The sequence below is a fragment of the Lissotriton helveticus genome, chromosome 4_1 (assembly GCF_964261635.1).
Source record: "Lissotriton helveticus chromosome 4_1, aLisHel1.1, whole genome shotgun sequence".
Taxonomy (NCBI): Eukaryota; Metazoa; Chordata; class Amphibia; order Caudata; family Salamandridae; genus Lissotriton; species Lissotriton helveticus.
Window position 1 is genome coordinate 1,307,467,972 of NC_136063.1, and position 144,179 is coordinate 1,307,612,150.

A 144,179-nucleotide genomic window follows, 5' to 3' on the forward strand; every position below is an offset into this window, starting at 1 on the left:
GGTTTTTTTTGGGTGTCTTTCGTATTCCCTTTGATACCATTTTTCCCCTGTCCTTTTTTTGTCCTAAGAATTGTGAATTCCACCCCCTTTGTCATTCTTGGTGTTTCCCGAGGGGGCGTGGTTGGTCTGGGGTTACGCAAGAAAGAACCAATACGATTGCAGTGGAAGAATTCCTAATTCGTATCAAGCCACTCCCGTTTGTTCTCTGGGGTAAGCAGGGAGGTCGGTGGTTCGTGTGTGTACTTGGCACTGGTAATAGTAGTAGGGGTGTGTTTAATCTTGTCTCCTTCTTTCATTTTAGCGTTCTCGTCTGTGTCAAGGTGTCAGCTGCCAAGAAGCCAGAGGAGACGAGTTGTGTTCCCCAAGACCTTGGGTTCCCTTGTTTTGTTACCCACCTTCTCCCGGTGTCGTGTTCTCCACCATCCGTTTTGATTGCGGGTGTTGGGGGTCACGGTGAGGGTAGAGGATTGGGACGTTCTTCACTCCTGCGGTGTTGGGCCGGTCGGCATCGGAACAGAAAACCAAGCCCACGAATTAACACACCGCCCGAGTGAATAATGGTTGAGGAGGCAGCAGGGGGGGCATCTTCGATGCAGGAAATCATGCAGGCTTTAGCGCACATACAGGGTGAAGTCCAATCCCTGCGTCAGGAGAATCAGGAGTTACGGGGAACACTGAGTGAGGTGAAGGAAAGCACTAAAAGAAGAGGGAGGGATCCCTCCGTTAAGGCTAAGCCCCCATTGATTCAACCAGCCACATTTCAATATGAGAGGAGTGGGGGGCAGAGTGGGTCTCCTTCTCCTTTGTCCGTTACAGTGAACACTCCCATGCCGGTGCCTCTAGCAGCTCCAGAGAGGTTTTCCGGGGATAGTAGCAGATATGCTATATTTATGAACCAGTCCCATTTGCACTTCATGTGTCGACCAACCGCTTTTCCTGACGACACTACTAAAGTAGCGTTTGTGATCTCATATCTTTCGGGTACTGCAGCTAGTTGGGCGGTCCCCTTAGTGGAAAACAATGACGCTGTGTTGAATAGTTTCCCTGCCTTCAAGAACCAGATGCATAGTCTGTTTGCTAAGCATGCTTTTATGCAGGCAAGCGATGTTGAATTGTTAAAGCTCCGGCAGGGTAAGCAGGATCTTTTGGGTTATGTGGCTACTTTCAATCGCCTAGTAGCAGAGACACAATGGCCCATGGCAAAAAGAACCTCTTTGTTTTATCAGGGCTTGTGCGAGGACTTAAAGGATATAGTCTCTCAGATTGTAGACCCCCCTGAAGATTGTGTTGAGTTCATCGATTTGGTTGTCAAACTCAACCATCGTATGAGTGAAAGAAAAGGGGAAAAGATCAGGTTTCAACCCCCAAGGACAACTGTAACCAAGAGAGAAACATCTGAGAATGGGGCATGAAGACAGATCCTGAACCTATGCCTTTGGGTGGGGTGCGGGGTCCCTTATCCAAGAAGGAAAAGGAGCGAAGGCGCTTGTTGCAGTTGTGTTTGTATTGTGGGAGGGGTGGACACTTTGCTCGAGAGTGTCCAGTGAAACCGTCCCGGATCCCGGAGAATAAGGCTGTGGCTTTCGTGGGAAGGGATTGCGAGAGTCCTTTAGTCCATGAAAGAGGTTTTTGTAACCCATATGACGTACAAGGGGCGGTTCAAAGAGTCCCGCATCATTTCACGGTATCGGCTTGCTTCGCTTACTCATCTTGTGGTAGAGCTTCCTTGTCGGTATTATTGGATTGTGGGGACACAGGGAACTTTATGGACATTGGGTTGGCCGAGTCGTTGATGGTTCCCTGTGTGATGAAGAAACAACCTGAACCCGTGAGGGCTATTGACGGCACGGAGCTAACCTCTGGGTCGATTGTACGACAAACCGAACCTTTGTTGATGACATTTGATAATGGGCATTCTGAGACGGTCTGTTTCGATCTGATTGCCGCACCAGCATTTGGGGTGGTACTCGGGGTACCCTGGTTACAGGCCCATAATCCCAGAATCGATTGGGCGCGGAGGCTGGTTACGCTTGATTCGGAGTATTGTCTTCTTCACTGTTATTGTGAGGCCACTGATAGGGTGTCTCCGTTGTCTTGTGCAGCGAGTGGTTGCGATCAGAACGGTTTGCCTCCTTCGTTTGTGGCATATAAGGAGGTGTTTGATTAGGATCAGGCGTGTGTATTGCCAACACACAGGGCTTTTGATTGCCGTATTGATTTGGTTCCGGGGGCCATTTTGCCCTGTAGTAGGGTTTATGCGTTGTCGGAGCCGGAGGAGAAACATCTATGGCAGTATTTGGATGAGATGTTAAAGAATGGGTTTATTCAGCCTTCTTCTTCGCCTGTGTCTTCCTCCATATTTGTTATACCGAAGAAGGAGGGTGATCTTCGCGCTTGCGTGGACTACAGAGCGTTGAATAAGGTCACAATAAAGAACAAGTACCCATTACCTCTTATACCGGTGTTGTTAGACCAGCTGCGACATGCCAAGGTGTTCACGAAGCTTGATTTAAGAGGCGCTTACCATCTCGTTCACGTCCGCGAGGGCGACGAAGGGAAAACGGCGTTCCGTACTAAGTTTGGTTTGTTTGAATATTGTGTTATACCTTTTGGTTTGTGTAATGCCCCTGCCGCTTTTCAGTTTTTTATAAATGAGGTTTTGCGTGAGTTTTTGGATGTCAGTGTGATTGTTTTCATTGATGATATTTTGGTTTTTTCCCCGTCCTTTGAGGAACATGATGCTCATGTTTCGCAGGTTTTGTCTAAGTTGTTGGAACACCGTTTATTTGTCAAGCTGGATAAATGCACTTTCGGTGCGACACATGTTGAGTTTTTGGGATTCCTGATATCTGCGGATGCTATAAAGATGGATCCCCGGAAGATCGAAGCTATAGTTAACTGGCCCATACCCGCATGTGTTAAGGATATACAGGTGCTACTTGGTTTCGCCAACTTCTACAGGCGTTTTATCAGTCATTTCTCTGACATTGTTTCGCCTATGACTTCATTGTTGAAGAAGGGAGTGGTGTTTGAGTGGACGCCTGTTGCAGTTGTGTTTGTATTGTGGGAGGGGTGGACACTTTGCTCGAGAGGGGCACAGTTTGCTTCACATTTTTGGACTGCCCTGTGTCGATCATTAAAGATGGATGTACGTTTGTCAACAGCTTACCATCCACATGCCACCTCCTCCTCCCGTATTAATAGATGATAACGTGGAGTATGAGTTTAAAACTGTTATGAATTCCAAGCGGATGAAGGGACGGCTGTATTACCTAATTGACTGGAAGGGTTATCCCCCAGAGGACCGTTCTTGGTTTCTGGCAAGTTGGGTTCATGCTGCCCGGTTAGTTCGTCTGTTTCATCGCCTGCACCCTGGGAAGCCAAGGCCTGTAGGGAGGCTTTCGGGAGGGGGTACTGTTGGGGTTCAAGGGGGCCTGGTTCCTTCTGTCTAGTTCCCCGTTAGCGGTTTTCCTAAAAGTGCCAAGTGCATATGCGAATTTATGGACGCTCCCTAGATCTCGCTTTAAAAAGGGGGCTGCCAACAGGAAACAGGTGCTTGGTTTCTTTATTGGTCCCTTGCCGTGTGTTTCCTGTTCCTGTGGTTCTTTCTTGTTTCCCTTCCTTCGAGCTCCGTTCCAGCGGTCTTTTCTAGTGCTGGGTTTTGATCCCCTTTTTCCCCTGCTCCCTTGTTTTCCTATTCCCATGGGCATTTCAGAACCCTTTATTGGGGACCTGTTTTTGATCTTCGGTGACGTTCTGGGATTCGCGGCTGCGTTTCTATTGAGTTTTAACGTCCCGTTATTATCCCTTTTTTGTATCCACGCAAGCGCGAAGATCACCCTCCTTCTTCGGTATAAAAAATATGGAGGAAGACACAGGCGAAGAAGAAGGCCGAATAAACCCATTCTTTAACATCTCATCCAAATACTGCCATAGATGTTTCTCCTCCAGCTCCGACAATGCATAAACCCTACTACAGGGCAAAATGGCCCCCGGAACCAAATCAATACGGCAATCAAAAGCCCTGTGTGGTGGCAATACACACACCTGATCAAACACCTCCTTATATGCCACAAACGAAGGAGGCAAACCGTTCTTATCGCAACCACTCGCTGCACAAGACAAAGGCGGTCCCCTTAGTGGAAAACAATGACGCTGTGTTGAATAGTTTCCCGGCCTTCAAGAACCAGATGCATAGTCTGTTTGCTAAGCATGCTTTTATGCAGGCAAGCGATGTTGAATTGTTAAAGCTCCGGCAGGGTAAGCAGGATCTTTTGGGTTATGTGGCTACTTTCAATCGCCTAGTAGCAGAGACACAATGGCCCATGGCAAAAAGAACCTCTTTATTTTATCAGGGCTTGTGCGAGGACTTAAAGGATATAGTCTCTCAGGTTGTAGACCCCCCTGAAGATTGTGTTGAGTTCATCCATTTGGTTGTCAAACTCAGCCATCGTATATGTGAAAGAAAAGGGGAAAAGATCAGGTTTCAACCCCCAAGGACAACTGTAACCAAGAGAGAAACATCTGAGAATGGGGGCGTGACAACAGATCCTGAACCTATGCCTTTGGGTGGGGTGCGGGGTCCCTTATCCAAGGAGGAAAAGGAGCGAAGGCGCTTGTTGCAGTTGTGTTTGTATTGTGGGAGAGGTGGACACTTTGCTCGTGAGTGTCCAGTGAAACCGTCCCGGATCCCGGAGAATAAGGCTGTGGCTTTCGTGGGAAGGGATTGCGAGAGTCCTTTAGTCCATGAAAGAGGTTTTTGTAACCCATATGACGTACAAGGGGCGGTTCAAAGAGTCCCGCATAATTTCACGGTATCGGCTTGCTTCGCTTACTCATCTTGGGGTAGAGCTTCCTTGTCGGTATTATTGGATTGTGGGGCCACAGGGAGCTTTATGGACATTGGGTTGTCCGAGTCGTTGATGGTTCCCCGGGTGATGAAGAAACAACCTGAACCCGTGAGGGCTATTGACGGCACGGAGCTAACCTCTGGGTCGATTGTACGACAAACCGAACCTTTGTTGATGACATTTGATAATGGGCATTCTGAGACAGTCTGTTTCGATCTGATTGCCGCACCAGCATTTGGGGTGGTACTCGGGGTACCCTGGTTACAGGCCCATAATCCCAGAATCGATTGGACGCGGAGGCTGGTTACGCTTGATTCGGAGTATTGTCTTCTTCACTGTTATTGTGAGGCGACTGATAGGGTGTCTCCGTTGTCTTGTGCAGCGAGTGGTTGCGATCAGAACGGTTTGCCTCCTTCGTTTGTGGCATATAAGGAGGTGTTTGATAAGGATCAGTCATGTGTATTGCGACCACACAGGGCTTTTGATTGCCGTATTGATTTGGTTCCGGGGGCCATTTTGCCCTGTAGTAGGGTTTATGCGTTGACGGAGCCGGAGGAGAAACATCTACGGCAGTATTTGGATGAGATGTTAAAGAATGGGTTTATTCGGCCTTCTTCTTCGCCGGTGTCTTCCTCCATATTTTTCATACCGAAGAAGGAGGGTGATCTTCGCGCTTGCGTGAACTACAGAGCGTTGAATAAGGTCACAATAAAGAACAAGTACCCATTACCTCTTATACCGGTGTTGTTAGACCAGCTGCGACATGCCAAGGTGTTCACGAAGCTTGATTTAAGAGGCGCTTACCATCTCGTTCGCGTCCGCGAGGGCGACGAATGGAAAACGGCGTTCCGTACTAAGGGGCCGATTATGATGGCGGACGGACCTGAGTCCGTCCGCCACCATAGAGAAGGAGGGACCGTCCGCAGGGGCAGCGGCGGTCCCTCCGTGCTAATTAGGATGTGACCGCCACCCTGGCGGTCACATCCTGTATTTTTATCATTGCGGCGGGTGCTGCTTGAAGCAGCACCCGCCGCAATGATAACAACCCTGGCGTTGCCAATAGGTTTTGCATTTGGAAAGTTGGAGCTATTGGTTTTGTAAATGACATTTTATATTTATATATTGTTAATGATAATGCCAATAACGATATATAAATATAAAATGTCATTTACAAAAACCAATAGCTCCAACTTTCCAAATGCGAAACCTATTGGCAACGCCAGTGCTTGTTTCTCAGTGAGGTTATTTAATGCGAGGCCGTGGGCTCTATGAACACACAAACAAAGCATGCGATTGTAAGGTATGCAAGATGCTGACAATGAGACAAGTCCGGTTTTCTGCTGGAAGTTTAGTTCCCTCTAGTGGGCAATCTCTGTAAGAGGCGCGTGAATTCTCTTTTTTTCGGAGGCTTGACGAAACAGAACCATCAAGTCCCGTTTTCAGGAACCCTTTTACCTAACATTGAAGAGACTCGCAATAGCGAACAAGTTGAGCTAGGAATTGTTTAACTTTGCAAACCATAACGAAGGGAAAAGGACTTGCATATAAAATGACGAGACGTTCATATGTTGAGACAATTTACTTTTTCTCGAATTCGCATGTATTTACTTTCCAATTTTTTGCTTTCAACTATACTAGAAGATGTCACTGTATACTCTATGAATCCCTTTACGCCTTACTTTTCTTTATGGGTTTGCTGGTACATATGCATGCATAGACTAAAATGATGGATTTCCTGATTATAATAATAGTTGTTTAAAATATTTAACTTAATATACCAGTAAAATTAATAATTTCAAGACTGTTCAATAAAGACCAAAAAAATAAAAATAAGCTGCCTAACCAAGTGGGAATTGAATAAATGTGTTTCGAGCTACTTTCCATGACAACCTACATAGCTATTCATTTTGCTGATCCGAAGAGTAAATATCGTAAGTGCAGCAGACAGAAATTCATAAATAGCCATGAAATGCTTTAATTGTTTTATGGGTGTTTTGAAGCGGTTGGCTAACAGAAGGGGGTATCTCCGCCTTGCTCCTTAGTGCTGCCTCAGAGGTTGTGCTGCTTCGTTCTGCTGATGATTTACAGCCGTGGAAGTCACATTCTTTCCAGATCCCTTTAACTGGGTGAAATTCGATATTAGCAGATAGGGAAAGGACTCTGCAACTGTGTCAGTCGTCAGGCCGGGTCTGCAAGGCATCAGGGGCCTCCAGAGAGCTGGGATTAGTGGGCAAGTGTAAATAACTCTGCTGTCTCCTGGGAACCGGTGGGGGAGGGTTCAAGAAGGAGGGGGCTGAGAGAGGATGGAGCAGAGATGGTAGGCAGCGGCCTTCATTTCAAGGAGGGCTTTCTCTGAAAACCTGCAGATGCAAAATAAGTGCGTGTTGTGCCGTGTTTATGCCTCCCTGTTCCCGCTGCAGTGGAGATGAGTCTCAGAATCGTTCTTGGAGCTTCGACAGTGCACTCCGGAGTATCTAAATAAAGATTTACAACAATCTGTTGTGGAGTAAGGAACAGAGCTGCCGACTTTGGAACTGGGGACCGGGGTTCGAGTTTCGGCCTAACAAACCTGTGATTCTGGGGAAATCAATTGAACTCCCATGCCTCTAAAAAAAAATGAATGCGTTCTTGTGAAATGTACTGGTGCTCATGTAAATGCTCCAATCAATACCTTCGGGTCGAGTTCGCGATATCTAAGAATGCAAAAAACCGAACAAAACGCCACCAGTCTATTGTGAACCGTATCTCGTGACAACACTCATAAAACACACATTTGCCCTGCTTGCATCTCATTGCCTCTCAGACCCCCACCTTCAGTTGAAGAACCCCGTTAGGTGCTGCTCAGCTACGACTAGCCTGCATGCTCGTGAATAACAGAATGCACCCTACTTCCGTTGCACGATTCTAGTGGTGGCAAGATATGGTACAAGCTACAAGGGACGGTTGAAGTCAGAAAGTGGAAGGTTTACATCTCTCTGCAATCCCCGCTGAGTCCTTAATAGGGATGATAGGGGTGAATAATTTGGGAGATAAAGCTGAAAAACAGACGGTGGTAACAGTTCCTTCCTGGGCTTGTGTGTTTATTCACACGCGTGCACAGCGACTTTGGCACAGAAGCGATAATAACTCGCATCAGCTGTAGGGTCTTTCACAGCAGGGGGTCAGAGGGTTCAGTGCTCAGCAATGAATCTGTAAAACAGACTATTGCTGCGCACGGACTCGAAAGGGCATCCCGTGGCCATGTTGAACGAAACGCCCTGAGCAGTAACAGACCCAAACTGCGCCTTTTCTCGCTGTGGCGTGAGAAACAGGGATTTAAGCGAACTGGATTATTACTCGACAGATTAAGTGTAAAATAAAACGGAGTAGGGCTTCTTCACGCATGTGTGCGTGTAAGAGAGGGCGAATGAATAAAACAGAGAGAGGGAATGGGGTTGAGGAGGAGAGAGGTATGGAGAATGAGAGAAATGAAGGTGAGAGAAGAAATAGGTAGAGAAGGGGGACGGGAGACATAGAAGGACGAGAGACAACAAACTACGACAGCACGCCTAAACCAAAAGTTCATCATCAGAGAAGGCAGGGGCTGGAGAGTGAGGGGGTGGGTTGGCCATATGGAGTGGGAGGGGGGTGGGCTGCCTGCTGGGAGATGCGAGGATGCGAGTCAGGGAGTCACGGGGCCTGCGGCCATAAGGGGAGGAGAACTGGCTGCGGGAATGCGTGCGAGGGGAGAAGTGTGGCAGGCAGATGCGAGGGAAGCCGGATGGGGGCGGGAGAGCCTGGTGGGGTCAGGCGGATTAGAGAGATGCTCGTGCTTGTGTGGTCACGTGACCCGCTTTTGTGTTCACGTGACCTCACATGCACTGTGAAGAAACGCCAGTGAAACCGCAGTGGTTTCACTAGTCGGATCAAGCCCTTGAATTTTCGCCTATTCCATTCGCAAGCGAATGGTAATAGGCGAAACCTAAAAATGTCAGTTGTACATTTGCATGCACAAAGCGGCAGGCACCTCGCGGTGCCTGCCGCTTTGTGCAGGCAAATGGTACCCCCCATGTGCACCCCCCACCCCCCCTTCACCCCTGGGGGCCCGCAACGGGCCCCCAAACACAAATCCGTATGCCTTTACACGGCGGAAATACCACCGTGTAAAGGCATCTTGCTGCAGACATCCTAATATGGCTGGCGGTGTCTGATAGACACCGCCAGCCATGTTAATGCTTTTCCGCCGCGGGCGGAATCCGCCCACGGCGGAAAAGCGGAGGACAGATAGTAAGACCCACCAGCCATTCTAATATGGCGGTGGGTCTTTCAAGGCTCCGCGGCGGATTTCCCGCATCCTCCGGGCCGGCGGTGGCTTCCGCCGGCCCGGTGGATGCGGGAAATCCGCAATCGTAATAGGCCCCTAAGTTTGGTTTGTTTGAATACTGTGTTATGCCTTTCGGTTTGTGTAACGCCCCTGCCGCTTTTCAGTTTTTTATAAATGAGGTTTTGCGTGAGTTTTTGGATGTCAGTGTGATTGTTTACATTGATGATATTTTGGTTTTTTCCCCGTCCTTTGAGGAACATGATGCTCATGTTTCGCAGGTTTTGTCTAAGTTGTTGGAACACCGTTTATTTGTCAAGCTGGATAAATGCACTTTCGGTGCGACACATGTTGAGTTTTTGGGATTCCTGATATCTGCGGATGGTATAAAGATGGATCCCGGAAGATCGAAGCTATAGTTAACTGGCCCATACCCGCATGTGTTAAGGATATACAGGTGCTACTTGGTTTCGCCAAGTTCTACAGGCGTTTTATCAGTCATTTCTCTGACATTGTTTCGCCTATGACTTCATTGTTGAAGAAGGGAGTGGTGTTTGAGTAGACGCCTGCGGCACAGTTGGCTTTGGAAAGATTGATTGGGCTTTTTACATCTGCTCCTGTGTTGATGCATCTGGATCCTGCTCTTCCATTTTATGTAGAGGCGGATGCGTCCCAGCTAGCCGTTGGGGGCGTGTTGTCTCAACGTGACAATGAATCTGGGTTGATGCATCCAATTGCGTACTTTTCAAAGAAACTACTACCTGCTGAGCAGAATTATACGATTGCCAAAAGGGAACTATTGGCCATAAAGCTGTCTTTTGAGGAATGGTGCCATTACCTTTGGGGGGCTCGTTACCCCATTACCATCTATACGGATCACAAGAACTTGGAGTTTTTCCGGTCTGCTAGGGCTTTAACTCCCAGACAGATGAGATGGGTCCTATTCTTCAATGAATATGATTTTACCATCACGTATAGGCCAGCTGCTCAACAGGGGAAATCTGACGCATTATCTTGGATTTATGCGGATCCGTCACAAGGAAACAAGACGGAGGAGTCCTGTTTTATGATTCCTGGTGATAAGATAGTTGGTTGTGCTTCCATGGACGATTTCATGGTTAAAGTGCAGGATGAAATGAAGCAGTTAGATCTGGCTCCGTGGCTGTCGGAACCTGGAATAACGTTAAAGGATGGGTTATTGTATCAGGCAAAGAAGTTGTTTGTGCCCCCCGAATTGCGTACACTGGTTCTTACATATTGTCATTCATCGTCCTTGGTTGGGCATCCGGGGGTCAATAAGACCAAAGAGCTGTGTATGCGTTGGTTTTGGTGGTAGTCTCTGGCCCATGATGTACAGGTATTTGTGGCCTCATGCCCGGTGTGTGCTGTTAGCAAGTCCTCGCACATGTCTGCGTCTGGGTTGTTGCACCCATTGCCAGTGCCTCCTTCCCCCTGGCATACGGTCAGTATGGACTTTGTGACCGATTTGCTGCTTGATTCAGGGTTTACGGCCATTTTAGTTGTTGTGGATTTATTCACAAAAATGGCTCACTTCGTTCCCTTGCCAGGGTTACCTACATCTAGAAAATTGGCTGATGTGTTTATGGCCCAAGTGATCCGACTGCATGGGGTTCCTACTGCCATCGTTTCAGATAGAGGGGCACAGTTTGTTTCACATTTTTGGACTGCCCTGTGTCGATCATTAAAGATGGGAGTAGGTTTGTCAACAGCTTACCATCCACAAAGCGATGGGCAAACAGAACGTACCAATCAAACCATGGAGCAGTATTTGCGCTGTTTGCTAACGTCACTGACGGGCAGTTGGGTACAAGCCCTTTCTGTGGCTGAGTTTGCATATAATAACAGCATGCACTCAGCTTAGGCAGAATCTGAAGTTGCCAGGACCAAGAAAATTACAGCCTCGGTTTGTAGGTCCCTTTCCTGTCCAGAAGGTGGTGAATCCAGTTGCGATCAGGTTGGCTTTACCGGCTGAGTATGGTATTCATCCTGTATTTCACACCTCTTTGTTGAAGCCATACGTCACCACTTCTCAAGAGTTGCCACCTCCTCCTCCCGTTTTAATAGATGATAACGTGGAATATGAGGTTAAAACTGTTATGAATTCCAAGCGGATGAAGGGACGGCTGTATTACCTAAATGACTGGAAGGGTTATCCCCCAGAGGACCGTTCTTGGGTTCCGGCAAGTAGGGTTCATGCTGCCCGGTTAGTTCGTCTGTTTCATCGCCTGCACCCTGGGAAGCCAAGGCCTGTAGGGAGGCTTTCGGGAGGGGGTACTGTTGGGGTTCAAGGGGGCCTGGTTCCTTCTGTCTAGTTCCCCGTTAGCGGTTTTTCTTAAAAGTGCCAAGTGCATATGCAAATTTATGGACGCTCCCTAGAGCTCGCTTTAAAAGGGGGCTGCCAACAGGAAACAGGTGCTTGGTTTCTTTATTGGTCCCTTGCCGTGTGTTTCCTGTTCCTGTGGTTCTACCTTGTTTCCCTTCCTTCGAGCTCCGTTCCAGCGGTCTTTTCTAGTGCTGGGTTTTGATCCCCTTTTTCCCCTGCGCCCTTGTTTTCCTATTCCTTGGGCATTTCAGAACCCTTTATTGGGAACCTGTTTTTGATCTTCGGTGACGTTCTGGGATTCGCGGCTGCGTTTTCTTTGAGTTTTAACGTCCCGTTATTATCCCTTTTTTGTATTCAAACCATCTTGTTATACGCTGTGTTTGGGTGGTTTCACGAAGGAGCTGAATAACGGCCGTTTTTGTGCTACCTTCGTGTTCTTTTTTAGATTCCAGGGTTTTTTTGGGTGTCTTTCGTATTCCCTTTGATTCCATTTTTCCCCTGTCCTTTTTTGTTCTAAGAATTGTGAATTCCACCCCCTTTGTCATACTCGGAGTTTCCCGAGGGGGCGTGGTTGGTCTGGGGTTACGCAAGAAACAACCAATACGATTGCAGTGGAAGAATTCCTGTTTCGTATCAAGCCACTCCCGTTTGTTATCTGAGGTAAGCAGGGAGGTCGGTGGTTCGTGTTTGTACTTGGCACTGGTAATAGTAGTAGGGGTGTGTTTAATCTTGTCTCCTTCTTTCATTTTAGCGTTCTCGTCTGTGTCAAGCTGTCAGCTGCCAAGAAGCCAGAGGAGACGAGTTGTGTTCCCCAAGACCTTGGGTTCCCTTGTTTTGTTACCCACCTTCTCCCGGTGTCGTGTTCTCCACCATCCGTTTTGATTGTGGGTGTTGGGGGTCACGGTGAGGGTAGAGGATTGGGACGTTCTTCACTCCTGCGGTGTTGGGCCGGTCGGCATCGGAACACGTGTAACCCAATATACTTATCAGCCTCGCTTGCTATGTGACGCTTGGTTTAGAAAGAAGAAATCAATTTCCTAAACCCCATATGTAACCCAGCCAAAGACTATTTGACACTTGGTTTAAGGGAAGAAGTCAATTACTTAAAACACTATTTTGGGAGTGCCACATATATAACCAAGGTGAAAAACATATGTCTACGTGCCATGATGTTAAAATAAGCAAGAAGTGTAAAGTGTAATCCACAGCTTTTACTACACTCTATTCCATCGGTATACTATCAGAATTAAGGAGTCATATACAAGTACTTGAAACTCTATGAATTGGCTGTGCATATGGTCACACCTTCCTTGTGTATTCAAGATGGTATTTACTATGAACTATGTTTAAAGAGAGGCCCAAGGTATTTCATCATATAGGCCTGTTCTGTCCGTTTTAAGTCTGTAGACCCACTGTTGTTCTTTGCGAAATAAGTATTTGGACGGATCAGTCAAGTGTGGTGGAATCCATGGCTGTTCTAGTACTACCCACCGTAGGTCAGTGTCCCGGTGGCCTTTGTCCAAGAAGTGATTAGTTCTTTTAGTGGAACGTTTGCCACATCTGATTGTGCTTTTATGTTCTTGTATCCGGGTTTTTATTTTTCTCGTCGTCATCCCCACGAAGCGGAGCTGACAAGGACACCATATTAGGTAAATTAGTCGCTCGCTATTACAGTTGGTATGTTTATTGATCTTCTAAGGGCGTGAGGTGCCAATACTGATTTCTAGAGTTTTTTCTGTCTGTGGACAGGCAGTACATGTTCCGCAAGGAAAATGGCCCACAACAGGTGGAAGATTCCATAAAGTTGTCTGGGACTCAATGTGCCTAGTCACACTTCCACTTGCGCATGCGCGTAGACTAGTGTCTCTCACTGACACATGCCCACTAGGACAAACAGGCTGCGATCAGGCTGACTACAATTTTAAGGACCCCGATTACGTGCAGCGGTTAGCATTCATGCCGCGGTGTATAAAAGCGAATCTCCTGCTCGGTTCGGTACCTCCCGGGGCGAGTTCTTCGTTGAACCGAGGTACCGACGGACAAGTAATGGATTCTGAAGGTTTTGCTTGAATGTTTGACCTGTGTCTCTACCTTTTTTGACTGAAACTGTAACCTTCAGTGAATCCCAGGCGAATCAGTATTGACTGTTCCTTTCCCCCTTGGTACTCCCTACGCTACATCTTGTTCAGGGTATTCATTGCTGGGGGATGTTAACACTTCTGCTAGTCTAGCAAGGATCAGTTGTTCCTCAAAGTACTTTCTGACATAGAGTGCTCGATATTTGAGTGGCTGGAACACCCACGTCACTTTTTAAGTAAACCACAGACACTTGTGGTTGGTATTTTTTGGATTGTTAGAACTACTGGACCTAGAGGTGCCTTTGGACTCAAGGTTGTAAGGAAATAATGAAAAAAGTGCGGTTGGTGCACAGTTCTCTGACACCTTCTACACTCTCTTTTCCCTCTCACAGAGCGGGGCCTCCTTCCTGAGCAGCCTGTCAAGTAGTGGTGAGGCAGGGCTATCCTACTATTGAGGGTAAGTCCATACTGTTTGTGACTATTTAGCACCTATTACTACTTCTGATATTGTGACCATGCACAATGCATAAGTTATCATGTGATTTACTTTTTTTTACCCTACTCTCTCGAACCCCCTCCCTGTTTTCTACCTGGTTCTTGTCTCCCACAGGTACCTTGTGGTATAAACCTGATCAAAGAAAGAAAAACAGGAATACCGGTGTTGTACATACTTTATTACTATTATTTGTCACTGTTTGCAGCAGCATAGCACAATTACATCTGGTCCTGAAGAAAGCCGCTGATACAGTAGTCTGATCAATAGGCTGAAACATGTTGACCATCAAGTGGCAGTGGTTTTAAATCAATACCACTGTGCTGTTTCTTTTTAATCCTGCCAGAGAGAACACATCAATAAAACTTATGTCAGTGATTCTCATCTAGACAGTTTTAACTCACGCCTCTTTTTCACAACTTTAATCCTCTCTGTCCAATTCATTTAATGTCTACATTTGGTAAACCTAGGTCCTTGTGAATTCTTTTCTGTTGTGCGTACCTTTGACTCCAGAAAATATAGCTGTGTCCCACAATCCACACTGTAAGCATTTTGAAGAGAGGTCTGGATGCACTCTGATGGCGTCTGTAAATGAAATGGTAGTTTGAAAAGTAAGATTTTTCTAAAATGGTGGACAACATGCAGTTTTCAAAAAAAGAAAAGAAATGATTGGTTGTTTGACAACACTTTACAGAAAACTAGGTTTCATGTTTCTTTTTTTTAAAAGCCTTATTTTTATTGGTTATAAAAAAGTGATAGAAAATAACATTACATAAGATAAGCTGGTATATTCTCCAGTCAAGCATACTTGCTATTTCAATTTGCAACAATGTATGATGAACTTTTCACCTGTGTGCTGAGTTAGGTGTTCCCTGAAGTGTTTCCATGGTAACTGGCAGATTGTGGAATGGGGGAAGGGTTGAAAGTTCTATTAGTTGGAAAGGTTTGGAATGTTAAACCAATAGAAATGTGTGTTTTCTTTTGAATTAATCTGTACAGGATTTTAATTGGTTATTTATATGTATGTATGCGTAAAATGAGAGGGAAAATGTTCAATTTGACGGTTGTGCTGCAAACACTGAACTCCAGAGATTTTGTAGAAGAATATCCACTGTGTGAGTGGTATTCCTGTTAATCTAGAATTCAATTTGAAAGGTGAGTTGAAAAGTTGTATGGGAGTGCGTGTGTGCAGTGTATCTTTGTACATTAACGAATTATGGGGTATATTATCAAGACTCAGCGATACAATTATCGCCACTTCATCGGCAGGAAACTGCCGATAAAATGCTGATAATGTTATCGCCTGTCTTGATAATATGCTCCTTTATTCGTCCGTTGTTAAACGTTTTATAGTAGTAAATGTGCTTTGATATAATGCATGCTGTTATGTTTTTCTCTTTAATATCATCTTGTGCCTCTCTGTACATTAAGGGATTATGGGCCATATTATCAATAAAGGATGATACATTTTCGCCGCTTTTATCGACAGGAAACTGCCGGTAAAGCGGTCATAATGCTCTCGATAATACATCCTTGTGAATTCTCATAGAAGCTCAGGTTATGGTGTTAACCTGGGCTTCTATGGGAATTCACAAGGATATATTATCAAGCCCATTATCGCCGCTTCAATGGCTGTTTCCTGCCGGTAAAAGCGGCGATAATGTATCGCCCTTTACTGATAATATGGCACTGAGAGTCATATTATTAAGGACCAGTATTAAAATTATCGAAGTTTTATGTGCAGGAAACTGCCCTTAAAACGACGAAAATGGGCTTGATAATAGGTTTTTGTAAATAGCTATAGAAGCCCAAGTTCTGGTGTTAACCTGGGCTGGTATGGGAATTCTCAAGTGCATATTATCAAGCTCATTATCGTCGCTTTATCGGCATTTTCCTGTCGATAAAAACGACGATAATCTATCGCCTTTTGTAGATAATATGTCCCGAAATTCATTTTATTAATTTAATTGTTTACCTACCTGCAATGATCCAGGAGGCATATTACCAAGGGGGCGATAGGCAATTATCGCTGATTTAGCGTCTGTTTTCGGCCGCTAAGCGGCGATAATTCTATCGCCCTATTAGCAACCTGTCGCTAACTGATGTTGGCGACAGCTTTTAGGCGATAGCGAGCAGTTTGGGGCCCGCTTTGCATGGCAGCGATGTTTATCGCTAATGACCTGCAAAGTGGGCGTACCCAACTAGCTACCGACTGAAAGCAGTCGCTAACGTCGCTATCGCCTATTAGCAAGGCAGGCATAGTGGTGGAAATATTCGCACTAACTTTGAATATCTCCAAATACTAACACCTGCCCAGACCAGTTCTTAGCCATGTTATCCAATGGGTGGTGGATAACATGGCTAAGACCATTTTGTCTCTAATGCGTGAATATCGCTGTATTCTCAGCGATATTCACGCATTTCGCCGCTATCGTTGGATATTTTAGCACAATGGACAAAAAACGTTGCTAATAGCATGTTTTCTCCGCTAACATATCCAGCGATAAAAAAATCGTCGCTAACCCTATTTAGCGATAACTATCGCTACTTGTTGGTAATATGCCCCCAGATTCCGTTGTTTATCACTCCTCACCCTGCCCCTCCTCCGCCCCACCTGCCTGCCCCATTGCAACTCCCTCCACGGACCGCGGCTGTTTCTTTATTCCGTTATATTGTACTGTCTATTTATACTCTCATTTTTTATAAAATTTTCCTTGTTTCATACTCCTTGTTCTTTTGTTGTAAGTCCTTTCATTTTTATAGTCCGAGGTTTGTCCTCATACTCCTCCCTCTGTTCTTGTAAGTAATATAATAGAATATTTGCCACCAGGAGGACCCTTGTTTTTTCTTCCCGGTGTTTCCCGTGCTGTGAGTGCGCCATCGCCCGCCTGTCCCCCCTGCCGCCGCGACCTACCAACCCAGCAGCCGCAGTGTGAAGGGACTGCACGGACCAGAGCACCGAGCGGGACTGCCCCGCCCACCAGCTGCACTTCCGCGCCCGGAGGCACTTAAAGATCCTGCGCTTGCCCGGGGGAGCGGGAGAACTTTGTTAAATTAAATCTTTGACGCTCACCTGGACGTCTCTTGCCACCAGGAGGACCCTTGTTTTTTCTTCCCGGTGTTTCCCGCTGTGAGTGCGCCATCGCCCGCCTGTCCCCCCCGCCGCCGCGACCTACCAACCCAGCGCCCGCAGTGTGGGGGGTCTACACGGACCAGAGCACCGAGCGGGTCTGCCCTGCCCACCAGCTGCACTTCCGTGCATGGAGGCGCTTGAAGATCCTGCGCTTGCCCCGCGTCACAGGATGCGCGCGGGCGGTCGCCGGGCTGAGCCCGGGCAGAGGGCGGGCCGTCTGTGGCCGTCCGGGGCTGGACGTGGCTGGGCCACCCCCCTTGGCAGGATATATATTTTATGGACATATCCTATAGCCACCAGTATATCAGGTTAGTGACAATAACCGGTGCTCGTACTTTATATCTTAGCGATAATTTGCGATCTGTAGCCTGTTGGGAGCCATTTGCTGCAGATTGTCCTTAACTCACACTATGGGGAAAAGAACACCGGCAGTGCCCGGAGCAAGGACCAGGCAGAAAATGGCCATAACCACCACTACTACTCCATTGCCAAGCCTAACGGCTATAGACAAAATGTTACAGAAGACCATTGGCGTCGTGGCAACGGCCACAGAAAACACAGAAAGACGCTTTTCACTCCCACCAAGTATGCCCCCATTTATACTCCAAGATAATTCATTTGACTCTCTGCATGCCACATCATACGCAGGGCTACCTAGAGCTGACCCTAAGGAGAACTGTATAATTCAGGACACGGCACCATCTGAACACCCTTTTATGGGAAGTAGGCTGTCATCAACTCCTACTATGCAGACGTCAAACATGAATATGAGCAAAGAATCCTTACCGCTCTCAGTAAATGACTCAGTACAACTAGAGGACATAGAAGTGTGCTCGAACATTGATATGTCAATCACGGATAAGGATAAGAGCGATAGTATACCAGTACGGACCAGGGGGCAAAAGGCTAAGAGCAAATTAAAACATATAGTCATTGAGCCATTAACAAATAAGCAAAGAGGCAAGGGTGGCCATAAGCAACGACGGCGGGCACTTGGCTCTGCAGGGCAGAGAGGGGATAAGGGGGAGGGTCAGCCCAATGGCATAGATACCCAAACTTCAGAGGCCAGTATAGCGTTGGGGAATGAAGGATTTTGGGGGAGGATGGAGACACTGTTTTCTACTTTATTAGGACTCATCAGCCTACAAATCTCTATTATTGAAAAAAGGCTGAGAGTGATAGATGAACATGTGGCAAAACTGGGCATAGGGCTTAATCCATCAAATAAAACCAACTTAGGGACGATTAGTGGAACTAAGGTCAAAAATAATGCAGTTAACACAAAAATAGACGTCCGTAATAAAGCTCCTCCCCCGATACCAAGCACAAGCAAAAATTCGGTAACTGTTCAACCTCCAGCCAAATTGGTCCCCGATCCTAACGCGGCAAAGGTAATTAGCCTAGAAGGCACGATCCCACCCACTGATAAAAGTAAAAGGCCACCTGCTGGTCAAGTTAACAAGGATGTCCAAAACCCCCAAGCAGATAAGTTGGCCCAAACTATGGTAACTAAAGCGAGACAGGTCCCGGCCCGCATTAGTTTACCCCCAGAATGTGGGGCCTATGTTGCGGTCCTAGTTAATGTCCCTAAACTTAGGAAGGACCAGGAGGAAAACCCCGCAAGCCTTAAAAATAGAATCCTCCATTGGTTATCTGGAAATTGTAACTTTCCCATGGACGAATCGAATGAGATAATTTTAACACAAAGAGTGGGATGGGTGGGCCCGTTGAGAAAAAAGTTTGAGGGAGACTGCATAATTAGAAATTTTAGATCTCCCCAATGGGCCCAGAAGGCGCTTGCTAATGCCCCATTGCCCTCACCCTGGGAATTTAACACAACTCTCCTCCCCCTAGGTTATTTTTATAGGCACTTAATGGATCCAAATTTTAATTTCAGGAATAATCCCACATTGTGTCATCAGGACCCAAATTTTAATTTTTGGAATAACTCTTCTCCATGCTATCAGGCTGTATTCCCAATGTACCCATTGCCCCATCCATGCTTTCCCATTCCCCCTCAGTATAATCCAAGAGAGAGGCCCAATTTAAGGTTCAACCAAAATATACCCCGGAATGAGTCGAGGTATATATACAACATTCCAACATATAACCGGTTTGAACAAGCCTTCTCAAACCTGGAAGATCAAGATTGACTGGGGAATGAGAAAAGTAATATCAAACCCCAAGAAGCAAATTATAAAGGGGAACATTTAGTATTCACTAAAGTCAAAAAAGCTAAGGAACTAGCAGTGCATGACAATATCCCCTTACCTATAGCCACACAAGAGGACGTAAACCCAACAACAACTAAAGCCAAGCCGAGCATAGACAAAGGTGTTACGAGTAAGCTAGCCAGCCCCATTAGTAATTCTGATTTGACAATTCTTAGCTGGAATATTGCTGGGTTAGAACCTAGATTGTCAGACCCGCAATGGGTAAAGTTATTGGATGGTAAAGATATTATTATGCTTCAGGAGACATTGGCCACAAAAAATTTACATATAGAGGGCTATCACTGCTTTAGTGTGGCAGCACCCAAACCTGACTTTGGTTGCGCAGTGGGTGGATTACTTATTGGGATTAAAATATTGGCCGGTGGCACTATTAGAGACCTATCAACTGAGAATCCGAACGTACAGGTTCTAGAATTCAAGAGACACATTCGGATTTATTTAACCGCTTCAGCGCGGCGCAGATTCCTGCGCTGTGCTGAACGTTCCATTGAGCCAATGGAACGATGACGGAACGGTTCTGTCATGAGCACAGCTCAACCGTCGCTCATGATGGAACCGTTCTGTCATAAGCATGGAAGGGGTTAATACATTTTTATAATAATGATTTTAACTCTGTCCCCAATAAAAATTTCATAGCGCTCTCTAAGATTTTACGTAACCTGGAACTAAATTCAGACATAGATGAGAAGACAGGGATCCTCATCGGGGGGGGATTTCAATGCGAAGATTATAAAGAACTATCGGTCAGGGGAAAAAACTCAATTAGATCAAGGGGACGAAGGGGTATTGAATTAGAAAACCTGTTAACCGAGCACATTCTTAGTAATGCTTTAGAAGCAGGTCACATGTCTAGGGCTCATTACCCCCCCACATTTAGGGGGAGAGATTGTCTTTCAACCATTGATTTTATTTTTATGTCCCCCCACTTAATAGATTGTATAACAAAGTCCACAGTATTGGAAACATCATTTGGGGACCACAATCCGCTTACAGTTACCCTACACTGAGGGCCAAGCCTTGTGTATGCTAATTTAAATGGCGCAAGAGATATTATACCTTCGGGAGATGGCTTGCGACTGAAATGGAGGGGAGTTGACAGCGGGGCTATATTAGAAACTGTGAAGAAGGAACATTCCCACCTGATTAACTCCTGTTTATCCTGTGATGGGAATTGCCTCAGGATAATTGCAGATTTTGGCAAATTATGTCTTGTTATAAAAACTTGCTTATCAGTCCCGCTGCCAAAGAAAGAGAAAGACCCAAGGTGGTTTGACCCCGCCTACTCATCAGCAAATAGGGCACTGCGTAGGGCATTAACTACTAAACCCAGATGTACAGCAGAGGTACAGGTGGCTAGGAAACATTATAAATTTATGATTGCCGAACGGAAAACTGCATTACTGACGGAGCAGTGGGAGTCACTGGTCGGAAGTGCAAACCAGAATAGCAGTGGCCCCTTCTGGACAGCCGTCAGGAAAATGCGAAATATGGGCAAACATTTAACTCTGACTAGCTGTAACATAACCAGCAGTGTATGGGAGGCCCATTTCTCTAAAATATACGCTACACCAACCGAGGAGACAATAAGTTTTGCTCTTGGTCGTCTGCGTTGTTTACAGATTGGTCTCCATGAGGTAGAAGTAGCCAGCAACAAGGCCCCTGGTCCCGATGGACTCCCTATAGATGTTATTAAGTTTAGTCCCGATTTATGGGCGCCGATTCTTCTTAATGTTTTTAACAGTTTGCCCTCAGTGCCTATGCCCAATACCTGGTCCACTAGCACGATAGTCCCAATCTTCAAAAAGGGCGATAGGTCAGACTCGGTCAACTATCAACCGATTTTACTCTTGGATAACACCTTAAATATTTTGAGACGAGTCCTCTACAACAGAGAGTTAGAGTGGGCAGAAGATAGTGAATTATTGGACCCCTGTCAGATGGGATTCAGGAGCAAGGTGGGTACGGTGGAGCAATGTTTGAATTTGAAGTTGGTAATTGACAAGTATAACATTGCCCCATCGTCCCCTATCTATCTTGCATTTATGGATCTTTCATCCGCCTTCGATCTGGTCAGCAGATCCAAACTTTGGTCCATTCTTCTGGACTATGGATTAGATGAGGCCCTTGTTAACTTTCTGGCCTACCTCCATAAATTTAATATTTTAATTTTTCTGTAAATTTTATTTAAAGTATATTAACTGGTTTTTAACGCCATATTTTAGAAAATGAAGACCCCTCTCTTTAGCGGAATCTTATTTAATGTTGCTTTCTTTGGACAAAGATGAATTAACTTTTCGAACTAGCACTTTCTTGAGACTGATAACTCGTGTACGCAAAATGATGGAAAACCCCTGAAACAATTAGATTTATGAGAGCTGTAAAAATTTGTAGAATTATGATTACTCTAAATAGATTTGTATAGAGAATGGGACTTTTATTTATTGTATATACTTTTATGAATTTCATGAAATTCAAATAAAGGTCTTTTGAATTGAATTGAATTGATATATATATTTTTGTAATGTTATATATATTTTTTTATTATAGGATGTGTTTATCGATATTAAAAATACTGCATCATGCCAACGAAGTACCAAAAGAGGAAGCAACGAAAGAAAAGTGTGTATTTGAAGAGAACTCACCAAGAAGATTTACATGAAGAGAGATGTCTTAACAAACAGAAAGAAAGTCCTGGTAAGAGCAGGAGCACTTTTTTGAGAAAAATATTAAACACTTTGGGCTAGATGTATCAACATACCTTTTTGCGATTTCCAAATAGCGATTTTTAAGGAATCGCTATTTGGGAATTGCAAAATGGCATGTATGTAGAAAATAGATATTTTATAGCGATTTCTTAAAATTCCTTATTTGCGATTAGCAAATTGCTAATCGCAAATGAGGAATAATTTCCCATTCATTTCTATGGGCCAGGAGGCCCATAGGAATGAATGTGAAATTATTCTCAATTTGCAATTCGCAATTTGCGAATCGCAAATTGAGAATAATTTCAAGTGTGCCTGGGTTTCTCAAGGACACCCTGCTGCACCACTGAAAACGACATGTGTGCGCATATGGCGCACATACATGCCCTAAGGGCATGTATGAGCGTCACATGGCACCTTTACAAATTGCATAAAGTGCATTTGTAAAAGAATTCGAAAATTACCACCAACTACAAGTTGGTGGTAATTTGCGATTTCTTAGCCAAAATTCGCTAAAATGAAAAGTTTCATACATAGCATTTAAGAAATCGCAATGTGCGATTTCTTAAATGCTTGCGCAATGTTAAGAAATCGCAAAATTTGCGATTCCTTAATATTGCTAACTTTTTGCATGATACATCTCATTTCCCGTTTTTCTTGTCGCAAACGCTGCTATTTTGCGAATCGCAGCGTTTGCGACAAGAATAAAGCTTGATACATCTACTCCTAAGAGTAGTGTTCAGAAACAGAAAAATGTCTTTAGTGTATCAGCAATGAAAAAAAAACTACTAATAAAGAAAAGAATAATGGAAATTCAAGTGAAGACAAAACTGTGTATAGTACAAGGAGGAAAATCAGTTCATAGAAATTAGGAAAAAAATGTTTTATAATAGATTAGTATCAAATTTAATTAAAGAAGTTAAAGTTTATAAGAAAAAAACAGTATTTTATAAGAAGAAGAAAGCTATGGAAAATGTAGTTGAGAAAGTTTTGGAATTGAAAAGAAAACTGTTTATTTTAGTAATCAATAGAATTAGATCACTAGATAAACCAATCCATTTAATGAAGGGCAAAAGTAGGTGGAGAAGACTAATTAACAGAAATCATTTTTGTGAGTTTTTTTGGGTGAATGGAAACATAGTTCAAGTTCTGAGCCTTTTTTTAATGAAGAACGTTATCTTCAGAGTAATTATTTGTTGCATGCAGTTGACACTACTGGTCGTACTTATGAGGTTAGAAATGGTTGTCCTATTGAGAAAGAGAAAATTGTTCCTAGAAATGCAGAAGAGGTGTTAGCTGGTGAAGTTTTAGGGGGACGTTCTAAAGCTCCAGTGTACACTTGGAATTGTAGTAGTATTTGCAGTGTGCGGCAAGAATCTATTGATTTTTTACGTAATTATACCAAGAAAAGTGTTAAACAAAAGATTAAGATGTTACAAGGACTAGACCCTTACAGAGTGAGAGAAAATACTATTTTGCAAGGTCATTCTCTGCCTTGTCTTTCTAAAAAAGTATGTCAAAATGTTTTCCACCATTCCAGGATGTTAGCAGTTCATCATACTCAGATGAGGAAATTAGTCAGAACATTGTATCACGCAAAAAGTCCAGCACTAATGTTAAAAAAGTTGAACAGTGCTCTTTTGCGTGGATCTGTATCAGATGTAACAAATGTTTGTGATGAAATTGGGATTAGTTACTTTGGTCCTCAGGAAGACAGTGAAGAAAGTGAGAGATTAATAGAAGAAAATGTGGAAGAGAATGTAGGACAGTGAAGTGTAGAAAATTTTGAGCAAGAAATTATACAGTTTAAGGTGATTTCAGGTGACAGGCCAAATTATTCTTGTATCTGTTGTCGACAAATTCATTATAAAAATCAGACCAGGACTGTTGATCTGTATTTAAAAAGTGAAAAGGAAAATAATAATGAGTGGAAGGATTTTGCAACTAATTTGTTGGTAGAGAATTGTTTTGATTTGGGTTCTGATCAGCGTATTTGTAAATATTGTTATAACAAATTAGATGAGAACAAGATGCCTGCTAGAGCTATGTATAATAATCTTGAGTTGGTAAATATTCCTTTGGAACTGATAGATTTAAATACCTATGAGTCTATTCTTATTCAATGTGTGCATCCATTTCAGGCTATTGTTCGTATGGAGCCTAAGACAGGAAAATTGCCTCCTTTTGATTTACAGAGAGGATTAAAGGGAAGAGTTGCATATTTGCCTCTAGATTTAAAGAAAAATATTGAAACTATTGATGTGGAAAATGTAGAGGATGAACCTTTAGTTATTCTTGTTAATGGCGTTCCTACTAAGAGTAAGAAAATCTGGCAAGAATTAGTGGATGTTAAGAAAGGGAAAAAAGCAACGTTGTATCTGGTAAAAAATAATCAATATTACAAAAATGTGTATGTGAGAGAAGAAGAAATAACTGGACAAGAAGATACTGACTTGCCATCTGGACAAATTGAAAAAGTGGATGTGTCCAGAACTGAAGAAATCTACGAACATTACAGTGTTCATCCATTGCATTCCAAAGAAATGATGGGGAATGCTATCGAGTTATTTCAAATGAAAGAAGCAAAAGGAAGTCCCATTAGTGTATGGGAAAAAAGCTTGGAAGCTCGTTGTTTCCCTCAGTTGTTTCCTACAGGAAAAGGAGGACGATATGATGAACGACCTGTGCAGGTTCCTGCATCTGAATACCGGACATCAAGATTATATGCAGAAGATGCAAGATTTCGACAATGTATTCCATATTTGTTTCATCTTTTGTTTGAGAGTGATTTGTCTGGACTTTCTTATGCAGTAAACCATATATTGAAAACAGGTGTACATCTACAAAATGTTTCGGCAAAGGAATTTATGGATAAAGTACAACGGAAAGATAATGTTTTGGAAACTCAGCTGATTAATCTGATGGCATGTCAGCGTGGTACTAATGAGTACTGGTACCGTCGTCATAGAGAACTTAAATGTATGCTAAGGAACTTAGAAACTCCTACATGGTTCCTTACTCTAAGCTGTGCTGAATATGCTTTGGATGATTTACTTCAATTTCAACGAGAGGCAAATCCAAATATACCAAATATCGAATACAAGACACCTGGAGAATTGTGCTCTTTGGAGCCTGTTAATGTATGCAGGTATTTCAATCATATATTCCAAGCTATGATGTATTTTATCACCAATGAAAAAATCCTCCTCTTGGAGAGGTTATGGATTTCTTTTGGAGAAAGGAGTATCAAGCAAGAGGTGCTCCTCACATACATATGCTATTATGGATCAAAGATGCTCCCAAATTTGGAACAGTCTCAGATGATACTGTGTTGTCTTTTATTGAAGAATACGCTACATGTAATAAACCCAAAAGTACACAAGATAACAACTTAAGACAACAAGTCTTACGATTCCAAAGCCATCGTTGTGGGAAATACTGTCGTCCAAAGTACAAATCTAAGGACAAATTCTACAGCAAATGCTGTTTTGCATTTCCTCGACCTGTAATATCGAAAGGAAGAGTGAACAGTTTTATGTCATCTTTGCGACATAATATCACAAGAAAGTCTCCAAACAATACCTACAACTTAAGAAGAAATGAAGAGTTAAAATACATAAATGACTATAACTCAGTCGTTTTGTCTATGTAGAATGCTAATATGGATATTCAATATGTTGCAGACAATTCCATTGCTGTTGCTCGATATGTGACATCGTACATAACAAAGTCAGAAAAGACGGAATTGAAGGAATTGTGGGAAGAGATTTCCCATGAGAAGAGTCTAAGTAAGAAATTATACAGTTACAGTTTGAAGATGTTATCTCATCGAGAAATTGGAGCGTATGAATGCTCGGATCGCTTATCATCTGCAAGTCTGTACTCTAAATCTAGAAGAATCATTTGGGTGAGTCTAGGTCTTGCTGCAACACGAAACCGAGTTCTTAAATCTGTACAAGAAATTGAATATTTAGCCGAAAAAGAGCCAGAAAGTACTGATATTGTGAAAACAAATATGTTGGATACATATTATCCAAATAGAAGTCATCATCTTGAGAACATTTATCTCTATGAAGTGCTGCAAAACTATATTTTTAAACGTAATATTACCGAAAACATTCACAATGGTATATATGCCGTTATTGGTACTGAAGAATGTCTGGTGAAACAAACAAAAGGACATATGATTAATCACAGGAAACTGAGTTGCGGAACACCTGACAAAAGGGAATTTTACTATTTAGCTCTTTTGCAATTTTTCAAACCATGGCGTTCATAATTGCATTTACTTGGAGATTTTGAGAGCTATGAAGATTCCTTCAATGCAACTAAAGATACTATAGAATGTCCTGTTTTTGCTAATTATGTCAAAATGTTGAATGACGAAATTGAGCAAGAAGCTACAAATGCAGCTGAGATTTCTAGAGACAGTTCTCAAGACAGTGAAAATTCTGCTCCATTGAGTCAGGACCCATTAGGAGAACCAATTGTTCTAAATGAAGCAGCAACTGCTATGGAAGAGGTGGAAACAGTAATGTATCAAGGTCAAGAAGATCTAACAAACTTAGGAAACTTAGAAGAACAACTAAATCTTGAGCAGAAAGAAATATATGAGCAAGTGAGAGAACAGATTGACCATGGATTTCTTCATGAGAAGAAAGAGTGCTCTTGCTCATCATTTGAACCTATCCGAATGTATGTGAGTGGACAAGCTGGAACAGGAAAAAGTTTTTTAATTAAAGTAATCACAAGTTTTCTACAGAAAAGAACTGAGTCGCATTTGTCTTGTGTTGTCACTGCTCCAACTGGATTAGCAGCTCACAATATTAAAGGAATTACTTTACATCGTTTATTAATGCTACCAGTAGAGCATGACAACAAATTACAATACCACAAGCTATCTGGAGAAGCTTCTTGTGAAGTTTCAAGAGTGTTGAGGAAAATGAAGCTTCTCATTATTGATGGTCTCAAACTTAATGCTTAACTTTGTGCATTTAAGAATGCAGCAAATTCTTAAAACAGAGTATGACATATTATTCGGAGGAAAATACGTCATAGTTTTTGGAGATCTTCTACAACTTACTCATGTAAAAGGACAGCCAGTGTTTAAAACACTGGTACATGAAGATACTAGAAAGTCTTTGGGGAGTATTGGCAATGTAAACATTTGGTCATATTTTCAGTATAAGGAACTTACTACAAATATGCGACAAGCAAATTATGTTGATTATGGAACAATTCTTCAAGATATAAGAATTGGAAAATTGGAGGAGCTTGGCGGGCATCCGAGATGGCCGCTTGAGCACAGCGCTCTCCGGACCCTCGCCGCTCCCGACATTTTATCCTGGCTGAATCCTGATTTCTTGCAAGAATTCGTGTAGGGGACGCTTGGCTGATTACCCCGGCACTTTTCAGGAATCGATTTGGATCTCGTATTCCTGAGTTATGGTGCTCTGAACTTTTGGGCTCCGCCCTTGAGGTGCGCCCGGGACGGGGTGCGGTACTGTAGCCGTCCTGCAATTGAACAACAACGGCAGGAGATCTGGCCTTGTGGGTCCCCCCTTCCTAGGTTTCGGTTTCGATTCTGTTCCGACTTGGGCCACGGCTGTGGATGTCGTGTTGCGACTGAGACTTGGAGGCGGATCGGCTGTTGGGCTTTCATGTGACCTATTTGCTGGTTTGGCGACCTCCACCCGAGTTGTGCCCCCTTTTTATGTACTTTTGATCCTGTACTTTGGGTGTCGGGCCCGTCGAACCTGGTGGCTCGTCCTGTGACGCATCTTCAAAATGGCGGGCAGAGGGGACAGAGAGACGCGCAAGACGAAAACACCTCTGCGCGGAGCTCCAGTTCAATCGAATGTCATGGACCGTTATACCCATTCTAAGGGGTCCCCCGGAGCTGCCCTGCCTGGTTCTAGTATTGCGTCCGAACGAATTTTGGAAGAATCGGCGGAGCCCTCCTTACAGGATATCATGGGCGCCATCTCGGGTGTGAGAGAATCCATCGGCCTACAGTACGAGGCCTTGGCCCACAAACTTGACACCGTGGCTATTGAGGTGAATCTGATTCGTGCTGATCTCGGCAAGACGAATGAGAGGGTACAATCACTGGATATTAAATCCTCTAGCCTTACGAATGACGTCTCGGAGCTCCAAACTGAGATTGGAAATCTCCGTCGGGGGAATGACTTCATGACCCGTCGCCTGGAGGACTTTGAAAATAGGGCGCGTCGCTGCAATGTTCGCCTGGTTGGTGTACCGGAAAACCCTGAACCCCACTCGGTGGATCTCCTGGTTGAGGATCTGGTCTTGAACCATTTGGCCCCTTCTGGTCTCACAAAATTTTTCACGGTGGAACGTGCACATCGTGTTCCAGGGGGCAAAGTCAAGCCGGGAGCCCCGCCGAGACCCATTGTAGCGAAGCTTTTTCATTATAGAGACCGGGACGCTATCCTGCAGGCCTCGCGGGTGAAGGGCCCGGTGGCCTTTGAGAACGCTACGGTGAACTTTTACCCGGACTTTTCCCAACAGGTTCAGAGACAACGTCTGGAGTTTCGTGGTGCCAAGAAACGTCTCCGGGATCGGGGCCTACGTTACGCCATGCTCTTTCCCACTAGACTCCGGGTTGAATACAATGAACGTACCCTTTTCTTTGATCGGCCAGATGCTGTTAATGACTGGCTGGACTCATTGCCTGACCGTCCTCCTGAGACAGACTCCGCCGCTCACCCTGGCGGTGCCGAAGGTGGTGTGGAGATCTAACTGTTCGGCTCTTATGTCTTATTTTGAATACATTCTCAGGGGTGTTGGCCGGCGTCCCTCTACATTGCGATCATTCTGTCTTTTCGTTTGTTATTTTTGTTCTTGCTGAGGTCGGGGGGTGGATGGAACGGAGACCTTTCCTCCTCCGGGGTCTTTGTGTAGAATAGGGGTTCTTGGGCGACAGGCACACTGCAGGTTGGGGTGGCTCTTTAGCTTTTTGCAGGGGTGCAGGGTGGGGGGTGTTTCTCTTCAGTTTGGGGGAGGGGGGTTGGGAAGTTTTTTCTTTTCTGTGTGTTGTTTTCAAGGCGATTTGCTCCTGTGTTTGCTGCTGTTTCTGATGTCTAGCTCATGGACGAGGGGTCTTGGCTCGGGTGGTTGGGATGGGGGGTAGAGGGTTGAAATTTCTTTCCTGGAACGTTAATGGCCTGGGTGATCGTATTAAGCGCAGTGTGGTCTTAAAATGTATTCGACGTTTGTCACCGGACATTGTTTTCATGCAAGAAACCCATTTGATTGGTAATGTTTGTTATGCGATGAATAGATGGGGCTACCGCCTTGTGGCGCACTCAGGGTTTACCTCCGGATCTAGGGGTGTGGGTATTCTTGTTCGAACCTCCCTCCCCTTGGCTATTGATGAGGTGATTCATGATGACCGTGGGAGATATACTGTCCTGGTGGGTAGATATGAAGGCCGCACCCTATCTCTCTTCAATGTTTATGTTCCCCCGGGTTTGCAGGCCTCTACTTTTACTGACTTGGGCCGTGTTCTGTTGGATCTCCCTGATAGCACTCTCTTTCTTGCCGGTGATTTTAATTCGGTGCTTTCCGGCCTTCACGATCGCCATCCCCCTAGAGATACCCCGCAGGCTCAGCAATGGTTGGGTGGGTTTTTAGATACCTTTGGCCTTGTGGACTGCTGGCGACTGTTGCATCCTACTCAACTCCAATACACCTTCCATTCTGGGGCCCATGGCAGTCTGTCCCGGCTGGATTATTTCCTGATGCCCGCAGCCCAATCATCGGCGGTTCGTGAGATTTTACACTTGCCGAGGGGTATTTCTGATCACTCGCCGCTCTGGCTTCGTTTTGAGGTTGGGGTAGAGGCGGCGGGCCGAGTGGCTCCCATCAACCCTTGGTATCTTTCCTCCCCTGAGACTCGTACCCTCTTGCTCAAGTCCATGGATTCATATTTCCTGGAAAATGAGGGGTCGGTCTCTTCGGCTGTGTCCCTGTGGGAGGCTTTTAAAACCGTGATTCGTGGACAGGCCCTTTCCTTGATTGTTGAAGCTAAGAGGGCAGGGAGGAAGGAGGTGGTGGAACTTGAGGGGGAGATCTCTGCTTTGGAGGACGAGTTGGAATCTGGTGTCACGCCTGACAAACTCCATGCCCTGGGTCTCAAACAGTTTGCGTATAAATCTCTGGTCACTGACGCTGCAAAGGTGATGTTTCGTGAGCAGCAGGGCAGATTGTATGATGTGGGTGACAAAGCGGGAAAACTCCTAGCGTGGTTGGACAAGAAAGAAAGGGTTAATCGTGTGGTGCCCGTGATTCAGTCTGCGAGTGGTGAGAAAGTGATAGGTCCGACCGCCATTGTTGATCGTTTTGCGGAATATTTCCGTGTGGTATATGCTCCCGTGTCTGTGAGGGATGTTGACGACTCCCGCCTTCTTCTGCGTGATATCGCTTTGCCCTGTGTCACTGACTTGGACCGTATTGCTTTGGACTCCCCTTTTACGAATGATGAGATAGCCAATGCAGTTCGATCGCTCCGTTCGGGCAAAGCACTGGGCCCGAACGGTTTGCCTATTGAGTTGTACAAATTATGCCCCGATAAGGTGGCGCCGTATCTCCGCGCCATGTTTCTAGAATCTCGTGAGCGGAACATGCTTCCCTATGATCAGCGTCTGGCGACAATCGTCGTCATTCCCAAAGAGGGTAAACCACGTGACCTCTGTTCCTCGTATAGGCCCATATCCCTATTGAACGTTGAACCTAAGGTGTTGGCTAAACTTTTGGCGACCCGTCTCCTTTCGGTTCTTGGAGAGTTGGTCCATCCGGATCAGTCTGGCTTTATCCCGCATCGCAACACTGCTCTGAATTTACGTCGCCTTCACGGCGCGCTGGCGAGGGCGGGGCTTTTGACTGAACCGGCCATTTTGGCGTCCCTAGATGCCTCCATGGCCTTTGATACTGTGGAGTGGCCCTATTTATGGGCGACACTTGAGAAATTCGGATTTGGGTGCGAGTTTATTAGCTGGATTAGGCTGTTGTACGCGGAACCTCTGGCGCAAGTTGTAGTGAACGGTAGAGTGTCGGCCCCCTTTTCCTTGGGCAGGGGTACCCGTCAGGGCTGCCCCTTGTCCCCTCTGTTGTTCGCGCTCGCTCTTGAACCGTTGGCGGCCTGGCTCCGTTGGGAACCGTCCCTTAAAGGTATTCGTTGGGCCCCGGACTTCGAAGACCGCGTCTCGCTTTATGCGGACGACATCCTCTTGTATCTTACTTCCCCTCGCAAGTCTCTATCTGTTTTATTTGACGTCCTTGCGTCCTTTGGCGCTAACTCAGGCCTCGTCATCAACTGGTCTAAATCCTGTGTATACGTTTTGTCTGGTATCTTGCCTCCGTTGCCGAGTAGACTTCCTCTTCAGGTGGTCCGGGATGGTTTCAAATACTTGGGGGTGTTCGTTACCTTGGATCCGGCCCTTCGTTTTGATCGTAATCTCCTTCCCCCGTTGCTTAGGCTCCGTTTGGACGTTGCCCGCTGGCGCAAACTTCCCCTGTCTCCGCTGGGTCGGGCGGCCCTGTTTAAGATGATGTCACTACCGCGGTTTCTCTACGCTCTCCAGAATTATTATGATCCTATCCCCACGACCTATTTTCGGGAGATTGAGAGCCTTCAGAGGCAACTTATTTGGGATGGGCGACCGCGCATTGCTCTCGCTAAACTTTCCATCCCGTGGTACGATGGGGGCATGGCGCTCCCCGACATTAAGAGATACTACTGGGCTTCCCATCTGTCCGCTATTAATCACGCTATGTTCTCTCCGGGTCGTAATCCGGCGTTTGAGATGGATAAACTTCAGCTTCCGGGAGGTGACTTTAATAGAGTGCTCTATTCTCGCTCCGCTGGGCGCCATCTTGTGGGACCTACTTTGACTGCTTTGACTGTGTGGCGTGCTGCGAATGTGAGCCTGGGCTGGGAGGATCGCTTGACGTTGGCGACGCCGCTTTATGCTTCAGAACGTCTGGGCGGTCTTTGGTCTTCCAAGGGTTTCGACCGTTGGGACTTGATTGGGATCTCTAAAGTGGGGGATGTATATTCAAAGGGTTCGGTGCGCCCGTTTCAGGCCCTCCAGGCTGACTACGGCCTGAGTAGTCGGGAATTCTTTCGTTATTTACAGATCAGGCACGCTTTGGTTTCGGTGTTTGCTCCTGGTGAGATTCCGCCTGACTCTTCCCCACTTGAAGACCGTATCCTTGACGAACATCTTCCTGATAGCACGATCTCCCTGATTTATAAAAAGTTGATTAACAATCGGACTGACTTATTGGCCCGGCTTCGGGAACAGTGGATGGGAGATGGGTTGGAACTTGATGATGAGGATTGGCAATCGGCCCTCTCCTCTCCGAAGGAGGTGGCTATACCGGCTCGACTCCGTTTGGTCCAATTGAAGATCCTTCATCGGGTGTACGTGACGGGACCGCGACTGATGGTGATGGGCTTTTCCTCCGATGGACTGTGTAAGCGTGGATGTGGTTTGCGTGCTACTTTCCTGCATATTCTTTGGGAGTGCCCGATGGTGGCTGCTTATTGGGTGGCCGTGCTTGATCTGATGACTGTGGTGACGGGGATATCCTTGCGACCGGAACCTCGTCGCTGTCTTTTGAATGTTTGGGAGCCCACGGACTATTCGGTGGCACAGACTAGATGGGCCACCCTGGGCTATATGATCGCGAAGCGAGATATTGCGCAACTCTGGGGGGCCTCCAGGCCCCCTGCCCTCTCGCAATGGGAGGATAATATGGATTGGTCCATGTTCCGTGAGAAAACTGTTTATGTGGCCAGGGGTAGACCCAGGGCATGGGTGAAGGTGTGGGGTCAATGGAACGAATACCGTGGCGACATTTGTACTCCTCCCCTTGTGGACACTGTCGAGATTACTCTATCTCCCTAGGCTGGCGTTCCCGGAATCTTCGTATAGGGACTGAGCTGGTGTCACCGGCTCTTCCCCCCTTCTTCTTCCTGGTCTCTGCCCCCCTCCCCCCTCCCCCCCCCGCTCCATACTCCTTAGTGCTTAGGATATTATTATTGCACCTCCGTTGCTGTCCCCCCCTTGCGTCCCTCGGGCTGACCTTCAGTGATACACTTTCGCCTTTTTGTATGTTTGTTCTTTCATTTATATAAAACCTGTTTTGGTCCTGTATATAATGTGGAGTATTGCATTGTTGATTGACGGTTACCTCTGCGGGCTTATGTGTTATGTCTCTCCTCCTTTTTAGCGGCTGGCCCGTGTGGTTGTAGGCCCATCCTTGTACATTTCTGCTTGCTCAAATAAAGGTTTTTTTAAAAAAAAAAAAAAAAAAAAAAAAAAAAAGAATTGGAAAATTAACCGAACATGGCAAACAAGCTTTACAGACACGAATACTTTCCAATTTGTTTCCAAATGCAAATATTGTCCCAGAGAAAACCTACATGAGAATTGCAGAAAACAAATCTGTAATCTGCATAATGCCAACACTGCGTGAATGTTCTATATTCAATGAAGAAATGTTAAAGTTAGAAAATGAAGAAATTATAAAATTGGAAGCAATTGATAAAATAGAACATGAAGGAATCAGTATTATTTTGAGTGAAAACTTGAAGAGGAAATTGGATTGTTTAGAGAAATCGATAAGTAAAACTGCTGGTTTAGAAAAGAATGTATATGCATGTGTAAATTGTAGAGTAATTCTGCGACGTAATTTGAATGTGCAAAAAGGTTTAGTAAATGGAGCAATGGGTAAAATTGTTGATTTTGTTAATTATGTAAATAGAGGTGAGATTGAATTTTTGAAAATCAAATTTGATGAAATTGCTGAAGTACAACAAGTTAGTCATTGTGCAGCTCGTTTTTTGCTTGTAAAAGATTTGCATGTCTGCAGAAAACAGTTTCCTGTTTGTTTGGCATATGCTGTGATCATTCATAAATCTCAAGGTTTAAGTGTAGATTGTGCTTTAGTAAATATTGGAAGTACCGTGTTTAAAGAAGGTATGGCATGTGTTGCTTTTTCTCGAGTCAGAACTTTATCTGGATTGTACTTGATTGATTTTGATGAGACAAAGGTTTCTGCAGATGCAAACTGTGTGATATAGTATAATAGGTTAAGAAGAGAATATGCACCCCATTTAGGTCAATATCCAGTGATTGAAAAGCGTGTGGTAGGTAGAAAAAGAAGATTTGAGAATATCTGTGGTGAAACTGTACAGAAAGAAAAAAACAAAATGAAGTTGCGCTTGCAAGCAAAATGAAAAAGGACAGTGTTGAAGAGAATGTTGGTTATCGGTTTGAAAATAGTTCTAGTGTCAACTGCTATGCTAATGTAGTGGTTGATGTTGTTTTTTTTTCTTGAAAGTTTCCAACAGCAAATTGTAGAAAATCGGGACAAAAGATTCTGTTCATTGTTGAATTCTGTTAATGACAAATGTAGTAGTGATAAAAGTAAAATACAAAGTGTTTCTGATATTCGAAATGTTTTGGACATAAGTTCTGGTTCAAGTCAATTTACGCAGAATATTCAGCAAGATTGTCAGGAATTTTTAATGTTTATGCTTGGTGTTCTGGAAGATGAAGGTATAGATATTGAAAACCTGTTTGGCCTTTCTTATAAATGACAACATGACTGTCAAAATTGTTTGTTTACACCTAGCACTGACATAGACACTGAGAGATTCATATATATTTGACTTTACCTGACTGTCAATCAGTGTCTTTTAACAATCTAATTAGAGGAGCAAGTCAAAACATGCAGCGTAGCCAATGTAAATCAGAAATGTCATCAACATTTCTTATACAAAGATATGGACAGTATGTTATTTTAATGCTGCAACGTTGTAGAACTGATGGAAAAAAATTGAAAACTTTAATTAGAAATTTTGTAGCTGGTCAATGTTCAATATCAGGAAGAACTTTTATAGCTGTTGCTATTATTTTTCATGATGGACCTTCTACCACATCTGGACATTACATTGTTTATTTAAAATGTCTGAAAGGTTGGATACAGTGTAATGATACTCAATTAGTTTTTAAGCAACGTTTGCACAAAGAGTTACCAAATTCTTACCTAATATTTTTAAAGACAACATTTTAAGATCAAAATTTGCCCTTTAGGATTAGTGCTGCTAAGGTAGATTAGTCTGGTGTAGAGTATTTTGTAAGTGAGACTGAGGAGCTTGAAGGTGATCCTTTCGTTGATATTGAGGCAGTGTAGGTGTATCAGGTGGTGGGTGATGTGGGTGCAGCCAGGGACATTGATGATCACCCAGGTGGAGGTCTTTTGGATTTGTTATAGTTGTTGTAGGTGTTTGGCTAGAATTCATGTGTAGAGTGTTTTACCACAGTGTAGTCTCCTGCTGATGAGGGCCTGTGTCACTCTTCTTCTTCTTTTGGTTAGGATCCACTTGTAAATGTTGCGGAGCATGTGGAGGGTGTTACAGCAGCACAAGAAGACGGTGTAGACTTGGTTACACATGGAGAGGGAGGATTTGAGGTTGAATCCTATGTTGTGGACATGGTTGGTAGGTGTTGCTACTGTTCACAGTGTAGTCAGGTAGCAGGAGTTGTCTGAGGCTGATGGGGTGAGTCTGAGGATGAGTACCTTCATCTTGTGCCAGTTTGTGTTTACAGTGCTGCTCTTTATGTAGTTGGTGACGTCCTTCATTCTGTCGTGGAGGTTGCTTTTGGTGGTATGTGGCTTCTTGCTGAGGAAGAGGATGAGCTGGGTGTTCTTTGTGTAGGAGATGTTGTTGAAGTTGTGATGCTGGGCTACTTGTGTGAGGGTGGCCATGTAGATGTTGAACAGCGTCGGACTGATGGATGAGTCCTGGGGGACCCGTAGATGGTGTCGGTGGTTTTGGATCAGAAGGCTGGGAGGCGGACGTTCAGGATTACTATTGTGTGGAAAAGTAAATTTTGCCATGTTCTGTGTCCCTACGTGTCATCCATCATATGTTATATGTGCATGATTAAATATGCATATGTATTCCCTATGTTTGATTAAAGACGCAATTATAGTTGTGTCCACCTCTAGTATGCCAGTTTCCAGTTCTCGTGAATACTACGAATATCAGGCCTATGTAAAGTTACGTTGCCACGTTTCTCGGTGTGCACATTATTTCATTGTAAAGTTCCCGTTTCTAGGCCTCAAAAGGGCCCGGACATCAGATTCAGCTCCTGTCTCCTGAAGCCTCGCTGAGGAGCGATACAGCCCCCACCTGTATCCTCGACCCTTCACTTACTTCCTGCCTCGCAGTGCCCGGCTCACCCTGGCTCTGCCTCTGAGTCTGCCAAGAGTATGTTATGATTCCAGTTATCAGTTCAGTCCTCCTTCTCTGCATTCCTAAAGCTACTGAATCACATCAATAGTTTCCGTCATTGTCTAGCCTTCACGTCTCCACGTTAGAGAAATACTGCATTTAATGGTCATTTAGTATTCTTCACCACGCACTACATGTAGAATAATGCATGGTCCAGTCTTAGTGACTGTTAGCCTTTCCCCTCCTGACTTCTAGTTTATATCAACATGTTCTCTAAACATCAGATACTAGATACTGCTTAGGTACATGTCGCCCTGACTCTCCAGACTTCAGTCTCTGCTCCTAGCACAGAGTTCGAAGCCCCCAGCTTCTCCTAGTAACACGTCATTGCTAGTTTGCGCGCACCATCAGGTTAGAGGTCCCGGCTCCTCAGGTAGCCCCCTCCATGGTTTCCGCCCCATTCATGACATATTCTGTTACGTTTGCATCACACGTCTATGTATACGCCCTGTTACACCTCTTTTCACCCTTATCTTTCGCGACTACTACGCGTCACACCCTTTGCTCCACCCACTGCTACGCCTATTGCAATGTAATGCTATGTGTTTGCGTTATGTATATATGCTCATGCACTGTTATTAAAAAGTTATCCATCCATCCTTCCTTAGCGCGCTCATCCCAGACCCAGCCCCAGCAGCTGCTGGGCTCTGCTATCCTATTCCTATGCAGGTTGTCCTGTTCCTGTCCTTATGCTGTATTAAACCTGCAAAACTCCTACTACCTCGAATCTTGACTCTTATTTATTGAGCTATCTGTTATTCATTCATTCATTCAAAAATAGGGTATTATTTATTTATTTACCACATAATGGCGCCCGAATAGGGACTTGCCCTTTCCCCACGCGTCGGTGAAGCCACGCCGACCCCCTGACCCTCTGCAGTCGTGACGGAACTCTTCTGCGCACCGGCAGATATTTCTGCTTCAAGTATCCCTCAGGCCCACGGAGGAGACGGAGGAGGCGGTCCAGCATCCAGACGAGACGGTGGAGGAACGCGGCGAGTCCCGACCAGAGCCCAAGCCGAGAGTCCAAGGTCCGAGGTATCCGGAGGCCCACCCGTAACAGAAGTCCGAAGTTCGTCCGTCCGACGTCGAGGCAGTCCAGTCCAGTCTGAGGCCTTCCGTTCTTGCTGCCCGGTGAGTACCGTTACTGGGGTAGTATCTAGACAGGGTCAATTTAATTGACTCTGGTCCGTGGGTTGGTGGTACACAGACCCACAAACGAAGTGTCCACTTCGGTGGATGCGGGTCCTGACGTGTCTCTTTATGAGACCGGTAAGTTTCGTACTGTTTCAGCAGTGCATCTAGTTTCTGTTCCAGTCAGTTCTGTTCTCGAGAAAATTCATGTATTCTGTTTTCCGTATTCCAGGTAGTATTCTGTTCGAACTGTTATTTTTAAATGTTCTTCATGTATTTTAATGTCGTGGTATGAATGGGAAATAAGTATCGTGTTCATTGTGTATTGTATTGTGTCTAGATTACAGTCCAGTCATGCCCTTGTTTTCTAAGTTACGTCAGTTAAAAACTAGAAAGGGTCTGTTGGAAGCAGCAGTTCCTGTCCCGCCTAGGGACAGTCCAGGTCATTTTATGTATCAAAAGCACGGCATAAGTGCCATACTATATCTAGATTTATGGGTAGATTATACCAAACAGTTAGAAGAAAAGTATAGATGGCCCGTATCGGGTACATGGGATGCCGAGTGCATCATGCGAGTAGAAGAAGCATTATGGAAAAAGAAAGCCAGACAGTCACAGAAAGATGCCATCGAGTTATGGCGCAAGGAAGCTCATAAAAGAACCGAAAAAGAAATCAGAAAGTCAGAATTAAGTAGAGAATCCTTAGAACGAGCACATGAAAAAGAATTAATCGAGATAGGTGAACAAGTCAAAGCCGAACAGTCAGACAGACAGAGGCATGCCCTTATTAAGGGTATGTATCCTCTCCTTGCCGAGGGCTTGCCAAAAGCGACCCCAGAGGCATCCAGTAATTTCCCGCCACCATTAGTTCCGACCAAGCTACGTCACAAACCAACCGCAGCTGATATTTTTATTTCGTCCTATTTGGACGACACAGTCCCAGAATATGCAAATCCTGTTCGCGCTCCGCCAGTCCCTGTAAATCAGGCACTTCCCGGTCCTCCAGACACCGGGGTACCCCTTGCAGTACCTGCTACGGTCCCCCAGGTCCAGCCCGCCATACCAGTTCAGCCCGCATTTCAATTTCCTGCCACACTAGTACGAAGAGGATCAGTCGACGACTCTAGTTTAGGGGCCGCAGGGGGAGGTACTCCTCAAACCCCGCCGCCACACAAGCGTTTAACGACAGCCGAATTACATATGCAAGCGTCACAGCGTACGCCCAGACATCAGACTGTAGCAGAAATAAGAAAAGCCCTTAATGAATGCGGCTATGATGCAGTCCCAGGCGAGGATAATATGGTTTTATATTCATTCCGCGTAAGAAAGGTGACCGAGTATCTAGTCACCTTACCGAATATGAAAGAAGATCTAGACAGAATATATCGTTTCATCCGTACAGGGGATGATCCAGAAAGCATTGGCGAGGCCATGTCTCAAAGGAAAGCTGAGACCCAGCTCATGATATTAAAGTTTCTGATCAATTGTCTAATAAGAGAACAAGATTACCCGTCTAAAGATCCGGCTGAAATGAAAACCCTGACAAGGTGGAGTGATAATATAGCCGAGGGTAAGCACAAGACCGTCGGTGCTATGGAGAGTATGTACAAGAAAATCCGTAAAGAAATAATAAAGTTACACGAACAGCGTAAAGCAGCACAAGTAAGCGAGAAAGAAAGTAACTCTGATCCTGAAGAGTTAGACGACGAGAATCCCGACAGAATAGCGTATGTAGGAAAATCTAGATTTCCAGATCACCATTTACGCCTAGAACACAAGTCAACTTTCCATCATCCAGCAACAGAACAAGGTTCTCTAGAACAAGTGTTTCAAGCCACCGATCACATTCTGAAATCATGAATCGGTTACAGTGAGTTAAGTACCATGCATGAACAAGAACTAGCCCGATCGGCAGTCCGATGGATTACTGATTCTACCACTTTTCCAGACGAAATAGTGGCACAAATGTTTCTGAAAATGCCCCCAGCCGAACAACGACTGGCGGGTATGTATATGATTCAGCACCTCATTACATTGTATGAGGGTCAGCACTCTGATCCAGGTCCGTTACACGATATCCTGAACGAGTTACTCCAGTATAGATGGAAAGGTTTAGGTACCGATTTAATTAGTGTCATTCTAGAACAGCGTCACAAATATAGAACGTTTCTGAATCCGCATTTTGTTCATGTCTCACCCCCAGAAAGTAAACCATTTTACATGGAGAGACAGAATCCGTTACGAGAAGTCCACCCAGTTAGAGGAACGGGTGGCGAACTAGAACGAGTGTTTGTTTACACTCCGATTACAAAGATGGAACTCTTAGAGATGAAGAAATTAATCCCCTGTCATGATAAAGATCCAGCAGGGTTCCATAGAGAATTAAAAGACATGCTCCGTATGGGAGAATACACGTATCCAGATATAATTAAAATGTTAAAGGTTCTGCTGCCCGCAGGGGTGTATGAAAAGCTCAAGGAAAAAGAATGGGAGGTGGGAGAGAAAAAGATCGATTGGGCAGTTCTAGAAGCTGAAGACAAGGCACGAGTACCAGGTACCGGTCTTGGAGCGAAATGTAAAGAATTACCGGAATTATTAATACAAGTTTTGCCTAGGTTATTGACAACTAGAAAAGAAGACTGGGATGCAATCTCAGCCTGTAAACAGAAACAAGACGAAGACATTAGTGATTTTTATTCCAGATTTGAGAAATGTTTTAGCATCAACAGTGGCCTCAAGACGAGTAGCGAGTCATACCCTCACCTTTTTGTTACTAAATTAGTCGAGAATTCAAGTCCACAAATTAAGAATCGAGTTTTGAAAGTCGAAAGTACCTGGCAAGCTAATACCCCGTCCCAGATGTTGCAGATGCTCCAATACCACCAGAATAGGATCAGGGAAGAACAAGAACACGAAAGAAAACGTATGAAAGACACGAAAATGAAAGTACTAGTTGCACAATCTGTTCCTCAAGACAGTCAGAAGAGGGGTCCGAATCAAGCCAGTCATCCTGCAGCTCCCGTTAAAGGGAACTGCAATTATTGTAAACAGCCAGGTCATTTTATAAACGAGTGTGCAGTTCTGAAACATAACATAGCTACCGGTAAGACTAAAGAAAGACCACGTCCGCCTAGACACGAACAAGTTTCACAGACTCCTCAGCCACAGAATGGACAACAGACAGTTACTGTACCGCAGCCTATTGCTGCAACACAGCATGTTACACAGCAGATGTATCAGTATGCACAGTCTGAGTATCCAGAGTACCAGCAGTATTCATGAAACAGCCTAGAGAGGGAGGTAGGCTTGCCTCTCATCGAGATACCTGTAGATCAAGAAGGTCCCTATGTTCACAGTCAAGTATTAGGGAAAGACAGAAAGTTTTTGATTGATACAGGGGCAAGTAGGACCACAATCAGTCACGCCGAAGTTCCAGGGGCTCCGCTCTCAGGCTCAAGAAATGTTTCCCTTGGATTTTCAGGAAAACCCATTGTAAATGAAATATCAAAGCCAGTTACTCTAGAAGTAGGTCCATTGTCCCGTACTACTGATCTGTTACTTACTAAGTCATGTCCAGAAAACCTATTAGGCATTAAAACACTGAAAGAGTTAGGTGCAGTTATATGCTGTTCCCCAGAGGGAATACGATTGTTCCTGCGTGACTTTAAGGGTCACTATGTATTACGAGATTTTGATCCCAGATTGTCCAATGTTCCGCAGCATCTATGGGCGCAAGGTCCAACTGATGTTGGTTATATGCAAATCACACCCCATCGTGTGACTCTCAAGTCAGGTGTGGTGTTACCACGAATCAGACAGTACAGATTGCCACCTGAGGCTGTAGCAGCCTTATCCAAAATTATTGACGAGCTCATGGCTCAAGGAGTGGTTGTAGAAACTGACTCCAATGTATGCAATTCTCCGATCATTCCAGTCATGAAACGTACTGATCCAAATGCACCCCCAGTATATCGATTAGTGATTGACCTACGAGAACTTAATAAATGTATTATTCCTCAGTACCCAGTGGTCCCAGATATCTCTTCCCTATTGACAGCCATTGATTCCGAAGCCACGTTCTTTACTGTAATCGATCTCAAGAACGCATTTTTCAGTGTCCCTATTCATCCAGACAGCCAGTTCCTTTTTGGATTTTGTTTAAATGGAAGGAGCTATATGTTCACACGAGCTCCTCAAGGTTTCACAGAAAGCCCTAGCATTTACAGTCAAGCACTTAAGAGACAACTAGACAACATTCACATGCCAACTGACACTGCCCTGCTCCAGTATGTCGATGATCTCCTGATCACAGCCCGTTCTGAACGTGCTTGCGAGCGAGCATCCCTCACAGTTCTGTATTTCCTAGCCGAGATGGGGCACAAGGTGTCCCCTTCTAAGCTTCAATTCTGTGTCCAGCAAGTGGTCTACTTAGGACACTTACTGTCCAAGAGGGGTAGGCAGTTGACACCAGACCGTATCCAGTTAATAGCGAGTCTTCCCCAGCCCAAGACCCAGAAGGAGGTACGTGCCTTTATCGGCCTCACTTCTTATTGCAGACAATGGATTCCTCAGTATGCATTTCTAGCTAAGCCACTGATACAGTTAACGACACAGGAGGCAGCCATATCGACTGTCCTCCCTTGGACATCTGAACATACACTTAGTTTCAATGAGTTAAAGAAAGCCCTATGCCAAGCTCCAGTTCTAGCGACACCGAACTACAGTAAGCCTTTTACACTTTTCGTCACTGAACGCGAAGGTACAGCATTATCTGTTCTCACACAAGATCAAGCAGGACAATACAAGCCCTGTGCTTATTTTTCAAGCACATTAGATCCTGTAGCCCAGGCTCTGCCTGCGTGCCTTAAGTCAGTAGCAGCCACAGCCCTAGCTATCAGACAAAGTGATTCCATAGTCTTAGGACATTCCCTGACAGTACAAGTTCCACATTCCGTGGAAGTTCTTTTAAACCGAACACAAACTCAGCACTTGACAATTGCACGTTTAACAGGTTATGAATTGACACTGTTCCAGCCACACATAGAAATCAGACGCTGCAACGTTCTCAATCCTGCTACATTGTTACCATCAGTTACTTCGAATTCTGCCACACATGACTGCGTGGAAGTAGTTAACATTACGACAAAGCCAAGACAAGATCTGACAGATATTCCGTTACCAGACCCCGACCTGACACTTTATGTGGATGGTTCATGCATGAGAACAAGTACAGGAGAACTAGTCGCCGCGTATGCAGTGACTACCGACACCGAAGTCATTAAGACACACCGTATTGACACCCTGTCCGCTCAAGCAGCAGAGCTAGTTGCTCTGACACAAGCCTGCATACACGCTAAGAACCGGAAAGTTAATGTTTACACAGATTCACGCTACGCATTTGGAGTCGTACACGACTTTGGAGTGCTCTGGCAGGAGAGAGGTTTCATGACTTCTCATGGAACCAAGATTCAGCATGGTCTCCTTATTCAAGCCCTGTTAGATGCCATACATTTACCGACATCCATTGCTATCATGAAATGCAAAGCACATACGAAAGTTACTGACATTATTTCTCAAGGTAACGATCTAGCAGATCGCACAGCCAAGCTTACAGCACAGACTCCAGACATTCCAGTTAATCCGACACAGACACACACTCCAGATCCCACTACATGCATGACAGTTAAAGACCCTACACAAGATGTCATAGATATCCAGTTACATGCTACTCCCGATGAAATTAAGAAATGGTCCGAACAAGGAGGGGTCCAGACAGATCAAGGATGGTTAACGAAGGGTAGAGCCACATGGTTTCTCCCCGACTCTATGGTTCAAGTCATTATTAATACCGCACATAGTCCAGCACATTTAGGAGAAAAAGCTATGTTAGACAGTATCCAGAACATTTGGTTCAACAAGCATTTACGAGCTGCAGCCAAGCAGAAAGTCCGTACCTGTATGATATGTTGTCAGTTTAATCCAGGTAAAAGTGTCCCGGTGGAACAAGGTGGATTCCAGCCCCCTGACCACCCTTTTGAAGTCCTCCAGATGGATTATATTCAGATGGAGCGATGTCGAGGTTTCAAGTATGTCCTTGTAGTTGTATGCGCTTTGTCCAGGTGGACAGAAGCATATCCAGTCCCAGATTACACCGCCGCGACCACTGCCAAGCAGCTGGTTCGTGAGTTTTTCCCCCGTTATGGACTCCCTAGAGTCGTATATTCTGACAACGGCCAGCCATTCTCATCTGAGTTGATGAAGCATGTTTCCCTGTTGTTAGGGTACCAGTGGAAGTTCCATTGTGTACGCCACCCTGAAGCAGCCGGTCTCGTAGAGAGACATAACCAGACTCTGAAAATCCGCATCGCCAAAGTATGTAAAGAGAAAGGTGTGGACTGGCTAGTAGCTCTGCCAGTCGCTTTGTTCTATATGCGCATGGTCGCACATTCCAGATCAGGTCTGTCCCCGTATGAGGTCGTATTCGGCCGCCCCCCTAACATGTGGGGTACACCCAGACCCCGAAGTATTACCGATGTTTCAAGTAATATGCTGACAGATTACCTAGCTTCCTTGATGTCTGCCCTCAACTCTTGTCGTTCACAGGTTGCCGCCGCATTTCCAGACAATACCGAGGTGGCACCGCATGAAATCGTTCCAGGATCCATGGTTCTTGTCCGCAATTTTGACCGCTCAAGTCCGCTGGAGCCACGCTGGAAGGAGCCCCGACAGGTCCTCCTCGCCACCCGTACAGCTGTGAAGTTGGAGGGTCGCAAAGGCTGGGTGCACCTTTCACATGTAAAGAAGTTTTATGGACTGAAACCCGTCTCAAAGAACATTTCCCAGGATTTGAAGGATTGCCAAAATATTGTTCTCAAGGACTGTCCCGCAAAAGACATTGCTACAAACCCTCCCCTGTTAGAGAAAACTCCGCAACAGGAGTATAAGTTGAAACTCCGGTCTAGTAAAATAAGTCAGCCAGTTTGATTGTCTAAGTCCTCCCCTAGGTGAAACGGTTAGACTGTTTCTGACATGTATAAAATAGACCCCCATAGTGAGAGAGTTAGTCAAAACTCAATTCGATGTATCGTTTTTCTATGTTTCATTTTATTTCTCAGTATTATGATTTCCTGCACCAGTTATGCATTTTACCTGTATTTCCCAGTTCTTCATGTAAATAAGTCTGCTAATACTACAGTAGAGCATACGTTTAGTGATCTGCCTCCTCATGAACTCTCTTACCGCCTCGCTATGCGAAATAATTCTTTCATCCGCATGTTACATTATTCACACCAGACCAGCAATGCCACTAATTGTTGGGTGTGTGGTCGACTCCCCCCTTTCCAGACGCCGAAGGGAGTTCTGCCACTTTTTCCTTATCCGTTTTCACATAATGGTTCGTGTGGAGCATGGTCCACGTTAACGTCATCCCCAACAGATATGTCTTTTCTTAACAGTACATGTTTTCCAGACAAGCAAGGTCTCCCCCACAGAACCGGGTTAGATCTAGAAAATGAAGTGTATAATTTAGGCAATTATTCTTCGAGTTTCATGGTCCTGAACGTTCAGTCTGATACTACTCCAGACTTGCCTGCTATTTCAGTACTGCCAGTCAAAGGCGAATTATGTGTCCGAAATAATGGTTCCGTACATGTAGGACATAGTGATTGTACTACTATTGTCAAGTATAGTGACAGTGGGAAATCTATTTTCAAAGCTTCACGTCATTCTTATTTTATTTGTGGTCAAACTGCATATGTTCGTCTGCCCCTCGATTGGGAGGGAACCTGTTACATTGCCTTCCTACTGCCACCAGTTTTTCTAGCCCCACCTGATTATCATAGAAACACACATCTAGTACACATTAGACATAGAAGGGAGATCGAGTCCCCCATTGTCGATTATACTGAAACTGCCCTAGAACAGTATACAGATTTCAACAGAGGTTTCTTTTTCTTTATAGGACCTATCCAGAATAGTAAGCTAATCCGTAGGTTAACCAGAACCCTCGAAGCTGTAGTAAATGAGACTGCCTCTGCTTTAGGTAACTTAACCGAAGAGCAATCTGCTATGAGATTTGTCGTTTTACAGAATCGTCTCGTCCTTGACGTCATACTGGCCGATAGGGGCGGGGCCTGTAGAGTCATCGGATCTAGTTGCTGCATTTTCATTCCAAATAACGCGCCGTCTGTTTATTCAGCTATAACCAGACTCCATAAAATTGCCCATCTGTTACACCAAGATCCAGGCACCTGGACATGGTCCGGTTGGTTCTGGAATATAATTTCCGCCTGGGGATGGAAAGTATTGTCCTTTCTAGGTATTGCAGTAGCGATCATATTCAGCTGCTGCCTCTGTATACAATGTGGCCCTGCGATTTGCGGCATTTGTGCTACCTCTTGTATTCCTAGTCCCAAGCCCCGTTCTAAAACACGTTCCCAGAAAATTCGAGACGAGCAAATGATACTGTATGAAATGATAGATGGTATCATGAATATTGATGTTTCCTAATGGAAACGTAGTGACAAGGAGGGAATGTGGAAAAGTACATTTTGCCATGTTCTGTGTCCCTACGTGTCATCCATCATATGTTATATGTGCATGATTAAATATGCATATGTATTCCCTATGTTTGATTAAAGACGCAATTATAGTTGTGTCCACCTCTAGTATGCCAGTTTCCAGTTCTCGTGAATACTACGAATATCAGGCCTATGTAAAGTTACGTTGCCACGTTTCTCAGTGTGCACGTTATTTCATTGTAAAGTTCCCGTTTCTAGGCCTCAAAAGGGCCCGGACATCAGATTCAGCTCCTGTCTCCTGAAGCCTCGCTGAGGAGCGATACAGCCCCCACCTGTATCCTCGACCCTTCACTTACTTCCTGCCTCGCAGTGCCCGGCTCACCCTGGCTCTGCCTCTGAGTCTGCCAAGAGTATGTTATGATTCCAGTTATCAGTTCAGTCCTCCTTCTCTGCATTCCTAAAGCTACTGAATCACATCAATAGTTTCCGTCATTGTCTAGCCTTCACGTCTCCACGTTAGAGAAATACTGCATTTAATGGTCATTTAGTATTCTTCACCACGCACTACATGTAGAATAATGCATGGTCCAGTCTTAGTGACTGTTAGCCTTTCCCCTCCTGACTTCTAGTTTATATCAACATGTTCTCTAAACATCAGATACTAGATACTGCTTAGGTACATGTCGCCCTGACTCTCCAGACTTCAGTCTCTGCTCCTAGCACAGAGTTCGAAGCCCCCAGCTTCTCCTAGTAACACGTCATTGCTAGTTTGCGCGCACCATCAGGTTAGAGGTCCCGGCTCCTCAGGTAGCCCCCTCCATGGTTTCCGCCCCATTCATGACATATTCTGTTACGTTTGCATCACATGTCTATGTATACGCCCTGTTACACCTCTTTTCACCCTTATCTTTCGCGACTACTACGCGTCACACCCTTTGCTCCACCCACTGCTACGCCTATTGCAATGTAATGCTATGTGTTTGCGTTATGTATATATGCTCATGCACTGTTATTAAAAAGTTATCCATCCATCCTTCCTTAGCGCTCTCATCCCAGACCCAGCCCCAGCAGCTGCTGGGCTCTGCTATCCTATTCCTATGCAGGTTGTCCTGTTCCTGTCCTTATGCTGTATTAAACCTGCAAAACTCCTACTACCTCGAATCTTGACTCTTATTTATTGAGCTATCTGTTATTCATTCATTCATTCAAAAATAGGGTATTATTTATTTATTTACCACAATTGAACAACTTCCAAACAAAGCACTTGATGCATACTATTTGGCCGTAAAGGAAAAGTGTGCGAAACCATTAAGGACTTTTTGCTGTGTATTTTGACACCATGTATTTGTAAGTAACATTATTTACAGTGTAAGAGAATTAATCATAATGTATTGTTATTTTATGATTGTTTGAGATATGTTATATTTACGTAAGAAATTGCTCTTAGAAAAAAACATTTAAGATATGTTTTATTTCTATTTTTTATATTGTTATTGAGAATGTTGACTGGGTTTTTTTAAGATATCCTTATGGATTGTCTTTTTTTGCCCGCTGTTATGTGATGAGTACTATTGAACTCACTGTTTGTAGTGAAATTCAATATATGCTAAGAACAGCAAAAAAGGCAAATGAAATGTTTTACACATTTTTTTGTGTTGTAAAATATATATTGTAACTGTGTTTTTTTGTATCTTCCTCAGGTGATAATTTCATAATATATAGTTTTTTTATTATTTATTATGCTTAAGGTAAGTACAAGTAACTGACTCAGCCGCGGCCCGTGGAGGGAGTTATGGTGAGGTAGGCAGGTGGGGTGGTGGAGGGGCAGGGTGGGGGGTGATGAACAACGGAATCTGGATGATTGCAGGTAAGTAAACAATTAAATTAATAAAATGAATTTCATACCACACCCTGCATCGCAAAATGCGATGCAGGGCACGGAACGAAGTGGCATATTATCAACAAAAGGCAATACATTATCGCCGCTTTTATCGGCAGGAAAAATTCCGATAAAGCGACGATAATGGGCTTGATAATATGGACTTGGAAATTCCCATAGCAGCCCGGGTTCTGGTGTTAACTTGGGCTGTTATGGGAATTAACAAGGGCCTATTATCAAGCCCTTTATCGCCGCTTTATCAGCAGTTTTCTTGCCGATAAAAGCGGCGATAATCTTACTAATGTCTTTGGGTTGACGAACACGTGTTGTAATGGCTGAGACTTACGTCCTTCTAATTAGTTTTTAGGTATACGTGTGACCAAGTCTGATAACATCAGAGTTTAAGGACAAACACCATGGTGTCTGTGCCTCGAAATCTCGTCGATCACAAAGAATATAGGAGGACGATAAAATGAAAGTAACAGATATAATAAAAACAACGGTGAAAAACTACTAAAATGGTGGTGGACGGAGTACCTCATCAAAGTTTGGAGCCTCGGCACTACGTTCCAAATAAATGTAGATAAAATACGATTATTAATATATTACAAAAGTACACCAACTGGTGACACACACGACCCGGGAAAACAAAGTGGCAAATTTATTACCTGAAATAAAGAAAGGTTTGTTTCTTGAACTTGAAAAAAACGAAAAAAACGTGGGCTTCGAAACGAGGCTGCGCATGCGTAGAGAGTACAACTGCTACACAAAAAAATGGAAAGTTTTACATACTATCATAAAAATGAAGGAGCATATTATCAACCAAAGGCGATACATTATCGTCGCTTTTATCGACAGGAAACTGCCGCTAAAGCGGCGATAATAAGCTTGATAATACGGCCTTGTTATTTCCCATAGAATCCCATGTTGACACCAAAACATAGCCTTCTATGGGAATTTACAAGGACGTATTAAAAAACCCACCCTCCCAACATTAATAAAAAACTCAAGACAATAAATGTACCCGGAGCTGGAAGGTCATTTTACATATCACTGCCCCAGAAAGGTGGCATTCCCCGCGACGTGTACGGGGAGAGAGAGAGAGAGCTCAAAACATACTTTTTTTTAAAAAAGACCAGAGAGGTGCCGCTTCCCAAGACTGCGGGGAGTAGGACCGTAACACCGCCCCCCCCCGCATACTTCAAAATAAAACCAGAGGAATGCCGTTCCCCAGTGCTCGGGACACCTTACAAGCCCCCATTATGCAAAAAAATTGCCCCCGTAATTTTCTCCCCCGGGACCTAATGAATAAAACGGACTTCTAGTTTTTTTTCACCTTCTCCACCGCGTACAAGTACTGCACGACTACCCCGCGATTTTTTATTTAAAGAAAAAAAATTGAGCCTAAAGATCCATGTACCACCCCCTGACCAAGACTTTAGGGTCAAAATGTTTCTACCCTGCCCCCTTTTCTTATTTCTCAACTTTGTTTTACTGTTTTCTTGTGACTCTCCTCTCCCGACAAACAAGATGGCTGCCAACACTTCCTGGTTTGGAGTATTGACAGCCAATCACCATGCAGCTCCTGCTCGTAATTGTACGTATTTCCATACGCGTACGCCGCAATTTATTTTTAAAATCTTTTTAAAAAAAATAGAGCCTAGACATCCATGTACGACCCCCTGAGCAAACCTAGAGGGTCAGAATGTTTCTAGCCTACCCCCTTCCCTTATTTCTTAACTTTGTTTTACTGTTTTCTTGTGACTCGGTTCTAGCGAGAAACAAGATGGCTGCCAACACTTCCTGATTTCGAGTGTTGACAGACAGTTCACAGCCAATCAGCATGCAGCTCACGCTCGTAATTGAACAGATATCCGTACGCGTGCTGAACTCCGTCTCAAGATATAGCTATGATTTTATTGCAATTTTCTCAGACACTACTGAACGTATTTACACCATTTAACAGAAAGCACAATCTGCAAACCAAACTCTACCTCTCTGCCAAATTTCATGTAATTCCGTTCAGCCGTTCGGGCTGTAGCCCTGGCTAAAGGTCCCTATGGAAAATTGCATGGGGAAAACACGTTTTGAGACCCCCCTTTTTTCTTGGCCCCCACTTGACGAATCACCCCCAAACTTTCAGGGAAGGAGCGGAACCAAGCAGGCCATTTATTGGGAGAAATTCACGAAGATTCGTCCACCGATGCCAAAGTTATTCCAAATAGAATGTTGTGGATTTCCTATGGAAACTAGGTCCTAACTATAACTACCTACTGGCGACTGCCAGTAGGTAATATATATATATATATATATATATATATATACATATATATATATATATTCAAAGGAAATCCTCAAACCTCCACACAGCACGGCGTGGCGAAAAAAGGAGACAGACCCCACGGCTTCAGGCAAGATGTTTCGTTTTATTTGTAACCTTTCTGTCGACGAGTTTCGAGTAACGCGTACTCTTGATATATATATCATACACATTGCAGGAACCTTTTTCGAAAAAAGCCACTTGGAAGCTGATAAAAGCACACATTTATTGGCAGCATGCTGGCAGTAGGCACAACAGGAGTCCCCATCTAAAGTTCATTACACCAAACGCGTTTAGGGAATCACCCAATCACTTCGTCAGTGGCGTGCAGGAAAAACGAAGTGGCAGCGCTATCTATATCTCAATTTAAATGCTTAAACCCCCCCCCTATTGGGCGCGGCCGTGAACACGGATTTCTGGGTATTGTAGTGCTGATGAGTAAACCCCCAGTGGGTGCGCTGTTCACTCCAATGATAAAACAGTTTTAAATCCCAAGTGGGTAGATGCAGGAATCTGTGGTCAACTGTCTTGCTTTACTGCTGCCATCGTGTTGTAGTGGGCACCACCCTGCATGGCGCACACCCACCTTCCATCCAATCCGCAATGACACCACTTTGGTGCCTGCAAGCCCGCAGTTCAGGGGTGGGCCTTTTTCACGACTGGAAAGCTGCCAAAACATCGTACACATTGCAGGAACCTTTTTCGAAAAAAGCCACTTGGAAGCTGATAAAAGCACACATTTATTGGCAGCATGCTGGCAGTAGGCACAACAGGAGTCCCCATCTAAAGTTCATCACACCAAACGCGTTTCGTGAATCACCCAATCCCTTCGTCAGTGGCGTGCAGGAAAAACGAAGTGGCAGCGCTATCTATCTATCAATTTAAATTCTTAAACCCCCGCCCCATTGGGCGCGGCCGTGAACACGGCTTTCTGGGTATTGTAGTAAACCCCCAGTAGGTGCGCTGTTCACACCAATGATAAAACAGTTTTAAATCCCAAGTGGGTAGATGCAGGACTCTGTGGTCAACTGTCTTGCTTTACTGCTGCCATCGTGTTGTAGTGGGCACCACCCTGCATGGCGCACACCCACCTTCCATCCAATCCGCAATGACACCACCTTGGTGCCTGCAAGCCCGCAGTTCAGCGGTGGGCCTTTTTCACAACCGGAATGCCGCCAAAACATCGTACACATTGCAGGAACCTTTTTCGAAAAAAGCCACTTGGAAGCTGATAAAAGCACACATTTATTGGCAGCATGCTGGCAGTAGGCACAACAGGAGTCCCCATCTAAAGTTCATCACACCAAACGCGTTTGGGTAATCACCCAATCCCTTCGTCAGTGGCGTGCAGGAAAAACAAAGTGGCAGCGCTATCTATCTCTCAATTTAAATGCTTAAACCTCAGCCCCATTGTGCGCGGCGGTGAACACGGCTTTCTGGGTATTGTAGTGCTGGTGAGTAAACCCCCAGTGGGTGCGCTGTTCACTCCAATGATAAAACAGTTTTAAATCCCAAGTGGGTAGATGCAGGACTCTGTGGTCAACTGTCTTGCTTTACTGCTGCCATGGTGTTGTAGTGGGCACCACCCTGCATGGCGCACACCCACCTTCCATCCAATCCGCAATGACACCACTTTGGTGCCTGCAAGCCCGCAGTTCAGCGGCGGGCCTTTTTCACAACCGGAATGCCGCCAAAACATCGTACACATTGCAGGAACCTTTTTTCGAAAAAAGCCACTTGGAAGCTCATAAAAGCACACATTTATTGGCAGCATGCTGGCAGTAGGCACAACAGGAGTCCCCATCTAAAGTTCATCACACCAAACGCGTTTGGGTAATCACCCAATCCCTTCGTCAGTGGCGTGCAGGAAAAACGAAGTGGCAGCGCTATCTATCTCTCAATTTAAATGCTTAAGCCCCAGCCCCATTGTGCGCGGCGGTGAACACGGCTTTCTGGGTATTGTAGTGCCGGTGAGTAAACCCCCAATGGGTGCGCTGTTCACTCCAATGATAAAACAGTTTTAAATCCCAAGTGGGTAGATGCAGGAATCTGTGGTCAACTGTCTTGCTTTACTGCTGCCATCGTGTTGTAGTGGGCACCACCCTGCATGGCGCACACCCACCTTCCATCCAATCCGCAATGACACCACTTTGATGCCTGCAAGCCCGCAGTTCAGCGGTGGGCCTTTTTCACGACCGGAAAGCCGCCAAAACATCGTACACATTGCAGGAACCTTTTTTGAAAAAAGGCACTTGGAAGCTAATAAAAGCACACATTTATTGGCAGCATGCTGGCAGTAGGCACAACAGGAGTCCCCATCTAAAGTTCATCACACCAAACGCGTTTCGGGAATCACCCAATCCCTTCGTCAGTGGCGTGCAGGAAAAACAAAGTGGCAGCGCTATCTATCTCTCAATTGAAATGCTTAAACCCCCGCCCCATTGGGCGCGGCCGTGAAACCGGCTTTCTGGGTATTGTAGTGCCGCTGAGTAAACCCCCAGTGGGTGCGCTGTTCACTCCAATGATAAAACAGTTTTAAATCCCAAGTGGGTAGATGCAGGAATCTGTGGTCAACTGTCTTGCTTTACTGCTGCCATCGTGTTGTAGTAGGCACCACCCTGCATGGCGCACACCCACCTTCCATCCAATCCGCAATGACACCACTTTGATGCCTGCAAGCCCGCAGTTCAGCGGTGGGCCTTTTTCACGACCGGAAAGCCGGCAAAACATCGTACACATTGCAGGAACCTTTTTCGAAAAAAGCCACTTGGAAGCTAATAAAAGCACACATTTATTGGCAGCATGCTGGCAGTAGGCACAACAGGAGTCCCCTTCTAAAGTTCATCACACCAAACGCGTTTCGGGAATCACCCAATCCCTTCGTCAGTGGCGTGCAGGAAAAACAAAGTGGCAGCGCTATCTATCTCCCAATTGAAATGCTTAAACCCCCGCCCCATTGGGCGCGGCCGTGAACACGGCTTTCTGGGTATTGTAGTGCCGGTGAGTAAACCCCCAGTGGGTGCGCTGTTCACTCCAATGATAAAACAGTTTTAAATCCCAGGTGGGTGATGCAGGAATCTGTGGTCAACTGTCTTGCTTTACTGCTGCCATCGTGTTGTAGTGGGCACCACCCTGCATGGCGCACACCCACCATCCATCCAATCCGCAATGACACCACTTTGGTGCCTGCAAGCCCGCAGTTCAGGGGTGGGCCTTTTTCACGACCGGAAAGCCGCCAAAACATTTTACACATTGCAGGAACCTTTTTCGAAAAAAGCCACTTGGAAGCTAATAAAAGCACACATTTATTGGCAGCATGCTGGCAGTAGGCACAACAGGAGTCCCCATCTAAAGTTCATCACACCAAACGCGTTTCGGGAATCACCCAATCCCTTCGTCAGTGGCGTGCAGGAAAATCAAAGTGGCAGCGCTATCTATCTCTCAATTGAAATGCTTAAACCCCCGCCCCATTGGGCGCGGCCGTGAACACGGCTTTCTGGGTATTGTAGTGCCGGTGAGTAAACCCCCAGTGGGTGCGCTGTTCACTCCAATGATAAAACAGTTTTAAATCCCAAGTGGGTAGATGCAGGACTCTGTGGTCAACTGTCTTGCTTTACTGCTGCCATCGTGTTGTAGTGGGCACCACCCTGCATGGCGCACACCCACCTTCCATCCAATCCGCAATGACACCACTTTGGTGCCTGCAAGCCCGCAGTTCAGCGGCGGGCCTTTTTCACAACCGGAATGCCGCCAAAACATCGTACACATTGCAGGAACCTTTTTTCGAAAAAAGCCACTTGGAAGCTCATAAAAGCACACATTTATTGGCAGCATGCTGGCAGTAGGCACAACAGGAGTCCCCATCTAAAGTTCATCACACCAAACGCGTTTGGGTAATCACCCAATCCCTTCGTCAGTGGCGTGCAGGAAAAACGAAGTGGCAGCGCTATCTATCTCTCAATTTAAATGCTTAAGCCCCAGCCCCATTGTGCGCGGCGGTGAACACGGCTTTCTGGGTATTGTAGTGCTGGTGAGTAAACCCCCAGTGGGTGCGCTGTTCACTCCAATGATAAAACAGTTTTAAATCCCATGTGGGTAGATGCAGGACTCTGTGGTCAACTGTCTTGCTTTACTGCTGCCATCGTGTTGTAGTGGGCACTACCCTGCATGGCGCACACCCACCTTCCATCCAATCCGCAATGACACCACTTTGGTGCCTGCAAGCCCGCAGTTCAGCGGCGGGCCTTTTTCACAACCGGAATGCCGCCAAAACATCGTACACATTGCAGGAACCTTTTTTCGAAAAAAGCCACTTGGAAGCTCATAAAAGCACACATTTATTGGCAGCATGCTGGCAGTAGGCACAACAGGAGTCCCCATCTAAAGTTCATCACACCAAACGCGTTTGGGTAATCACCCAATCCCTTCGTCAGTGGCGTGCAGAAAAAACGAAGTGGCAGCGCTATCTATCTCTCAATTTAAATGCTTAAGCCCCAGCCCCATTGTGCGCGGCGGTGAACACGGCTTTCTGGGTATTGTAGTGCCGGTGAGTAAACCCCCAATGGGTGCGCTGTTCACTCCAATGATAAAACAGTTTTAAATCCCAAGTGGGTAGATGCAGGAATCTGTGGTCAACTGTCTTGCTTTACTGCTGCCATCGTGTTGTAGTGGGCACCACCCTGCATGGCGCACACCCACCTTCCATCCAATCCGCAATGACACCACTTTGGTGCCTGCAAGCCCGCAGTTCAGCGGTGGGCCTTTTTCACGACCGGAAAGCCGCCAAAACATCGTACACATTGCAGGAACCTTTTTCGAAAAAAGGCACTTGGAAGCTAATAAAAGCACACATTTATTGGCAGCATGCTGGCAGTAGGCACAACAGGAGTCCCCATCTAAAGTTCATCACACCAAACGCGTTTCGGGAATCACCCAATCCCTTCGTCAGTGGCGTGCAGGAAAAACAAAGTGGCAGCGCTATCTATCTCTCAATTGAAATGCTTAAACCCCCGCCCCATTGGGCGCGGCCGTGAAACCGGCTTTCTGGGTATTGTAGTGCCGGTGAGTAAACCCCCAGTGGGTGCGCTGTTCACTCCAATGATAAAACAGTTTTAAATCCCAAGTGGGTAGATGCAGGAATCTGTGGTCAACTGTCTTGCTTTACTGCTGCCATCGTGTTGTAGTAGGCACCACCCTGCATGGCGCACACCCACCTTCCATCCAATCCGCAATGACACCACTTTGATGCCTGCAAGCCCGCAGTTCAGCGGTGGGCCTTTTTCACGACCGGAAAGCCGCCAAAACATCGTACACATTGCAGGAACCTTTTTCGAAAAAAGCCACTTGGAAGCTAATAAAAGCACACATTTATTGGCAGCATGCTGGCAGTAGGCACAACAGGAGTCCCCATCTAAAGTTCATCACACCAAACGCGTTTCGGGAATCACCCAATCCCTTCGTCAGTGGCGTGCAGGAAAAACAAAGTGGCAGCGCTATCTATCTCCCAATTGAAATGCTTAAACCCCCGCCCCATTGGGCGCGGCCGTGAACACGGCTTTCTGGGTATTGTAGTGCCGGTGAGTAAACCCCCAGTGGGTGCGCTGTTCACTCCAATGATAAAACAGTTTTAAATCCCAGGTGGGTGATGCAGGAATCTGTGGTCAACTGTCTTGCTTTACTGCTGCCATCGTGTTGTAGTGGGCACCACCCTGCATGGCGCACACCCACCATCCATCCAATCCGCAATGACACCACTTTGGTGCCTGCAAGCCCGCAGTTCAGGGGTGGGCCTTTTTCACGACCGGAAAGCCGCCAAAACATTTTACACATTGCAGGAACCTTTTTCGAAAAAAGCCACTTGGAAGCTAATAAAAGCACACATTTATTGGCAGCATGCTGGCAGTAGGCACAACAGGAGTCCCCATCTAAAGTTCATCACACCAAACGCGTTTCGGGAATCACCCAATCCCTTCGTCAGTGGCGTGCAGGAAAATCAAAGTGGCAGCGCTATCTATCTCTCAATTGAAATGCTTAAACCCCCGCCCCATTGGGCGCGGCCGTGAACACGGCTTTCTGGGTATTGTAGTGCCGGTGAGTAAACCCCCAGTGGGTGCGCTGTTCACTCCAATGATAAAACAGTTTTAAATCCCAAGTGGGTAGATGCAGGACTCTGTGGTCAACTGTCTTGCTTTACTGCTGCCATCGTGTTGTAGTGGGCACCACCCTGCATGGCGCACACCCACCTTCCATCCAATCCGCAATGACACCACTTTGGTGCCTGCAAGCCCGCAGTTCAGCGGCGGGCCTTTTTCACAACCAGAATGCCGCCAAAACATCGTACACATTGCAGGAACCTTTTTTCGAAAAAAGCCACTTGGAAGCTCATAAAAGCACACATTTATTGGCAGCATGCTGGCAGTAGGCACAACAGGAGTCCCCATCTAAAGTTCATCACACCAAACGCGTTTGGGTAATCACCCAATCCCTTCGTCAGTGGCGTGCAGGAAAAACGAAGTGGCAGCGCTATCTATCTCTCAATTTAAATGCTTAAGCCCCAGCCCCATTGTGCGCGGCGGTGAACACGGCTTTCTGGGTATTGTAGTGCCGGTGAGTAAACCCCCAATGGGTGCGCTGTTCACTCCAATGATAAAACAGTTTTAAATCCCAAGTGGGTAGATGCAGGAATCTGTGGTCAACTGTCTTGCTTTACTGCTGCCATCGTGTTGTAGTGGGCACCACCCTGCTTGGTGCACACCCACCTTCCATCCAATCCGCAATGACACCACTTTGCTGCCTGCAAGCCCGCAGTTCAGCGGTGGGCCTTTTTCACGACCGAAAAGCCGCCAAAACATTGTACACATTGCAGGAACCTTTTTCGAAAAAAGCCACTTGGAAGCTGATAAAAGCACACATTTATTGGCAGCATGCTGGCAGTAGGCACAACAGGAGTCCCCATCTAAAGTTCATCACACCAACCGCGTTTCGGGAATCACCCAATCCCTTCGTCAGTGGCGTGCAGGAAAAACGAAGTGGCAGCGCTATCTATCTCTCAATTTAAATGCTTAAACCCCTGCCCCATTTGGCGCGGCCGTGAACATGGCTTTCTGGGTATTGTAGTGCCGGTGAGTAAACCCCCAGTGGGGGCGCTGTTCACTCCAATGATAAAACAGTTTTAAATCCCAAGTGGGTAGATGCAGGAATCTGTGGTTAACTGTCTTGCTTTACTCCTGCCATCGTGTTGTAGTGGGCACCACCCTGCATGGCGCACACCCACCTTCCATCCAATCCGCAATGACACCACTTTGGTGCCTGCAAGCCCGCAGTTCAGCAGTGGGCCTTTTTCACGACCGGAAAGCCGCCAAAACATCGTACACATTGCAGGCACCTTTTTCGAAAAAAGCCACTTGGAAGCTGATAAAAGCACACATTTATTGGCAGCATGCTGTCAGTAGGCACAACAGGAGTCCCCATCTAAAGTTCATCACACCAAACGCGTTTCGGGAATCACCCAATCCCTTCGTCAGAGGCGTGCAGGAAAAACGAAGTGGCAGCACTATCTATCTCTCAATTTAAATGTTTAAACCCCCGCCCCATTGGGCGCGGCGTGAACACGGCTTTCTGGGTATTGTAGTGCTGGTGAGTAAACCCCCAGTGGGTGCGCTGTTCACTCCAATGATAAAACTGTTTTAAATCCCAAGTGGGCAGATGGAGGAATCTGTGGTCAACTGTCTTGCTTTACTGCTGCCATCGTGTTGTAGTGGGCACCACCCTGCATGGCGCACACCCACCTTCCATCCAATCCGCAATGACACCACTTTGGTGCCTGCAAGCCCGCAGTTCAGTGGTGGGCCTTTTTCACGACCGGAAAGCCGCCAAAACATCGTACACATTGCAGGAACCTTTTTCAAAAAAAGCCACTTGGAAGCTGATAAAAGCACACATTTATTAGCAGCATGCTGCCAGTAGGCACAACAGGAGTCCCCATCTAAAGTTCATCACACCAAACGCGTTTCGGGAATCACCCAATCCCTTCGTCAGTGGAGTGCAGGAAAAACGAAGTGGCAGCGCTATCTATCAATTTAAATGCTTAAACCCTGCCCCATTGGGCGCGGCCGTGAACACGGCTTTCTGGGTATTGTAGTGCCGGTGAGTAAACCCCCATTGGGTGCGCTGTTCACTCCAATGATAAAACAGTTTTAAATCCCAAGTGGGTAGATGCAAGAATCTGTGGTCAACTGTCTTGCTTTACTGTTGCCATCGTGTTGTAGTAGGCACCACGCTGCATGGCGCATACACACCTTCCATCCAATCCGCAATGACCCCACTTTGGTGCCTGCAAACCCGTAGTTCAGAGGTGGGCCTTTTTCACGACCGGAAAGCCGCCAAAACATCGTACACATTGCAGGAACCTTTTCCGAAAAAAGCCACTTGGAAGCTGATAAAAGCACACATTTATTGGCAGCATGCTGGCAGTAGGCACAACAGGAGTCCCCATCTAAAGTTCATCACACCAAACGCGTTTCGGGAATCACCCAATCCCTTCGTCAGTGGCGTGCAGGAAAAACGAAGTGGCAGCGCTATCTATCTCTCAATTTAAATGCTTAAACCCCCGCCCCATTGGGCGCTGCCGTGAACACGGCTTTCTGGGTACTGTAGTGCCGGTGAGTAAACCCCCAGTGGGTGCGCTGTTCACTCCAATGATAAAACAGTTTTAAATCCCAAGTGGGTAGATGCAGGAACCTGTGGTCAACTGTCTTGCTTTACTGCTGCCATCGTGTTGTAGTGGGCACCACCCTGCATGGCTCACACCCACCTTCCATCCAACCCGCAATGACACCACTTTGGTGCCTGCAAGCCCGCAGTTCAGCAGTGGCCCTTTTTCACGACCGGAAAGCCGCCAAAACATCGTACACATTGCAAGAACCTTCTTCGAAAAAAGCCACTTGGAAGATGATAAAAGCACACATTTATTGGCAGCATGCTGGCAGTAGGCACAACAGGAGTCCCCATCTAAAGTTCATCACACCAAACGCGATTCGGGAGTCACCCAATCCCTTCGTCAGTGGCGTGCAGGAAAAACGAAGTGGCAGCGCTATCTATCTCTCAATTTAAATGCTTAAACCCCCACCCCATTGGGCACGGCCGTGAACACGGCTTTCTGGGTATTGTAGTGGGTGCGCTGTTCACTCCAATGATAAAACAGTTTTAAATCCCAAGTGGGTAGATGCAGGAATCTGTGGTCAACTGTCTTGCTTTACTGCTGCCATCGTGTTGCAGTGGGCACCACCCTGCATGGCGCACACCCACCTTCCATTCAATCCGCAATGACACCACTTTGGTGCCTGCAAGACCGCAGTTCAGCGGTGGGCCTTTTTCATGACCGGATAGCCGCCAAAACATCGTACACATTGTGGTAAATATTTTAGTAATTTACCTTGATCGGAATTTCTAGGCAATATCAATAAGTCAAAGTATGAAGAGCAAAGTCCATGGTGGTTCGAATTCAGGGTCTTTATTCAGTAACTCGAGTTAAGGGAGAGCTCCGTCACCTGAGGAGGATCGGAAGAATCTCTAACTTTATTCTCAGAACATACAGTATATCTAACAGAAAAAGAGGAAGGAGCTTCCCTTCAATGCATTTCCCGAATCGTACGTTGAAATAGAACAGAAGTCATGTAGGCCCGGATCATATGTGGCAATAAAACAGAAGTCATGACCATAAAAGAAGACAACGTCGTGAAAAAGGGGCACATGGTAGAGGAAATAAGGCTGAGTCAGGATTCAGAATGAGGAAGCACAAGAGAGGCAAAGGTGTGAAGAAATAACGCTAGGCTGGTTCCTTAGATAAGAGAGAGAGAGTCGTGACAGGATGTCTGTTTGTCGTGTTTCAGCATTCGGGGGGTCTTCTTCTCGGAATTGGTTGTCGTGGTTTAACAGAACGGGGGCTATTTCTCGGAATAGGTCTGATTATAGGGAAATGGTTACAGATGGGGGGGGGGGGTCATGTTCTCGGCGTTGGCTTGACCACAGAAATGTACGGTTTAACTGAGGAAACTGGTTCTCGGAATCGCCCTGAGCATAAGGGTGTAATCTTTGACCCTTTTTGGGGAAGGAGAGTGCGTGTGCAACTTCGTGAGGTGCATGATCAGCACGTGATCAGTTCGTGCTCGTGTGCTCATGTTCTCGTGTGTTCGTGTTTTAGCAAGATGGGCTCGGGGACGTGACTGAAGAGGGTGTATGATGGGACATAACTGTACGATAAATAGTCATTTTCCACAACATTGCAGGAACCTTTTTCGAAAAAAGCCACTTGGAAGCTGATAAAAGCACACATTTATTGGCAGCATGCTGGCAGTAGGCACAACAGGAGTCCCCATCTAAAGTTCATCACACCAAACGCGTTTCGGGAATCACCCAATCCCTTCGTCAGTGGCGTGCAGGAAAAACGAAGTGGCAGCGCTATCTATCTCTCAATTTAAATGCCTAAACCCCCGCCCCATTGGGCGCGGCGGTGAACACGGCTTTCTGGGTATTGTAGTGCCGGTGAGTAAACCCCCAGTGGGTGCGCTGTTCACTCCAATGATAAAACAGTTTTAAATCCCAAGTGGGTAGATGCAGGAATCTGTGGTCAACTGTCTTGCTTTACTGCTGCCATTGTGTTGTAGTGGGCACCACTCTGCATGGCGCACACCCACCTTCCATCCAATCCGCAATGACACCACTTTGGTGCCTACATGCCCGCAGTTCAGCGGTGGTCCTTTTTCACGACCAAAGTGGTGTCATTGCGGATTGGATGGTAGGTGGGTAGGCGCCATGCAGGGTGGTGCCCACTACAACACGATGGCAGCAGTAAAGCACGACAGTTGACCACAGATTCCTGCATCTACCCACTTGGGATTTAAAACTGTTTTATCATTGGAGTGAACAGCGCACCCACTGGGGGTTTACTCACCGGCACTACAATACCCAGAAAGCCGTGTTCACGATCCCGACCAATGGGGCGGGGGTTTAAGCATTTAAATTGAGAGATAGATAGCGCTGCCACTTCGTTTTTCCTGCACGCCACTGACGAAGGGATTGGTTGATTCCCGAAATGCGTTTGGTGTGATGAACTTTAGATGGGGACTCCTGTTGTGCCTACTGCCAGCATGCTGCCAATAAATGTGTGCTTTTATCAGCTTCCAAGTGGCTTTTTTCGAAAAAGGTTCCTGCAATGTGTACAATGTTTTGGCGGCTTTCCGGTCATGAAAAAGGCCCACCGCTGAACTGCGGGCTTGCAGGCACCAAAGTGGTGTCATTGCAGATTGGATGGAAGGTGGGTGTGAGCCATGCAGGGTGGTGCCCACTACAACATGATGGCAGCAGTAAAGCAAGACAGTTGACCACAGATTCCTGCATCTACCCACTTGGGATTTAAAACTGTTTTATCATTGGAGTGAACAGCGCACCCACTGGGGGTTTACTCACCGGCACTACAATACCCAGAAAGCTGTGTTCACGGCCGCGCCCAATGGGGCGGGGGTTTAAGCATTTAAATTGAGAGCTAGATAGCGCTGCCACTTCGTTTTTCCTGCATGCCACTGATGAAGGGATTGGGTGATTCCCGAAACCCGTTTGGTGTGATGAACTTTAGATGGGGACTCCTGTTGTGCCTACTGCCAGCATGCTGCCAATAAATGTGTGCTTTTATCAGCTTCCAAGTGGCTTTTTTCTAAATAGGTTCCTGCAATGTGTACGATGTTTTGGCGGCTTTCCGGTCGTGAAAAAGGCCCACCTCAGAACTGCAGGCTTGCAGGCACCAAAGTGGTGTCATTGCGGATTGGATGGAAGGTGGGTGTGCGCCATGCAGGGTGGTGCCCACTACAACACGATAGCATCAGTAAAGCAAGACAGTTGACCACAGATTCCCTCATCTACCCACTTGGGATTTAAAACTGTTTTATCATTGGAGTGAACAGCGCACCCACTGGGGGTTTACTCACCGGCACTACAATACCCATAAAGTCGTGTTCACGGCCGTGCCCAATGGGGCGGGGGTTTAAGCATTTAAATTGAGAGATAGATAGCGCTGCCACTCGTTTTTCCTGCACGCCACTGACGAAGGGATTGGGTGATTCCCGAAACGCGTTTGGTGTGATGAACTTTAGATGGGGACTCCTGTTGTGCCTACTGCCAGCATGCTGCCAATAAATGTGGGCTTTTATCAGCTTCCAAGTGGCTTTTTTCAAAAAAGGTTCCTGCAATGTGTACGATGTTTTGGCGGCTTTCTGGTCGTGAAAAAGGCCCACTGCTGAACTGCGGGTTTGCAGGCACGAAAGTGGTGTCATTGCGTATTGGATGGTAGGTGGGTGTGCGCCATGCAGGGTGGTGCCCACTACAACACGATGGCCGCAGTAAAGCAAGACAGTTGACCACAGATTCCTGCATCTACCCACTTGGGATTTAAAAGTGTTTTATCATTGGAGTGAACAGCGCACCCACTGGGGGTTTACTCACCGGCACTACAATACCCAGAAAGCTGTGTTCACAGCCGCGCCCAATGGGGCGGGGGTTTAAGCATTTAAATTGAGATATAGATAGCGCTGCCACTTGGTTTTTCCTGCACGCCACTGACGAAGGGATTGGGTGATTCCCGAAACGCGTTTGGTGTGATGAACTTTAGATGGGCACTCCTGTTGTGCCTACTGCCAGCATGCTGCCAATAAATGTGGGCTTTTATCAGCTTCCAAGTGGCTTTTTTCGAAAAAGGTTCCTGCAATGTGTACGATGTTTTGGCGGCTTTCCGGTCGTGAAAAAGGCCCACCGCTGAACTGCGAGCTTGGAGGCACCAAAGTGGTGTCATTGCGGATTGGATGGAAGGTGGGTGTGCGCCATGCAGGGTGGTGCCCACTACAACATGATGGCAGCAGTAAAGCAAGACAGTTGACCACAGATTCCTGCATCTCCCCACTTGGGATTTAAAACTGTTTTATCATTGGAGTGAACAGCGCACCAACTGGGGGTTACTCACCGGCACTACAATACCCAGAAAGCAGTATTCACGGCCGCGCCCAATGGGGCGGGGGTTTAAGCATTTAAATTGAGAGATAGATAGCGCTGCCACTTCGTTTTTCCTGCACGCCACTGACGAAGGGATTGGGTGATTCCCGAAACGCGTTTGGTGTGATGAACTTTAGATGGGGACTCCTGTTGTGCCTACTGCCAGCATGCTGCCAATAAATGTGGGCTTTTATCAGCTTCCAAGTGGCTTTTTTCAAAAAAGGTTCCTGCAATGTGTACGATGTTTTGGCGGCTTTCTGGTCGTGAAAAAGGCCCACCGCTGAACTGCGGGTTTGCAGGCACGAAAGTGGTGTCATTGCATATTGGATGGTAGGTGGGTGTGCGCCATGCAGGGTGGTGCCCACTACAACACGATGGCAGCAGTAAAGCAAGACAGTTGACCACAGATTCCTGCATCTACCCACTTGGGATTTTAAACTGTTTTATCATTGGAGTGAACAGCGCACCCACTGGAGGTTTACTCACCGGCACTACAATACCCAGAAAGCCGTGTTCACGGCAGCGCCCAATGGGGCAGGGGTTTAAGCATTTAAATTGAGAGATAGATAGCGCGTCCACTTCGTTTTTCCTGCACGCCAATGATGAAGGGATTGGGTGATTCCCGAAATGCGTTTGGTGTGATGAACTTTAGATGGGGACTCCTGTTGTGCCTACTGCCAGCATGCTGCTAATAAATGTGTGCTTTTATCAGCTTTCATGTGGCTTTTTTCGAAAAAGGTTCCTGCAATGTGTACGATGTTTTGGCGGCTTTCCGGTCGTGAAAAAGGCCCACCGCTGAACTGCGGGCTTGGAGGCACCAAAGTGGTGTCATTGCAGATTGGATGGAAGGTGGGTGTGTGCCATGCAGGGTGGTGCCCACTACAACACGATGGCAGCAGTAAAGCAAGACAGTTGACCACAGATTCCTGCATCTACCCACTTGGGATTTAAAAGTGTTTTATCATTGGAGTGAACAGCGCACCCACTGGGGGTTTACTCACTGGCACTACAGTAAATGTAAATGTAATGTAAATGTGCTGGATTTGTAAAGCGCACGGCTGCCCGTGAGCGTCCCGGCGCTTGCTTAGGGAACCCGTCCTGGTATTCCCCTGTGAGAAACCCCGGCAGGGTGTCCACAAGGTGAAAGCCAGGCATCCCGCCGCGAGGGGCCGTAGTGGAGATTAAGCAAGCTATTGCCCAGAGTCGCAGAGTGTGACCCCGTGAGTTGAGTAGGCACCAGAGCGAGAATTGTTGAGTCCGTGGAATTTTTGAGCCGAGACCTGCCGAGGCGGGGAATCGAACCCTGGTCCACGGTCGATCTCAGCTTCCGGGTCTGCCGCCTCTAACCACTGAGCCACGCTTCTCCCCCACAGTACCCAGAAAGCCGTGTTCACGGCCGCGCCCAATGGGGCGGGGGTTTAAGCATTTAAATTGAGAGATAGATAGCGCTGCCACTTCGTTTTTCCTGCACGCCACTGACGAAGGAATTGGGTGATTCCCGAAACGCGTTTGGTGTTATGAACTTTAGATGGGGACTCATGTTGTACCTACTGCCAGCATGCCTCCAATAAATGTGGGCTTTTATCAGCTTCCAAGTGGCTTTTTTCGAAAATGGTTCCTGCAATGTGTACGATGTTTTGGCGGCTTTCCGGTCGTGAAAAAGGCCCACCGCTGAACTGCGAGCTTGGAGGCACCAAAGTGGTGTCATTGCGGATTGGATGGAAGGTGGGTGTGCGCCATGCAGGGTGGTGCCCACTACAACATGATGGCAGCAGTAAAGCAAGACAGTTGACCACAGATTCCTGCATCTACCCACTTGGGATTTAAAACTGTTTTATCATTGGAGTGAACAGCGCACCAACTGGGGGTTTACTCACCGGCACTACAATACCCAGAAAGCAGTATTCACGGCCGCGCGCAATGGGGCGGGGGTTTAAGCATTTAAATTGAGAGATAGACAGCGCTGCCACTTCGTTTTTCCTGCACGCCACTGACGAAGGGATTGGGTGATTCCCGAAACGCGTTTGGTGTGATGAACTTTAGATGGGGACTCCTGTTGTGCCTACTGCCAGCATGCTGCCAATAAATGTGGGCTTTTATCAGCTTCCAAGTGGCTTTTTTCAAAAAAGGTTCCTGCAATGTGTACGATGTTTTGGCGGCTTTCTGGTCGTGAAAAAGGCCCACCGCTGAACTGCGGGTTTGCAGGCACGAAAGTGGTGTCATTGCGTATTGGACGGTAGGTGGGTGTGCACCATGCAGGGTGGTGCCCACTACAACACGATGGCCGCAGTAAAGCAAGACAGTTGACCACAGATTCCTGCATCTACCCACTTGGGATTTAAAACTGTTTTATCATTGGAGTGAACAGCGCACCCACTGGAGGTTTACTCACCGGCACTACAATACCCAGAAAGCCGTGTTCACGGCAGCGCCCAATGGGGCAGGGGTTTAAGCATTTAAATTGAGAGATAGATAGCGCTGCCACTTCGTTTTTCCTGCACGCCACTGACGAAAGGATTGGGTGATTCCCGAAATGCGTTTGGTGTGATGAACTTTAGATGGGGACTCCTGTTGTGCCTACTGCCAGCATGCTGCCAATAAATGTGTGCTTTTATCAGCTTTCATGTGGCTTTTTTCGAAAAAGGTTCCTGCAATGTGTACGATGTTTTGGCGGCTTTCCGGTCGTGAAAAAGGCCCACCGCTGAACTGCGGGCTTGGAGGCACCAAAGTGGTGTCATTGTGGATTGGATGGAAGGTGGGTGTGCGCCATGCAGGGTGGTGCCCACTACAACACGATGGCAGCAGTAAAGCAAGACAGTTGACCACAGATTCCTGCATCTACCCACTTGGGATTTAAAACAGTTTTATCATTGGAGTGAACAGCGCACCCACGAGGAGTTTACTCACCGGCACTACAATACCCAGAAAGCTGTGTTCACAGCCGCGCCCAATGGGGCGGGGGTTTAAGCATTTAAATTGAGATATAGATAGCGCTGCCACTTCGTTTTTCCTGCACGCCACTGACGAAGGGATTGGGTGATTCCCGAAACGCGTTTGGTGTGATGAACTTTAGATGGGGACTCCTGTTGTGCCTACTGCCAGCATGCTGCCAATAAATGTGTGCTTTTATCAGCTTCCAAGTGGCTTTTTTCGAAAAAGGTTCCTGCAATGTGTACGATGTTTTGGCGGCTTTTCGGTCGTGAAAAAGGCCCACCGCTGAACTGCGGGCTTGCAGGCACCAAAGTGGTGTCATTGCGGATTGGATGGAAGGTGGGTGTGCGCCATGCAGGGTGGTGCCCACTACAACACGATGGCAGCAGTAAAGCAAGACAGTTGACCACAGATTCCTGCATCTACCCACTTGGGATTTAAAACTATTTTATCATTGGAGTGAACAGCGCACCCACTGGGGGTTTACTCACCGGCACTACAATACCCAGAAAGTCGTGTTCATGGCCGCGCCTAATGGGGCGGGGGTTTAAGCATTTAAATTGAGAGATAGATAGCGCTGCCACTTTGTTTTTCCTGCACGCCACTGACGAAGGGATTGGGTGATTCCCGAAATGCTTTTGGTGTGATGAACTTTAGATGGGCACTCCTGTTGTGCCTACTGCCAGCATGCTGCCAATAAATGTGTGCTTTTATCAGCTTCCAAGTGGCTTTTTTCAAAAAAGGTTCCTGCAATGTGTACGATGTTTTGGCGGCTTTCTGGTCGTGAAAAAGGCCCACCGCTGAACTGCGGGTTTGCAGGCACGAAAGTGGTGTCATTGCATATTGGATGGTAGGTGGGTGTGCGCCATGCAGGGTGGTGCCCACTACAACACGATGGCAGCAGTAAAGCAAGACAGTTGACCACAGATTCCTGCATCTACCCACTTGGGATTTTAAACTGTTTTATCATTGGAGTGAACAGCGCACCCACTGGAGGTTTACTCACCGGCACTACAATACCCAGAAAGCCGTGTTCACGGCAGCGCCCAATGGGGCAGGGGTTTAAGCATTTAAATTGAGAGATAGATAGCGCGTCCACTTCGTTTTTCCTGCACGCCAATGATGAAGGGATTGGGTGATTCCCGAAATGCGTTTGGTGTGATGAACTTTAGATGGGGACTCCTGTTGTGCCTACTGCCAGCATGCTGCTAATAAATGTGTGCTTTTATCAGCTTTCATGTGGCTTTTTTCGAAAAAGGTTCCTGCAATGTGTACGATGTTTTGGCGGCTTTCCGGTCGTGAAAAAGGCCCACCGCTGAACTGCGGGCTTGGAGGCACCAAAGTGGTGTCATTGCGGATTGGATGGAAGGTGGGTGTGTGCCATGCAGGGTGGTGCCCACTACAACACGATGGCAGCAGTAAAGCAAGACAGTTGACCACAGATTCCTGCATCTACCCACTTGGGATTTAAAAGTGTTTTATCATTGGAGTGAACAGCGCACCCACTGGGGGTTTACTCACTGGCACTACAGTAAATGTAAATGTAATGTAAATGTGCTGGATTTGTAAAGCGCACGGCTGCCCGTGAGCGTCCCGGCGCTTGCTTAGGGAACCCGTCCTGGTATTCCCCTGTGAGAAACCCCGGCAGGGTGTCCACAAGGTGAAAGCCAGGCATCCCGCCGCGAGGGGCCGTAGTGGAGATTAAGCAAGCTATTGCCCAGAGTCGCAGAGTGTGACCCCGTGAGTTGAGTAGGCACCAGAGCGAGAATTGTTGAGTCCGTGGAATTTTTGAGCCGAGACCTGCCGAGGCGGGGAATCGAACCCTGGTCCACGGTCGATCTCAGCTTCCGGGTCTGCCGCCTCTAACCACTGAGCCACGCTTCTCCCCCACAGTACCCAGAAAGCCGTGTTCACGGCCGCGCCCAATGGGGCGGGGGTTTAAGCATTTAAATTGAGAGATAGATAGCGCTGCCACTTCGTTTTTCCTGCACGCCACTGACGAAGGAATTGGGTGATTCCCGAAACGCGTTTGGTGTTATGAACTTTAGATGGGGACTCATGTTGTACCTACTGCCAGCATGCCTCCAATAAATGTGGGCTTTTATCAGCTTCCAAGTGGCTTTTTTCGAAAATGGTTCCTGCAATGTGTACGATGTTTTGGCGGCTTTCCGGTCGTGAAAAAGGCCCACCGCTGAACTGCGAGCTTGGAGGCACCAAAGTGGTGTCATTGCGGATTGGATGGAAGGTGGGTGTGCGCCATGCAGGGTGGTGCCCACTACAACATGATGGCAGCAGTAAAGCAAGACAGTTGACCACAGATTCCTGCATCTACCCACTTGGGATTTAAAACTGTTTTATCATTGGAGTGAACAGCGCACCAACTGGGGGTTTACTCACCGGCACTACAATACCCAGAAAGCAGTATTCACGGCCGCGCGCAATGGGGCGGGGGTTTAAGCATTTAAATTGAGAGATAGACAGCGCTGCCACTTCGTTTTTCCTGCACGCCACTGACGAAGGGATTGGGTGATTCCCGAAACGCGTTTGGTGTGATGAACTTTAGATGGGGACTCCTGTTGTGCCTACTGCCAGCATGCTGCCAATAAATGTGGGCTTTTATCAGCTTCCAAGTGGCTTTTTTCAAAAAAGGTTCCTGCAATGTGTACGATGTTTTGGCGGCTTTCTGGTCGTGAAAAAGGCCCACCGCTGAACTGCGGGTTTGCAGGCACGAAAGTGGTGTCATTGCGTATTGGACGGTAGGTGGGTGTGCACCATGCAGGGTGGTGCCCACTACAACACGATGGCCGCAGTAAAGCAAGACAGTTGACCACAGATTCCTGCATCTACCCACTTGGGATTTAAAACTGTTTTATCATTGGAGTGAACAGCGCACCCACTGGAGGTTTACTCACCGGCACTACAATACCCAGAAAGCCGTGTTCACGGCAGCGCCCAATGGGGCAGGGGTTTAAGCATTTAAATTGAGAGATAGATAGCGCTGCCACTTCGTTTTTCCTGCACGCCACTGACGAAAGGATTGGGTGATTCCCGAAATGCGTTTGGTGTGATGAACTTTAGATGGGGACTCCTGTTGTGCCTACTGCCAGCATGCTGCCAATAAATGTGTGCTTTTATCAGCTTTCATGTGGCTTTTTTCGAAAAAGGTTCCTGCAATGTGTACGATGTTTTGGCGGCTTTCCGGTCGTGAAAAAGGCCCACCGCTGAACTGCGGGCTTGGAGGCACCAAAGTGGTGTCATTGTGGATTGGATGGAAGGTGGGTGTGCGCCATGCAGGGTGGTGCCCACTACAACACGATGGCAGCAGTAAAGCAAGACAGTTGACCACAGATTCCTGCATCTACCCACTTGGGATTTAAAACAGTTTTATCATTGGAGTGAACAGCGCACCCACGAGGAGTTTACTCACCGGCACTACAATACCCAGAAAGCTGTGTTCACAGCCGCGCCCAATGGGGCGGGGGTTTAAGCATTTAAATTGAGATATAGATAGCGCTGCCACTTCGTTTTTCCTGCACGCCACTGACGAAGGGATTGGGTGATTCCCGAAACGCGTTTGGTGTGATGAACTTTAGATGGGGACTCCTGTTGTGCCTACTGCCAGCATGCTGCCAATAAATGTGTGCTTTTATCAGCTTCCAAGTGGCTTTTTTCGAAAAAGGTTCCTGCAATGTGTACGATGTTTTGGCGGCTTTTCGGTCGTGAAAAAGGCCCACCGCTGAACTGCGGGCTTGCAGGCACCAAAGTGGTGTCATTGCGGATTGGATGGAAGGTGGGTGTGCGCCATGCAGGGTGGTGCCCACTACAACACGATGGCAGCAGTAAAGCAAGACAGTTGACCACAGATTCCTGCATCTACCCACTTGGGATTTAAAACTATTTTATCATTGGAGTGAACAGCGCACCCACTGGGGGTTTACTCACCGGCACTACAATACCCAGAAAGTCGTGTTCATGGCCGCGCCTAATGGGGCGGGGGTTTAAGCATTTAAATTGAGAGATAGATAGCGCTGCCACTTTGTTTTTCCTGCACGCCACTGACGAAGGGATTGGGTGATTCCCGAAATGCTTTTGGTGTGATGAACTTTAGATGGGCACTCCTGTTGTGCCTACTGCCAGCATGCTGCCAATAAATGTGTGCTTTTATCAGCTTCCATGTGGCTTTTTTCGAAAAAGGTTCCTGCAATGTGTACGATGCTTTGTCGGCTTTCCGGTCGTGAAAAAGGCCCACCGCTGAACTGCGGGCTTGCAGGCACCAAAGTGGTGTCATTGTGGATTGGATGGAAGGTGGGTGTGCGCCATGCAGGGTGGTGCCTACTACAACACGATGGCAGCAGTAAAGCAAGACAGTTGACCACAGATTCCTGCATCTACCCACTTGGGATTTAAAACTGTTTTATCATTGGAGTGAACAGCGCACCCACTGGGGGTTTACTCACCGGCACTACAATACCCAGAAAGCCGTGTTCACGGCCGCGCCCAATGGGGCGGGGGTTTAAGCATTTAAATTGAGATATAGATAGCGCTGCCACTTCGTTTTTCCTGCACGCCACTGACGAAGGGATTGGGTGATTCCCGAAACGCTTTCGGTGTGATGAACTTTAGATGGGGACTCCTGTTGTGCCTACTGCCAGCATGCTGCCAATAAATGTGTGCTTTTATCAGCTTCCAAGTGACTTTTTTCGAAAAAGGTTCCTGTAATGTGTACGATATATATATATATATATATATATATATATATATATATATATGTAGATATATATATCTATATATCTATCTATATATATATCTATATCTATATATATATATATATATATATATATATATATATATATATATGCACGAGTGCAGCTCTCTCACCAAACCAGCGCGCAGCAGCCGCTACAGCAATGAAGGAAAAGAAAGCCACGCCACTCCAACGTCCGTTATGGGCTGAAAAAGATTTATTGAGCGCTCAAGGCCACCAGATCTTACGCGTTTCGGGCGTCCGCCCTTGTTCACAGATCGTTAGTCAGTAAGTTCACAATGGCTTAAGTACAAAAAGTTTTTCCCGGGCATTTTTTTCACAACCACGTGATAAATTAACATAAAAGACACACTACCTAGCTTAGGCTGAGGCAGTCTTTCCTCTGAATCAGTGCCATGATAGATATATACATAAATGGGATAACAGCATGAATGCGTTATTCAAGTCACAATCAACATACAATTCATTTTATAATTAAAAAATTATTATACAAATATATTCTAATCTATAAAAATATATAAACATTTTTATAAAAAACCTGTAATTTGAGATGCTGTGCAAATATCGCAATTTTTTTGGAGTGGTAGCAATTGGTCATTGATACATAAATGGCATCTTATATACAAAAAGAAAATAATGTCAAATCATTAAAATCTAATGCCAGTGTGTGACCCCAATGCAATCTCAAATCTGTCAGCCAATAGGTTTGTTCGATATAATTTCAGCATGAATGCTTGGTGTACTGATTGTGATAAATTACATATATCATGGTCACACGATAAAGTCGCGCAATACGAAAGAGTTTGATGACTGCCTCCAATCATGCCCCCTTAGTCTGTGTCAAAATAGAGATAGTGGAAGGGTTTTTAGAATGTGTGTGCCCCCCAGAAGGAAGGGAATAAAGTGAAGGGAAAACTAATTTTATGTATAAAAACATATATTTTTTTTCTTTTACTTCAACATGTGGGCCATGATGAATAAAATTGATTCAGTGAATGTGATGCTAAACAGAAACTAAGAGAGAAACAGGAAAGCTAGGCACTGGCAGACTAGCTGAAAGATACATTCAAATTGGCCAACAAAAAGACATTACAGAAACACATGCAGATCTTCCGTAGTGTTGAGACCATTTGGGAAACGGCTATCCAGTTCAAGAATGAACTGCGATTCCAATCTCCTGAGCATGAGATCCCTATCTCCCCCCCTGATAGGTTTGGGTACGGAGGCTATGACAAAGTATGTTAAGCAGTCAAGATTATTCTGGTGGATGGCTTTGAAATGACGGGCCACAGGGTATGAGCTGTCGTTGTTCACGATGGCTCGAAGGTGTTGTAGAATTCTGACATGCACCTGCTTGCCTGTGCTGCCTACATATCTGAGGCCACAGGTGCATGTCAGAACATATACTGCAAAGTCCGTTTTGCAGTTATGTTTCCCCTTGATTTCCACAGGGTCAGGTCTAAAGGGTGTGGAGTATTTGGTGGTGTTTATCCCAAATTTACATGCTCTACAACTGGAACATCGGGTAAAGCCAGGCCTGGCCATCCAATTATCTTGTTTAATTAGTTCAGGAGAATCCCGACTGAGTTGGGTTCTCATGCTTGATCCTTTCCTGTAGGTGATGATAGGTCTATCCGCTATCCTGGGGGCCAGCACCAAGTCAGTTTTTAAAGCTGGCCATCTTTGGTTCAAAATAGAACGTATTTTGCGTTCCTGTCTATTGAAAGTCAGAATCAATCTGGGTGGATTGTTACTTGATTCTGTACTTGCTACAGTGCTCGATTCTGGGCTGGGTAGAAGAGATTCCCTAGGTCTACAATTAGCCTTTGCTATGGATTGCTTGAGAATAGATTCTTTATATCCCCTTTCTCTGAATCTGTCAAGAGCTTCAGTAGCACAGAGTTGATAATCCTCATCACTACTGCAAATTCGTTTGAGCCTTAATAGTTCACCAAAGGGGATATTGTCGATGACGTGACGGGGGTGGGAGCTACTGGCATGGAGTATACTATTGCCGGCAGTGCTCTTGCGATGCAGTTTGGTGCACAGCTTGGAATTTCTCACAAAAACTTTAACATCAAGGAATTCTGCCTCTAATTCATCAATGTGTGATGTGAAGTGCAAATTCTCATTGTTGTTGTTAATTAGTTGTATGAAATTTTCTGCATCGATCCGATCTCCCCTCCAAATAATGAAAACATCATCGATAAAACGCATCCAATGCAATACATTATTGGTCATGATGTCACTGAAAGTGACATTGAGTACCCGCTCCTCCCACCAGCCGACGTGTAAACACGCATAGCTAGGGAAGAAGCAGGCGCCCATAGCCACTCCTCTTTGTTGTAAATATATTTCCTTACCAAACATAAAGAAATTATGATGCAAGCACCAATTTGTCAATTCTATTAACATCTTGTTGTGATTGTAACAGTTGATAGACCTGGTTCCCAAAAAATGTTCAAGTGCTCTAAGTCCATCCTGATGGTTGATACTGGTATAGAGCGATTCTATATCGAGGGTGATTAGTAATAGATCCTCACTCCAAGGAACATCTTTGATTCTACTTAGGAAATGACCAGTGTCTTTAATGTAAGATGGTAGTGCTTGCACCAGATTTTGGAGGAAATAGTCAATGTATTCCCCAATGTGCTCGGCCACACTGGAGATTGCAGAAATAATTGGCCTCCCGGGGACAGGGCTCACCATTTTGTGCACTTTGGGCAATAAGTATAGTTTTGGCAATACAGGATTTTCAACATTAAGAAAGTTAAATTCCTCTTTGGAGAGCATGTTTTCCCTCCTCCATTTAAACAACAGTTTTTTAAGGCTTTCTTTTGATTCAATATAGGATTTCATGTTGGATTTGCTGTAGCAAGTTCCATTGTTAAGTTGCCGCAAGGCTTCGGCAAGATAGTCTTTCTGTGGCCAGATGACCACGTTGCCCCCTTTGTCTGCCATGGTCACTATGATATATATATATATATGTAGATATATATATCTATATATATATCTATATATATATATATATATATATATATATATATATATATATATATATATATATATATATATATATATATATATATTCACTGAAAAAACCATAGGTTATAGACCATATATAGTTAGGAATTAGCATTTACAAAACCTTGAAAATTCACTGAAAAAACCATAGGTTATACACCATATATAGTTAGGAATTAGCATTTAAAAAACCTTATTTTACTCACACAAAACCATTGAAATTCCATATATAGTTAGTTGCACTAACTATATATCGCGCACCCGCAATCCACTGCTGATCATGTCACATATTACATCATTCATGACATGGTCAGTGACATCACTGATGACATCACTGATGACATCTCATTTGACATCAATGACCACATCACTGATGATATCATTCATGTGACAATACAATGCATCTCCTCACGTTTTAATATAACCTCTGTTTCACCCAGTGTTAAATACAGAGTATAATTTTTGAAACCATTGACACACCAATACTAGTTACTACATACGTACTCACTGATTCCTACGTCTACACACACATTCACTCATTCACCCATACAATCATTCATACATACAATCACTCATCTTTACAACACTATCATATGCACTCATACACCTATACAGACACTTACACTCTGCCACTCATCCATGGAGTTACTCACACACCTAGTCAGTCCTGTAAAGAATCAATCACACTTCCATTTTCTTGTCTATACAGTTAAACATAGAGCACCTTACATTTTCAAACATATACTAACACATACTTACTTTCTTATACAATCATTGATACAAGTACACATTGATCTGCACAGAGTCACACACCTCCCAGCCAGCCACACACACACTCAGTCTCCTATACAAATACTTGGACAATCAATCAATAACCCATATAGTTAATCATATAGCTACTGATCAACACATGCAGCAGTTTACAGAACAACAGACATAATGATGCACAAATTAAGACAGTTTAGTCACTAACCCATGCACTCAGTGAGACACATTTAATCACTCACTCATACATTCAGTCATGCACCTACTAAATCCTTCGTCCAGACACTTATACATCTACTCATTCTTCAATATGTAAAACATATTTAAACTTTACAGAAACACACAGTCACTGGATGATGTCATCAGTGATCTCATCAGTGATGTCATTTGAGATGTCATCAGTGATGTCATCAGTGATGTCACTGACCATGTCATGAATGATGTAATATGTGACATGATCAGCAGTGGATTGCGGGTGCGCGATATATAGTTAGTGCAACTAACTATATATGGAATTTCAATGGTTTTGTGTGAGTAAAATAAGGTTTTTTAAATGCTAATTCCTAACTATATATGGTGTATAACCTATGGTTTTTTCAGTGAATTTTCAAGGTTTTGTAAATGCTAATTCCTAACTATATATGGTCTATAACCTATGGTTTTTTCAGTGAATTTCAATGGTTTTTTAATAGCAAATATCATAAGCTGTCGAATGTCAAGTACGTGGTAAGTAAAAACATTTTCGTGTTTATGCACACTGATCTGCTTTGAATGCTGCCCCCCACCCCTCATTTCTATTAGGAGTACTCTCTCTTTGCAGATAGTGAAGGGTAGTTAACGCAGCCCTTTGCCCCCTTTGTAATCCGTCGTGCCTGCTTCTCTCTCCATTTGATTGATTGTTCTCTTTGGTTCATTCTCTATTTACAAACAAGCACAGAGTCGCAATACTCTGTTTAGTCTTTGCAGATAGCGAAAAATCGTGTAAAAAAACAAAAGGAATCGAGCAAAATCAGTAGGCCACTAATGGGATCTCTTTTTGACCTCGCTAAAATAGAAACATTAGGAACAACCTGTTGAAAATAGCAATGCGTATGTACATAAGCGGCGTTCATTTGTGTTCACAGTACCCCTTGTTGATTGTTTCAATCGAGCATTGAATTGTTCGAAGTTAATTCTCTTAAGGATCTTCTCTACCTGCAAACGAGGAAGAATAGGAATATTCTCTCTCCCTTTGCAGATAGTGAAGGGTAGGTAACGCAAGCCTTTAACACGTCGTACCTATTTCATTCCTCATTGATTGATTGATTGTCCGAACATTGACTGTTTGGGAATTAGTTCTTTTTGGAGGTATTCCCTGTTTGCAAATAAACGTAGGAAAATCTTTGCAAGTAGTGAAAGGGTACGTAATGCGGACCTTTCTCCCCCGTTGTAATCTGTCATGCCTATCTACTCCCCACTGATTGATGCACCTTTTTCACCCGGACCATTTACTAGAGATACGTCATCTGGCCCGACCAGAGAGCACCCCTAGTGAAAAGGACATATGCAATAATAACGAAGTGATCACTGTATCCTGTTAACAGAAACTTTACCATGAAACAACCTGGAAAGAAAAAAATATGAAAACGAAAATCAGTAGGCCACTGATGAACATGAACTTTTATTAAACAACGAACAAAGAAACGATAACATAACGTAATGATAAAACCTATTAATGTCCTAGAAACAAGAAAACGTTAAAATATGCCAGTGGTGAGAGACCAGAAAAACAGTAAGAGAAACCAAATCACCCCTCGCTGTCCCACCGCCTGCCACGCCAAAAAAATCGATAGACTAGGGAAAATGCAAGTCAGTAGAACATCCGCCCCCACTCTGGAAACTTCCAAGGTGGGGCAGGGTTCCGGCTACGCCCAGCCGGGAGCAGCCCATATAAGGCAGGTCCTGCTGCCACGCCTCGGCCAGGAGATCCTAACGTAGGGTGTAGCCGGAGGAGAGGCCGAGGCCAGCGGGACCCGGCCAGGGGATTGCCTTTACAACGCTGAACAGTTGCAGGGGGGGGGAATGTCTCCTCGACCCTCCCCTCTCTCTCCCAGTCCGGCCGCGGTGGCCCTTGAGAGTTGCAGTTAGTCCCGCCACATGCTCTTCCGGTCCGGCCACCAACGGTCGGGGGGCCGAGGCCGACGGGATCCGGCTGCAGCCGATAAACCAAGAAACCCGTTCATGGGGCCAGAGCCAGGGGCGTCCGGCCGACATCCACCGGAAGCCCGGCCCGAAGACGGACGGGACACTTCTTTCTTTTATAATGGCTGCGACAACACTGGGGGGGGATGTCTTGCACATGCCTCCGACCCCCCCCCCCCTCGTCCTCATCGCCTGGTCCGGCCATAACAAATCTCAAGCGAGACGCCGTGGGGTGCACTGGGAGGGAGAGACGGTGCGAACAGGCCTCTCCCGCCTCCCCAGGTGGAGGCTTCCCAGCTGCACCCTCAGCGCTCCAGGCGCCCGGAAAAGGGTTCTTCCACTGTGGCCATGCTGCAACGTCTCGCCCGGCAGGGTGGAGCCCGTCCGCTCATGTGACCCCGCGATCGCCGGTAGCTGCCGAACTCTCAAAATGGCGGTCGACCTGGCAAGAGCGGGCCCAGCATAAAGAAATGGCCCGGTCACTGGTTGACTCCACCACCGTAGTCCTCCACGACCTTGAAGATTCTAGAGGAGCCGCGGGAGTCTCCGACCCCCGATGGGGAATGACTGCCATGATCGCCCGTGGAGTGACGAAACTGTATCCGCGGGACGTCGGCGCTCCCATGCTGGCGCCAGCCTCACTTTGAATTACTAGAATCCTGCACACCTCACTTCCGGTGAAAGCACAGTGTGACCCGGTAGGAAAAATTATTGCACCCCCTCCCCTTTTTGACTGATAGTTCAAACCACCGATCCTTTCCTTTGCCCTTTTAACGGAACTTTGGACTGCCTCCCCCTCTTTTACATTTTCTAGAGAAAACAAAACATTAACCACTACATTAGCATAGCAGTTGACACCAGAACTGTTTTCAAATTGAAAACCAACAACATCTTCAACAGAATCCTTTTTGTTTCTGCTGTGACCCTGCTACAGCACAGGCATTGTCCCCAGCAGTAATTCTGCAATGCCGGTAAGAATAGCTGTGGTGCCTACTGGACTCACTCACCCCCGCGGCGCCCCACGCCGTTTTTTGCTGGGCGGCAACTTACTAGACATCACTTTCGTGCCATCTAGATTTCAGCGCGTTCTGCTGCCTTGGAACTATTCGCACAACAGACCGCTACTGACAAGAATATTTCATTATTGGTGCTGTCAATTTCAATAAATCTATTGGATAATTCAAAAGAAATTGCCACGGTCTCTTCGTTGTTTAAATGTTTTTACTGTTTTTGTTTTCTTGTATATATTTATATGTTATTAAAGTTTTATATTCCTACTACTTTGTTGGAGTGCTATATATTTTTAATGTGACACATAATTGTAAAAACTTTGATGTACAAAGAGTCATTCCTGGAATCTTCCGCTTCAGGCTCGGTCCCCTCCCCAATCACAATACAGGATGGTTTTCAGATAGTAGGAACACGTGTGGTGTGACGGATCTCATCGGGTGTGGGCCTTGATCTACTATAACTCCTTTGAAGAGGGGTGATTCTTTACAGCTGGGGCCATAAACTACATCTGCAGGGCTAGCTGATAGCCTGGACAATCGGACACAGAGAAAGAGGAGTGTCAGAGGGTGCGGTAGTGAATAGGGCGAAAGGGAGGTGTCGGGCGGGCACAGAGTGTGATTCTCAGGGAAGAGCAGCGCAGATGGGGGGAGGTTTATTGCCCATGCATAAGACAGAGAGCGGTGGTGACCAGTGCCTAGGGAAGATGCTTGCGTGGGTGAGGAGCCATGCTACGAATCGACAGCGTGCAGAGAGTGGGTCTGGTCAAGACATCTAAAATGGCTGCCGTGCACGACAAAAGTGTGGCATTTCAAAAAAGGCAAGATGGCGCAGACAATGTTTTTCAACACTTCCTCATTTCCTTCGAATCGAACGTTAACAGACGTTGGGGCATATTACCAAAGTTAAGCGATATTTATCGCTAACGATGCTTACCAACCAATTTTTTACCACTAAGCATCGTCAGAAATTATCGAAGATAAACCTTGCTATTATCAAGGTTTATCGCAAATGCGATAATAAACGGCCGCAATGCATGAATATCGCTAAAAACTCAGCGATATTCATGCATTACCGAGCTAATGCTCTTAGCCATGTTATCCACCTCCCATTGGATAACATGGCTAAGAACTGCTCAGGGCAGGTGTTACTTTTTGGAGATATTCGCGCTTAGCGCGAATATCTCCAAAAGTTGGTAATAGGAGATAGATATCTTGCATGTTGTAATGCAAGTTATTGTGGTATATGGAACTCATACCATAATCTCTCAGGAAAGCAGAAACTGATCCTTTTGGGACCGCCTAAAAAGGCCTAGGGGGTGAGGAGTACTCTACTTTGCCCCCTTTTCACGTTCCGAACTATTTTATTTTACTCTCTTCTGTAATTACACAAAATAGCAGCGATAAGATGCATCGGAGACACACAGTGAGAGAAAGGAGGCCGGAGATGAAGAAGAGATGTCAAATACACATTGGAGATAATATAGTGGCAGAAGGGAAGTAAATATGAGTAAACTTACCATGTAACATAAAAATGTTGCACTCTATACTATAAGTCTCATTTTATACTACAATCACTTCGCTACAACCTCATAAATTAAAAATAAAAATGAATAATGTCTCAAACAATTTTTGATTTCTAAATATAAATTTATTCTTCAGAATTTTCTAAATTTGAAAGAACTAGTAACATGTCCTCATTAGCAATGTCCTCATTAAAAGTCTCCAATGATGATTCTTGTAACTCTATGGTCTCCAAACACTCGATAAATTCGCCATCAAGAGATTGATCAAAAAAATCATTCAAGTCATCTCCTCCTTGTGACAATATTTCATTATTGGTGCTGTCAATTTCAATCAATGTAGTGGAATCATTCAAGTCATCTCCTCGTGACAATATTTCATTATTGGTGCTCTCAATTTCAATCAATGTAGTGGAATCATTCAAGTCATCTCCTCCTTGTGACAATATTTCATTATTGGTGCTGTCCATTTCAATCAATCTAATGGAATCATACAAGTCATCTCCTCCTTGTGACAATATTTCATTATTGGTGCTCTCAATTTCAATCAATGTAGTGGAATCATTCAAGTCATCTCCTTGTGACAATATTTCATTCTTGGTGCTGTCCATTTCAATCAATCTAATGGAATCATACAAGTCATGTCCTCCTTGTGACAATATTTCATTATTGGTGCTCTCAATTTCAATCAATGTAGTGGACAATTCAAAAGAAATTGCCACGGTCTCTTCATTGTGAGCCATTTTATTTTGAAATTGCTTGCTGTAAATTGCAGAAAAAAATAATCACTTTCATTTATCGTTTTTAGTAATACATAATATAAAACTAACTTTATCAAGTATTTAGTATAACAGAAGGACTGCAAATAAATAACAGAAAACATTTTTCAAATTATCTTCAAGTGTACAACATAGTTCCCCTTACAAATTAACAACTCACCTTTTTAAAAGTAGCAGAAGTGTTAGTACTGTGTAAATCAAACACCAGAAATTCACCACCAAAAATTCCTCACAAATGTACCTCAGACAGTAGTATCACAAAATGGCTGTGGTTTCCTCTCATTTGACATATATACATAACCAATTAACTTTCATCACACACAAATACAAAACCAAAGTAACATTTTAATTGGTTCTAAATTTCAACACTTTCAAATGTGTTTTCCCCATGCAATTTTCCATAGGACATTTACATACGTCTACAGCCTGAATGGCTGAACGGAATTACACCAAACTTGACAAAATGGTACATCAAACCTAAGAGGTCAGGAAGGATCTACTATGCCCCCTTATGGTCATTTCCCCCTTCGCTTTGGCCTCCTCTTGTCTCTCAATCCTACCGAGAGACAAGATGGCGGCCGCTACGGACTGTTTGGAATGTTGACAGACGCCGGAGAACCAATCAGCTTCGCAAAGCTCCGTAACGCGAAAAGTACGCGAAGCGGAGCGCTGTTACAGATATATATCTTTTTTTGAACGTTAATTTCTCAAAATCCACTGAAGCACATATATTGAGACCTAGCAAAGGCACATCGGGCTACCAGTCCCTAATATTTTGCCAAGTTTCGTGCAAATCCATTCAGCCGTTCGATTATTATTATTTTTTTTTTTTTTGCCCCGCGGAGCCCTTTTAAAACCTCCACATCAAACGTAGGGGGTCAGCGAGGATCTACTATTCCCCCTTATGGTCATTTGCCCCTTCGCTTTGGCCTCCTCTTGTCTCTCGATCCTACCGAGAGACAAGATGGCGGCCGCTACGGACTGTTTGGAATGTTGACAGACGCCGGAGAACCAATCAGCTTCGCTTCACAAAGCTCCGTTGCGCGAAAAGTACGCGTCCTGGAGCGCTGCCCGGTCCGCTGTTACAGATATATATCTTTTTTTAAACGTTAATTTCTCAAAATCCACTGTAGCACATATATTGAGACCTACAAAAGGCACATCGGGCTACCAGTCCCTACAATTTTGCCAAGTTTCGTGCAAATCCATTCAGCCGTTCGGGCTAAAAGTGAGGCCAACCGCCCTATGGAAAACTCAATGTTAAAAACACGTTTTGGGACCCCCCTTTTTTCTCAGCCCCCCCTTGACGAACCCCCCCCAAATTTTCAAGGGCTGCTCAGAAACAAAATGTTCCATTTTCCTGAAAGTTTCAGCCAATTCCGTCCACAAACGCCAAAGTTATTAGACATAGAATTTTCAAAAAACCCATAGAGAAAAAATCCTAACTATATATACCTACTGGCGACCGCCAGTAGGTAATATATATATATATATATATATATATATATATATATATATATATATATATATAGGTATACTATATCTAAATAAGGGTTCTTACACCACCTTACCCAGGCTGCCAGTGCAGGGCTGTGGTGTCATTTTGGAAGGCTTACAAAGGGGTGGCATAATACATGCTTCAGCCCCTAGTAGGCCTCTGGGGTACCTATGCCCTTGGTACCTAAGGTACCATATACTAGGGGCTCACAAGGTAACTCAGCAACCAATATAGTATGTACCTAAAGTACATGTAATCAATTCAGAGAGAGAACATCTCGGCTGTGGTCCTGATTAGCATGGCCACAGCCAGACTAAATTCGAAAAACCAGTTAAACACAGCAAAAAGTGGGGGTAACAATAGGAAGCAGACCCTACTCTCCTACATACGCTACTCCACTCTACTCCACCCAGTTCCACTGTATGCCACTCCAATATACATCAGTATACTCAACGCTATTATACTGCCCCACACTCTATTCTATTACACTTTTGTGTATGCCAGTTTACTGAACGCCCCTAAACAGTATTGCTCACAACTGTATGCTATTCCACTGTAGGCAACTCCACTTTATGCTATTCCACTATGCCCCACTTGATGGTAACTGTTGTAATCTTCCTTTCTGTTTATGTATTCAGGTGGTACATTCCCCTCCCCCCTCTGTACCCTTCCCCTGTCGGTATGTCCCACTAGAGCTTGCCTTAGAATGTTGGCATCCCCTAGGCAGTCTTGGAGAGCGGGTGACAAAATAAAGATTGTTCTTACCTTTTCTTGCCTCAAGCATCATCTTTATAACACTGGCGACGAAACCGGCGCAGGGGGCCGTGCAGTTACCTCCCCTTTCAGTACTCTCTCCATTTGCTTCAAGTTCAGGGTGATACAGATGTACTATGTGAGGAAGATTACCTTCTGATGTTAATGAGGTGACAGATGATTAGTCCTGGGTGACCAGTACTTCGGTGATACTCGTGCTGTTTCCCGCAGTTGGTGTATGTCCTGGTGGAGAACGTTAATTCTTCCTTCAGCTACGCAAGGACCAGGGAAGCGTGAGTACAGCTGTGGATTGTGGTTTCCCTACACAGTTCGTGCCATCTGATGCCACATCGCTCACTGTGCTGGACCCTGTCTTCACGTTGTGTGATTGACCTTGCCGAGATTTTTGTGAGGTTGATGCCTGGCCAGTGGCTGCCCTGCTGCGAGAGAATTATTCATCGTGTCCGAGTGTACAAGTTTGTTAGGTGATAACCTGTCATCGGATACTCCTTTGCCACGTTCCAGGTTCTGGTAGTACATGAGTGCCAGATTGCCCCTTTTGCCGGTTCAGATAGCCTGGAATCCTGTCAGTAGCTGAGTGGCTCTTGTCATCCTACAATTTACGGTGTGTCTGTGGGGCCAGCAGTTTCCTTTTACAGTTCTCTTCACAAAAGGCCTGATGCAGCCTGATCACATTAGTTTTCCCCGCTGTCGTGCCCGTGGGGAAGGCGAGTTTGTTCCTAGCTTCTCCAGAAGAGTTTCCGGCGTACTGGTGTGGCCCCGGGTGTTTATCCTGTCTAACGCGGATATGTACGCCCCAGCTGCTTGTTCCGGTATTTCTGCATATGGGAAGCACAAGTCGGTGCGGCAGCATGTGTATGCTTCTTTGTTGGCTGCCTTCTCGTGTCTGAGGTAATCCTGTGCTCGGAGGATCTACCGGCGCTCCAGGTCCTCAGAGCAGTTTTTTTTTCTTCAGTTTCCTTGATTTGACAGAGGAGCTGCCTTCAGAACTCTCGTATCAATTTCACTCAAAGGAATCAAGTAAGAATTTTGTTTTCTGTCCCGTCATCCTGAAGCAACTTTACTTCTCATGTGGAACAATTTAGGGGCCACGGAAAAGTGAGCTGCAAGGAGACTCGTTATACTACTATTTTGAGTGTGTGTCTCGACGATGATACGCACACCTGGCTAACAATTTAGGGATGTTATTACTATTTTAAGCAACTCGGTTCATGTTTGAGCAATGGTTCGTGCCAGTGAATCACTACATTATCCACGGTGATTCACACACCATTTATATCTTCATTTATATGTGGTATTGCCGCCTGAGTATAAACCATTCTATATAGGACATATAAACATTCACTGTAAGTCAATCTACTTGTAGTATCCTGATCTGCTGGCCCAGGACTTCCTTGCATGTAACTCTGTGCTGCCAGTTTTGAGTACTTTCGTGGTGATGCATATCAGTTGTGGGTGTTGGTGTTAGCATTTTCTCCCCTCTTGCATGTGCATTGTGCGTTGCCATCAGTGAAACGCACACCTTCCTTTGTGCCCTTATTAACCCTTTATGTTCTCTAGCCACCTCTGCGTACCTTTTTCCCCTGTGTGTCAGTGCGCTCTTCACGGTGATACACACACCAGTTGACTTCATTGTTCATCCTATTGAACACTCATACTTTAGTCAATTACCCTGTTATATCTTTCTAGAGACCCCTACATCCCTGGGTAATTGCCTATTTTTCTGCTGTGTTTTTCTCTCAAGTTCTCAGGATACCATGCTCTGATTGTATTTACGTCTAAGGTTGGGGTGTTTTGACATTTTGGGACATCTTAATTCAAATCTGCAGTGATACTGTACAATTGGTGACATCCTATTCAGATAATATTCACACTGTACCCATGTACTTCACATACAGTCAGTCATGTACTGTTAATACGTCAATAGAGTACTTTATTGTGTTCATTTAAGTGCACCCTGCCCTTAGTAAAGTGTACATATAATTTAATCTTCCCTCTCCTGTAGGTTGGGTTAGATGCGGTAAGATCCCTGGCCATTGGGTGCCACTGTACTCTAAGTAAATTTATATAGTGAGCACCTTCATTGTCCTTTCCTCCGTCCTTAGATTTAGAGAAGTTTTTCCTCCCCTTCCTCCATGGCTGCTTCGTCCATGAGTCAACCACCCTCATTTTTAAATGATATTGGGGATCCTGAAATCCATTGGAAGGATTGGATTCACCTGTTCGATTCCTACCTTGCTATTGGGGGGGGAGGAAAGTTCTCTGCTGTTCGAAAACAACATATCCTGTTGCACAACCTTGGGGTCCAACGTAGGAAGATATACAATACCCTACCCGATCCCAAGCTAGAAGATGATGAGGTTGATTTGGATGTTTTCAAAATCCCTCTTATGAAGTTGGAAAGTCACTTTGGTGACAAAGTAAACGTCGTCCTAGAAAGGCACAAGTTCTTTACTCGAGTGCAGGGTAAACAAGAGTCAGTTAGCAATTACATTGCGTCTCTCAGATGTCTAACTCAGTTATGTGAGTTTGGGGAACTTAACAACTCCCTTATCAGGGACCAGTTAGTAAGGTGTACCCACAATCCCTGCATTAGAGAGAAACTCCTATCCAAAAACCCATCCTTGAGAGAAGCTATTAGTATGGCACAGTCTATTGAACACACTGCTAAGTGCATTTTAGAAATGAACCCACCCAAAGAACCGGTTTGTAGTGTTGTTAATGCCAAAGGGTATCAGGATGACAACAATGACAGTGAGATTTTGAAAGTCAAAGCAAGAGAAGTCAAGACAGAAAAACCTATGAGTGTTACCGAAGGGTTAAAGTGTTTCAGGTGTGGCAGCAGTAACCACCTTGCGAACAAAGTTCAGTGCACCACCCGTAATGCAACATGTATGAAGTGTAACAGGAAGGGACATTTTGCGAGAGTGTGCAGAGAGGGGGAGAGTAACCAGGTAAAATTGGTTAGCAATGGAGAGGAACTCTCTCCTCGGTACGTATTTCAAGTGGTAAGTGTGGATGTGAAGACTTCTAAAAGTGATACTTGGCAACATATGTATCCCGAATGTACCATCGTCTTGAATAAAAAACCTTTCGTCGCTTATGCAGATTCTTGTTCTCCATTTACGATGATTAATTTACGTGAGATGGATGATCTGTCTTACCAGTCTTAGGGGCCAGATGTAGGTAGGGTTTTACCGGTCGGTAACGGCCGAATTCGGCCGTTACCGACCGGTATTTGGCATTTGATATGTAGGGGCAGGTAAACAGGGAAAATCGGTAATTTTACCGATTCGGTAAATATACCGGTCGGTAAATTTACCGACCGGTATATTTACCGAATCGGTAAAATTGATATGTAGGTGGGACTCTTCTGAGTCCCACAAGGCCTACAAAATCGGTATTTTACCATCAAATTGTATTTGATGTTAAAATACCGATTCAGGTGTGCATGCACATGTGTGCATGCACACCTGTGCCATATGACAGGCAGACCTGCCCTTAGGGCAGGTCTGCCTGCCATATGGCACCCGAACCTTTTGTGGGGGTGCTAGAGGGTGTCAAAGTGACACCCCCTGCACCCTTGTCAAAATCGGTATTTACCGAATCGGTAAATACCGACCGGTAATGCCCATTCATTCCTATGGGCTTCAAAGCCCATAGGAATGAATGGAGCATTACCGGTCGGTATTTACCGAATCGGTAAATACCGATTCTTAACGATTCGGTAAATGGAACATCTGGATGTTCCTACATACCCCCACTTCTTATTTACCGATTCTTAATTACCGAATCGGTAAAATTCGGTAATTAAGAATCGGTAAATAAGTTTTACCTACATCTGGCCCTTAATGTGTTAAAACCCGATGTATCGCTAACTAGCTATGCTGGAGAACCCATACACTTGGTGGGTATGGTAAAGATGGATATAGAATTCAGAGGAAGGTCTACAAGTGGTTTGGTTTATATTGTAAAAGAGGGGTCAAACTTATTAGGCTCGCACCATTTAAAAGAGCTGGGAATATTCTTGACCCTAATCATGTAGATCAAGTGTGTCTGAGTAATGATAATTAACCTTGCATCTGCCTTAACTCATTTTGAGGGTAGGTTTGCAATACTTGTAATGTAAAAGACATGCTTTACAGTATATTTTCAGGTCATCTTGTTCAGGAAGTTAGGTGCGATTAAATTGTAATTGGGTGACCTATTAATATTATTATCCTGTTATTTCAATGTGCTAAATACGTCTCTGTATTTTGCCAGTGGTGGATGCCTTGTTTTCTTCCCTCCCTTTTTACTCCATCTGGTTGCAGGTTCTCCTGGTTGTATGCTGTTCCACGATGACTCTCTCCTGACATCACCTATTGAACAGCGCTCCATTGTACTAAAATGCAGCAAATGCCACTGGACTGTACCACAATCCACTGTATGATATTTCACTTTACAAAGCTACGTTCTGCGCCACTCCACTAAACCACACTTCGCTGTATGTTACTAGACACTTCTATACTTAATCCTATTGAGTTGTGCAACACTTTACAGTATGCTGCTCCACTATATGGCACTCCAGTGTACGCCTGAACACTTAACACCACTTAACTCAACATTATTACACACAAAACTACTGAATTCTCCTCTACTGTATCGCCCTACAGTTTATAGTACTCCACTATACTCCATTGCACTGTACCGTATTACACTATACCCCACTGTAGTGTATGATATTCTGCTCTGTACCACTACACTGTACAGCACTCCAATAGAAGCCACTCTATTTTACACCATTTAACTTTACACTACAACGTATGACACTCCACTTTATGTAGGAGGCCAATGTACACGACTCAACTTTACCCCACTCCACTGTATGGCACTACACCACTGTACCCCACTCCACTGTACACTATTCCAGTTTATGCCACTCCACTGTATCACACTCCACTGTATGCTATTTCAGTACACAATATTCCAATATATGCCCCTATACTGTACAACACTCCAGTGTATGGCACTCCACTGTACACCAGTACAGTGTACACAAACACACTACAATATTTACAGAACATAAATCCACTTTACCACACTAGACTGTATGCTATCCCACTATATACCAATGCACTGTACACCACTACACTCTATGCCACTCCAATATACATCACTGTATTGTATCCGAGAACACTGTACACCACTACACTGTATGCAACTCCACTCTACGCTACTCCGCTGTATGCCATTCCAGTATACGCCACTCCAGTATACCTCTTTACTCCAATCCAATAAACAACAATATACTGTACCACAGTACACATTACAACACTATCTGCCACTATATTGTACTACACTCAACTTAATAACACTTTACTATACAAGACAAAATGGGACAAAAAGTACAACATTGTTGCTAACATTATAAAAACCATTGAAATTCACCCAAAAATACCCAAAGGTTAAAGATAAGTAATAATTAGGAAAACTTTATTTATGTTTGGTATACAAACCCAACTTAAACTATGCAAACATTAGAAACTCTAAATTCATTGTTGTTGCTTAAATTTATGATTTCTGCACCATTTACACACTTATATATATCTTATTTGTGCCAAACACACCTTAAAGTACACAACCATAACAAACTCAAAAGTTATACTTATCTTTGGAATTTATCATTTATGCACCACTTTAACCTTACTATGTCATACTTATAACTCATATTTCTACTTACACACCAGCTTTAAATTAATATCACTCACACACCTCTATACACAGGCCTGTCACCTCATTCACCACACAACATTAACTATAACTCACCACTGTACCGTGCACTGTGTGCTGGCAAATATTATAAATTCAGATGTCATAAGTGTTTTAAATAATGCAATGAGTTCACATGCAATAACTTACATAACATCCAAGGCTATAGCTAGGGCATGAAGAAAGGGTGAGTTATATTAATTTAAATGGCATCTACAATATTTTCTAAATTGAATTCTTTTATAGCGCTACTCGTTTCAGTGTGGGCAGTTTGCACCATACACAGAAGCAAAATTAATCATACAAGTGTGCAAATCAATGTACAGGAAATGGTACATAAGAGAATGGGGAGTTATAAGGTGCAGGAATCTCATATTATCCATAATTGCAGAAGTTATACGTTAAGAGTGAATGGTTGTCTTTTTAAACAAGACCTTCTTTGCAATCTTACAAGTACAATAAATTGAGAAAAACAATAAGGATCTAAACCAGGGGTACTCATAGTATGGCCCGCGGGCCGGGGGCGGCCCGGCAAGCCTTCCCTGGAGGCCAGCGGACCCCCGAGACATCATACCTGTGTTTTACGTTTTTTTTTAAGTGTCTGCAGCAGCGCGAGAGACTCTGCTGCTCTGTGTGGGCTGCCGGCCGGGCGATCCTAGCAATGGCCAGAGTAAAACTGCAGGGGCCTAAGAAGAGGGGAAATACAAAGGCCTCATTAACATGCAAATGGTCTTTGAAGACCTGTGAAGTGCTCAGGTGCGGCTGTGAGTGTGTGTGTGCCCCGGCTGGCACACAGGCAGAGTGAGATGACAGAGGGTGACAGAGGGAGTGGGAGGGAAATGTAGGGGGAGGGGGACGGAGAGGGAGAGGGAGTGAGAGAGAGTGAGAGGGAGTGAGTGACTGATAGGGAGTGAGTGAGTGAGAGGGAGTGAGTGAGTGAGTGGGAGGGAGTGAGTGAGTGAGAGGGAGGGAGTGAGTGAGAGGGAGGGAGTGAGAGGGAGGGAGGGAGTGAGAGGGAGTGAGTGAGAGGGAATTAGTGAGAGGGAGTGAGAGGGAGGGAGTGAGAGGGAGTGAGTGGGAGTGAGTGAGTGAGAGGGAGTGAGTGAGTGAGAGGGAGTGAGTGAGAGGGAGTGAGTGAGTGAGAGGGATGGAGTGAGTGAGAGGGATGGAGTGAGTGAGAGGGATGGAGTGAGTTAGAGGGATGGATGGAGTGAGTGAGTGGGAGGGAGGGAGTGAGAGGGAGTGAGTGAGGCAGTGGAGAAGTGTGGCTCAATGGTTAGAGCGGCAGACCCTGATGCAGAGGTCTAGCCTGGGACCAGGGTTCAATTCCCCGCCTCGGCGGGTCTTGGGCTCAAAAATTCCACAGACCTGATAATTCTCGCCTCGGTGCCTATTCCAATCATGGAGTCCCACTCTGCAACTCTGGGCAATAGCTTGCTTAATCTCCGCAACGGCCCCCACAACGCTAAGGATGGCTGGCCTCCACCCTGGGGGTGCCCAGGAGTGGACACCTCACAGGGAAAGCCAGGATGGGTTCCACAGTGGTATTCGTACAAGCGCCTTGAGACCCTTGCGGGTGAGTAGTGCGCTATACAAGTATCAATTTACAATTTACAGTGAGAGGGAGAGGGAGTGAGAGGGAATGAATGAGTGAGAGGGAGTGAGTGAGTGTGAGTGGGAAAGGGAGTGAGTGGGAGAGGGAGTGAGTGAGACGGAGAGGGAGTGAGACGGACAGGGAGGGAGAAGGAGTGAGACGGAGACAGAGAGGGAGGGAAAGGGAGGGATAGGGAGACGGAGAGGGAGGGAAAGGGAAAGGGAGGGAGAGGGAGTGAGAGGGAGGGAAAGGGAGGGAGACGGAGAGGGAGTGAGAGGGAGGGAAAGGGAGGGAGACGGAGAGGGAGTGAAAGGGAGGGAGACGGAGAAGGAGTGAGAGGGAGGGGGAGGGAAAGGGAGGGAGACTGATGGGGAGTGAGATGGAGGGAAAGGGAGGGAAATGGAGGGAAAGGGAGGGAGATGGAGACGGCGGGAAAGGGAGGGAAAGGGAGGGAGATGGAGAGGGAGTGAAAGGGAGGGAGATGGAGAAGGAGTGAGAGGGAGGGAAAGGGAGGGAGACGGAGAAGAAGTGAGAGGGAGGGAGAGAGAGGGAAAGGGAGAGAGACTGATGGGGAGTGAGATGGAGGGAAAGGGAGGGAAATGGAGAGAGAGTGAGGGAAAGGGAAGGAAATGGAGGGGGAGGGAAAGGGAGGGAGACGGAGAGGGAGTGAGAGGGAGGGAAAGGGAGGGAGACGGAGAGGGAGTGAATGGGAGGGAGACGGAGAAGGAGTGAGAGGGAGAGGGAGGGAAAGGGAGGGAGATGGAGAGGGAGAGGGAGGGAAAGGGAGGGAGACTGATAGGGAGGGAGAGGGAGGGAAAGGAAGGGAAATGGGGGGAGAGGGAGTGAAAGGGAGTGAGACGGAGAGTGAGTGAGAGGGAGAGAAAGGGAGGGAGAGGGAGGGAGAGAAAGGGAGGGAGTGAGAGAGAGGGAGTGAGACAGTCAGAGTGAGATAGAGGAAGACAGGAGAGAGAGAGGGAGAGAGGGAGAGAGAGCTAGAGAGAGGGAGAGAGAGCTAGAGAGAGGGAAGGAGACTGAGAGAGAAAGAGAGAGAGAGAGATGTGTGTATGCTGGGACGGCTCAGTGGACGAAGGCGTCCGCTGCAGGGACCTGTGATCAACCTCATGGTCAGTTTTATGTTGTTGCTCTAGCCCCGCCCCCTCCCCCACTGACCCCGACCCCCACCGATGTGGCCCTCGGACACAAACCAAACTGTAAATTTGGCCCCCGAGAGAAAGTTTGTGAGTACCCATGATCTAACCATGATCTAGACCCATGACTTATAGTTTGCATTCAGCTCCATGATGCACATAAATAGATCATTGTGCTATATTAGAAGGCTTGCAACTTATAATCTGTAAGCAACAAAATGATCTCAGCATCAAAAGCAGTAGCCCACTTACCATACTAAATTCATTTTAAAATGCGGCCTCTTTGTGATCAATTAAGTTATCTAGAACAGATTTACTGTCATGAATGTCATTGTTGCCAATTTTTTTGCTGCAGATTTATTTTTTCAAATAAATCTATAAGTCAACTGTCAGACTCTGTTTTTCAAGCACTGCCCCTTGTGACTCCACACCCTTTTCTCTGCCATGACTTGGGTTCCTGGAGTAAACTTTTTCCAATTCCGGCACAGTCTACACACTAGAAAAAAAGAAGCAAACCAAATAGTAAAACCAGTAGGAACCCATAGTGAAAAGAACAAACAAAACTCATAGAAAGTAATAATCATGACATGGCCATAAAGAAAATGCTTAATATGTTTAATCGAATCTGGGTCTTATTGACGCTCGTTAACTCGCACAAGGTATGTGTATGACATCCCATGTCATGCATTGATTAACTGCACTACTGCATGAGCAATTCAGTTACCATATTATTTTGAGCTGTTTCGGGAAACCTATTTAACAGAATAAAAATGGTTTACTGTTTCCTCAGTTCAGAAGGCCAGGATTTCTTTAGCCATCTGTTGGAAAATTGGTGCACCTCAAAATGTGACAGTAGATGTGTTCTAGCTTAATTAGTTATAAAGGCTGTTTTTTAAAATAACTTATAGGGTTAGGAAACCTGCTGCAGAATGTTTTGTGTGACTACTAAATCTCAGGGAATAATTATGGTAAGATAACTCTTAGGGGCCTATTATCAATCAATCAATCACTGCATTTATAAAGCGCACTACATACCCGTGAGGGTCTCAAGGCGCTGAGGGGGGGGGGCGCTACTGATCGAAGAGCCAGGTCTTGAGGAGTTTCCTGAAGGCCAGCAGGTCCTGAGTCTGTCGTAGGCTGGTGGGGAGAGCATTCCAGGTCTTGGCGGCGAGGTAGGAGAAGGATCTGCCGCTGGCTGTGGTTTTCCGGATACGAGGAACTGTGGCGAGGGCGAGGTTGGCTGAGCGGAGGTTTCGGGTGCGGGTGTGGAAGCTGAGACGGTTGTTGAGGTATGTGGGTCCGGTGTTGTGTAGGGCTTTGTGTGCGTGGATGAGGAGTTTGAAGGTGATCCTCTTGTTGACGGGGAGCCAGTGCATGCCTCTCAGGTGGGGTGTGATGTGGCTGCATCGGGGGACGTCGAGGATCAGTCGTGCCGAGGCGTTCTGGATTCGTTGAAGTCATCTCAGGGGCTTGTTTGTTGTTCCTGAGTAGAGGGCGTTCCCGTAGTCGAGTCTGCTGGTGATGAGGGCCTGGGTGACGGTTTTTCTTGTGTCGGGAGGGATCCATTTGAAGATCCTGCGGAGCATGTGGAGGGTGTTGAAGCAGGACGCGGAGACGGCGTTGACTTGCCTGGTCATGGACAGGGTGGAGTCGAGGATGACCCCTAGTTTGCGTGCGTGGTCTGTGGGTTCAGGGGCTGTGCCTAGCAATGTGGGCCACCAAGAGTCGTCCCAGGCTGATGGGGTGGGTCCGAGAATGAGGACCTCCGTCTTGTCTGAGTTCAGCTTCAGTCTGCTGTCCTTCATCCAATCGGCTACGGCCTTTATTCCTCTGTGGAGGCTGGCTTTAGCGGTGTTGGGGGTTTCGGTGAGGGATATGATCAGCTGTGTGTCGTCGGTGTAGGAGATGATGTTGAGGTTATGTTGTCGTGCGACGTGGGCGAGCGGTGCCATGTAGATATTGAACAGCGTCAGGCTGAGGGAGGATCCCTGTGGGACGCCACAGATGATCGCAGTGGATTTCGAGCGGAAGGGTGGGAGGCGGACGCTCTGGGTTCTTCCGGAGAGGAAGGATGTGGTCCAGGCCAGGGCATTCTCTTGAATTCCGGTGTCATAGAGGCGTGCTGATAGGGTGCGGTGGCAGACTGTGTCAAAGGCTGCTGAGAGGTCCAGGAGGATAAGGGCGGCTGTTTCTCCTTTGTCCCTCAGGATCCTGATGTTGTCAGTGGCGGCAATGAGGGTGGTCTCGGTGCTGTGGTTGCTGCAGGGTTCAGGATGTTGTTGTCTTCGAGGTAGCGGGTTAGCTGTTTGTTGACAATCTTCTCTGTCACTTTTGCCAGGAACGGGAGCAGGGAGATGGGACGGAAGTTCTTGAGGTCCTTGGGGTCCGCCTTGGGCTTCTTCAGGAGGGCGTTGATCTTGGCGTGCTTCCAGCTTTCCGAGAAAGTTGCTGTCTCGAAGGAACTGTTGATTGTTTTTCGGATGTGGGGCGCGATGGTTGTGCTGGCTTTGTTGAAGACGTGGTGAGGGCAGGGGTCAGATGGGGACCCGGAGTGGATGGAGTTCTTGATTTTGATGGTGTCTTCGTCGCTGATGTTGGACCAGGCGATCAGGCGGCTGGTGGGTGCGAGGGTGTCGGAGTTGAAGCTGTCGTGGATGTCGGTGATCTTGCGGTGAAAGAAGGCGGCCAGGGAGTCGCACAGGTCTTGTGATAGTGGGATGTCGTTGGTGTTGGAGCGGGGGTTGGAGAGTTCTTTCACGATGTTGAAGAGCTCTTTGGTGTTGTGTGTGTTGTTGTCTAAGCGATCCTTGAAGGCGGTCCTCTTGGCGGTCCTGATGAGTTGGTGGAGTCTGCGGGTGGCGCTCTTGTGGGCTGTGTGGCTGTCTGGTGTTCGGTCGTGGAGCCATTTCTTCTCCAGCTTCCGACATGTGCGCTTGGAGATCCGGAGGTCTTCGGTGAACCAGGCGGCTTTCTTGTTGGTGTGGTTGGTTGTGGAGGTCTTGAGAGGGACGAGGGTGTCAGCCCAGCCAGTGATCCACTGTTTGAGGTTGGTTACGGCGGTGTCTGGGTCGGTGGGGTCAGCGGGTGGTCTCAGGGCGAGGGTGGTAGTGAGTTGGTTCTTGGTGATCTTGCCCCAGTGGCGGCTTGGTAGCTGTTGGGTGCGGTGGTGTGTGGTGGGTTTCCTGAAGGTGAAGTGGACGCATCTGTGGTCGGTCCAGTGGGGTTCGGTAGTGTGGTTGAAGGAGACGTGGGGGCTGGTGGAGAAGATGGGGTCCAGCGTGTGTCGGGCGGCGTGGGTGGGTGGCATCACGAGCTGTTTGAGTCCGAGGTTGTCGATCAGGGCGGTGAAGTTGGCGTTGTTGTTGTTCTCGAGGTGGAAGTTCAGGTCCCTAGGAGGATGTAGTCCGTGGAGGTCAGGGCGTGGGTGCTGACGTGGTCGGCGATGGTGTCGCTGAACTGTGGTCGAGGTCCGGGAGGTCTGTAGATGAGTGTTCCTCTAAGGGTGGTGTTGGGGTCGGTGTGGATCTGGAAGTGCATGTGCTTGGCGGAGGTGAGGGTGTCGTCGGTATTGGTCGAGATTCTGATGGTGTCTTTGTGGATGATGGCGATTCCCCCTCCTACCCCGTTATTATGATATTGGGCGGAACGCCACCGCCAGGACGGCGGTGGCTACCGCCGGGCCGGCGGTCACGATCCACCCGCTAAATGTCCCTGTGTGTCCGGCGAGTAATAGATAGAGAGGGCAGATACGCGCTTCTGGAAGGAATTCTTGATGGGCAAGGGGTACTACTTGGCAGCATATACGCCCCTAATACGGATCAGGACCGGTTCTGGGATCACCTTACGGGCGTCCTGGCCCAGTTCACCACAGTCCCATGGGTGCTGGGAGGCGACTTTAACTGCACACTAGACCCCTCACTGGACCGCTCACATCCTCCCCCCACGCACTCCCCGGCCCCTCGGCAGGCGGCCCTCTTCAGGGCATGGACCACACACTGGGCGCTCACTGATGCATGGCGACACCTACACCCACTGGCTCGCATCTACTCCTTCCACTCGATTCCACACAACCTTCGGGTCCGCCTAGACCGTTTCCTCTGCTCTGTTCCGATCCTCCCTAAGGTTACATCTGCAGATTACCTGGGACGGATCCTCTCAGATCATGATGCCCACATAATACGGCTTACCTGGCGCCCCCCGCATCCACCGGTCCCCACCTGGCGCCTCCCCAGAGACTGCCTAACGGACCCGGTCTTCAGGGACACGCACAAAACCAGCATAAGCGACTACTTTATGCACAATGAGAACACAGCGTCATCGATACTAGTGGAGTGGGACGCGTATAAAGTGGTGGCAAGGGGAGAATGCATCAAACAGATAGTGGGGGTCCGCCGCACCTTAGAACGGTCGCTCTTAAAGACGGAACAAGCTCTAGCTGCTCTCACCAAACGGCCTGATGACTCGGAGGAACACGCCGTGCTCACGGCAGAGGCCAAAACGGAATACCAAACTGCCTGCGCTGACCTCCGTAAGTATAACTTCAGGGCATACGCCTCTCGGGTGCACAAAGACAGAGACAAAACCGGGGCTCTTCTGGCCTGGATGGCGAAGCAGGACACCGAAACCAAGCCGATCACGGACATTCTCAACCCGGAGGGTGTACTGGTGCAATCACAAGCGGAGATTCTCCTAGCATTCCAACGCCATTATACACGAGTATACGAAGCCCCGACATGCTGTACCCCGTTCACCGCAGATCAGTTTTTAGACCCTCTGACGCTGCCCACGATATCGGATTCCGACAAGCGCACACTAGACGCCAAGATACTCCCCTCTGACATTACCCAAGCAATACGCGCCATGTCCCGAAATAAAGCACCAGGACTGGACGGCTTCCCACTAGAATACTACGCAACATTCTCTCCCCTGGTGGTTCCCCGTCTGTCACGGGTGTTCGGGGCGTCACTTCACCTGGGGAAACTACCCCAGTCGCTACGGGAATCCGTGATTGTCACCTTTCTTAAGCCCCACAGAGATCCGCTTCACATGGGGTCATACCGACCTATCACACTCCTGTCGGCTGATTGTAAGATCCTGGGGAAGATCCTAGCTGATCGTTATGCGCAGGTCATACGCCCGCTGGTCCACCCCGACCAATGCGGCTTCGTCCCCGGGAGGAATACCTCCCAGAACCTCCGCCGAGTCTTCCATATCCAAGATCAGGTACGCGACAGATTTCCCCGCGCTGCCTGCCTCATTATGGACCTAGAGAAGGCGTTTGACACCCTCACCTGGCCCTACCTATTTTCGGTCCTGCGGCGCCTTAATCTCGGCCCGACGCTCCTGGCATACACCCGCCTCCTATACACCGACCTCACTACTCGAGTTCGTATCGGGAAACGTATCTCACCGGCGTTTGCAGTCCGACGAGGCACAAGACAAGGTTGCCCCCTGTCGCCCCTCCTGTTCGCGCTAGCGGTCGAACCGCTGGCGGTTCGACTGCGTCGGGAGGGGATGGACTGGGGAGTACCGCTTGCAGACGGGACCCATTGTGTGTCCATGTACGCGGATGATCTCCTCATATATGTCCGAGACATTGAAATGGACCTAACCCCCATAGGGGCCACATTGGCGGACTTTGCAACTGCCTCGGGCCTACAAGTCAACTGGGACAAGTCCACGGTTTACCCCCTACACCCGGACCTACCCCCCCGAGACATCGACCTTGGACCACATAGGCTTTCATGGTCCACGGAAGCTCCCCGATACCTCGGCGTCCGCTTATACCATTCTCCGACGGACATCTTTGAGGGCAATCACCGCAAGGTACTCGAGAGTCTGCGCCCAACGGTCGCCTTCTGGAATAAGTTACCACTGGCCCCGATTGGACGGATAGCCCTTGCTAAAATGGTGATGCTCCCCCGGCTCCTCTACCATTTCACAAACCTGCCGGTGATACCACCCAGATCCTTCTTTCGCGACGTTGATTCCCTCTTAGGAACTCTCATCTGGGGAGCAGGCCGCCACAGAGTCGCCCTGAAAACGCTTCAACTCCCCACAACACAGGGGGGACTCGGAGCTCCATCCTTCGAGGCATATTTCCTCGCAGCACAGCTCCAGTGGCTGTCCTACTGGACAGCGGACCGTTATCCTCAGGAGACGGTTACCCCTACTGGTAGAATCATGACTCCGGAACTCACCCGTCTGCTCCTCCCGGGCACCAAGCCACGGCGCACTTACCCCCTCCAGGTGACGATAGCGCGCCGATGTATGCTACGGATTCACCGGCTGTCTCCCGCTAGACCCCATACTCCCCGCTGCTGCCGCTAATAGGCGGCCCCAAGCAGGATTCCTACTTTGCGGCCCCACTACTCGCCGACTGGTCCCGCTGTGGCATCACAGATCTAGAATCACTCTTCGAGGAGGGTCAGCTGAAACCGCTGGACCGCCTGGTCGCAGAATACGGGCTCCCCCCAGGCCAATTCCTCAGGTATAGGCAACTGCTCGACGGATACCGACCCCATTTCAATCTCCAAACTGGCGAGCCAGACACGCATCCAGTAATACATACTATCCTACATATGGGGGTGGGTCGCCACCTGGTCACATGGCTATACAAATCCATCCGGGAACTCTCATACACCCCCCTGACGACCCTACGAGCCACTTGGGAAGAGGACATAGGCCGTGTTCTACACGACTCGGAGTGGACTAAAGCTCTTGAGGCCCCTAAACGTGTTTCTAGAAATGCCCGCTTCAAAAATATTCAATATTATATATTACACAGGGCATATCTCACCCCAGCGCGATTACAGAAGTTCTACCCCTCCACGCCATTCCTGTGTCCCAGATGCTGTTCTCCAGCTGCGAACTTCCGTCACATGTTTTGGGACTGTCCCAAACTCCAACCCTTCTGGCAGGGGGTGCACAACACACTACTGGAACTCACGGGTCTCACTACACTAGCCACCTGGGAGTCCAGTGCATTAGGCATCCTCCACATCTCTAAACGTGAGCCGGTGCATAGGCGCTTCGTGTCCTTAGCGCTCCTACTAGCCAATAGATGTATAACCATGCGCTGGCGATCCCCAGAGGGTCCCCCCATAGCACACTGGCAGGGGGCGGTTAACAAATGGGCGGCAGCGGAGGAAGACGCTTTAAGGGAAGAAGAAGCCAAGGGCGCGCGCAAGCTTCCCATCTCCATGGAATGGGCCATGCTCCTTCACAGCTTCCGCCAGTCCACGCAAGCTGGAGACCCGCCTGACCCTTCCCCTCCCCCCACCCGGGAAGACCGGTAGCCTTCACCTGAAGTGAGCCACCCCAGAGTCGGACCCCGATAAACCCCTTTATCCTAGGCAACCTCTCGCATGTCCGGCCACCCATGGGTTTCTCCCCCCCCCCCCTCGACACCCGCCGCCATTATCTCCCTACTTAGACCCTGCTAGCGCCTACACGCTTCCCTCCCACAGTTCCGTTACCCCCCTGTTCACTGGTACCACTGTTGTGTGCACAGTACAGATCTAGATCCGGCGCTGTAACGGCATGAAAGTACCCATCTGATCTTATTCATCGCCCCTATGGCGATACCGTCCCATCACCTTTCAGCCTGCAGGAGCCTTTGCATGATTATAATGCACTGATTCACCGAAGTCATGTTTATGTGTACCAGTTCTATATAGCAAGAAAACGTTGCACACATAGCTGTTCGTGGCTGAATGTTGAGGCCACGTCGGCGATCTGTTTATTCTGTACTGCAATACTTTACTGCAACAATAAAAACAAATTTAAATAAAAAAAAAAATAAAATGTCCCTGTGTCACCCCCTGCCATATTAGTATGGTGAGGGGCACCGCACCGCGGCAGACGGAAAGACTGTCTGCCACTTTTCGGCTGGGCAGGTTGCCGGCTGGGCGGAAAAGTCAGACAATATGGTGGCGGTGCCCCATATTTTCATGTGCATTCTAAAAGGCCTTTCCATGGTGGCGATGCCACCATGGAAAGGCTGCCGGAAATTGCTTTGGGGGCCTGTTACGGGCCCCCTGGGAGGTGGGGGGGGCTGCACTTGGGTGATACCTATGGTACCCCTCTTCATTGGCATACACAAGGTGGCAGGCACCGAGCGGTGCCTGTCACGTTGTGCATGCCAATGCACAACATGCATATTTCACATTGCGGCGGGTGCTGCTTACAGCACCGCCCACCGCAATGTTAAATATGGGGGATGCGACCGCCAGGGTGGCAGTCACATCCTAATGGGCCTGGTGGTACCGCCGTACCTCTGGCGGTCAGTCCCGTTTACCGCTACGTTCGCCATCGTAATGGGGCCCTAAGTTCTATGTTTTGTCAAGTCTTGGTTTTGTCTCAAAAAGTAGCATAACTGATTAATGTGTCCCCTGCAAAGCACATCGTGTAGCATGCAGTGACAGATATTTTATTTTATGTAATAGGTAAATGGGTTACTGCTTTTGACACGGAGAACTTTTTATTACTTGAAGTTCATACATTGGAATCCTTCTAATATAGCACAGGGAGCAATGAACCGACATTAAAGACCTGCATGCAAATTGCAAGGCATGGGGTTAATATTGTATTGTTTTTCCTCAAACTGTTATCATAAAACTTCTCAAACGAGTTTCTTTTAGTAGTAATAAAATCTTATTAGTTCAAACAACCCAAAGCACTGCGTTCAGTTTTATATCCTGACTTTGTGTTTCTTACGACCGTGCATTCTTAACATAAAATGTCTACAATTAAGGTTGATATGTGACTCCTACACCATGAACCCTCCCTGTCTTATGTAGCATTCTGTACATTAATTTACATATTTGTACGATTTATTGACAATGTATGTGTGCACATGTTGCAAAGCAATCTGACACCCTACACTGGGCTAAGTAGCGTTTTAAAAGCCATAAATAAAAAATAGGAAGTGCTATTTAACCCCTCTACTGCGCCCTTGATTTTGCGGAAGTGCGGCACTTCCGCAAAACGGGCGAGGCCGCGTCGGCCATTGGCCGACGGCAGCACCTGCGAGGTAGCGTTGGAAGGGGTTAAATTGTTTTTCATGTTAATACTCGTACAAACCGGTAAATCTGACATTTTTACAGTGGATGGTTATCTCTTACGTACAGGGGTCAAAGAAAGTCAAATGCATGTCTCTAGCTTGTAATTTTTCTTTAAGTACTTGTCGAGTGATAACAACCTGTGTACCTTTGTTTCTATTAATTGATTGGTGCCTAGGTGTTAGATTACAGTTAGCTCCCAGCTAGGATCATACTGGAACAAAAGGAGGGCTGATGGTCCTTTAAAATCGGATTTTGTTTTGGGGCCAGCTGGATTATAAAAAAAAGAAAGCCCCCTTGCTGCCTGCCCTAGCAGAAAGCAGACAATGTGTAGGTGCTGCTGAATTGTGTGCTGGTGTTGGAAAATGAGTCCAGGACGAATTCAGCATATCTATGGACGTTTTTTAGGGATCTCTTTGGTTGCAGCTGCTGACTTCCCCTTTGCAGCCCCTGGCACTACCTTTGTGACCCCTCATCTCAGAGGTGGCAAAGTCAATGCAGGAACGCAGGGCCACTTCCACCTTTTGGACATCGGTCTGGACACCACTTTCCTTGTTTACAGTCTGTTTTTTTATTACACAGTAACTAATAGTGAATAATGGCAATTTTAGAAAAAACACCCACTTTTTGTGCACAGCACTACTTCCCATTTAAAAAACAAAACGCAAATGTTGCTATTTTTTGGCTAGTTTCTCGGTTCCCTCCGGTGGAATTCGCAAGCCCTGTGTACTTTGAGAATCTCCAGCATGTGGGAAGAAATCGTGCAAATAGCGCCCAAACATTAAAAAAAAGGCTCAGCACGTGGGGGTGCGCTTTCTGGGAGCTTCGGTAGCTAAAGAGGTTAAAGACAAACTTCAGCACACATTGTCCATTAAAAGGACCCTCTGTATTACACAGTGTGATCTTAGCCCGCCGCACCCATAGGCCAAACCCAGGGGCTCCCCTGGTGGCATGTAAATGCAAATAAACATATTATTGTTTGCTTTAGACAAGGGAGCATTGCTAGACGCTTGCTTCAGCCCAAGGACAGTAAGCACCCCCTCCCTGCTCCCCTCCCCAGATACCAGAAGTCCTTCTAGCCGCGTGCCACCGAGCCGAGGCCCTTCGACGGCACCAGAGATTCCGCAATGGAATGATAATATTATTCCCTCAGGGGAGTTCCTGCGATTGAGTGCTGGTGTCTTGTTCCTCGGGCTCCTCATTGTATTCGAAACAATCACACCATTCCTCGCACAAAGAAATACAGAAGCTGATCGCCGGGCAGAGGGCTCTTTTCAGCAATCTCGTCTCGTTGAAGCCTCGCAGGCAGCAGCCGGCGCGGGGGCTCCGCTTCCTGACATTGTTATCACAGCAAAGTGTGGGACCCCGGCCAAATGCGTTTGACCCTTCCGCAAAGCGGGCAGCGCGTGTTTCCCTGATTGGAATATTCCACTGTCAGTTGGAGGTGGGGGGAGGGAGAGAAAAAAAAATACAGAATTCCAGAGGCCTGATAGTATGGTATGTTGGAAATATTTGTGTACAGTCAGATACACTGAAAGAACAGCACGGCCATCTGGACAGTAAATATACTGCCTTTCAGCACACTCGACTGCTGATTGTGAAAATGACATCGGCCACAAGACCTGTGATAATTCTTGATAACAAGTACGTCATGCGTGCTTCTTGTGTTTACTTTGGCCTATTCGTCACCGAGTTGTCTTTCACGCAGGGGCTTAGCTAGCGTATGTGCAGCAGGTGCAGTTTCACCGGAGCATAGTTGATTATGACTGTGTTTTTTAACTACTCAAACGGGTACAGAGGAACAGAGGTTCCAATACTTGCGTTAGGGCTCGCGAGGCCTTGCAGGGCCACTGCTTTAAGGATCCCTTAATTACATCTAAGGTCCACTCTGGTACAGTATGTGTAAGAAGAGGCCATGTGGTTGAGTCACACCATGGCATTGCATGCACAAGACCACAGCGCCTTTTTAGGTTTCGCTTGCACAGCACTTACCCTGTGCTTGTGAAATTGTAGGACTTTTTGCCTTTTTCCTCCTATTTTTCTGACCCTCTTTTTTGTTGACATCAGGACTCTGGGCACTTTACAGCTGCTAATCAGTCCTAAAGTGCATGTGCTCTCACATTAAAACATGGTATGATTGGTTGACACCAGTTGGACTATTGTATTTACTTGTAAGTCCCCAGTAAAGTGGTATTCCTTATACTCAGGGCATGAAATTAAATGCTACTAGTGGGCCTGCAGCGCAGATTGTGCCAGCAGTATAAATAGCCTTTCAAACCTGCCTCAAGCCTGCCACTGCAGTGCCTACATGCACAGTTTACTGCCACGTTGACTTTGCATTTAAAACTACTTGCCAAGCATTATATACCCCTTTTGCAACACATAGGTCACCCCTAAGGTAGGCCCTAGGTAGCCCTATGGCCAGAATGCTGTGTAGGTAAAACGTAGGACATGTGCCCTCATTGCGTGGCATGTCTTGGTACCCAGATCAGTTGACTGGGGGTGAGTGTTTGATTTGCTCAAACGCTCCGTCCATCATCCCCTTTGGTATTGCTTTGTTCGCCGTGAGTTGGCAGGGTATGCCCAGACGTGGGTCCCTTGCTCACTCTGCCACTGGATTCAAGATAGCCTGGCTGATGAGGGTTATGAATCTGAAACTGGTTCCAGGATGCTTGTTTCCGGTCCAGGGAAGACATGGCTTGGCAGTTCCGGCTGGACTGTTCCCATGAGGCACAGGATCAGACTGATTTGCATATAGCCATGTCTGAACTGGGGTGGTTGAGTGAGCCAAAGAATGATGATGGATTATACCCAGATCAGTTGACTGGGGGTCAGTGTTTGATTTGCTCAAACGCTCCATCCATCATCCCCTTTGGTATCGCTTTGCTCGCCCTGAGTTGGCAGGGTATGCCCAGGCGTGGGTTCCTTGATCACTCTGCCACTGGATTCAGGATAGCCTGGCTGATGAGGGTTATGAACCGAAACCGGTCCCAGGATGCTTGTTTCCGGTCCAGGGAATCCATGGCTTGGCCGTTTGGGCTGGACTGTTCCCATGAGGCACAGGGTCAGACTGATTTGCATATGGCCATGTCTGAACTGGGGTGGTGGAGTGAGCTAAAGAATGATGTTGGATTAAACCCAGGTTCGTTGACCGGGGTGGGGTGTTGGGGGGGTGGTGGTAGTGAGTGTTTGATTTACTCAAATGCTCCATCCATCATCCCTTTGTTATCTGTGCCTAGTGCGCATGATGAGCACTTCATTATTTTCCTTAATCCTTTTCCTATCCAGCACAAAGAAACGCTTTGCTGTCCGTCAGAGCATACAGAGCACTCCATTCATTGATAGTCCAGCCAGCGTGTATTGATGCGCCTTTCAACTTTCCCGTAAGAGGCGGGTGTTGCTGCACAGCCAAGGTTAGCCCTGCGTCAGTGATTCCCCCTGACGTGAGGGGACGCCACATGCAGGCCCTAGGGGAGAGTCAATGTCTTACTACACCCTTACCCCGCACGCAAAACCATCGGCAGATGAGGCCCCTCTGCCGTGAGGAATGCGGAGAGTAGAGCCCACACGCCCCTGGACCCAAGGAGATTGACTGGATCAGTATCTGTGCCGCAGAGTCTGAGCGCTGAAGCCGGGTGCAGGAGAAATTTCCTATGCACTCCCCGGTGGCTGTGCCCTAAAGGACAGTGGTGAGTTGAATCCTGACCCCAGGGGACAATAAGGTGTGCCCCCTGGTGTACATATCTTGAAGCTATGGATTCTGCCAGGAGGGCTCCGCACATGGCAGATTTCTGCTAGGAACTGCTCTCTGCTGAAACCAGTGAATTACTACCCTCCCAATAGTAGGCAGCCTACCCTTATCGTTTCTGGTATACTTATGTAGGTGATTCGCGATTTATACATTTGTTTTGATTATAATGTTTCCTAGGCCTGGTCCCTGAAACCACATAGCATTACCACACTAATGTAGCAATGTGTGTACCAGCTTTTATTAAGGTAGCCTGATATACTTCTTGGTCTCAGTAATTACTGATCTAATGAGGTGTAGTGTATGCCAACTTAGTTCTTGCACTGCCAGAACAAAAAGTATTGTCAGACCGATTATGATTCCTGCATAATATGCACAGTGATGATGATTCATATGTCTTTATCTTGCAATCTGTTGCATTTCATGCCATGGTGTCATACTGTATGATTCTTTTTTTTTTTTTTCATTTTTTGTCCTCATATATGCCACCAGAATATATGTACTCTAGATGGGCCTCACTGTTGCCTCTTATACTGTTGTTTTTCGAGTCCGCCATGGAAACAGTATCATAGCAGACAGGGATCCCCAGAGGTAGGCTGCTTTCCTTATCCTACTCCTCCAGGCCTATTTTAGGCACCCTAGGCCTGGTGGAGGACAGGACCGACACAACCTCTGGCATAATCACGGGACCGCTCACCTATTTATCCAGACCATCAATTTAGACCAGACATTCTCAGTGTTCGTACTACGGCCAGCCAAATCCATTTTGCATACTTCCATTATATACTTCAGGCATGCTGCAAATCTCGGAGGAGACGCTGACTTCCACTCCATACAAATTTGTCTCCTTGCAATAGCTATTATGTAGAAGATGAACTGAGTATCCAAACTATTGATATTATAGTCTTTCAGTAGACCAAAAAAGACGAGTCTGCGAGAACAAATAATAGTTATTGAAAGTACATCACCCAAAAAGTCCATTATCGCTTTCCAATAATCTTGAATAACTGGACATTCCAAAAAGATATGGATATCATCAGCTGCGTTATGATTACAACGGGGACAATAATAGTTGTTTCGTGTAATCCTATGCAGTTTGGCCGGTGTCCAATAAACTCTATAAGCCGTAAACAGGTGATTGCGTCTTAAATTGGCTGGTTTAATTAACCTCTGAGAAAGAAAAAAGGAATCTAACCATCCTTTACTGACCTCTTCAGGGGGCTCAGATATACAGTTTCCCCATAACTTTATTATCTCTGAATGCATTTTACTCTCCTCTTCCTTAATCATCAAATTGTACCAAAATGAAAGCTCTTTCACCCATTTCCCCCCTCTGCCGATTGCATCGAGAATATCTGTATCTTTCTCCCTTTGCATATTTTGGCTGGACCACCAGGCAGATAGTTGATAGTATTTAAACCCTGTCACCTGTCCATCTGTGAGTTGTGCTAAAGAGTTCCAACTTATTAGGCCCGAATCTGCCCAGAGATCCCCCCATTTTTTTAACCCAGCTGTTTTCAAGGGTTGTGACAGTTGGTCCTGGAGGCATTGGGGAGTGCCAGGAGAGTCCCATATTGGGGAGTGTGTATGGTAATAAGGAATATCAAATGTCTTCCTAATGAACCCCCAATTTTTTAGTGCAGTCTGTAAGATTTTAAGGCGAATTTTTTAAAAAAAATTCTGGTCTCCAAACTTAAATATAAAGTAATCATGGTCATAAGGTGAATCAGTTAATAGAGCTTGAAACAAGCGACCCTGTGATGATGCATCTAACTTATTTGAAAGAAGCCTAAAGTTTTTGAAGTGAAATGCATGACAGTATGACAAAAGATCGGGGAGGGCAAGCCCTCCTATTTTTAAACCCCTCCTCAATTTCTTCCATGCAATTCTTGTTGACTTACAGGCCCATATAAAAGATCCAATTTTACCTTGTAAAATATTAATGTCTTTCAGTGAAAATGATAAGGGCATGCAGTTAAATAGAAAAGTCAATTTTGGAAGGATTGTCATTTTAATGAGGTTGACCCGACCGTATATGTTTAATGGCAAATTCCCCCATCTTATTAAGGTTTTATTAATATCTTTAACCACCTTTTGCCAACTGAGTGATGTAATATCTTTTATTGATTGAGTTAGGTAAATTCCCAGGTACCTCATATTTTGTTTTGCGCCCGATATATGTATGTTGTTATTCCATCCCATAATCTCAGTTTTCTCCTTATTTATCTGGTAACCAGACAGTTTCCCAAATTCTTCTGATAAAAAAAATAACCTTGGAATGGCTACCGAGTGATCCGAGGTATATAAGAGAAGGTCATCTGCGTACAACGCCACCTTCAGTGGCAGATTTCCAAGCTGAAATGATTGAATAATATTGTCCTCTCTAATCCCACAAACAAAAGGCTCCATATAAACGTCAAACAAAAGGGGAGAAAAAGGACAACCTTGCCTAGTACCTCGAGATATATCAAACCACTCAGATAAAGTTCCGTTGACTAAGACCTTTGCCTTTGGATTGTGGTATAAGGATTTAACCGCCTCTATGAAGATTTGAGGGAACCCAAAAGCCGCCATTGTGGCCCATAGATACTTCCAATTTACCTGATCGAAAGCCTTGGCCGCATCTATGGCAACCAGGGCCAGTGGGAGATTTTTAGCGTTAGCGTAGTCTATGGCCCCTATTGCTTGAAATGTTAATTCGTTTAACTGTCTCCCTGGGATAAAGCCTCTCTGGTCAGGGTGAATTATGGATTTTATGACCTTCGATAGTCTAGTGGCTAGGATACCAGAGTAAATCTTCATATCTGTATTCAGCAATGAGATGGGTCTATAAGACTCTATTCTTTTTAAATCTTTATTTGGTTTTGGTATGAGCGTTATAATGGCTTCTCCCCAAGAGGAAGGTGTGGAGTAGCCATAAATCAATAAAAGATTGAAGAGTTCCCTTAATGGAGCTATTAATTGGTCTTTGTTGTCCGAATAAATCTCCACTGGCAGCCCATCAGACCCTGCAGCTTTCCCTTTTTTCATTTTCTTCAATTGACCTAAAATTTCCCCTTCTGTTATCTCACTTTCCAGATATACTTTATCCGTTTCAGACATTTGCGGCAGATGTTTTGTTACCAGCCAGGATTCTAAATCCTCCCCCTTAGGATCTTTGTCTTCCGTATAAAGACTCCTCATAAAGGACCTTGCTTCTTCTCTTATCTCTGCATCTGTTTCTATCAGATCTCCTGTCTGTCTTTGTAATAGGACTTTAATGTTATTTCTCGTTCTCTCTTCTCTAGCTTTCCAGGCGAGGAGGGCTCCACACTTTTCTCCATACTCAAAGTTTTTTAATCTACTAGACTCCCATTTTTCTTTGAGAGTTCTTTCATCCAGAACTTTTAACTGAAGCTGTAAGTCAGACAGTTCCTTCTCTAGCAAATGTACTCTACTGGAGTTCGTTAAGATTGCATTTTGTAGTTCAAGATCCTTTCTTGTTATTGCTGCCAGGTCTTCCCTTCTTTTTATTTTTATGCTCTTTCTCTTATAGTGCATTAGAGAGCTTAAAACACCCCTCAAGTAGGCCTTGTAAGTTTCCCAAACTACCTGGGAAGAGGAGGATCCTAAGTTTGTTATAAAGAATTCTAGTGTTTTATCTTTAACTTCTACTTTTATCTGATTATCTAATAGAAGTGATCTCTCCAGAGTCCACCTTGGTTTTAATGGAGTTATATTTAGTTTGATTGCCAATTCCAGAACAGCGTGATCTGATAATCCTGTAGGCGTGAAGGAAAGGTAGTTGATATCCTTGAGAAGGTGTTGATCAACTAAAAAGTGATCTATTCTAGAATAGTTCTTATATTTTTTGCTATAAAAAGTGAAACCTGGTTGAGATCTATACTTTTTCCTCCAGACATCTACTAGAGTAAAGTCTTTCATTAAGGCATCTAGAATGACAAGTGATTTTGAGGGAGCGTGGTATTTAGCCCTAGAGGTTCTATCTAATTTTTGATCAAAAACCAGATTGAAATCACCACCTAAAATTAGAGGGCCAGTTGTCGTGAATAATGCTAATTCAAGTTTGGACAGCGGAACTGGATTGTCCTCATTTGGGCCATAGTATACTGCAATTGTATAGGGGATGGTTAGAATATATACTTCTGCGATTAACCATCTTCCCGATTGATCTGTCTCAAAACTTCTCAAACTTATCCCTCTGTTCGCTCGAATTATGATGGAAACTCCCCTTGTGACGCCTAATTGCCTGGAGCTAATTATGTCTTGAACCCACCTAGACTTCTTAAAGAGAGAATCACATAGTGCTGCCTCCAAATGTGTTTCTTGCAACATTATGATTTGAGCGTCTGAATTTCTTAAAAATTCACAAATTCTATTCTGTTTTATTTTTTCCCCTATACCATTAATGTTCCATGACAGGACCTTAAGCTTATATGAGTTTATCATGGGTCTAATATATGCTCGTGCCCATCCATACCTTTATGCATCAAACATTTATTTATATATGAGGATTTTTTTTTTCTGACTCCCCCCCCCGTTGAACCCCTCCCCCCTGAGGAACCCCCCCAACATACCTGGCGATGACTTCGCCTTTCGGAGCAGCCAAGTGGTGCCCATGACCGGTTTACTGTATTCTAGCGAGACAAATTAAATCACAAATAAATCATCATATCCCCCTGTTTTATCATACAGCCTGCATATACAACATTTTACTTTCTCAAATTCCCCTCCACGGTTCCCCATTTTTTAAAATATATTTTTTTCATTTTATTATTTTCTTCCTTGAAATAATCATCTTATCTGCCCAGTTCTATACCTCCTGCTCACTCTTTATTTGATCTAAGAGATTATCAACCTCCTCTGGCTGTGTGAAGCTATATGTCTTGTTCTTCCACATGATCCTAAGCATAGCTGGGAATCTCATCTGGACGTGTGCTCCCAGTGACCTTAGATCCGGCATTCTAGTACCCAGTTCCCATTGTCTTTGTGCGGTTCTTGCGCCAATGTCGGACCTGATGAGGTAAGGGCTGGATTTATAACGTAAATCTGTTTTCGCAAGGGATCTCCCTAGAATGAGTTCCTTGACATTGTATGTCTGAAAGTTTACAAGTATTTTCCTAGGTGTTTTCCTGTCCGTACGTCTCTTGTAAGGGTCTCTATGTACCCTTTGAATTTCTGCCTCCAAATCTATATCCGGACGATCTTTTAAAACACAGTCTCTCAGGAGTTTACAGACAAATCCCTTTAAGTCCTCCAACTCTTCCCCCTCTGGTATTTTCAGGATCCTTAAGTTGTTCCTCCTAGCTTGGGTCTCCAACCGTTCAATGTCCATAGCCAATGTTCTATTCTGGGCTTTAAGATGTTCTGTATCCTTTTGATTCCCATGTACAGTTTTGTTCAGAGCAGCGGCTTCTGTTTCAAGATTCCCTGTGCGCAGAGTGACCTCTTCTAGTTTAGATTCTAACACATCGAATCTGTCCTTTATTGTTTTTTGGTTGGTTTCCGATATCTCAAATTTCAACATCATATCGCCTCTCAAGGATCGAAAAAGATCCCCTAGCTGGTCACTCTCACGCTCACTTGAGTCTTCAGAACTCCTCCTTATTCCTGAATTTATTTGAGCAGAATCTGAATGATTATCTTTGCTTGCATCCACACTCCTAGTCTCCTCACCCGGCTCCTTAGAACTGCTTTGTACAGGTTTAGCCATTGCAGCCTGACTCTTGGGTCTAGTGTCTAGTTTTCCCCCTACTTTATCTGCCGGGGGTGCTTTATTTAAATTAGCAGAAGCACATATTCCCTCCTCCACAATTTCCATGTTTCCCAAATTTTCTAGAACCTCGTAGCGTTTTTTTAAAGATGTAGTGCCAATGTTGCCCTCCAACGGCACTGAAGAACGCTTAGCCTGATCTAGGACCTTAAAAAAAGATTTTAGGGATGGAGTACTTTTCACCGCTTGGCCCTCGTGAGATACTCCTTTAAGTTTTTTAACTAATGTAGTCCTTTGCTTTTTGCTCTTGCAGGGGGTTAATGGCATAGGTCGCTCCCTCTCTTCAAATTCTAAGGCCCCTTTCTCTCTTAACTCTACCCTCGATCTCAGCTGGTACCTGTTTCTTCTTATTGGAAGGATATCTCCCTGTTTTACATGTATTGAGCTAATCTCAACATTAACTGACTTGGTATTCTTAGCTGTAGCAGCTTCCGTCAATTTTTGCCCTCCTAACTCAGAGCATTTCAACAGAGCCGGCTCTTGTGCTGGAACTTCAGTGTTCTTATATACTGGGAGACCAAGCTGCGTTTGATCCATGCAACCCCACCTCCCAGTAATAGATCCGTGAGTCGCTACCACTTTACTCCCCCTCTCCTCACCCCTTACTAGCAGAGAGTAGAGCTTCTTTCTCACAGGGTCCGTTTTGGTAGGCTGTTGCTCAAGTATGTGTGTTACCAAACTTCCAAATTTAAGTTTAAATAGTGCGGAGCGAAATCTGCTCCATAGGCATCGTCGGCGTTCTTCCAGCGTGAATACTAATGAACGCAGGTCCGTGTGGGCCCTAGCGCTATCTTTTTTTCTGTGCGTGTTCCAGTAATCAGACCGGCCTTGACCCTCTGCAACCTCAATAAAAAAATAAGGTAGAGCGGGTTGTAGCTTTCTAACTTGCAATGATGTGTTATAATTCTCTGGGGACTTACTTTTATCCCCCCATGCATGCCACCTTACCGCTGGTTGCTGATTGCTACTCGCCGATCTCAAGAGCACAAATGGGGTTTATGGAGATGCTTGACCTGGCCGGCACCTCCGCTGCCTCCGCCGGCGGCGCTCATCGGCGTTCACCCGATGAAGGCGTTTCCACTCGCGCCGAGCACATCTGAATCTGAGACCCGGTATGCGCTGATCCTAAGCGCAGGTCCTAGCGCCGCCTGCTGCTGTACCTCCTAGGACGGCCGTTAATCCTCGATGGAAAGAAACAGAGGAGCCGGCTTAGCCCAGCGTTCGGTAATTACAGAAAAGAAGTGCCTCTACCGCTCACCTGGACAGAGGGAAGCTTGCAATCTCTCGCTACTGCGCTGCATTCATTTCGGTCATCGGGAGACGCCTTGGTGCTGCCGCGACCGGCTCTCAGCCCGCCGCCATGTTCCTCGTGGGCGTGTCCAAAGTCTTCCCTCAGACAGCGTCTTGGAGCGTGATGGAGCGAGATAGAAAACAGAATTCTGTTTAAACTCGTGAAGTCACACTTCCATAACATAAATAATATTATTAACGTTTTATGATGTGTTTTGCTAACACAACCTAGATTAAACTTTACACATGGGGTTGGTAACACGTGTGCTCATAAACGTGCATAAATGTTGCATCTTTTGTTTGTGCAAAAATAATAAATTAATTTGTCGTTTTCGTTTTTGTCAATACTAAACTGCAGCAGATTTTAAAGAGCATGTGCTTATTTTGCTTTCCTTGTCTATGTGATGTCATTTCTACTATTCTAGGTGCATATAAGGTTTCATGGATTCATGAAGACTGGTAGATATAAAATGCTGCTTAATTGTTGCTTGGTGCTAGGTAACATTAGACTAATTGGGTGGATTAATTAATTAGTAAACGAAGGGTGGAAACAGAATAAATAATATTTCTTACATTAATACTTTTCTTGTGTTTGTTTTATACTAGAAAAATAAGTTGCCTGCTTTTGGGCCTAGTTTGCTCGAGTTTGCTAAACGATGAATTTAATTCTGCAAGGAGCACGAGATGTCTCTGAGAAAGAAAAAGTTTTCCATCAAAACTGCATTCATTCAGTAAAGATAATGTGTTGTCATCATTCTGGCGGACGTGGCCAAGGTCAGAAACCGGTAGAAAAGAACAATTTTATTAACTTGGCATCCGCGGAAGTGCAATGGAGTCAGTAAGAACTCTTGTTCAAATTGTTGCAAACCAAGGAAGCTTTGGAACTCGTACAAGAAAGACAATGGTCCCAAAGAATATGACCGAATGGAAGTTTTGAAATGTAGGTGACATGTCACTTGTCACCCTTCGTCCAATGAGACATCGTCTTTTGCAGAAAATTTTCCTTTACTTAGATTAGCTAGCATAGAAAGGTATAAAAAGTCCATGCCTTGGGGATGGGCTGGCTGCTGCTTTCTGACTTTCCGATGAGGGTGTCGTGCTGATGAACTTTGCGTGGAGCACGTAAGAATCCTCAAAGAACTTTACTTTATTTCCTTTTATTTAGCTCAGTTAGGGATTTAGGATTTTTAGAAATGCTAAACTTATATTTCCTTGCTTAAACTGTATTTTCTCAAGATACTTTGCAAACATGCTTACTATAATGCTAATAAAATTGCATTTATAAAATTATATTTTGAATTATCTACAATTAGTTAATAAAATCTTACTTTTGAAACAAGCTGGTCTTGGTTATTCAGAAGCGTAGGTTACTATTAGCAAGATGCCATCGCCATGGTGGTCATTTAAATAGTTAGGAGGTTTTGTTCAAATGACGTCAACATTTACCGCGGTTGTATATAATATGTATATAAGTTGTGAATAAGGTGTATATAGATTTAATTTGATCACCTGATTCAGTAGGTCAAATATGTCATGTTTGATTAATGGGTCCATGAGTTAGAGTAGTATTTTAGGTAACAGGTTATAGAGTTGGGTAGCATTGGTTATGGCATATTTCCTATAGGCCGCTGGATCAATTCTTCTGGTAGCAGAAATTGATGGTTGCTAAGGGTAACCAAGGCGTTGCTAGGGGTAACTAAGGTGTTATTGATATGTTATGGTATAGAAATAGGATCGATGTTTAACATATGTTGAGTTAGTTTTCGTGCTATACGTGAATTGTACCGGTACAGATTGTGTGATGAGAAGGTAGTCACACAAGACATCTGATTTGTTTGTGATATCGTCGTGTATCACAAGTGATATCGTCGTGTATCACGTGTTGTGGTCGTGCAACACAGTGTTGTGGTCGTGCAACACAGTTTTAGGGCTAAGTGTGAATCTTGTATAGTGAGGATTTTCTAAGAAATTAAAGCAGCATGAGAATAGGGACAAAGCGCCTGTTGTAAAACTCACTGTGATAAGAGTATTAGTTATATTCAAGCTTGAGTGAAGGGTAGGGTAACGTCGGTACATGATTACCTATAAACAGGTGAGAGTCCTGTAGGGGTACATGTTTTATATCTAGAAACAGGTGAGAGTCCTGTACGGATAACGTCGTTATTTTGCTAACGGTGCATGATATCTATAAACAGGTGAGAGTCCTGTACGGGTTTCATGTGTGTTTGAATTTAGGGATTTTTCCGTATGACAGTGCGAGTTTGTTTTGTAAGGTATGTTCAAGTGGAACTTTCGGACAGTCACTTAGTTGTGCGTTCAGAGGGAAATGAGTTCATATTTTACTCGATAGAAGGGTAGAGTAAAAGTTGCTCTACTGGCAATTGAAAATTATTCTATGAGAATAGCGTCGACTATTCCAAGTTATGAATACTTGAATGTATGCAAACTATCCTAATTAGAGAAACAGTCAGATGAGTCCTTATTGTCATTGTTAAAAATTAATTTTAACAGAGAAAACATTCTCAAAATGGCGCTGTGAAAAGATTTTGTGAAGGAGGGGTAAGCGCAAGGAGTGAGAAGCCGCGCTGGGATTGGGTGATATACGTCACAAGCCGTGCTCTGATTGGTTCTTGAGTCTTTGACGAACTGTAAGCTGATTGGTTCTTCAGAAAATATTCATTTTTATTGGTTGAGTAGAAAAGTGACGTAGCTCAACCCTCATTGGCCTGTTGGTGTGTTTCGCGCACGGATTGGTTGTTGTAACGGAACATCCCGGAAATATTTTACGAACAATTTTGTTAATTGGAATTAACTCGTAAAGATGAGTTATCATTTTAAACACGTTGAGAAAAAGCCAACGTTATTTCAGAAACTTAAAAATGTTATATCGCCTGACAAGAAAATTGAAACGCGAGGTGGTAAATTACTTCATAAGTACAAAACACCTGCAGCGTATATGGAAGGTGAATATGGTTATCATACTGTTTTGTGGTTTGACGCTTGGAAACAATATACAAAAGATGACGGTGTTTTAGCATGGCCTGATGATGGTTCATTTAATGTAAAAGTTTTGAGGAATTTGCGAGAAAAAATGAATGCTCTTAAACCCAAGCCGAGACCAACTCAATTTGAGGCTTTAGTTGAGTGGGAAGATGAAATGTACCAATTACAAAGGGAAGCAAGTGAAATTAAAAGATCTTCTAAACCTCCAAGTTGGAAGAGAGAGACACATGAAGACAGGATGCGAATGTGGAGACAGGGAAACATGAGTGAGGGACTTTTTGTAATTAGAGAAATGGTTTTAGGTTCTCCTGGTGGAAAAGGAACTGAAAAAAGAAATACTGCTCCTTTAGAAAGTGAATCGGAAGATGCAGTCTTAGAGGAAATATACACTACAGATAAAAGGAATCAGCCTTTGAGACCTCCTAGGTCATGGTCTACTCCGGTGGTTTCTACAGAAACTTCACCAAGTGCATCTCCAATGAATGAAGCTCCTAAACTTTATCCAAATAATTGTGAAATTGTTGAAACTCCAAAAAGACCAGAATTTGAAAATATCCGTAATGAGGGTAGACATTTTTCAGTAACTCCGAGAGCAAGGGAAGCTCCAAAAATTTTTGTGGGAGAAACAAGAAACGTTGAGGCTGTTGATTCTTCTGAGTATTTACGATCAAAAGAAGAATTAATTCGACAAATAACAAAAAGTATGGAAGCTGTGACAGTTCCAGTAACTATTGGTCCTGTTCAGCCTGTTTTTGAGCAAAGAGAAACTAATAAGACAGGGTTAACTGTTCCTTTAAATGCAGAAATCCAGAAGGTTGCTGAAAAAGTTTATTCAGACATATCTGAAATAAACTCTTCAAGATCGAGAATGCCTGATTTAACTTTTAATGAGGATTTATCTCCAAAAACACCGATGGGTGCAGAATCTGATGCTGAAAGCCCTGAAGTTAGGGTGACTAAACCTAAACTTGATGTTGCAAAATTAAAAGCAAATATTGAGGAATTAATAATTGGTACCATTGGTCCTGACAGCCTAAATTATTATTGAGATGATGAACTATTGTTCATTTGCAAGAGTATGCAATGGAAAACGAAAAACAAATATGACCAGTTGGAAGAACTGGCAGCTGAACTAGAAATTGATGTGAGCAGGCAGAAGAATTTTGCAAAACATTACAGATTAGACTTTTCAGAAAGTGATATTGAAAGTTTGAATTCTATGGGAAGAATAATGCATATAAAAGATTTGATTGTGTACATTAAAAAACTAGGAGAACTGAATAAGTGGAGAGTAAAATGGACTAAAAAGAAGGAAGATGAGAAATTGGAAAAATTGTCAAAACAATTTCCAATGAGAGAGATTGCAGGTGGAGGATATGTTCATGTCCCATGGTCAAGACAGGACATACTACTGTTCACAAATGATTTTCCGAAACTGAGGGAAAAACCAGTGGAGTGGTATAGGCAAGTGGATAGGTTTATCAAAGTCTCAAAAGTTCTGTGGATTGATCTGGATGGATTTTTTGACATAGTTGTCCCATCAGATCTTTGGACAGAATGTAAAATATCCATAAGTTGGCCAAAAACGGAACCTGAACGGGTTAAGGAAACAGGTGCTCCAAATCCTCTTGTAATGGATTTCTACGAAAAAGTGATTTACTGGTTGAAAAACAAAATTCCACCAAAAGAGGTTGATTGGGTTAAAATAGAAAGAACAAATCAGGAAACAAAAGAATCAGTTCATTCGTTTTATGAAAGGTTATTGTTGATTTTTAAACAATACAGTGGCTATGAAAAATTAGACGAGAAGGATATGAGCCATTTCGTCTACAGATTTGTTTATGGTCTAAAACCAGAAATTGCAGACATGATCAGAAACAGTATTGTCGGATGGCAAGCACTATCTGTTGATGACATTTTGAGAAAGGCAAAGTACTGCAGTGATGAGTTAGAAGTCAGACAAAAGAAGCTTAAGGAGAAAGCCATGTGGGCTCAGGTAAAAGTGGCTGAGCAACAGTTTGCCAGTCTTGGTAATAAAAACACAAATTTTGTGCAAACTACAAATCCGAATCAAGGGCAAGGAAAGTTTAAAAATAATACTTTTGTGAGAAAATTTAATCCAAAAATTGAAGAGATGAAACAAAGATTACCTTGTTTTAATTGTGGCGAAATTGGACACTGGAAAGACGAGTGTAAGAAACCGCCTAGAAATTTAAAAAGCCCATTATTAAATCCACAGATGCAGAATGATGTTGACCTGCAGCAACAGCTACAGTTGCAACAGAGTTTAAACGAATTGAGTCTTCAACGACAGTTGCAGCAACAGGTAAATCAGCAACAGGTGAATCAAGTGAATAACCGTCAGAATCAATTGCCTCAAGCACCGTTTCCAAATTGTGGGGGAACGCAGAAATATAATTCAGGTGTGGGATTTCAAGGAGATGATCAGGTAATAAAACCGAAAAGGCAGAGGGTGCAAAATACAGCACAACAGTTTTTGTTAACAGAAGGGCAGGAGAGTGATTCTGATGATTGTTACTGACGGTGCCCGAGAGAGGAGGAAGAGTGTGTTGTTGGAGCCACTCTTGAGGTTGACCAGTCTGGTCCATTTGTAAATGGGAAAGTTAATGATGTAGACATCACTTTTCTAGTGGACACTGGTGCTACCCGTTCTACTGTTAGATCAGTGGAAATTGAAAACCTACCTCTCTCTGGGGATACCATCCAAGTTGTCGGAGTAAGCAATCAACAAATCAGGACTGATTTGACTGATCCAGTACCAGTTGAAATTGGAAATTTCAAAGACAAACACAGATTTGTGGTTTGTAACAGTAGTCCGGTGAATCTATTGGGCAGAGATATATTGTGTAAAATGAATTGCAGAATATATTGTTCTCCTGAAGGAGTTGAATTACAAACAATGGAAGAAGATGGCTTGTACAGATTGACAATGATGTTAATGGAAACAGAGGAAACAAAATTATTTCCTGCATTTGAAAAAGAAAATCTGCCAGAAGAACTCAAAGAAACAGTAAAGTCTGAAATTTGGGATTTGATTGGGAATGAGATGGGTCTGATGAAACATGTCGATCCAGTCAAAATTACACTGAAGCAGGGAATAGAGTTCCCTAATATATCTCAATACAAGATGAAAGCAGAGACAATTGAGGGAGTCATACCTGTGATTGATAAATTCATTAAACAAGGTGTCTTAACCCCTTCGACGCTCATGACGAGCTGGGCTCGTCATGGCGTAGCCTCCTCGCACGCTCATGACGAGCCCAGCTCGTCACGTAACATGCGTTTCCGCAAAACCCAGCGTACGGGCGGAATTCCGCCCGCACGCATGCGGTTAAAAGAAATTGAGAGTAGCTCTTGTAACTCACCGATTATGGGAATTAAAAAGTCGAATGGAACATATCGGATAGTTCAGGATTTAAGAAAAGTTAATCAAATCGTGGTTCCATGTTGTCCTGTGGTTCCAAACCCAGCAGTGATCTTGTATCAGATTCCACATGATGCTGAATGGTATACTGTCATTGATCTTTGCAATGCATTCTTTACTGTTCCTCTACATCCAGAGAGTCAGGAAATTTTTGCTTTCAGATTCCAGAATAGGACCCTCGCATGGTGTAGAATCCCTCAAGGGTATACAGAGAGTCCTTCTATCTTTAATGAGCTGTTGAAAAGATCTTTGGAGAATTTAGATTTACCTGGTAGGTCTACGTTGGTGCAGTATATTGACGATTTGTTGATAGCTGCTAAAACGAGAGAAAATTGTGTGACAGACACAATAATACTTTTGAATCATCTTGCAGATGAGGGACATAAAGTGTCTCCAGCAAAATTACAGTTTTGCAAACAAGAGGTGAAATATCTTGGTCACAGAATTGCAAAGGGAAAAAGACAGGTGACTGTTGAGAGAATTAAAATGATTCAAGCAATGCAACCACCCAGAACACAGAGACAGGTTCGAATGTTTTTGGGAATGGTTGGCTACTGTCGACAATGGATAAGTGGATTTTCGGTAATTGCGAAACCACTACAGAGACTGACAAGATCTGATGTGAAAGATCCAATTATTCTCAATGAGGCTGAGATGGAATCTTTTGAAAATCTGAAAAAGAGCTTATGTCAAGCTCCTGCTTTGGGCATGCCAAATTATGAGAAAGATTTTGAACTATATTGCAGTGAGAGAGAAGGATGTGCATTGTCTGTGTTAATTCAGAGACATGGGAATTTAAAGAAACCCATTGCATATTTTTCTGTGGTTCTTGATCCCATTGCAAAAGCATTACCAGGTTGTTTGAAAGCAGTTGCAGCTACAAGTGTCAGTCTTGAGCAGAGCGAAGGAATCATAATGGGATTTCCTGTGAAAGTTTTTGTACCTCATTCAGTTGAAATATTATTGACAAGAGGTAAAACTCCAATCAACTAACAATTATTCTAGGGTTCAAGGGATGTGTTTTGAGACCTGAGCACAGTTATACCCCCCACACAAGTATTAAAGAACAACAAATAACTGTGGGTCTAATAGTGAGCTCAAAACATGCTCAGTGTGGCTGGCTATGTGTCTGCTACTTCTGTGAAGATAGAAGACAGACTGGACAGTTAACCACTGTGAAAAATGTCCATCAGTTACGCGAAATTGGGCACCCAGTACATCATTTGGTCTACTCCACAGTAGTTTCACCACCACTCTATCACCATAGATCAATATTGGAGACAAGGAGTGATGGATGGATGTCTGGTAGGTTGAGTTTTCGTAACTGTGAGCAGTGCACAAAAAATGAGTGTAATGAAAATAATAAGTGTAAGATTGGATAGCCCAGTCAGAAGGTATTTGTTTGAACCACCTGACTTTTTTGCACTATCGTTTTTAATTTTGGAGGTGCATGACTCCAGAATAAAGTAATAATTGTATGCACCATCCAATCTTACACTTATTATTTTCATTACACTCATTTTTTGTGCACTGCTCACAGTTACGAAAACTCAACCTACCAGACATCCATCCATCACTCCTTGTCTCCAATATTGATCTATGGTGATAGAGTGGTGGTGAAACTACTGTGGAGTAGACCAAATGATGTACTGGGTGCCCAAAATCGCGTAGCTGATGGACATTTTTCACAGTGGTTAACTGTCCAGTCTGTCTTCTATCTTCACAGAAGTAGCAGACACATAGCCAGCCACACTGAGCATGTTTTGAGCTCACTATTAGACCCACAGTTATTTGTTGTTCTTTAAGAGGTAAAACTCAACATTTAACAAGTAGCAGATTGACAAAGTATGAGAAAATCATACTGGGAGCAGATAATGTTTCTATTTCAAGATGTTTAAATCTGAATCCTTCTACATTACTGCCTGATTCTGAAATTATTGATGAAAATGAAGTGGAACATGAGTGTTTGGATGTCATGGAATTTTGCACCAAACCAAGGCAGGACATTAAAGATGTACCTTTGCCTGAATCAGATGTTGTTTACTTTGTGGATGGTTCTTGTTTGAGGACAGAGGGAGGTGTTTTGAAAGCATCATATTCAGTCTGTACAGTTGCAGATGTTGAAGAAGCGTCATGTCTTGAAGGAATTCGTTCAGCACAGGTGGCTGAATTGATTGCTTTGATTCGTGCTTGTGAAATATCAAAAGATATAAGAGTTACCATCATTACTGATAGTCAGTATGGGTACGGGGTTTTGCATGATTATGGACAGCTCTGGTCTCAGAGAGGTTATTTAACTTCAGCAGGGTCACCAATTAAAAATGCAGTTTTTATCAAAAGATTAATTGAAGCCATACAGTTGCCGAAAGAAATCGCAATTGTAAAGTGTGCTGCGCACACAAAAGGAGTGGATTATATCTCGAAAGGCAATGCCTATGCAGATGAGACAGCAAAATACTGCGCAAGAAAAGGTTGTGCATACAATCGGGAAAAGAGTAAAGAAACTGATTCAAATTCATTAATGCTAACAACAGTGGTAGAAACATGGAATGAAATCAGAGATTTACAAAATGAAGCAGATGATGAGGAAAAAGATCTATGGTTGCGATCAGATTGTAGACCACGTGATGAGGATGGAGTGTGGGTCTATAAAGATGGCAGAGTAGTTTTACCAAATTGTTTGATTGCTGATATGGCCAGATTGTATCATGGCCCGGCTCATCTTGGAAGAGATTCTATGATCAGACTTTTCCGAAAGACTTGGTTCAATACTAAATTCAGAACGATTGCAGAGTCTTTTTGTCCAAGGTGTTTGTCATGCCAACAAATGAACCCAAACAGAAAATCAGTGGTGGGTACAGGTGTGATTGGTCGAGAGGGTGGTCCCTTTACCAGGTTGCAGATGGATTTCATTGAAATGCCCCTACATAATTGTTTGAAATATGTTCTTGTAATTGTTTGTTTGTTTTCAAGATGGGTGGAAGCATTTCCTACACGACATTGTGATTCAATCACTGTGGCAAAATTGCTGCTGAGAGAAATTATCCCAAGGTACGGTTTTCCAGTCACTATTGAGAGTGATGGAGGAAGCCATTTTGATAACAAACTGATGAAGTTGATATGTGAGGCATTAAGCATTGAGCAGAAAATACACTGTGCATACAGACCAGAGGCATCTGGGGTGGTTGAGCAGATTAATGGAACAATTAAAAACAGGATTGGAAAAATGTGTCTAGAGACAGGTGTAAAGTGGACTGATGCACTTCCACTTGTTTTAATGTCATTGAGAAGTACACCTGATAAAAAGACAGGTTTGAGTCCTCATGAAATACTGATGGGAAGAGTCATGAGACAGGCTTTTGTACCTGTAGGCAAATTGTTGAGTATAAATGACAGTGCTATTTTGGATTACTGTAAAAGGTTATCTGATATAGTGACTTCTGTGTCTAATCAGGTGGGAACTGAAGCACAATCAAATGAGAAAGTTCTAACACATGATTTGAGACCTGGTGATTGGGTCAGAATAAAAGTACATCGAAGAAGAAATTGTTTGGCTCCTAGGTGGCAGAAGCCTAGACAAATAATTCTGGTTACTACAAACGCAGTGAAATGCAGAGGATTGAAGAGGTGGATACATCCTAGTCATACCATTCCAGTGCCTACTCCTGAGAGTTCTGATGTAGAAAGTGATACTACAGAAGATTCTGATTCAGAAGTAGAAGGTGAAACAAATCCAGAGACTGAAGATCGACAGGGAAGTCGACATCTGGAACCTGTGCCTGTGAATGAAGGATTAGTGACAAGAAAAAGCTCTGAAATAATTGAAATAGATTCTGGAGAAGAAGAGAATCTATCAGAAGGAAAAACGACTGAGGAGTCAGTCAAGAAGATTAATGGAGTGATTTCCATTGAAGGTAGTGAGGCTGAACCGAAAGAAATTTCTGACCAGGAGAGTATCGAAAAGCAGAAGTTAAGCTCTGAAGTAAGGAACAGAAGTCCAGAATCTGGGAAGTTGGAGGTAATTGAAGAAGAGGAGGAAGACGAATTGCCGAGTACCAGTGATGGAAGACAAAGTGTTCCTGAAGGAGTGAAACTGCCGAATAGAGAAGTTCCTGAGTCAATAATTGAAGTTTCAGACAGTGATACTGGAGAAAGTGATGTGGATGGTGAAAATAGAAGTCCAAAGAAAAGATCTTGGAAGTCTGAGACGAAAACTTCAGAACCAAAGAGAAAGTTTGTGAGAAAAGCAGATTACTGGCCTGGTGGAAGATTGAGAGTTAGGTTGATAAAGAAACCGAAGGACCAGGTGGAAGAAATCAGTAGTCAAAAGGATTCTGAAAAGGAAGTTGGAGTTGGAAGGAAAATTGAAGTTGTAACAAGAAAAGGAAAGAGGATTATAAGGCCAAATCAAAAGTACAAATCACCTGAGTGGACTTATCTAGTAATTCCACCTGTTATTGACATTTACGATAGTAGTCAAGAGGAAGAAGAAATTGAAGAAATTAGTGACAATGATTGAAGTATAGAAATTTTGGGTTTTAATTTTTGGCAAAAGGCCGAAGAAATCTTGTTAGGTGACACAAGGTCGAAGAAAAGTTGTTTAGTTGAAGAAAATTCATTTGTGACATAAGGTCGAAGAAATACTGTTAGGGTTTTTAAAAAAAAAAAGAAAAAAATATATATTTTAAAAGGGGGGTATAAATAATTCTTTTAGTTAAGTTTTTAAAATAGTTTTAAATTTTTCTTTTTAAGGCAAAATTAACCAAAGATGCCTTATGTTATGGAACAAAGTACTTCAGGATGTTCCATTTTTAAGAGATGCTGTAAGATGACTCTGGTGTGTTTGCTCATTTTAATTCTGCTCTGGGTAGTTTTAGCTGTTATTATTCCATTTGAGTTTAACAAAGATTTTCACAAAGCCAATATGACAAGCAAAGCTTCAGTTAGTCAAAACAAACATAGTGCAACTGCTAAAGTTATTGATCATCAACCTAACATTCATCAGGATAATTCTATTAGTGATTTTTCAAGCAATACATTCACAAAGCTTTTGAGTGAATATGTCAAGGTAATGGATGCTAAGGACTGCTATGTCTGTGTCAAGTTACCTGCTTCTGTTTCTGAGGGAGTAACATACAATATGCTTCCTCTTACATATGGTGTGACATGCAGTGTGTTAGCTAGTCTGTTCTATCAGACTGGACGCTTAGAATACTATTATTCAGATTTTGACGAGATTTTTGCTAATTTAAAAATTGAGGGTGCTTTGAATAAGCATAAGAGAGCAAAACAGATGAGGGAATTTTTCCTTGTTACTAATGAACTTACTTATGAGTATGCTTACAAAAATAATTTAACTTGCAAACTAAGTGCTGAGGGAAAGAAGTTTTTGAACCTGGTTGAAGAAAGGAGAGCAATTTACAAGAGAAATGAGATAGTCAAGCAGACTAAATCCAGGTTTTGGCAGAAAGAGGATGAGAAGCTAAATGGCAAAATGCTTGATAATGTTGCAATTCACATAGACAAACCGATTAGTGGTAAGCTTTGCATTAGGAGAGACAATACCCTTTTTGATAATTACTTTGTGGGTGCGAGTAATTGTGAATATACATATCAGATCATGGGAGGTTGGGGATTCAAAGGTGGAAAAGATCCAATTTTCCCTGGAATTTATTTTGTGTGTGGTGACAAGGCTTATTATAACCTTCCTGACCATTGGTACGGAACCTGTTATGTTGGGATTGTGTTTCCTAAGATATTTCATGTTGACAGAGATTCAGAGGGTTTGTTCAAAATTCATAATCATGTAAATAGAGTTAAAAGAGAAACTTTTACAGAAGTGATTGGAGATATTTTCCAAGCAGTGATACCTATTGTAGGTATAACCCTGAAGTCAGGTAGAATCAGAAAATTGTCTACAATTGTTGACAGACTGTCAACAGATACAGCTGATGGTTTCCAGTTAGTAAACGTTGAGGTCATTGCAATTAGATCCATGGTGATTCAAGATCGCCTTGCTTTAGACATACTCCTGGCAAAAGAGGGAGGAGTCTGTGGCATATTACATGTGCAACATTGTTGCACATATATCCCTGATGAAAGTAAGAACCTTGAGATGTACATTAAAAACATCACAGAGATGCATTCAGAAATAATTCCGTTAGAAGAAGAAGATTTTTCAGAAAGACTTTCAAAAAGATTCCAATCAATCAAAAATTGGTTTCATGATATTGGAAGTTCAGTTCTTGGCAAGATTTTGGCACCTTTGATTGTGATAATATTCATTTTCATTTTGACAAAAATTGGTTGTTTGTTGCATAAGAGAAAGAGACAAATGAAAGAAAAGAAAAGAATTTATAAACTCAAAAAAGAAGAAGAGAGGGAGATTGAATTGCAGGAATTACACAGAGCTCGTTATGATAATTGCAAGGATTTTGCAGAAACAGATTTTTAGACATACTGACACAGATGAATTTGAATCATTTTCTAGAAAGTTTGAAAATTCCAAATTTTGGGTGGTGGTGTGGTGATTTGTTAATCACCAGATGAGGGAGTTGATGGAGCGAGATAGAAAACAGAATTCTGTTTAAACTCGTGAAGTCACACTTCCATAACATAAATAATATTATTAACGTTTTATGATGTGTTTTGCTAACACAACCTAGATTAAACTTTACACATGGGGTTGGTAACACGTGTGCTCATAAACGTGCATAAATGTTGCATCTTTTGTTTGTGCAAAAATAATAAATTAATTTGTCGTTTTCGTTTTTGTCTATACTAAACTGCAGCAGATTTTAAAGAGCATGTGCTTATTTTGCTTTCCTTGTCTATGTGATGTCATTTCTACTATTCTAGGTGCATATAAGGTTTCATGGATTCATGAAGACTGGTAGATATAAAATGCTGCTTAATTGTTGCTTGGTGCTAGGTAACATTAGACTAATTGGGTGGATTAATTAATTAGTAAACGAAGGGTGGAAACAGAATAAATAATATTTCTTACATTAATACTTTTCTTGTGTTTGTTTTATACTAGAAAAATAAGTTGCCTGCTTTTGGGCCTAGTTTGCTCGAGTTTGCTAAACGATGAATTTAATTCTGCAAGGAGCACGAGATGTCTCTGAGAAAGAAAAAGTTTTCCATCAAAATTGCATTCATTCAGTAAAGATAATGTGTTGTCATCATTCTGGCGGACGTGGCCAAGGTCAGAAACCGGTAGAAAAGAACAATTTTATTAACTTGGCATCCGCGGAAGTGCAATGGAGTCAGTAAGAACTCTTGTTCAAATTGTTGCAAACCAAGGAAGCTTTGGAACTCGTACAAGAAAGACAATGGTCCCAAAGAATATGACCGAATGGAAGTTTTGAAATGTAGGTGACATGTCACTTGTCACCCTTCGTCCAATGAGACATCGTCTTTTGCAGAAAATTTTCCTTTACTTAGATTAGCTAGCATAGAAAGGTATAAAAAGTCCATGCCTTGGGGATGGGCTGGCTGCTGCTTTCTGACTTTCCGATGAGGGTGTCGTGCTGATGAACTTTGCGTGGAGCACGTAAGAATCCTCAAAGAACTTTACTTTATTTCCTTTTATTTAGCTCAGTTAGGGATTTAGGATTTTTAGAAATGCTAAACTTATATTTCCTTGCTTAAACTGTATTTTCTCAAGATACTTTGCAAACATGCTTACTATAATGCTAATAAAATTGCATTTATAAAATTATATTTTGAATTATCTACAATTAGTTAATAAAATCTTACTTTTGAAACAAGCTGGTCTTGGTTATTCAGAAGTGTAGGTTACTATTAGCTAGAGGCCATCGCCATGGTGGTCATTTAAATAGTTAGGAGGTTTTGTTCAAATGACGTCAACATTTACCGCGGTTGTATATAATATGTATATAAGTTGTGAATAAGGTGTATATAGATTTAATTTGATCACCTGATTCAGTAGGTCAAATATGTCATGTTTGATTAATGGGTCCATGAGTTAGAGTAGTATTTTAGGTAACAGGTTATAGAGTTGGGTAGCATTGGTTATGGCATATTTCCTATAGGCCGCTGGATCAAGCGCAGCTGTACTTTCTCTGACCATACTGTGCCCTAAAGGACAGTGGTGAGTTGAATCCTGACCCCAGGGGACAATAAGGTGTGCCCCCTGGTGTACATATCTTGGAGCTATGGATTCTGCCAGGAGGGCTCCGCACATGGCAGATTTCTGCTAGGAACTTGCTCTACCCTTATCGTTTCTGGTATACTTATGTAGGTAATTCGCGATTTATACATTTGTTTTGATTATAATGTTTCCTAGGCCTGGTCCCTGAAACCACATAGCATTACCACACTAATGTAGCAATGTGTGTACCAGCTTTTATTAAGGTAGCCTGATATACTTCTTGGTCTCAGTAATTACTGATCTAATGAGGTGTAGTGTATGCCAACTTAGTTCTTGCACTGCCAGAACAAAAAGTATTGTCAGACCGATTATGATTCCTGCATAATATGCACAGTGATGATGATTCATATGTCTTTATCTTGCAATCTGTTGCATTTCATGCCATGGTGTCATACTGTATGATTCTTGCAGTTCCGCAAACCCTTAAACGCCCTCATTAAACACCCTCCCGCCGTGCCTTTTATGTGAATGAAGAAAATGACGAGAAACTCATGAAATAAAACATGAATCAAAAACGATCAAAATTGATTAACTGACTCATGATGGAGTCTGTTGAATATTCTCTGAATCGGCTGCGCGACTGCTTTGGAGTGCAATGTTGCTCCACATGTTTGAAAGTCATTCACTAGTGCCGTTGGGGCAGGGCACTACACCAGTCTACACACAAATATTTTTGCCTTTGAGCATTTTCTGAAAAAGGACTGAGGGACATAAAGGTGTGAAAGCTGTCTCTGTATATGGAGCTTTCTATTCCCTCATTCCTAACATCTTATCCTCTGTCCTCACAATGAGGCACTGTGCAGGGTAGACTGGAGTGGCATCCTTTTACTGATGTAAGTCAGTGATCATTTGACATGCAACTGGCCATTGGCCCCTATACTCGGGTGACTGTGTTACAGCGGATGTCAATCAGGTCAGTCATGACCAACCTATGTGGATGTGGTCTGGAGCTGACCTCATCCCAGTGCTTATTGATAAACCATCTACCCTTTTCCCTCCCCTATCTTAGTTACCGTTATGTTGTACTGTCACCTGTGCTCCTCTTTACGTGTGCAGTCTAGTTTTTGTTTGTCCTCCGTATTCTGCTAGCACTGGCCTTAATTATGTTTCAGTGGCGATGAGGAACCATCGCTGACGTATTTATGGCTGCGCTTGATTATACAGCACTCTGGGAAGCGGCGTCTACACTCCCTCCCTCCTCCAACTCTCTTGTGTTTTGACGTTTGTTAAATTGTCCTTCCTTTTGCTGCTGGTAGATACGAGTATTTCTGATCTTTGGAGGTCTGTCTTGGCTTGTTACAGTTAAATCCAAAATGGCTATTACTGAAACTAGGCATCATATTTTAAATTACTTCATTTTTCAAGAAAACAAGTTATTAGGCTTTCCATTTGTTGTTTTCAATGTGCCAGAAGCTGCAAGTGTGGTCTCTGGGGCAAGGCACTCAGCAAAATATTTTACTAACAAGCTGGCACCTGTGAGGAAAAACACATTTCTCTTAAACGCCGCAGATTTGCAGTATTTTGTCGCTGCAGTCAAGCTCTCCAAATTGCACACCACTGTTGGAGGTGCACGTGCAGAAAACGTCAGTTCCTTCAAAGGCAACACCAGTTTTCAGGTGGCTTCCAATTGTCACAGCAGAAATCCTGAACTTAACATAATATTTTGGCTGTCGAAATGAGTGCTCAGTGTCTAATTTTTTTTAAATGATCGTAATAAAAAGTGGAATATGGCAGGACTGTAAATAACTTACATGAAGGCACATTTAGTGAGTGTATTCAGTGGCTTCATAACGCACTACAAATAAGGTTAGTTGGGTCTCTGCCATTAGAAGGTCCTTCTACCGCCACATATACCAAATAAAATGATCTACGTCTTAGCAGGTAAAGTTGTATGTTTCGTCAATACTGCAACTATACCTTCGCAATGCACATGGTGATGATGGACTGTTCACAGAAGATGCTTAAGGGTTATTTTAGAAAATCTCCTACTACATGTAACCGGCCCTATGACTTAATGCTGGACACTATAAATTCCGAATTGCATATGATCCGGGCAGACCTTCTCAAACTACTTCGTATCACCTCCAATCTCGAACACAAGTGGCCCTCCCACTTAACTTAACACCCCCTTCCATAATCACTCCTCCCGACCCAACAGGCTAGTCAGACAGCTATCAAACAACGATCTACTCGACCTCCTAGACTCCTATAACTCTTCCCCTGCAGAGCTCACCCAACCCGCCACCATAAAGACAATCATCTCTCACTCCTCAAGACCACCTTACCTCAATACTAGATCTATTAATAAATCGAACCTCACCCTAATTTCCATCTCTCACTCGACCTCTAATATGACTACCTCTAACACACCCCTGAAATGTGCATTACTAAACAGCCACTCAGTGGTGAAAACCCGGCAGATGTAGCCGTTCTTATTCTCAACCAGGATCTTGACATCCTCATGCTCACAGAGTCCTGATTAAATGATTCCTCCGCTCCCTCCTTGGACATTTTGCCCCCCCAGGGATGGCATTATCGGATTAGATTGCCCAAGATGCCCGGCGGGGTGGCCAAGCCTGTATTTATAGAGCCTCACTCTCTGAGAAACAATCACATACTTTATCTCTACCCTCTTGTGAGTACCTTTTGATCGACATCTCCACCTCAAGTAACTCAAAGTGCTCCCTCCACACGTTCTACCACCCTCCCGGAGGTAATCGCACTTTCATTGAACAGGTCATGAAGATTATCTCCTCCAACATTGACAATCATACCAACCAGATCTTCCTTGGTGACTCCAACATCCCTTGGAACAATATCAATGACCCACTTGTGAACAGTTTCAAATCCTTCCTCCAGGACCTCAACTTATCCAAGCCTGTAACGGATCGACACATAAGAAAGGAGCCACCCTGGACCTAATCATTGCCAACGAGAGCTCCACTGCATCACCTTTTCCCATATAAAAGCAATCACCTTCATGGGCCAACCAAAGAAAGCCAAAGACTGGCTCTGCGACACCCGTAACATGACCTCACTTTTTATATCCAATGTTAGTTACAAAACCTTGCTCCCGCATTCCACCATGACGGATGCCCAAGACTTCACTGATCACTCTTTCAAGTCCATGTAAAAATTAATCGATACCATAGCCCCTAAACAACTAAAAAGAATCCTGTCCAAACGATCCAACCCCTGGTTCAACAGTGATCTTAACGAAGAACGGCGGCTCTTTAGACATGCTGAAAGAGCATGGAGACAAACACCCTCCTTGGCCAACCTTAAATTCCTCCAACACAGACGCGGCGCCTACAATAGGCTCATTAGGAAATTCAAAGCAGCTTTCTTTCAAAATCAACTAGACACTGCTACTAATATACCTAAGAAACTGTTTGAAATTATCAGAAAGCAATCTTTTTTCCACAAACAACATAGCACCCCCTAACTGTGAAACCTTTGCCTCCCTTTTTATTAAGAAAACGTTGTTAATCACTAGTGACAGCCAGACTGCTCTCAACCGTCTTCCACCCAACCCCTCCTTCACCCCTCCACAATGGACCATGTAGCTCACCCGTATAACCACCTTATCTCTCCCAAAAATAATGCTGCCTGATCCAGCTTCATAACCCTTGATGATGTTGGCACTCTTAATCTTCTGACCACCTTGAAATATTCTAACCACTTCCTTGATCCTCTCTCTTCCAAACCCCTAAATGAGTCTATTCACCTCCTAATCCCACTGTGGACTAAGATAATCAATGCCTCTCTCCCTCAAGGCTCCCTACCCGACTATCTCAAACCTGGTCAGGTTACCTCTATCCTAAAGAAACCTAACATCAACCAGTCCGACCCCAACAACTACCGCCCCATCTCCAACATCTCTACTCTAGCCAAACTCCTAGAAAAATGTGTGCACTTACAGCTTCACAATCATATTGAACAGGTCCAACTCCTATATCATTGCCAATCTGGATTCTGATCAGATCATAGGACAGGACCTGCCATGGTACGCATTGTCAGTGATGCCCTTCACTTGCTTAATCTTAATTAACCTTGCCTCTTGATCCTACTGGATCTGGCAGCAGCCTTTGACACCATCAAGCATGCTCGACCTTCTAGAACACAGGATGGGCTTCTCTGGCATGGCGCTAAAATGGTTCTCCACCTTTCTACACAACAGATCGTAACGCTGTCTAATTAATCACACTCTATCCGAGCAGACTCCACTATCCCCTGGCCTACCCCAAGGCTCTATCCTCTCTCTGACATTGTTCAATCACTACATGGAGCCCCTAACCGATATCCTCAAATGTTCCCACATCTCCTACCATATGTATGCTAAAGACACCGAACTCTACACGAGAATAACCTCGATCGACGACATCCACAACCTCAATAACAAATACCCTAGCATTAACATAACAGTGGCTAACTCGCAATCACCTCAAACTCAATGCCATTAAAACTGATTTCTTACTGATTGAGCCACCTCCTCCCCTTCTTCCTGCCTTGAACTGCACTCCACACATCGTCGACTCCGCCAAATCCCTAGGTAATAATTTAGGTAATAACCTAGGCAAAAGCCTCTCCATGCAAAAACACATCAGCACCATCACTAGAGGAGCTAACCATCAGCAACATATCCTTAGGAAACTAAAACCTTTCCTCCCCACGGCAGACCTCACAGCCGCGATTCATGCATTTGTTATGTCGAAACTGGACTACGGATGTGCTATCATTGTGGGCCTCCCGAAAACTGCACTTGCTCCTCTGAAGGCTACACTTAATGCAGCAGCTAGGCTCATCACAGGATCTAAAAAAAGTGATCACATCACCCCTGACCTTCGAGCTCTGAATTGGCTACCATTCAAGGTCATGGTGCAAATCAAAATTGCTTGCATGAGTCATAAAGCGCTTCACCATAACACCCCTTCCTACCTATCCCAGAAACTGACCCTTTCAGGTGGAATTAGACCCCCCAGAAGTGCAAGCTCCTTACTTCTCAAGCCACAAAAATTCAAGAAAAAGAAAACCTACTACCGATCCTTTTCTGGAATGGGCCAAAATATTTAGAGAACTTTCCCTTCAGAACTCAGATACAACCCATCCACATTCTTCTTCAGGAAAGAAGTAAAACAGTTTCTATCCAACAAAATCATCTCTCACTGAGGTATTGGCCATGCCCCTGTTCCCTGTCTAGACCCGACCTCCTTATGTCCGGCACCTCTTGGTACTCCGTAACATGCCTATGTCTTGGACCTATGTTACGCTACTTCCTCATGTAAATCAATCCATCACTACCTTTGCATCTACTCTCTACACCCGCACTCCACCACAACTACCTCCAAACCTTTGTGTCCACTGTGTATCATTTTCGTCTTTGATTTATTGTCGCTAAGTATTTTATTTACACTTTATGTAACTCAAGTACTTGCTGCTATTCTGTTTACATATCCTACTGTATTTCGTTTACTCTTTTTCTTACCATTATTATTTATCTTTACCTACTCTATGTACTGCACGCCATTGCTGTTGTGCTTACTATGTAAAGCACTAAGTTGTCATGCACATAAGCACTAAGATAGCAAACACAAGGAGATGATGGACGGAGTGCTGAAACTTTTCAGACGCTCACCCCCAGTCACAGATCTGGGTTGAATCTATCATCATTCTTTAGCTCACTTCGCCACCTCAGTTCAGACACAGCTATATGCAAATCAGTCTTGACCCTTTGCCTCATTGGAACAGTCCAACCTGAACTGCCAAGCCAGGTCTTCCCTGAACCGAAAACAATCATCCTGGGACCGGATTCTGAGTAACAACCTTCATCAGCCAGGATAGCTTGAATCCAGTGGCAAAGTGAGCAAGGGACCCACGTCTGGGCATACCATGCCAACTTAGGGCAAACAAAGCAAAGACAAGGAGATGATGGACAGAATGCTGAAACTTTTCCGACACTCACCCCCAGTCACAGATGAGCTAAGATGTCATATTTGCTCTCTACCTCGGTGGAAAACTATCCCCTCCCTCACATCTCCCTATCTCAACTACCTCAGACCTGTCACGTTCACATGTCTAACTGTCTATCGGATTCTTCTTTTTATAATGTTGCTATGTATCTTTGTTTATGCATTGTGTAACTCGTTACCTGTTGCTATATTGTTTACATATCCCACTGTACAGCTTTTACTCCTTTTACAGTTACTATGTGTATGTATGTACATCTCTAAGATCTGTAAGCGGCATCAGGAACCACTCACCGAGTGGGGAAACTGGCAGCAAAATACAACGAAACAGTAGACGGTAGTTTACCGCTTTTCTTGTCCAGCAAAACTACGAGTGCATAAGATTATTTCTTTACACACAGAGACTTCATTGTTGTAAATCCATACAAACTGCATCCCAAAAGATGGATGAGGAGGGAGAGAGAAAACGTGAGGCAGCAACGCTGTTTGCCAGGGCACCAGGGAAAGGCAATATTCAGCCTACTAACAACGAAAAACCTAATAATAAGTCCCTTACTATGCAGCTAAGAAAATATGAAAAACTACGAAAACAGGAGAGTGCCCGATGGTGGGAGGCAACCTCATTACAAGATTATGTGGACAAAGAGATGGTGCCGCGTGGGCTCATAATTTATATAACGCCTTCCCATGAATCCCCTAACCCGCAGATGTTGGAGGGTTGGGCGCAAAATTCCGCAATGAGCAGCAAAAATATGCTCCAACTACTTATTAAATATGCGTGGGAGGAACGGGAAGATATCCTGAAACAACTTAAAGAACTGGATGATGAGTTTGCCAGCAGTCCTGACCAAGAAACTATTGCTAAATTTAAAGAAGAATTGAAAACTCGCCTAAAAAACATGAAGACGATATAAAGTATCGCAAGCAACCCTAGTTACATAGAGACTGCGGGTAATTAGGGATTCCCTTTTTATAGCTTTTATGTACAATGTACAAAATTGTTTTATGCTTAACTTTGTATGAGCTGCACTGTGTTTAATGATTTTTTACTCTGATTATGTATTTTGTGTATTGTTTGATTTTATGTGCTTTTATGAGAATTCTCTCGAATAAAGCTTATACAACCATAGAGACTGCGGTGACTACGAGAGTGGGCGTATTCTTACGTACAGCCCAAAATATGACTATCTGTACAATCAAACGGGATTACAAAAAGATAGCACAACGGCAAGTACACCAAGAGCAGAAGCAGGAGCATCCAGCATGCAGACAGAATCGGATAGTGATGTATCTGGACAAAGTACAAGAACTGCACCCGAAATGGAAATAGTCACTAAACAAGCTAATTTTTTAGACGAATTCAGAGTGCTAAGAACACGACGCATAAAGGTACAGGAACCAACCCCGACATTCCAGAGGAAACCCATACGGGGACACCCGAGGGGAAGAGGAAAAGGAAGGGGAGGTCATTCAGAAGACGACTCAAGCTCCAGCAGAGGAGAAGAAAAGAAACAAAAACCAGTGGGAAACAAAAGAGGTGGTTACACAAACAGGAAATAACCATGGATGCACAAACGGTAAATAAAACTATCATCAATCTTTCTTCTAGAACTCTTACTCACTTGGAAAAACAAGCGCTATGTCTAGGTCTCACCTTTTGCCCTACTGAACTTTTCAATTATTCAGACACTAGAGTGGATATCTTTAAATTCACCAGAAAATTAAAACTTAGGAAATTGCATTTTTTAAGACAAAATCGGGATGCCCTACATGTGGAGGGTGCGGTAGATATGGCAGAAACCATGCTAGAAGAAGATACTAACGATACCATTAACTTGTCTATCTGGGAAAGCCAGGGAGATGCCAATAATATGACATTAGATGAAATCAGAACTGATAAACCAGCATGTTCCTCATTTAAACCTAAATCAGTTTTTTGCCCGATTATGCCCCAAGATGCCATAAATACATTCCATGAAGTGGTAACTAAAGAACTTATCAAACTTAAACATACTTCGTAAGGATGGAGGAAAGGTGATTTTAATCTCATCAAAACCCAGAGGGACTTCATTCTCTCATTGGCGGAAGATACTAGTATCATACTTAGACCGGCTGATAAGGGGGGAAATATTGTGCTTTGGGGTAGCGACATGTATATCAATGAGGCACTCAGACAATTGAATACCAGTAATTTCTATGTCAAATGTACAATGTTACAATATAATGAAAGCATATTGGAAACTTGGGACTCCTTGATGGAATGGCGTAATAATGGTTTACTCACGTGGCAGGAATTCTGTTTCTTGAAGAGGGATTATCCCAAATTACCTATTTTCTACCTGTTACCTAAAGTACATAAGGATGCCAGAGTCCCCCCGGGCAGACCTATCATTTCATCCAAAGGTAGTGTAAACGAGAACCTCTTCCAATACATTGATCACTTTCTGAGGGACTACGTGTGTAGGTTACCAGCTTATATCCGAGATACCACCGATTTCCTCAATAAAATTGACACCCTGCAATAGGTAGAGGGCTCTCTACTCATTTCTATGGACGTCAATGCCCTATACACAATCATTGATCATGTCCAGGGTATGGAGGCCAGTCTTCATTTCCTGAGACAAAGGGACACATGTTACCTTGATCACACCCATATGCTCATCGAAATGATGAAGATTTGTCTGAGGAACAATATCTTCATGTTCGATGGTGCCATGTACAAACAGGTCCGTGGCGCGGCCATGGGTTCAGCATTCGCGCCTAGTTTTGCGAATTTGTTCCTAGGTAGATGGGAGGAGGAACTCAGACAGGACATTGACTTTGAGAAAGACTTCGAGAAAGTCTCCACCTGGGTCAGATATATTGATGACCTGTTTGTTATATTGCTGGGTACTCGAGAGGAGGCTATCTCATTCATTGAGAAACTCAATAAAAACATCTACAATATACATCTGACCTATAACATCGATGAGAAACGTGTAGAATTCCTTGACACTGTAATAGAAGTGACTGATGGAAATCTCACGTCTAAATTACATAGGAAAGACACGGCAGGTAACACTCTACTCCATGCCCTCAGTGCTCACCCGGACCCTCTCAAATGGAGTATACCGTTCGGGGAGTTACTGAGGGCCAAGAGAAATTGCAGTGATGAGGCTAGTTTTGCTACGGAACAAGATATCATGTTGCAAAGGTTTAGGGAAAGAGGATACCCGGAAGGGGTCCTGAGCAGAGCAGTCCAAAAGGTGTCAATTGTGGATCGACAGGACACACTCAATCCGAAAGCTCCCGAGACCAAGGCTGATATGGAGAGTTGTACACGTGTTATAACCACATTCAATCATAGATCAGATAAAATCCGTAAAATTCTTACAAGTAATTGGAACATTCTCAAGGCTGATAATATAGTAGCCCCTTTTCTCAAAGATAGACCCCAAATCACCTATAGAAGAGGCAGAAATCTCAGGGATATGTTGATTAAAGGGGACATAACTGAGAATAAACGACATGTGCAAGGCCTGAAAGGGTTTTACCCTTGCGGGCACTGTAAAGCCTGTGTTACCAGTACCATGGTCAAATATGTTGACATACCAGGTAAAAAGGAACTGAAAACGATTAAACAATTCTTGACATGTACCACCACTTATGTCATCTACGTACTGGAGTGCCCGTGCAAAAAGAGGTATGTGGGCAGCACTACATGCATGGCCAAGAAGAGGATACAAGAACACCTCAGGGCCATTACACATGCAGACAGCCACTATCCCATAGCTAGACATTTCCGGGAATATCACCAGTCTGATAACTCTCTGCTTAGATACTTTGTAGTCGAGCAGATTAATACTGGGAGAAGAGGAGGGAACCGTGAGCTAGCGTTGAGGAAGAAAGTATCACGCTGGATCATGGAACTCGAAACGAAGTTCCCCGGGGGACATAACTGGGATGAGGAGCTTGCAACTCATTTACACGAGGATTAGACACCTGTAGAGTTTTCATAGGGTATCTTATATGTACCCATTGATCATGTACAACATGAAGTGAAGAATCTGTGTGTTTAGAATAAGTTAAAATACTCATTGAATAACATTGATTTTGATTTTAATGTAGTTTTTAACTGTTTGTATAACGCGTCGGGCAGATCCATTACGGAGCGGCGTCTACGAGCGGATCCCCGTCCTCACCTACACATAAATAAAGCTGCTGCTCGCGTGCTACTCATAAGGTGGACAACCTTGGAGCGTGAATCTATATGCGGCAGTCCAGCCGCAGAGTATGCACCACCCCGTTAAGGTGGGGGTCACGGCAGTGAAGTAGCAGCCGTACATGGGATCGAGGACGGGCCCACTCGTGGAGTCCATACAGGACTTGATTGTGTGCTTTCCGCACTACACTTCCCAGAAGTCTCATTGGAGCCTCCCATTGGCGGGTGAGTTATATGAAATTGGAGAAGTGTAACGGGTGCGCACACCGCTTCCGTTAAAGCCCCTGAAGAGAAGCAGATGGAGCTTCGAAACGCGTCGGGCAGATCCATTACGGAGCGGCGTCTACGAGCGGATCCCCGTCCTCACCTACACATAAATAAAGCTGCTGCTCGCGTGCTACTCATAAGGTGGACAACCTTGGAGCGTGAATCTATATGCGGCAGTCCAGCCGCAGAGTATGCACCACCCCGTTAAGGTGGGGGTCACGGCAGTGAAGTAGCAGCCGTACATGGGATCGAGGACGGGCCCACTCGTGGAGTCCATACAGGACTTGATTGTGTGCTTTCCGCACTACACTTCCCAGAAGTCTCATTGGAGCCTCCCATTGGCGGGTGAGTTATATGAAATTGGAGAAGTGTAACGGGTGCGCACACCGCTTCCGTTAAAGCCCCTGAAGAGAAGCAGATGGAGCTTCGAAACGCGTCGGGCAGATCCATTACGGAGCGGCGTCTACGAGCGGATCCCCGTCCTCACCTACACATAAATAAAGCTGCTGCTCGCGTGCTACTCATAAGGTGGACAACCTTGGAGCGTGAATATATATATATATATATATATGTATATGTATATGTATATATATATATATATTTTTTTTCTTCTTTTTTTACCTTAGTATCTAATATATCCTGGTACTTCATGTTATTGATTGCTGTGCTCACAGTGTAAAGCGCTCTGATACCTTCGGGTCATGTTCGCGCTATACAAACTCTAAAATGAATAAATAAATAAATACATGGGGCGCTTTCTTCAGTACTTGTTTACCGTCTTAAATAGTACACAAATATGAAAATATGAGATGAAAGGGTGGTATGTTCATCACTAGTTTCAAATGCACTCGAAAATGCTATAGTAAAGTACAAAGGTCAAGGACAAGGCCCAGTAATATTTATTTCTTCTCTTATGCCTCATAATATTTACCACCCACTAATGTCAACTTTTTTCCAACATTTTAATTTTATTTTAAACGGAAAACACATACCTGAATGTAAACATATTTACCCCAGAAAGGTCATTTTATCGAAGAACCGTCTGCTGCTGCTCAAGTCCTTTGTTGACTTATGCTGCTCATCTAATCTCCCTGTAGTGGCAAACATTTACTGTATGTTGGACATATACCCCTCGCACAACGCTATTTCCTTTTGCTAAAATAAGGTGGGGAATCCCATCCTTTCCACCCTCCAAATCGCAACTGCACAAAAAACATGCTCTGCTTAAATTTATTAAAGGGTTGCAATATGGTTGGTGAACGTTGTCGGCTGCATTTGATTTTTACTCACCAAGTTAAAACGTACAAAAAGAAAACATATTATTAATCACATAGACAAACCTATTGCATTTGCCAATGCTTGTTTGAAGTCCTGTTTTAATGCGCATATAGCTGGAACATGTTTTCCTTAAACCATTAAAATCTGTGCAGCAATTACTGTCCAAATAGTACATTATGTGGTATACCATTCGAATGTAATATAGATTTCTGCTAGAGCAGAAACCACATTTCTTAATAGACTTTCAGGGCTGTCGCATGGCCCTGTACTTTCTGGGCCTTCTCTCTCCTTCAACAACATTTATTTTTAGCTTGCCTACTTCAATGATAATAAGGCCACTTATTACTAGATGGTGCCACACTCCATATTTTCTATTTCCCTGGAGTACATTATGTGTTTTTTTAATACTGAGGAACAGAAGTTTATGACACCTGGCAAAAACAGAAGAGACATCAAGCAGGCCCCACACAAAGGGCCTGATTTCGATGTCGGGCGAAATTGCAACTGCCCGACACGACTCAGTCCTGGGACTGACCGACACTCGGTCGGTGGTCCCGACTAGCCCATTACAATGTGATCGAACACTGTTCGGTCACATTTCACTTTTCTCAATTGGAGCTCGTGTTATGGCCAGAAACCAGGAGTAACAAGCTCCCATTGAGAAAAGGGAGCTGCAGTTCATCCCTGCACCCCGTGGCAGGCACCTCAGGGTGGCTGTCACGGGGTGCAGGGATCAACAGGCGAGCAGCAGAGGTGCCCCCTCGGCCTCCAACTAGAGGTCGTGCACCCAAAGGGGCCCTGCTTGGGGCCTCCAAAGTTGAGTTCCGACAGCCTTTCCATGTCAGAAAGGCCAGCACGTAAAGGCTGCCAAAACCCGACATTGTAATCTCAAGGGTGGAAATCTCTACCCTTGAGATTACAGGCTGGTTTCTGACTGGCCGACGGGTTCTCCGAGCCCGTTGGAAGCCTGCCGGGATGCCGGCAGGTTTAGTTTACAACCGCCTCCATTGTAATGAGGCGGTCGTAAAGTAAACCAACCGGTCCGTAAAGGCTCCGACCTAGGGCTGGAGCCTTTTACGTCTGCATCGTAATCAGCCCCTACGTTTTGGCTCCTGGCCTGTAAAAAAAGTTCACAAGCCTAAAGATCAGATAGATGAAATGAGAGCAGTTGTTGGTATTTGCCAATAAGTAATGTAGGGGCAGGATGGGACGGAATTGGCTCTCAAATTCCAAGTCCAGCAATGGAATGGAATATTCCCAGTTCAGCAATGGAATGGAACATTTCTACAGAGGGATAGTTTATAGTTTGCAAGACAGAACTAGTGGTGAACAGCAGAATTTCAGCATGTCCCTTTTGATCTTCCTGTTTTTAGCAAGGTGCACTCAATTAAATCAATCATGGTTCGCAATGGGTAACTCTTCCTAACCCATCCATCAGATTGATACACTGAAGAATTTGCAGTCAAGCTCATTTTATCATAGTGTCAATGTGAGAAAAGTGTAGGTTCACCTTTGCTATTCAGCCTTGAGTCCTCAGGTCAGTTGAGCATCCAGCAGACTGCCTTACCTTCGCCCAAGTTATATATTTAATTTTGTTTTCATTTACTAGGCTCTGATTTGGAGTTTAGCCTACAGGGTACTCTGCCACTGTCTTCCAAACTCTTAGCCTGCCCACTTTATATAGAGGTGGGTGGAATGCAAGGTTTACTCCAACGGACTAACATTTACTCCATCAGTGTAAACTTTCGTCCGGCAGCCCAAGGGAGTAGGGGTCCTCGGAGGTAAGCCATCCACCGGCTGCCTATTTAGAGTGGGTAGTCGGATTGATTCTTTATGCCAGCTGTCACTGCCAGGAGTGTCCTTGCGGTGAGGGACAATAAAAAGAGGGAAATTACCCCCACACTAATGGAGAAAAGTCCGTAGTGTGGGCGCGCTTTGGGAAATTGTTTTCGAAAAATAAAAACTTGGAAAAAGTTTGCTAGCCAGCCATCATGTTTGACGGTGACATCTGTTAAGCTGTTCCTTCATTGATAAGACCCGACATTACATTGATTCCTGTCAATGTAAAGAGTTGTCCAACGGGCTGTTGCATAACTCAAAATTTGGCCAGCCGAGGTCCCTTGAAATGGTAGAGGTAAAGTCATTAACGTAATTCAGGGGTCGCCAGGGCTCACATGCCCCTTGTGACCTCTGCCACTGCCTTTACGACCCCTAGAGGCATGAACAGAAGCAGCTCGTCTCTATGGACGTCAGTGGGATGTCCACTCACCTCGTTTTTTGTGAATTTTTTGTTATACTAATATTTAATAATATTACTTTATTTGCTATTAGTCTAAAGAAAATTGGAGTACAAACAGCTGGAATATGACTTTTCCTTGCAGCTGAGGTAAGCAAAAAAATGCTTTTAAATCTACTTATGTTGTGTGCGTGCCTGCAGTTTTGAGTGTGTTCATGTAAGATAGAGTGTGTGTATGTGTCAATGTGTGTGCATGTGTAGGCAGAGTGTGTATGTGTGTGTGTGTATCTGTGAATGCGTGCGTACGTATAAGCATATGTATGTGTGAGTGAAACTGAAGGTCAAGGGGCATGTGTAGTCACTACCGCTACCCCAGGCATTTTGGTGAAGACGTCCTTTGGTACAGTCTAGTGCCATCCCAATGGACTTTCCTTCCTCCAGCAAACTTAAACTCAGGCCCTTAGTCTGCATCTTGATTTGTAGAAGTGGGTGAGCCACTGAAAGCTCGAGCCTGTCTCAATCCAGCTGTGCGACTCAGGCTCCACCCGAAAGCCTCTGTAACTCTCAAGCCAAAAATGAGCCATTAAAAATCTGTAGTTTCAGCCTCCCTGCAATGCCTCTCAAGCAATATTGCCTCGTTTTCCAAGCCCCCCTGGCTGCAGTAAAAGGAGAAGGGTCTGGCCAGCGCTGCTGGCTATTTCAATTTCCACACTCAAAATGCAAGCCCTTGACACAGGCCGCTCCTCTTCTGCTGCACCCAGGGTGGCTTGAAAAATGATGCGAGAGGGTGTAAGATGGATGCAGGGGTGCAAGAAGGTAAGGGGCTTATTTACAAGCCCCTTGCACCGCTGGTACGTCACTTTTTCCCATATTAAAAATGAGGGGCTTCTAAATAAGCCCCTAAGTACGTCAGAACCTGTGAGAACATAGCCTAGTGGTATGTCAGCGTGTCACTCCTGATGCAAGTACCTGACATGCTGAAGTTGTTGTCCACAATGCCAGACAGGTAATGCTGATTTTTATCATAGGATTTGTAAAAGTAGTAGCAGTCCGCTGGTAAACAATTGTGAATCAGCTAAAGAAGGTGGTAGGTAATAGAGCGGCCTTGACCTTGATGCAATGTATTTGGAGCCCACGCCTGTTAACTAAGAAGTAAAACATGAGAAATACATTCACAGCCTTCTTTTGGTGGAGAGGCGTGTGGTGATACACTCGCTACAAGATGTGGGCCTGAAATTCAAACTGTGGTGTAAAGATCTACAGTAGTGGGCGATCACAGAAGAACTCCGAATGTATAAAGTTCGCACTGGTGATAAACTGGAGGATGCCCTACATTTTTTCATAGAGATAAATGTTCAATCAATGTGGAAGTGGAGAGAGAAAGCTAAGCCTGATACAATTGTACGCTTGATAGTTGATCAACCCCTGCATAGTCGTTGTATTCTAATGCTAAATTAATTTGAGGTGCTCCTTAGGCCTGACTGGTATGGCCATATGGGAAACGACCTTTACAACGCAACTATTACAACGCAATGCAATTACAACGTAAATTTTACAACGCAAAAACTATTACAACGCATGTTATTACAACGCACGTTATTACAATGCAAAAACTATTACAACGCATGTTATTACAACGTAAATGTATTAATTTTAAAATTTATTTAAAAATAAAAATCTTGTATATTTATTAAATATATTTAATTTTAAATTGCTAAAATGCTAAAATGATTTTATTCACAAGCATTAATACTCAGGTATTTATTTTGAGTTAAAAATATTTAATTATTTATATTTAATGTTTGTGTTAATTTAGATAAATGTTAATATTATAAAAATTTAATTCATATGTATTACAAAAATATTTTAAAAATTTAATTATTAAACTATTTATTTAAATTACAAAAAATAATACTCAGGTATCTTTTTAGAAAAAGTAATTGTTTTAAATATATAATATAAATATTTTTTTATTTATTGGATAAATGTTATCACAATAAATCACAAGCATTAATACTCAGGTATTTATTTTCAACTATTTATTTTCAGTAATAAATATTTAATTATTTAAATTTAATGTTGGTGTTAATGTTAGATAAATGTTAATACTATTCTAAATTAAATTGTGGAAGGGGGTAAATATATATTTTAACATTTTTATAAATTAAATATTTATTTAAATTACAAAAATGAATACTCAGGTATCTTTTTAGAAAAAATAATTTTTTGAAATATTTATTTAAATTATTTTTATATTAAATTATTAAATAATATATTGGATAAATGTTGATAATAGTTTTAAAATAACAATCAAAAATACTCATGTATTAATTTAGTAAATGTAATTGTTAAAAATATATTATTTTAGTAAAAGTAAATTATTAAAAATATATTACAATTATTTCTTTTCAAATAATTAATTACTATATGAATAATACTCATGTATTAATGTAACACAATTTAATACTCAGGTATTTTTTTTAAAAAAATTAATGTTTTAACTAAATGAAGTGATTAATTAATTAATTAAGTTTATTATTTTAAAAGATTTAAAAATAACTTTATATATTTATATTAAGTAAAAAATTATTATTAAAACGTATATTTATTTATTAATTAATTATTTAAAATATATATATTTTTTTCTAAATGATACACATACAATTAAAAACATTTTTGGCAATTTTTCCCACGGTTTAACATTGATTTCAATGGGAGGTTTAGTCCTTCGTTTATTGCAATGACCGCTCCATAGTAACCAACGCAATGGATCAGTAAGGACGAAAAAGAACAGAATGAGGAGAGAGAAAATGAAAACAAGACCAGCATACAGGTAAGTGAACAAAAACATTATTTATCGTAGTGAATAAATTAATTAAAGAGTAAAATTAATGAAGTAAAAAAGTATAAAGACAATGACGTTCTTTTCAAAATTGTTTAATTTTTGTTAAAAAAATATATAATCAAAATTTATATTTTTATTAATATACTTCATATTTTTTAATAATTTTACAACATCAAATAACGTGAAAAAAAATAATATATTTTATTTAATAATGTATAATAAGTAGTCCTTTGTTTATCTTGTTACATTTTGATGACGTCTTTACGTTGACGTCGACGTTAGCGGCCATTTTGGATAGCATCGATTGCTGGAAGCAGCTGGAAGCTGATCTGCGCTCAGGTAGGAAACTTTATAAAGTTATTTTCTAATTATAAAAACTTTATTGAACATATATATTGTAATGAAAGATTAAGGAGAGGTTGCGATAGTTGTTAAATGATGTTTACAGTTTGTTTTCAGCATGTCGCCGAACATATTACTTGTATATGTCTACGTCGGGTTATGTAACAAAAAATGTCGTTAATACAGAGTGAAAATAAGTATATATGTTTGATGTTTTGAAAACATTTTGAACGTTTAATTGTTTGAATAAACTTAGATATGTTTATCGATTGAAAAGTTGTAGAGGAGAAATAGGATAGTTTGTTTCTTTGTTTTTTCCAAAATGATTGCTTTGCACAAGGTGTTTGATAAATAAAACTGTTTATTTCGAATTGTACGAAAAAAAAGGAGTCATTTTTTTTGGATTTGTGGTTTTTTTTCGTTTCAAAGCTTTACTTTTTTGTACATTGAATTTCTCGTTTTGAGGCGGTGATTTGATGTATTGCTTTAAAGACATTTTTGGGATTTATTTGGGAAAATATAAGTTTTGGAATGTGATACTATTCAAATTAGATAGTGAGAAGAATAATAGTTAGGATGTGATATATGATAACAAAAAAATGTTCAGGTTGGAAGCTTTACATTTTTGTACATTGTAATTCTCGTTTTAAGGCGGTGATTTGATGTATTGCTTTAAAGACATTTTTGGCATTTTTTTGGGAAAATATAAGTTTTGGAATGTGATACTATTCGATTTAGATAGTGAGAAGAATAATAGTTAGGATGTGTTATATGATAACAAAAAAATATTCAGGTTGGGATCTTAAAAAATTTTTTAAATATATTTTACCGAAAAACGATTAAGGTTTAAGGATTTTTGTAACAAAGACGTATTTCTATAGAAAGACGTACTTTTTAGGTTAAAATTTAAAAAATGATTAAAAATTATATATGTAATTTGTTAGGAAAAAGGATGGAATTTTATGGCATTTGAATATTTATTTCATTATGAGATACAAAGCATTACTGCAATAAACTAAAATATTTTCAGGTCACAATATTCAAAATTATGACAAATACTGTCATATAAATATTTTGTTAATCACAGTTTTTAGGATATCAAACATTTGATTACTAAAGAATCACTTTGGAAAAAATAAGTGGTGAGAAAGGAAAGAATATTGGAATCTTCTTGTTCAAAATGTTTTGACAACAAATATATAAGTTTGGAAAAATAAGGAGATAAATAATTTTTTACAGATTTAAAGGGTCTTTTGAATAGGATAAATATTCCAGTGAAATTACCTTCTCGAAAAAAAGAGGAATTAAAAAAAAAATATATTAAAGGTAAAGGAACCCGACATAAAATTGAATTTAAAAAAAAAAAAAAAATGCCAATTAAATTAAATTTGTAAAAAAAATTTAGGTCAAAGCAGGAAAGTAAAATTGTGAAAAATGATTAGAAATGTAAT